The sequence below is a fragment of the Aquarana catesbeiana genome, linkage group LG01 (assembly GCF_042186555.1).
Source record: "Aquarana catesbeiana isolate 2022-GZ linkage group LG01, ASM4218655v1, whole genome shotgun sequence".
In the NCBI taxonomy this organism is placed as follows: Eukaryota; Metazoa; Chordata; class Amphibia; order Anura; family Ranidae; genus Aquarana; species Aquarana catesbeiana.
Genome location: NC_133324.1, coordinates 946,031,380 through 946,159,467, shown reverse-complemented (window position 1 = coordinate 946,159,467; position 128,088 = coordinate 946,031,380). Strand labels below are relative to the sequence as shown.

At 45.0% G+C, this 128,088-nt stretch overlaps 1 protein-coding gene across 3 annotated transcripts; it reads right to left on the bottom strand.

Annotated features, from left to right (window-relative positions):
• Window positions 1-13,689: 13,689 nt before the first annotated feature.
• On the bottom strand, window positions 13,690-120,654 carry LOC141121353 (uncharacterized). Of its 3 annotated transcripts, none has more exons than XM_073611102.1 (9): window positions 120,442-120,654; window positions 75,561-75,854; window positions 67,239-67,352; window positions 49,153-49,200; window positions 47,463-47,558; window positions 43,706-43,804; window positions 35,580-35,681; window positions 25,455-25,554; window positions 13,690-19,677 (listed from the first exon to the last, which is right to left on the bottom strand). In XM_073611102.1, exons 1-9 carry the CDS (start codon window positions 120,476-120,478, stop codon window positions 19,656-19,658), a joined length of 912 nt encoding a protein of 303 aa, XP_073467203.1. In that variant the 5' UTR covers window positions 120,479-120,654; the 3' UTR covers window positions 13,690-19,655. The 3 variants fall into 3 exon arrangements, with proteins under 3 accessions (XP_073467203.1, XP_073467202.1, XP_073467204.1); XM_073611101.1 differs by lacking the exon at window positions 120,442-120,654 and adding an exon at window positions 103,061-103,549; XM_073611103.1 differs by lacking the exon at window positions 120,442-120,654 and adding an exon at window positions 75,229-75,384 and having other exon boundaries at window positions 75,561-75,692.
• Window positions 120,655-128,088: the final 7,434 nt, after the last annotated feature.

Below are 128,088 nucleotides of genomic sequence, written 5' to 3'. Positions count from 1 at the left end.
TGTCAATAGGGCACGGCACGGGTTGAATGGTCCTCAGGACAGCAAAGGGAAATAATCCACAGGGCAACCAGAAGGCACAGCAAGGGTTAAATGGTCCTCAGGGCAACAGTACAGGATAGCAAAAAGTCTATGGAATGGCAATAGGGCACAGCTAAGGTTACAATGTTCCTCAGGATAGCAATACGGGACAGCGAAGCAAAAATAGTCCACAGGGCAAGCAGAAGACACAGCAAGGGTTGAATCTGGCACACAGGGCAGAATAGCATTTGGCACAGCAGGGTTAAGTCCAGCGAAGTCCAGCACACCGGGTAGAGTTGCCGCCAGGGGCGGACTGGCCATTTGGGCACTCGGGCACTGACCAAGGGCCAGACGGCCACTAGGGGGCCCCATCATGGCTGCCAGCCTCATCAAAAGCAGGGACAGTTTGTAAAAATCTGTATATTTTTACATCTGTCCCTGAAATGGCCACTACTGACATCATTTTACTATACATATCTAGAGATTGTAGCTTCCCCGCCTCTCCACTGCCTCCTCAGCCAATGGGAGCACAGTGTACATGCCCCCTTCTCCAGCGTGGCTTTTTTGACACAGGAGCAGGAGATGCCAACAAGTGGAGGAGAGGAGAGGCAGGAGGGGACAGCCTGCAGTGTGGGGACAGACTGCTGCCTGTAGCTGGCTGAGCTGAACTAAATGTATTCTTATTAATGCTTACCCTGGTGCGGAGGGGGAGGGGGAAGGCTGTGTTACCTCTAGCAGGGCTGCTGTTAGATCGATGTCCTATGTGTGAGAATTGCCATGTTTCTGTGGGAAGGATGTGCTGAACTTATATAATCTCTGCTAGGCCTCCCTACTCATCACCTGCCCACCGGTACACAGGCACAGTCTCCTCTCCTGTACAGTATTACCACATCCAATGTCTGTGAGCTTCTGGGGCACTACAAGTCCCAGCATGCCAGGAGAAGGGGGCAGCAGCAGTGTGTTCTATCAGGATGATTTTTGGGTGAAAAGTGCTGGTGTGTGTGTATATGTATACTATGTTTGTATACTGTGCATTTGTGTGTATACCAGGGGCGGCCCATCCATTAAGGGTGCCGCCCTCTCTATCACGCCACCCCCTATATGTAGAATGGATAGATTTATGCATTGCATAAATCTTTCCATGGCCACTGCGGCCACCCCCTATTCAGGCATCCGGCTCCTTTCAGGACACTGAGCGCCTGAATTACAGCGGCGGGGGTGGTTTTTTTTAAGCACCTGATAAGAGCTATAGGCTCTAATAGGCTTTAAAATAAGGTGGCCTCAGAGTGCACAGTGCTCGGAGCCCATCCAGGTGTGTTAGAAAAGCAAATTAATATTTGCTTTTCTAACACTGAACCGCCTCTCTGCCAATCAGTAAGTGCGGGTCTTATATCCACCACTCAATTGGCTGAAAGGACAGGGGGCTCCTATTGAACGCCTAGCAGGAGGAAAGAAGAGACGCAGGGAGTAAGCATGGAGGACACAGCTCACCGCCGTCCGACCCATAGCTTGCTGCTGCCCATCCCACATCTCACCGCTGCCTGACCCACCACCAAGATGGGGTAAGTGCTGGTCAGACAACGGGCGTGGGTACTGGTTAAATGCTGCCGGGGGGGGGGGGGGTCACAGTGGCTGCATTTGATGGGTACAGTGGCTGAATTTGATGGATACAGTGGCTGCATTTGTTGGATACAGTGGCTGCATTTGTTGGATACAGTGGCTGCATTTGATGGGCACAGTGGCTGCATTTGATGGGCACAGTGACTGCATTTGATGGGGCACGGTGGCTGCATTTGATGGGGCACAGTGGCTGCATATGATGGATACAGTGGCTGCATTTGATGGGGCACAGTGGCTGCATTTGATGGGCATAGTGGCTGCATTTGATGGGCATAGTGGCTGCACTTGATGGGGCACAGTGGCTGCATTTGATGGGGCACAGTGGCTGCACTTGATGGGGCACAGTGGGGCTGCAATTGATGTTATTTTTCCAGTATTTTTCAGCATTTTTCCCATTTTGTTTGCACCTCCCCACCAAAAATTTTGAGCACCAGCCGCCACTGGTGTATACTGTATGATCAATGTGTGCCCACTGCTGCTCAATAGAAGTCGCTCTAAGAATCCCATGCCCGTGAAAAATCCACTTGTTGCCATTCGGGGCCAGCTGAATAGTGCTCTGCTGAGCCTGGCCTTGCATCAGGCAGCAGAGCAGGTCTGGTTGCATGCCTGTGCAGTGATATCACGGCACACATCAAGCATGTCTTTTATTCACATGCCCCACTGCCCGATCTGAGGCCAATCACAGCAGTTCACTATTTCGCTGGCTCTATGACTCACTTGCACAGTTCAGAGCCTGCAACAAGTGGATTTTATTTAAAAGCCTTTTTCCGCCAGCTGCCTACCACACCAAGCACCAAGGTGCAAAGGTGTGTGTAAGGGGACACTGATGGAAGGTGACACTGGGGGCTCTGCCGCAGGGTGGGACTCTGGGGGGCTCTGCCGCAGGGTGGGACTCTGGGGGGCTCTGCCGTAGGGTGGTGCACTGGGGGGCTCTGCCATAGGGTGGCACACTGAGGGGGGCTCTGCCGTAGGGTGGGACACTGGGGGCTCTGCCGTAGGGTGGAACACTGGGGGCTCTGCCGTACTATGGCACTCTGTGGACTGTGATATATAGGGAGAATGTTGGAACTTTGATGTAAGGGAGGACTCTGATGTGAGCGTGGTGCTCATCCTGACTGCTGTACTCTATATGTTGTTTGGTTTGTTACTTACTCATGACCCCTGTACTCTGTACATTATACTGTACATAGACCTGACCAAGGTGTTCATTGTCTCAACAGCTGCTGGTTTTAATTAAAGTGGTGTTCCACCCTAAAAAAAAAAAAAAAGTCATGATTGTGCCTAAAAAAAAATTTAAAAAAACATTTGGATATTTTTTTTTTTACTTACCTCTAAATGCCTGTTGCTAGGGGGTCCCTCGTAGTCTGCCTCTTCCAGTGCCTGGGCTGGTGACATCACTTCCCCCTCGGCACAGGAAGGGCTCAGCTCTGCTCCCTCCCTCCTGTCAATCATCTGGGACCCATTACAGGTCCCAGGTGACTGAGCAGCGAATCATGGCGCGCGGCGCCGCTCGCGCATGGGCAGTGGGTGCCAGGCTGTGAAGCCACAGCCCAGCGCCCACAGTTGCAATGCCGGCGCCACTGAACGGAGGGGGAGACGAGCGGGGCTTCGATCCCCCGCATCGCTGGACCCTTGGTCCCTTTGTATCAGACAACCCCTCTTTTACATTTAAAAGAGCGAAATCCATTAGGAATCAATTAGTCTCAAGTTAATATTTGGGAGGAGGGGGAAAGAAAGACTCATGCAAACGCCCAGGGACCTTTAGGTGCGGGGGCTGCAGATATCGTCAGTTCATGAATATTGCCAAAAACGTCAGATTAACCAATGGAGAAAAATACTTACCTACTCATTATGCCAATTGTCGAACCTTTGGTGTAGTATTTCTCATGTTATGCGATTGTGCAAGTTTCTATGTTGGTAAGACGTACCGACACATAGCATCTATGAAGTCATACAATCCTAGTCTCCCTCTAGGTAGACATGTTTTGGCCATACATGATGGCAATTTTCCAAAGATTTTGTTTTTGATTCTAGACCGCATACATCCGGGCATGTGGGGGGGGGGGGGGGGGTGTGACTGGAACAAGAGCCTCCTGCAACTTGAGCAGAGATGGATCTTTCGCCTCAATGTGACCAGACCCCCTGGTTTAAACAAGTCCATTTCATTTAGACCTTTCTTGGATGGATTTGCATCAGGTGGATCAGAATGGGACCCCAATGACGCAAATCCGATGACTTAAGGTTGTTTCTGTGTCTCCGTACATTTGGCCCTTTGCTTGCCTGTGGTATTGAGCTATCTATGACATTTACCTACATTAACTGTCTTTTGTGGTTTTTCATTGTAAATAGATACCCAACATGTCAAGCTTTAAAATTGCGCACACTCATAGAATGACGCCAAACTTCAGTACTTAAAAATCTCCATAGGCGACGCTTTACATTTTTTTACAGGTTACATGTTTAGAAGTACAGAGGAGGTCTAGTGCTAGAATTGCTGCTTGCATTCTAATGCCCTGTACACACGGTCGGATTTTCCGACGGAAAACGTGTGATAGGACCTTGTTGTCAGAAATTCCGACCGTGTGTGGGCTCCATCACACATTTTCCATCGGAATTTCCAACACAAAGTTTGAGAGCTTGCTATAAAATTTTCCAACAACAAAATCCGTTGTCGGAAATTCTGATCGTGTGTACACAAATCCGACGCACAAAGTGCCACGCATGCTCTCAATAAATTAAGAGACGAAAGCTATTGGCTACTGCCCCGTTTATAGTCCCGACGTACGTGTTTTACGTCACCGCGTTTAGAACGATCGGATTTTCCGACAACTTTGTGTGACCGTGTGTATGCAAGACAAGTTTGAGCCAACATCCGTTGGAAAAAATCCATGGATTTTGTTGTCAGAATGTCCGATCAATGTCCGACTGTGTGTACAGGGCATTACGCATGCGGCGATACCTCACATGTGTGGTTTGAACGGCGTTTACATATGTGGGTGGGACTAACGTGTGCGTTCGCTTCTGAGCGCAAGCTACCAGGGACAGGGGCGTTTTAAATGATTTTTTTTTAATTTTTTATTTTACTTTATTTTTTTATTTTTACTTTCTTTTACAACTTTTTTTTTTATCACTTTTATTCCTATTACAAGGAATGTAAACATCGCTTGTAATAGGAATCATTTGTGACAGGTCCTCTTGATGGAGAGATGCGGGGTCAATAAGACCCCACATCTCTCCTCCAGGTTTGAAAGCATGAGAGCGGAAAAAAAAATCCACAATCTCATGATTACCAGCTGCGATCGCGGCTTTGTTTACAACCGCGGCCCGAATGTAATGTTATAAAGTCGCGCCCGAGCCTCCAAAGGTCATTGAGATGACTGGTGACCATCTGGTCACCAGAAATCTCTATGCTCGTCATCTGGCGGAGGGCGATTCTTTCTCCGGGTCCCTGATGGCACGTGAGAGCCCGGAAAAGCACCAGATGGCGGCGGGAGGGGGTTGTCCCCTCCCGTCGCCTGTAAGAACGATCAAGCGGCAGAACTGCCGCTATGATCATTCTTATGGTGCACAGAATCGCCGGCTGCAAACAAGCATATCTGAATAATGCCTATAGCTGCAGGCATCATTCAGATATTCCCACTGAAAGTCCAGGACGTCATATGACGCCCTTGGGTGGGAAGTGGCAGACTTATTAAAATCGAGGCTGTTAGTGCAAGGATATTCCAACACTTGCCTAAAAAAAGCCTTTAAAAGAGCATGCCAAAAAACGAGACATGAACTTATCTATAATCCTAGGTCTGCTAGTAACAAGACTAATGTGATACGAATTATCACAAAATTTGCAAATCAGCACAAAACCATAAAAAAACATCATTGAAAAGTACTGGCATGTGTTGAAATTTGACCTTATTATTGGTCCCTTTGTATCAGACAACCCCTCTTTTACATTTAAAAGAGTGAAATCCATTAAGGAATTAATTAGTCTCAAGTGAATATTTGGGAGGAGGGGGAAAGAAAGACTCATGCAAACGCCCAGGGACCTTTAGGTGCGGGGGCTGCAGATATCGTCAGTTCATGAATATTGCCAAAAACGTCAGATTACCCAATGGTGAAAAATACTTACCTACTCATTATGCCAATTGTCGAACCTTTGGTGTAGTATTTCTCATGTTATGCGATTGTGCAAGTTTCTATGTTGGTAAAACCAGCCATGAATTTTGTAAACGAGCGTAACGACACATAGCATCTATGAAGTCATACAATCCTAGTCTCTCTCTAGGTAGACATGTTTTGGCCATACATGATGGCAATTTTCCAAAGATTTTGTTTTTGATTCTAGACCGCATACATCCGGGCATATGGGGGGGGGGTGACTGGAACAAGAGCCTCCTGCAACACGAGCAGAGATGGATCTTTCACCTCAATGTGACCAGACCCCCTGGTTTTAACGAGTTCATTTCATTTAGACCTTTCTTGGATGGATTTGCATCAGGTGGATCAGAATGGGACCCCAATGACGTAAATCCGATGATTTAAGGTTGTTTCTGTGTCTCCGTATATTTGACCCTTTGCTTGCCTGTGGTATTGTGTTATCTATGACATTTACCTACATTAATAAAAAACAAATCTATTGCGCTTGTTGTAACATTCAATATAGGAAAAAGCTGCTGACACAAAATTGCTGGGTACAATTGAAGAAATATAAAGGAAAGTAAATATTCCCCTCCCCCTTTTTTTCTTGGTTGGAGGTTAGATGCCCTCTGTGTGTGATCTTTTGTTTTTGCTTTTTATTAATTTACAGACAACCAATGAACCACTAGCCCCTGAAGATGAGGTTTAATCGCTACAAACCACGAAACGCGTCGGTCATCATCTGACCCAGTTCACTACTGGCCAACCCCAAGTGGTTGTCTGTATACGTACACTCTTATGTTTCTTGATATTGCATTTTGTATTTTTGTATAACAGATATTTGCATCCTATTGTGACTTCCCAATAGTCACCATTTTATTTTAAACTTTTCTAATAAAATTTCAATATATACCTTATTTGTCAAGGAATTTCTGCCTTTAAAAGTCCCACAGAGGAACCTACTTGATTTTGTATTCAATTTTCAGGGATGTGGGCAGCAATTCCGGTCTCGTAGATCAATGGTACTATCACAACTTGCTCTGTTTGTAATTCTTTATCCAAATTCACAGCATCATATCCTTTTTCCCTAAAACGGTCCTTGAGTATATTTGCCTGAGATTTGAAATCTTCCAACAGAGAACAGTTCCTCCTAAGAAGTTGAAACTGTCCTTTAGGAATTGCTTTGAGCCAATTAGGATGGTGGCAACTATCTGTTGGAAAATATTCATTGCGATCTTTCGGCTTAAAGTAGGTTTTGGTTAGTAATTGGTTCTGTTCTTTACAGATAACCAAATCCAAAAGCTTAACAGACGTAAATCTAAAAATCTAAATCTAATCCCCCATTGGTTATTATTAAGGCTTAACATGAATGAATGACACAATTCTTCATTCCCTTTCCACAGAAAGAAGGCGTCATCAATGTAGCAATGCCAAAAAAGCAATCTGGAATCTTTAGATGACAAAAGAACATCATTCTCCCATAATGCCATGAAGAGATTAGCAGGGATGGGCACAAATTTCGCCCCCATCGCTGCTCCAGTGCTTTGTAAATAATACTGGCCTCCGTACTAAAAATAGTTATGCTCCATAGTGTATTGTAGAAGTCGCAAAATAAAGTCTAAAGTAGAGGTGTTCAAAGACTGATCCCTAGTTAAAAAGTATTTAGCTGCCTGATATCCCAACTCATGTGGGATAATGGTATAGAGAGAGGAGACGTCTGACGTTACTAGCATGACGTCATCTTCTATCTTCCATTGCGAGATTTCAATAATGATTTGAACAGAATCTTTCAAAAAGGCTGGAGTCCTAGTCATCGAGGGCCGGAGAAAGAAATCTATAAACTTCCCTATTCACGAAGTAAGTGAGTCTATCCCACTAACTATGGGGCGACCTGGGGGACATATGGGATTTTTAGGCACTTTCGGTATATAGTAAATAATAGGTATCCTCAGGGCAAGTAGTATGCAATTCTAATTCTTTTTTGTTTATGATCCCAATGTCCACCCTGAATAATACTATTTAACAGTAGGGTCCCTTTTTAGAATGGTATATGTATCCCTGTCGGATAAAAGGCAGTCCATCTCATCCAGATAGTCTTGTTTCTTTAGAAGGACAATTCCCCCCCCCCCATCAGCTGGCCAAATAATTAAATTCTTCCTTGCACATAGTGACTCTATGCCCTCTTGTATGTTCTTTTGCTGCTCTTTTTTTAAATGTGCTCGTTGTAAATCCTGCACTAACACTAAATCTTTGAACACTGTGATACTAGGTGCAGGTTTACAACGGGGATTAAATAAAGAGGCGTTCCTCAAGCCGGTTCCTTTGTTGGTGTCTTTAACTATACTATACATATGAGTATTATAGTAGAGATAGATAGAAAATGCCTTTTTTTATTTAGCCTCCTGACAAATTTCTGAACATGTTGTTCATGGATTTTTTATCAGCATATTTTAACCACTGGTCGACCGCTGCACGCCGCTATACGTCGGCACAATGGCAGCGGTGTGCAAATGGGCGTACCTGTACGTCCCCTTTAATAGGCGGGGTTAGCGGGCGCACGTGCCGCGTACAGCGTGACCGTGCCTGTGGGACCGGCTGACTCGATGTGTCAAAAGTGTACGATGTGTCCGTCATAATGTCGCAGTCACGATAAAAATTGCAGATCGCAGCCATTACCAATAAAAAAATAATAAAAATGCCATAAAACTATCATCTATTTTGTAGACGCTATAACTTTTGCGCAAACCAATCAATATACGCTTATTGCGATTTTTTTTTTATTTTTTTACCAAAAATATGTAGAAGAATGCATATCAGCCTAAACTGAGGAAAAAATTTGTTTTTTTAATATATATATTTGGGGGATATTTATTAAAGCAAAAAGTTAAAAATATTGCTTTTTTTTCAAAATTGTTGCTCTTTTTTTGTTTATAGCACAAAAAATAAAAATTGTAGAGGTGATCAAATACCGCCAAAAGAAAGCTCTATTTGTTGGAAAAAAGGATGTCAATTTTGTTTGGGTGCAACGTCGCACGACCGTGCAATTGTCGGTTAAAGTGACGCAGTGCCGAATCCCAAAAAGTGCTCAGGTCAGGAAGGTAATAAAAAAAAAATCTTCCGGGCTGAAGCGGTTAAACCTTGATTTGATGTGGTTTTTTTTCTGATTCTGTCAGTTCCTCTCCACTCGGATTAAAAAATTCTTCACATTTTATCTCTTTATTTTTTTGGGAGTGGCTCCGCTTCCCTTCCCTGCATCCTCTCTTATGCCGTGTACACAGGGCCGGACTTTTTCGACCAAACTTGTCCAAAGGAACGAATCCGTTGGACAATTCGACCATGTGTGGGCTTCATCGGACCTGCAGCGGACCTTTTCTGTCAAAAATGTGACGGACTTTAGATTTAGAACATGTTTCAAAACTTTCCAACGGACTCGAGTCTGGTCGAAAAATCCGTTCGTCTGTATGCTAGTCCGACGGACAAAAACCGACACTAGGGCAGCTATTGGCTACTGGCTATGAACTTCCTTATTCTAGTCTGGTCGTACGTCATCACGGTCGAATCCGTCGGACTTTGGTGTGATTAGGTGTAGACATCGAAACGAACCAACGGAACGAACATGATTGTCCTGGGGAGGTCGATATCCTGCAGCTTGATAGTCAGCTTCATCCTTTGTTTCATCATAATAATCCTGTAGTAATCCAAATCTGTTCCCTACTGGATTATCATATCTCCAGGGGGCACCCAGGAAATAGACTGGGCCATCATAATACCCTGACCCCTGTGGTTTCCCCTGTGAAGGGTCCTCACATCTCCCATTGTATTCCATGTTGGGTTGCCTCCCCTGGGGATATGAATATGAATTTACATGGTTTTTAGGTGTTTTCGGAGGTTTGTTTCCTCTGTGCGGTCCTGAATGTGGAAACCTGCCTTGATTTCTGAATTGGTTAGTCTGAGGGTATTGATAGTTATTCTTCCATCCATTAAATTGTCTATTTTGTCCGTGGTCTCCCTTTTCCTAGGCTGGTGTGGTGTGCGGCCACTTCCCCCACCAGGAGGCCCAAAATCCCTAAGTTTTGGGGAGACAACTTCATTACCGGGTCTGTAATTTTCCACGGGTTTTTTTTAATTTTTGCTCTATAAACAAAAAAATTATAAAAAAAGCAATATCTTTCACTTTTTGCTATAATAAATATCCCAAAAAAATATTAAAAAAATAATTTCTTCCTCACTTTAGGCCGATATATATTCTATTACATATTTGTGGTAAAAAAAAAAATCGAAATAAGCGTATATTGATTGGTTTGCGCAAAAGCGTCTATAAAATATGGGATAGATTTATAGTATTTTTATTATTATTTTTTTTTTTACTACTAATGGCGGTGATCTGCGATTTTTATTGGGACTGCGACATTGTGGCAGACAGATCGGACACTTTGACACTATTTTGGAACCATTGACATTTATACAGCGATCAGAACTAAAAATAACCACTGATTACTGTATAAATGTCACTGGCAGGGAAGGGGTTAAACAATAAGGGGCGATCAAGGGGTTAAGTGTGTTCCCAAGTACGAGAACTGTTGCCAGCTATGCTATTAAATTCCGTACTCTAGGAGCAGAGGTTGGTTGGAACAATTAGGCTCTCGTGGTTGTTTTTTTTTCATGGCCTCTCTGATAACATTAAAGTAAAGTAAACCCTTTTTTTTTAAAAATAACAAACATGTCATACTTATCTCCACTGTGCAGTTCGTTTTGCACAGTGTGGCCCCTAGCCTCCTCCCCACATCGCTTCTCCCAGGGGGTTACCTTGCGGGCGTGCTCCCGAGTCCAGCATTTGTGTCTATTTACACAGAATGCCGAACTTGGCCCCGCCCTCCGGCACCTGTGTCATTGGATTTGATTGACAGCAGCGGGAGCCAATGGCTGTACTGCTATCAATCTATGCATTCAAGAGCCGAGAACCCCAGGCAGAGAGGTACAGCGTGTCTCCGCCGAGGGATCAAAGGGCTCAGGTGAGTAAAACGGGGGGGCTGGGGGGCCGGTCAAGGTCAGAAGTTTTTTTACCTTAATGCATAGGATGCATTAAGGTGAAAAAACACGAGGGTTTACAACCCCTTTAAAGATGAGATTGCAGCTCGAAAGATACCTGGTAGTCTTGAGGAGTTGATCTCGTTTGCCATTCTCATTGATGCTAGACTCCGAGAGAGACCTTCCTTTAAGGAGCGCTTGTGGAGGCCTCTTGTAAGTTTGGCTCTAAGCTTTGCATTTCCACCTATGCCTCCCTCACCTCCCATGCCTCCTGGGTCTGAGCCCTCTAGTGAAGTAAAGCCAATGCAGCTGGGCTTCACACATCGCTCTGCCGAAGAGAGGGCCTTTGAGAGAAGGGAGAGATTGCGCCTTTACTGTGGCCAAGCAGGTCACTTATCAAAGTCTTGTCCAAACCGGCCTGGGAAATGCCTGCACCTGAGGTCCTGTAGGGGACAGACCTTCGGTGGTGTCTTTGCATCCCCAGCTATCCATAAAGATAAGCCTCTAATTCCGGTTATCCTTTCCTAGTCTGAGTTTTTCATCGATACCCAGGCACTAATCGATTCTTGGGTTGCAGGCTTGTTTATACAGTCAGGTCCATAAATATTGGGACATCAAGACAATTCTAATCTTTTTGGCTCTATACACCAACACAATGGATTTGAAATGAAACTAACAAGATGTGCTTTAACTGCAGACTTCCAGCTTTAATTTTAAGATATTTACATCCAAATCAGGTGAACGGTGTAGGAATTACAACAGTTTGTATATGTGCCTCCCACCTTTTAAGGGACCAAAAGTAATGGGACAATTGGCATGGTGGTGGTAGTGTCATGGCATGGGCATGTATGGCTGCCAATGAAACTGGTTCTCTTGTATTTATTGATGATGTGACTGCTGACAAAAGCAGTAGGATGAATTCTGAAGTGTTTCGGGCAATATTATCTGCTCATATTCAGCAAAATGCTTCAGAACTCATTGGACGGCGCTTCACAGTGCAGATGGACAATCACCCGAAGCATACTGTGAAAGCAACCAAAGATTTTTTTAAGTGAAAGAAGTGGAATGTTATGCAATGGCCAAGTCAATCACCTGACCTGAATCCGATTGAGCATGCATTTCACTTGCTGAAGACAAAACTGAAGGGAAAATGCCCCAAGAACAAGCAGGAACTGAAGACAGTTGCAGTAGAGGCCTGGCAGAGCATCACCAGGGATGAAACCCAGCGTCTGGTGATGTCTATGCGTTCCAGACTTCAGGCTGTAATTGACTGCAAAGGACTTGCAACCAAGTATTAAAAAGTGAAAATTTGATGGATGATTGTTAATCTGTCCCATTACTTTTGGTCCCTTAAAAAGTTGGAGGCACATATACAAACTGTTGTAATTCCTACACCGTTCACCTGATTTGGATGTAAATACCCTCAAATTAAAGCTGAAAGTCTGCAGTTCGTTTCATTTCAAATCCATTGTGGTGGTGTATAGAGCCAAAAAGATTAGAATTGTGTCGATGTCCCAATATTCATGGACCTGACTGTAGAAAGTGCCTTTGTGGTGAAGCACTCAAGCCTCGTGCCTCCCCACTTGCTATTGAGGCTATTGATGTGAGACCTCTACAGCCTGTCCATGTGACCCATGAAACTACTCCATTGACTATGGCTGTAGGGGCTCTTCACTATGAGATAATCAATTTCCAAGTAATTTTGTCATGGTTGCCACAATTGCACGAAGGCTATGTTTTCAATAAATGATTAAGGTCATGTGCATGTCTTCAGTCTCCTTATTGCTAGAGGAGTACCGTGAATTCTGTGATGTTTTTGAAAAAGGTCAGGCTGGTATTTTGCTGCCACATCGGCCTTATGACTGTACAATTGACCTTCAATTATTCCTCCTCATGGCTGGGTTTACTCTCTGACTGACTTGGAGAATAAGGCTATGGAGGAAAATGTTACAGGTACACTATCCCGGGGGGTTCATCCACAGGTCCTCTTCTCCTGCCAGTGCTGTTCTTTTCTTCGTGAAAAAGAAGAGTGGTGAACTGAGACCCTGTATCGATTATTGTTGATTGATTACTGTTAAAATTGCTTATCCGATTCCATTGATAACAGAATCATTTGACCAACCCAAGAAAGCAACGGTCTTTACTAAGGTGAGAGAGAGAGAGAGACATAAAATCTCATGAGCATATAAGTGGGCCACAAATGGAAAACTGCATTTAATACTAGGTGTGATCTACTACTACTGTGATACTGTGATACTGCGGCTATCTATGCCCGGAAGTGGGAGCAAATACCTGGATTATACAGGTATCTGCTCCCCCCTCCCCACTGAAAGGTGCCAAATGTGACACCGGAGGGGGGGGGGATTCCAAAAAGCGGAAGTTCCATTTTTGGGTGGACATCCGCTTTAAGCATTTGAGCTACAGAGGCCTGAACACTCAAATGCGCACACTGACAATTGAAAAGCATGAGATTTGTCTTGATGATTGGAGCTTTGAACTAATGGGGGCCAAAAATATAAGAATTATGTAAGAATGATTGTTGTGTAAAGCCTGAAGACCCGATATTAAAGTGGATCCAGCCAATCAGTAGCTCCACCTGAACACTTCTGACTTCAGAAGAGACCACAATGATGTCTTGCCACTGCTCATGTGACCCCTTTATGGGGAGGAAAAGGAATCTTTGACATTTCTTGCTGTAACATTTTAGAAAAAAAAAAAACAATTTGTCAAAACAATTTGTCAAAAGTGCATTTATTTTAAAATGTAACATTCACAGTAATATTTAAATCTTATAAAATCTTTGGTCTTCTAGAACAATATACAGTAAAAAAAAAAAAATACAGTTCAACAAGAAGTTAAAACACTCATTCAGCTTATATATTTTTTCTAATGCTATAAGATAATATCACGGGTGTAATTAGGAATCATCGGGTCCCATAGCAAACTTTTGATAATACTTATAATTAATCTTAACATAAAGTATGTCTAAATCAAGGACAGGCATCAGGATAACATAGTCAGTACAATTTTAGGGACCAGTGCTCTATATAAAGGTTTTTGAATTAGTAGTAATAATAATAAGTTAAAATATGGCAAAATTACGAATACTCTTGCACACAATTACTCTATAACACTAATACAAACTTTTTTAACCCCTTCCTGCCCGCGCTATAGCCGAAAAACGTGGACTTAAAATGCCGAAAGGGCATCCATGGATGTTCTCCTGTGCTCTCGCTGCTCTGTCACAGGGGGTGCACTCTGTGATCAGTCCTTGGGACTCAGCTGATCACAGATTGGGGTAAAGGGCCAATCACATTGGCTGATAGTTGATAACGGAAGTAAACAGAATCCGGTTATCGGATTTTTTTCCCCTCATGCTGTCAGCGTGAAAAGAAGAAAGCCGTTAACTGGCTTCAGTTACAGGGACATCGGTCCCCTCAGTGCTCACCAGTGCTGCTAATCATTGCCAACCAGTGCCGCTAATCATTGCCCACCAGTGACACCTATCAGTGCCCACCAGTCCCACCTATCAGTGCTCATCAGTGCCACCCATCAGTGCAGCCAGGGCAGGTGCAAGGATTTTTGACACCCTAGGCGAAACCTCATTTTGCCGCCCCCATTGACTTCACCCCTGACTACGACCCCTTTGTCCGCCCATGTGGCAGGAGGTGGCGCTATACAGGAAGCATCAGCTTTGCTTCCTGTAGCGCTGGCTTGAGTGCTGCTCTTCTATTTACACTACTGGTCAGACCGAGCAGCTGCCTGAGACTGAGTTAGTTACATGCTGCAGCCTGCAGAGCATGCAGACACAGAGGGAAACCAGTGGCCAGGCGCCCCTAGGCAGCAGTGCACCCTAAGCAGCTGCCTAGTTTGCCTAGTGGTAGCACAGGCCCTGAGCGCAGCCTCATCAGTGCCTCCTGATCAATGCCCACCAGTGCTGCCTCATCAGTGCCCATCGGTGCCACCTATCAGTGCAGCCTATCAGTGCCCATCAATGCAGCCTATCAGCGCCCATCAGTGCAGCATTATCAGTGCCTCCTGATCAATGCCCACCAGTACCGCCTCATCAGTGCCCATCAGTGCCACCTCTCAGTGCCTCATCAGTGCCTATCAGTGCCCATCAGTGCAGCCTATCAGTGCCTATCAGTGAAGAAGAAAACTTACCTGCTTGCAAAATTTATAACAAAATAAGAAAAACTTTTTTTTTTTCAAAATTTTTGTTTTGTTTTTGTTTGCTTAGCAAAAAATAAAAAACCCAGTGGTGATTAAATACCACCAAAAAAAAGCTCTACTTATGTGAAAAAAATTTTTAAAATGTCATATGTGTACAGTGTAGCACGACCGCACAATTGTCATTCAAGGGGCAACAGCGCTGAAAGCTGAAAATTGACCTGGGCAGGAAGGGGGTGAAAGTGCCCGGTAGGCAAGGGGTTAAACTCACGTATCTTTTCCTTTCTTTTCTTGTAGAACTACAATCCTCAGCTTTCCTTTAACACTTTCGCTGCCAGAGTCATTTTTGCTCTTTTTTTTTTCACACATTTTTGGCCTGAAGATTGAAGTAAATCCCCACACATATATGAAACATATACAGTATTTTCTAAAAGCAGACATCCTATAGAATAACATAGTGGTAGATCCAGTTTTTTTTATGTTATATTATATTAGCACTACAGTTCATGAAACACAAAATCTCAGTAAAAAAAATACACTGAGCAAGTTAATTTTAAGGCACATAAATGCAATATATTACCCAATTTTTGGTAAAATATAAAAGATGAGATTGCGTTGAATAAATAGATATCAAGCCATAAAATTGCGTGTGCTCTGTGAAATAGTGACATGCTTCAGTAACCCAATTTTGAAATAGGCAGTGCTTTAAAAAACCCTATAGGTCATCCTTTTCTAAATAACAATAAATAATGGGCCTATAATTATTGATTTCACGCGGCATGTGCTGTGATTTATAACATATGTAGTGTAATCAGCATTTATGTGCATAGGTGCCCCCGACATGTGCATTTGCATTCATACTTACAGTACGTGCATGTGGGAGTGGAGGGGGCCCAAAACTTTATCGTGGGGGATTTTAAGTGCTTGAGTGTAACTTTAGGTTGTTATACTTTTTTTTACATTTCATTTTACACATTTTTTTAATACATAGGGGATAAAAAGTCTCCTATGTGATGATTTGTTTGATGATGCGTTCTCTTTAATGAGCCATCAGGGGTATAAAAGACCCCTGATGTGTCACCTGCCTTACAATGAAATGAATGGAGTTGCAGATCTCAGTGATACCACGAGCCAGAAGTAACTTTTTCTGTTCGCTGGTCTCACATTCGCCAATGGGCAAGCAGAGCCTGGAAAACATGGTACAGGGATGTGTGGAAGCGATGCAGTGGCTGCACAGCCGCCAGATCGCTTCCATCTGACTGCAGACAGTCAGTTTTCAGATTTACACAGAATCCCGGAGGCTGCAGCTACTAAGAGTGTAAGTAAAACCACCTGCCACCACCAACATACTACATACAGTACATCATTGGCAGTAAAAGGGATAAAGTGTCAGAAGAATAGAAAATCTGGAATTTATGACAGCATCAGTCATACAGGGTTAATTTCGGTCTGTAACAGAAGTTCAGAGGACAATTAGGCCGATGAGACCCTCCATTCTGCTCTATGGAGCGGCAGATGTAAACGGACACACCCGCCTGTAAACAGGTTTTTTATTATGCCTAGATAGGCGCTGCCCTGGACGAGAGGGTTAATGGTGTTCCCAGGTTTGATAGCTTTTCTGGGTTCAACCCACTGGTCCTGTGGCTATAAAAAAGACATTGGTCCAGATCCCAGAGTTGAACTCTTGCCTGAGTTTCTGCCTTCAGCTTTGGCTTGTGGAGTATCCGATGCCAGGGTCTAGGATTGCCTTCCATCAGAAGCCTTTAACAATGTAGATGTGTGTTCTGCTCTGAAACTGCCAGCTTCTTGACTTCATGCCAAGATCATGGATACTGCCAAACATGGCTCTGCCGGTACAGGTATACCAGGGCAGCACACAAGCACACAAGCCTAAGATGGGGACTAGGGATGTAGGGAAAGAATTGTTGTGCCCTTGGAATGTTGTAATGGTCGGAACCTGTTCAGTAAAGCTTTCAAACGTTGCTTTCTGCCTCATCTGAAGTGATTAAGGAAGCGTATGCAAGTAACTGGCACCACACCTACCCTCCAGCTGTGGGTCAGGAGCACAATGGGGTATGAAGGAAACACTAAAAGGTCAACCTGGTGTAAAGACAGCAAGTGGTTATCAAGAGTAACAGATGTCAACCGTCAGCCTGTGGCACTCTCTCTGTGAGCAGACTGTCTCCCATAGCAACGGGAGCAGATCAGCGTTGCAAAGGTCCTCATCCTGTGCACAAGGCATGAAAAGAGTCAATGAAGAGCATGCGTGGAGTCAGCGCAAGGTGCTTGGTGGGATTCCATACCATTACTGGGAGTAAGGTAGCGCAGATGAGCTGGACACTGGACAGGTGGAATGGGCACAGGCTCAGCGTGTCCCTCCTAAATGCAAAAGTCTATAGTAATGGTGTACAAGGAATGGTGGAAGGAAAGAGATAATGAAGAGCACACGTGGAGTCAGCGCAAGGTGCTTGGCGGGACTCCTTTCCATTACTGAGAGTGGGGTAACGGAGATGAGCTGGACAGGTGACGTTGATACAGGCTCAGCGTGTCCCTTCTAAATGCAAAAGTCTGTAGTAAAGGTGTATAAGGGATGGAAGAAGGAAAAAGTTGACGAAGAGCACATGTGAAGTCAGCGCAAGGTGCTTGGCGGGTTTCCTTTCCATCACTTCGATTGGGGTAGTGCATATGAGCTGGACAGCTGGATTCCATTCAATTACTGGGAGTAAGGTAGCGCAGATAAACTGGACAGGTGGAGTGGGCATAGGCTCAACCTGTACCTCCTAAATGCAAAAGTCTATAGTAATGGTGTACAAGGAATTGTGGAAGGAAAGAGATAATGAAGAGCATACGTGGAGTCAGCGCAAGCTGCTTGGTGGGACTCCATTCCATTACTGGGAGTGGGGTAGCGGAGATGAGCTGGACAAGGGGAGTGGGCATAGACTCAGCGTGTACCTCCTAAATGTAAAAGTCTATAGTAATGGTGTACAAGGAATTGTGGAAGAAAAGGGATAATGAAGAGCACGCATGGAGTCAGCACAAGGTGCTTGGCGGGATTCCATTCCATTACTGGGAGTGGGGTAACGGAGATGAGATGGACAAATGGAGTGGGCACAGGCTCAGCGTGACCCTCCTAAATGCAAAAGTCTATACTAATGGTGTACAAGGAATGGTAGAAGGAAAGAGTTAATGAAGAGCAAGCATTGCTTAAGTGTACACGGTGTATGGCCATATCTTAATGTTCGAGGCCCACCTTAAGGTTGAGTATTCCCTGAAAGCAGCCTAATGCCGCGTACACACGAGCGGATTTTCCGCCAGAAAAATCTTGGATGGTTTTTCCAACGGAATTCTGCTCAAGCTTGGCTTGCATACACACGGTCACACAAAAGTTCGCTGAAGAACGCGGTGACGTACAACACTACAACGAGCCAAGAAAATGAAGTTCAATGCTTCCGAGCATGCGTCAAATTGTTTCCGAGCAAGTCTAGGAATTTTGCGCGTCGGAATTGCTACAGACGATCGCATTTTCGGATAGGAACTTTTTCCGACCAAAAAATTGAGAACATGCTCTCAATCTTTTGCTGGCTGGAATTCGGCCAGCAAAAGTCCAATGGAGCATACACACGGACCCATTTTCTGACCAAAAGCTGTCATCAGTCTTTTGCTGGCCGAATTTCTGATCGTGTGTACGCTAATGAGCCTTGTCCTGGAGCTTTGATGTATACGGCACAAGTAAAAGTACCCCAGGTGCAGGAGAGTGACCCTTTCAAGGTGCCTAGTGTAGCCGAGAAGAATCCACCCCAGGGGAGTCCTCTCATGTGACTCAAACTTGGCATTCAATGAGTTAATGGGGAACATGGCATAAAGTCCATCACCTGCCCCCTTCAGCCCTACACGCCTACCTCCAATGAACAGAAGGGGATCCGTTCCCCTCTGTCTGGGTGGATTGGATCGGAGGGCAGTTGAGTTGTAAATAGACAGCCGGTCTGTTTACATTGGATCACTCATAGAACAGAACAGGCTGTGTCTGCTCTGCATAAGCAGGCATGGTCCTGCCATCTTCTCAGTGGGGGCAAAGTGGAGTCTGCCCTGTGTGAAAGGGCCTAAATCTACACTGCTAAAATAGATAAGCAATTGCTTCTTACTGCACAGAGAGAGAAATGTCAATAGGGAGGGACCATTCTGTGGTTTGACTTCAGCCCTTCTATAAACTGCATCTGCCTGGGCTGCTATGGCTCTTGTTACACCACTGAACATGGGGGGGGACAAAATAAAATATGAAACACAGCAACAATGTAAATAAACTCACACACATTAAATAGAATATATTAAATGCAACAATGCAAATACACTCAAACACATTAAATAGAATATATTAAATGCAACAATGTAACCGAAATATAATAACAATATATAGGGCAGCATTCATTTCACTTCAATTAGTGCAAGAATTTGTAGGTTCCATCCAACAAGACAACAAAGAGGGTTTGTGATCATAGCTAGATGACAGATAAAAAATAAAAAATCAACTGCCATCATCTTATGTGTCTCACAAAACAATGCGTATAAAAAAGTGCATAGAAGAATGAAGACGTAGAAGACCGTCCCAGGCATCTAACAGTAAAACAGTTTTTTTTCAAATGTAATTTCATAGCAGACCATCAGTATCCAATGCAGGCTTTTCCTTCAGGTTAGTAGATCTTTTCTTCAGGCCTAAGCAACAAAGTACATAATTAAAAATTAATAAATTAATTAATTAATGGTAATTGTTTATAACATGGTATTATAAATACATGCAAGAAAAGTAATGATGAGCAGCATTATTCCTTGAAACCAATCACAACATTAATAAATGGGGCCATAACATTGTCACGAATGACGAAACGCGCAGGAAAAACCGACATACTGACGTCATCGCGTTTCTGCAATCCCGGGAGTACGGGTGTTTGTTTTACTGCCGGCAAGGAAATTTACTGTTTAGTGCTATTATTCTCAACTTGAAGTACAGTATTTTCCGGCGTATAACACGCATAGGCGTATAAACACGCACATTCATTTTAAGAGGGAAGTTTCAGGAAAAAAACTTCAAATTTTAAATAAGGAACTTTGAAGCAAAAAAAGGGTCGGTGCCCATATGCAGCCTCACAAGTGTCATTAATGCAGCCTCATCAGTCCACATCAATGCAGCCTCACAAGTGTTATCAATGCAGCAGCCTCACCATTGCCATCAATGCAGCAGCCTCACCATTGCCATCAATGCAGCAGCCTCACCATTGCCATCAATGCAGCAGCCTCACCATTGCCATCAATGCAGCAGCCTCACCATTGCCATCAATGCAGCAGCCTCACCATTGCCATCCGTGCAGTCTTATCAATGCCCATCTGCAACCTAGAGGGGACAGGGAGGGGGGCGGGATGAGCGCCAACAGATTACATACAGTGAGAATCCCCTATGATAGACAGAACAGTGGTCCAATGGCGGCCCAGGAGACGGGACTTCCTATTATAGAGGTCGCCAAGTAAACAGGAGATTTTCACTGCATGTAATCTGACGGCGCTCATCCCGCCCCCCTCCCTGTCCCCTCCTAGGCAGCTAAAATTGAAGTATTAGCGTATAACACGCACTCGCTATTTGCACCCGATTTTCAGGGTGAAAAAGTGCGTGTTATACGTCAATAAATACAGTAGTTGATGAAGTGTGATTTAAATATTTTAATAAACGATATAAAAAGATTTAATGCTATTGGAGCACTTTGTTTTTCCATGTCCCTATACACAATCTAACGAGAGGAAGTTTGGTGGAGGACTCTTATAAGATCCCTGATCCCCTGGGAGTGAGCGGTTGGAGACATTTTCTGCTGATCTATTATTGGATGTTTTTTTTTTTCCTCGAGCCCTTATGACCTGTCTAGAGATAGAAGGTCATATATATAGCGGTAAGCATGCAATCTCTCTACTAATGGTGGTGGTTTAAACAAGGATGCCATTCTCCATTTGGTATTGGATAGTCACTAATCCAGTGAGCACTTAACCGCTTCCGGACCAGCCGCCACAGTTTTACTGCGGCAGTTTGGCTCCCCTGCGTGAAACCACGTAGCTGTACGTTGGCATTGCGGGGGTGCCGACGTTGCATAGCGGGGGTGCCGATGCTCGCAGCCGACGGTCGCGATGACCGCCGGCCACAAGCGATCGTGACCAGGAGACACAGAGCAGGGACGAGTGTGTGTAAACACACACCTCCCTGTTCTGTTCTGACAGGAGTGACAGATCTTGTGTTCCTATTGGCTAGGAACCACGATCTGTCACTTCCTGTAGTTAGTCCCTCCCCCTTCAGTTAGAATTACGTAGCAGGGAACACACCCCTTCACCGCCCCTGTTAACCCCTTCATTGCCAGTAACAATTTTTACAGTAATCAATGCATTTTTAATCGCATTGATTGCTGTATTAATGCTAATGGTTCCAAAAATGTGTCGCAGTCACGATAAAAATCACAGATCGCCGCCATTACTAGTAAAAAAAAAAAATTAATAAAAATACTATAAATCTATCCCCTATTTTGTAGACGCTATAACTTTTGCGCAAATCAATCAATATACGCTTATTGCGATTTTTTTTTACCAAAATATGTAGAAGAATACATATCGGCCTAAACTGAGGAAAAATTTGCTTTTAAAAAAAAAAAAAATGGGGATATTTATTATAGCAAAAAGTACAAAATATTGTGTTTTTTTCAAAATTCTCGCTCTTTTTTTTGTTTATAGCGCAAAAAATAAAAACCGCAGAGGCGATCAAATACCACCAAAAGAAAGCTCTATATGTGGGAAAAAAAGGAAGTCAATTTTGTTTTGGGTACAACCTTGCACGACCACGCAATTGTCAGTTAAAGCGACGCAGTGCCAAATCGCAAAAAACGCTCTGGTCAGGAAGGGGGTAAATTCTTCCGGGGCTGAAGCGGTTAAAGTGAACGTAAACCCCATTCTTGAAATCTGACCTAGGCACATATATCTGCAGTGCTTTCTTATCTCTCTCCAAAGCACTGTGAGTCCCATGTCTTTCTGCTGCTCCGTTCTTCTGTTTTCAGCATGATAACTTCTGAAAAGTTCTCCGACAAACAAGATAAAAGCAGCTGGACATTTGTGTCGGAGTGGGTGCTATAAATAGATTAGCAGAGAGCTGGTCTATTTACAGTACAGCTTTGCAAGTTTCTTTGTTCCTCTGCCTATGTGCAGGGGGGGCGAGCCTTTCCCCCAATCAGCTGTCTCCTAGTGTAAGCCAAGAATCCACTCCTACTGCTGAATGAGGAAGCGATAATTGTAACCCGATGTAAGAACTCTAAAGAATATAGCAAGCTGAAGACAGCAGATATACAAGAAAAACTTCCGTAGTGAGATTTGTTTCACCTCTGTGTATCATCTGAGGCTGTTCACTTCACTGGGTATATGTGAGGGTTTACATCCACTGTAAGAGGAGATTTTCTTCATTCACAAGGACTTTTTACGGACTAATGTTTCTTTTTTATTTTGGTATATACACTATATTACCAAAAGTATTGGGACACCTGCCTTTACACGCACATGAACTTTAATAGCATCCCAGTCTTAGTCCGTAGGGTTCAATATTGAGTTGGCCCACCCTTTGCAACTATAACAGCCTCAACTCTTCTGGGAAGGCTGTCCACAAGGTTTAGGAGTGTGTCTATGGGAATATTTGACCATTCTTCCAGAAGGGCATTTGTGAGGTCAGGCACTGATGTTGGATGAGAAGGCCTGGCTCGCAGTCTCCGCACTAATTCATCCCAAAGGTGTTCTATCTTGTTGAGGTCAGGACTTTGTGCAGGCCAGTCAAGTTCCTCCACCCCAAACTCGCTCATCCATGTCTTTATGGACCTTTCTTTGTGCACTGCTGCCCTGACGCCTTCCCTTAGTTCCCTTCACTAGAACTAAGGGGCCAAGCCCAACCCCTAAAAAACAACCCCACACCATAATCCCCCCTCCATCAAATGATTTGGACCAGTGCACAAAGCAAGGTTCATAAAGACTAGGATGAGCAAGCTTGGGGTGGAGGAACTTGACGGGCCTGCACTGAATCCTGACCTCAACACGATAGAACACCTTTGCGATGAATTAGAGTGGAGACTGCACTTCTGGAAGAATGATCAAACATTCCCACAGTCACACTCCTAAACCTTGTGGACGGCCTTCCCAGAAGAGTTGAAGCGGTTATAGCTTCAAAGGGTGGCCCAACTCAATATTGAACCCTACGGACTAATGCCCCGTACACACGGTCGGATTTTCCGATGTAAAATGTGTGATAGGACCTTGTTGTCGGAAATTCCGACCGTGTGTGGGCTCCATCAGACATTTTCCATCGGATTTTACGACACACAAAGTTTGAGAGCAAGATATAACATTTTCCGACAACAAAATCCGTTGTCGGAAATTCCGATCGTGTGTACACAAATCCGACGCACAAAGTGCCACGCATGCTCAGAATAAATAAAGAGATGTAAGCTATTGGGCACTGCCCAGTTTATAGTCCCGACGTACGTGTTTTACGTCACCGCGTTCAGAACGATCGGATTTTCCGTCAACTTTGTGTGACCGTGTGTATACAAGACAAGTTTGAGCCAACATCCGTCGGAAAAAATCCATGGATTTTGTTGTCGGAATGTCCGAACAAAGTCCGACTGTGTGTACGGGGCATTAGACTGGGATGCCATGAAAGTTCATGTGGGTGTAAAGGCAAGCGTCCCAATACTTTTGGTAACATAGTGTATATTTTTAGAGTATTAATTGTTTCTAGCACAGTTCCGGATTTGATGACAAATGTGGCCATAAATTTATTTGGAAATAATGATGACTCCGCTCAAGAGGAGATTTGCTGTCATCTGCTCATACAGCATTCATAATTGTGGTCCCAGTGCGGCCTTGTCATCCTCTTTCTCAGCAGGTCATTTATTGGAGGACAGTATGGTCCAATGGTAGCCCTGCATGTAAAGTGGATAACCAGCTCTGTGTAATAGGTCATTCTAGTGTTAATGTCCGATGTGTACCTGCCGATCGCACTTCAAAGCAGACGCCTGCTTTCATAATAATAATAAAAAATATATAGAAGTTTATTTCTAAATAGTTTGCATAGCAATTTGGACAGTGAAAGTGCATGTACATTTGTTCTGTGCCAATTGGTTAAAAAAAAAGGAAAATTACGCATTTTGCAGCTAGATGGTGCTAAGTATCATAGAATCGACTTCATTGCATTGAACGTGTTCCATTGATTCCTTATGGAAAATACTAGTCACTGGTTACTAGATTGCACTAAGCATCATGGGGATTGCCCTTACAATTTAGCACCATCTAGTGGCCAAATGCAGTATATTGAATTTAAATCAATGAAAAACAGGAACTAGTCTAATACCAATTGTTTTTTTCCCTAGTTCACAAAGAACAAATGTTTATGCACTTTCACTGGGTGAATTGCTAAGTTTTTTTTTTTTTTTATAAATCCACAGCATTGTGTTTTTGGTTATCATCCACAAGACCTATCAGATGACTGGCCAAGCATGAAACATCAGGGAAGAAGAACCTTATATGAAGATCTGTAATGTTGAAGACATTTTGTAGCTTGGATAGGCTTCGTTCTTGGACTGCAGAACACCTTCCCTTTATGTTATGAAGCTGAGGAGAGGGGGATGTGTTCTTTGGTGTAGCAGAAGAGAACTGGGCGGGGATGACAACCCTACATGGGATTTCAGTGCAGCAGGCTCAGTGTTGTCAGCTCACTACAGGAAGTAAGGGGCTCATTGGATTTGTGGCAGAATCAACAGTTTTTATTGTATTGCAGGATTTTAAAAGGCATGAAATATGCAGAAATGTGCACATGTTAGAGAGAGATGTGAAGAGGGGGCGCCTTATGAAATGGGTGGAGCTTTATCAATCATCTGCTGAATTGTGCCATGGTAGTATGGTCTCTAGGTCCAAACCTGGCAATAGGTCATCTTTGTGATGTACCCAAGGCTTGGAAATCAAAGTGAAGAAAATGTCATCAGCACACCAAGGATTCCTTCGAAAGGGTCCAAAGCTTTATTTCGTGGTCACATGATAAATATACAGCAACATTTCGGAGCCATGCAGGGCCCCTTCGTCAGGCAAGTGACTGGGTCAGCTCCACCCATTTCATAAGGCTTCCCCTCTTTTGCTGCTTAAACAACGAAGGTGTCCTGCGTGGCTCTGAAACATTGCTGTATATCTACCATGTGACCACTAAATAAAGCTTTGGACCCATAGAGGAATCCTTGCTGTGCTGATGACATTTTATTCACTTTGATTATCCAAGTTTTCCAGCCCATGGTCATTACCCAGCATCACTGAACAGCCGGTGTGTGAATGTGTGCGTGGGGAACATTGCGTTTTGACAAGGCTTGGTAAAAGCTCAGGCAGAGACATCTACTATAGTGCCATCAGGCACTGTGATTTGATAGTACAGTACTTACCAGTACTTACGACATAGAATGAATATCACGATTTTCAAAATCACGAAGATCAGAGGGGAGGCAACCAGGACCCAAACCAAGTGAGTGGAGTTTGCCCCATCTGGAGAACAAATAAGAATGATTACTGAATCATGATGATGACGACCTTTAAATATTTTTATTTTTAAGGTTCAACCAGTCACATCAGTAAACCAGGGGAACTTACACTCTAATGTCTCCCTACAGTCACACACTATTAGTATTATACATTTACATAGCTCTGACATATACTGCAGTGCTGTACAGAGAACACTGAGCGGGTCACATCAGTCTCTGTACCAGAGGAGCTTCTCCACCAGGTGGTGCTGTTTTGCAAGGTGCTGCTAGCTCACTCTGCTTTGGTCTCAGCTGAGAGAAACAGCAATCCTGGGCGTATCCTGCAGGCTTTTCCCCAGCAGGCATTAACTATGTTGGGGAAGACGAAGGTGGAGGCTCCCCAGAGGCACTGAGGCCTACATCATGTACTAATGCTGCAGTGGATCCTGGGCCTGTCCCCATGCAAGGGGAGTCCTTATCAGCATTCCAGGATAAAGTGGTGAACAGACTTCGCTTTTAATACCAAGGAGGAACAGAAACATGCTGTCCTGAAAGCGGATTTCAGGAAAAATAAATCTCTGCACAGTAAGTCTGGGAGTAGTAGGAGGGCAGACTCCAAGCTAAAGTCTCTGGAGGATGCATTGAAGAAGCAGGAGAAGCTGGTCGCTTCTCTAAAGGAAAGCAGCGGTGTGTTTAGAGAAAAATATGAGAACGAGGAGAGATTCCAACAGATGAAGAGTGTGCCTGTGCGAGTACCAGCCAGAGGGTGGATGCCAGAGCAACGGCGACAGTATGGATAGGGGGTAAGGAAGTGGCTTCACATGGTGGCCCCAGTACTACCCCTTTCTCAGGATCTGTCGTGTCTGAGTCAGTATCTGCCACCCTCCCTCCCCACCAGACTGGGTCATCTCAGAAGGAGGTTGAGGAAAATGGCGGATTGCTGCAGGCATTACGGAAATGGAATCTCTTTTGAGTGGCACCGACTCAGATAAGGAGGAGGATGTCGTCCCTCAGCCTGTAAGGGAGAAAGTTGTGGAAAATGTTTCATTTGTTAAGTCTGAGCAAGATGGCAGCAGTGATACAGTATCTGCAAATGGAGGACAGGCTGTTTCAGTTCAGGAAAATGCTGGTGAAGGAATGCTTGTTGAGAATATCTCTCCCTGTATGGATACCATTCCTGTAATTGCTGCTACAGACAAAGAGACTGCATCTGTCAATGGATCCTTGCAATTGGCAGGGAATGCAGGAGGAGATGGTGTCAATACTGACAAAGGAGTTCCTGTTGTCTGTGAGAAGAAAGAGCAGGAGTACCACATAAACATTAAAATCGCAGCGTAGGAATGTCACATGGACGCTAAAACAGCTGGTGTACCTAACCTAACAGGACTGCTGGTAATTGTGGTACTTCTGGGACTATGGTGAGTGGGATTGCTGTGCTGGAAGGAAGGAGAGAGGATCAGGTGGTGGGTGAATTGTCAAGCCTGATTTCAGAGGTTCCTATACAGCCAGTTAATATTCCTATGCAGCCAGTTAATGTGTCATCTGTCCCAGTTAGGAACTATGCTAAGGCTGTGTCGGGACAAAATCATGCTGCTGGTGGAAGGGAGCCAGTTGCAGGACTTTCACCTAAAGGTGCTTCTTCCATTGAACGCAAGAATGTGGTACAGCTCAGATGGCAAGGAGAAGGTGTTCCACCTATCAGGAAGGTGGTTGTGGATAGGATCCTAGCCATGGGATTTAAGGCGGAGGATATTTATGCTCTTTTCAGTCTGGCTGGTTCCCATGAATATGATTTGTCATTTGTGCGTCCAGAATCACTGGATCTGTTTTGGGAGCGTGTGTATAGGGGCCAGCTGAACTGGAAGGGGCTTGTCCCTAAGGTAATCTCACGACAGCCCTTGATAAAGAATGTGACTATCCTGACTATTAATGAGTCTATACGCCCGAGGATTTATGGGTCTGGTTGAGGAGGTTTGGTGAAATGTTGTGTCCCCTAAAAAAGATTGTGGATGATAGAGGAATATGGATAGGTGACAGGTCTCAATGAGGTTGAGTGTGTGTGAGAATGTGGTCAAGCATTTGCCCTCTTCTGCCTTTATTGGTAGAGATAGGATTACCATCTTCTACCCTGGTCAACATAAGCTGTGCCGTCAATGTGGAGTCTCTCCTCTAAATGTTCAGAACAGAAGTGTTCATTATGTCAGGAATAGGGATGAGCTTCGTGTTCCAGTTGAACCCATGTTCGACTCGAACATCGTCTGTTCGCCCGTTCGCCGAATTGCGAACGATATGGGCCGTTCGCGCCAAATTCGTGTGGTACGTGACGGCCCATAATTCACTGCGGCATCGCAGTGCATTGCTGGCTGATGATTGGCCAAGCATGCACTATGACCCGCATGCTTGGCCAATCACAGCGCCGTCTGAACAGAGAGACGTAATTGGCCAAAGCCAAGGAGGCTTTGGCCAATTATGGCTCAGGGGATTTAGTACACTCCCCACACTATATAAGGCCGCCTGCACGGCGGCCCTGTGTAGTGTGTGTTCCGGCGTTGAGAGAGATAGACAGAGAGACAGTGTCATTTGATTTAAGTTAGATAGATTAGGCAGAACAGTCAGTCAGTTAGCTACACTTACAGTGTATTGTGTATATATATATGCATTCCAGGTGTTGCATATATATATATATATATATATATATATATATATATATACACTGTTTAGCTAGATCCGTTCCTGTTATCTTCTTACTGACAGGCAGGCTTGTCTTGTTACAGTATTTACAGCTACCTGAAGAAAATTACTGGTGTTCTTTTGATCCTATTAGTACCACAGTCAGGCAGCTAGACTATTTACAGTTAGTGCAGTGCGTCCTGCTCACAGTGTTCAGCTAAAACTACAAGTTAGTGCAGTGCGTCCTGCTCACAGTGTTCAGCTAAAACTACAAGTTAGTGCAGTGTGTCCTGCTCACAGTGTTCAGCTAAAACTACAAGTTAGTGGGGTGCGTCCTGCTCACAGTGTTCAGCTTGAAATAACTACAAGTTAGTGCGGTGCGTCCTGCTCACAGTGTTCAGCTAAAACTACAAGTTAGTGGGGTGCGTCCTGCTCACAGTGTTCAGCTAAAACTACAAGTTAGTGCTATGCGTCCTGCTCACAGTGTTTAGCTAAAACTACAAGTTAGTGCTGTGCGTCCTGCTCACAGTGTTCAGCTAAAACTACAAGTTAGTGCGGTGCGTCCTGCTCACAGTGTTCAGCTAAAACTACAAGTTAGGGCAGTGCGTCCTGCTCACAGTGTTCAGCTAAAACTACAAGTTAGTGCTGTGCGTCCTGCTCACAGTGTTCACCTAAAACTACAAGTTAGTGCTGTGCGTCCTGCTCACAGTGTTCAGCTAAAACTACAAGTTAGTGGGGTGCGTCCACCTCACAGTGTTCAGCTAAACCTACAAGTTAGTGGGGTGCGTCCTGCTCACAGTGTTCAGCTAAAACTACAAGTTAGGGCAGTGCGTCCTGCTCACAGTGTTCAGCTAAAACTACAAGTTAGTGGGGTGCGTCCTGCTCACAGTGTTCAGCTAAAACTACAAGTTAGTGCGGTGCGTCTTGCTCACAGTGTTCAGCTAAAACTACAAGTTAGTGGGGTGCGTCCTGCTCACAGTGTTCAGCTAAAACTACAAGTTAGTGCTGTGCGTCCTGCTCACAGTGTTCAGCTAAAACTACAAGTTAGTGCTGTGTGTCCTGCTCACAGTGTTCAGCTAAAACTACAAGTTAGTGTGGTGCGTCCACCTCACAGTGTTCAGCTAAACCTACAAGTTAGTGGGGTGCGTCCTGCTCACAGTGTTCAGCTAAAACTACAAGTTAGTGCAGTGCGTCCTGCTCACAGTGTTCAGCTAAAACTACAAGTTAGTGGGGTGCGTCCTGCTCACAGTGTTCAGCTAAAACTACAAGTTAGTGTGGTGTGTCCACCTCACAGTGTTCAGCTAAACCTACAAGTTAGTGTAGTGAGACCTCTGCACAGTGTTCATCTAAACCTACAAGTTAGTGCAGTGCGTCCTGCTCAGTGTTCAGCTAAAACTACAAGTTAGTGCTGTGCGACCTGCTCACAGTGTTCAGCTAAAACTACAAGTTAGTGCGGTGCGTCCTGCTCACAGTGTTCAGCTAAAACTACAAGTTAGTGCTGTGCGTCCTGCTCACAGTGTTCAGCTAAAACGACAAGTTAGGTTAGTGCGGTGCGTCCTGCTCACAGTGTTCAGCTAAAACTACAAGTTAGTGCTGTGCGTCCTGCTCACAGTGTTCAGCTAAAACTACAAGTTAGTGCTGTGCGTCCTGCTCACAGTGTTCAGCTAAAACTACAAGTTAGTGCTGTGCGTCCTGCTCACAGTGTTCAGCTAAAACTACAAGTTAGTGTGGTTCGTCCACCTCACAGTGTTCAGCTAAACCTAAAAGTTAGTGGGGTGCGTCCTGCTCACAGTGTTCAGCTAAAACTACAAGTTAGTGCAGTGCGTCCTGCTCACAGTGTTCAGCTAAAACTACAAGTTAGTGGGGTGCGTCCTGCTCACAGTGTTCAGCTAAAACTACAAGTTAGTGTGGTGCATCCACCTCACATTGTTCAGCTAAACCTACAAGTTATTTTTTTGCGAGCTCTGCACAGTGTTCAGCTAAAGCTACCTGTAGAAGGTTGGTGGTGTTTTCCTGATCCTATCACTACCGCAGGCAGCTAAAAAAGCTACAAGTTAGTTTTTTGCGAGCTCTGCACAGTGTTCAGTTAAAGCTACCTGTAGAAGGTTGGTGGTGTTCTCATACTACAGGCAGGCAGTTGATTTTGCTAGCTGCAGTATCAGTACATATATATATATATATCCCAGCTTAGTGCAGCTACAGGCCATTAGTTTGTCTGGAAGGCCAAGAAGGAGAGGCAGACAGTCACAAGCCAATAAGAGAGGGCAAGCAGGCTCTGTGTCTAGTGCTGGTCGTGGCAGCTGGCCGTGTTGAGCCGCAACATGCGGAAGATATGGTCGAGTGGATGACCAAGCCGTCCTCATCCTCCTCATCCATGCCCAGGGTACTTTGTCTGGCAAAGCCGCGGCCTCTTCCCTCGGCTCAATGTCATCAGTGACTCCTTCCCTAGCCCCACCATGTCCTCCTGAGGAGTCCCTCGAACTGTTTGACCACAGTGTTGGGTACATGCTCCAGGAGGATGCCCAGTGTTTGGAAGGCTCTGATGATGATACTGAGCTCGATAAAGGCAGTAACATGAGCACGGACAGAGGGGGTGCCCAATAAGGACAGCAATCTGGCAGTCATGCTCCCCCTGCTGCAGCATACTGCCAGGTTTGCTCCAGTGATGAGGAGGGAGGGGATGATGAGGTCACTGACTCAACATGGGTGCCTGATAGGAGAGAGGAGGAGGAGGAGGAGGAGGCACATCACCAACGAGGCATAATGCCCTCCAGGGGCCAGCCTAAGGGCAGCACATTGACTGCATCACACCCCAAAGCTCCACATGTGCAGGGCGCTGCAGTCTCTGCGTGTTATTCAAAAAGTTCTTTGGTGTGGGCTTTTTTGAGACGAGTGCATCAGATCGCACCGCTGCTATTTGCAACATATGGCCAAAACATCTCCCGCTTGGGTACCACATGCTTGACCAGACATATGTTGACCTGCCATGCAGTTCGTTGGCAAGCGTATCTAAAAGACCCACACCAAAGAACAAAGAGGACCTCTCCTTGCTCCTCATCAGCTGAGATCTCCAACCCCACTATACCTTCAGTCCTCTCTGAGACCTGCACTGAGAGGAATGAAGGTGTAGAATTAGGTGTGTCACAGCCAAGTACTTGTGGGCAATCTGCTTTTGGTACACCGACGTCAGATTGTACCAGGCAAATTTCCCTGCCCCAGCTGCTGCACCGCCGAAAGAAGTTTGCTCCCAGCCATCCACATGCCCAGCGGTTGAATGCTAGCTTGGCAAAATTGCTAGCACTTCAACTGCTGCCTTTTCAGTTGGTAGACTCTGCCCCCTTCTGTGAGTTTGTGGAATGTGCGGTTCCTTAGTGGCAGGTACCCAAACGCCACTTTTTCTCACGGAAGGCGATTCCGGCTCTCTACCGGCATGTGGAAGGCAATGTCCATGCCTCGCTGGACAGGGCGGTCAGCGGTAAGGTGCATATTACCGCTGACTCATGGTCCAGCAGGCATGGACAGGGACGTTACCTAAGTTTCACGGCACATTGGGTGACTCTGCTGGCAGCTGGGAAGGATGCAGGACAAGGTGCAGTAGTGTTGGAGGTTGTTCTGCCACCACGCCTCCAAAATGCTAATGATTGTGACACACCTCTCTCCTCCACCCCCTCCTCTTCTTCTTCCTCCATGGCCTCTTCCTGTGCTTTGTCCTCGGAACCAGCGGTGCTCCGTAGCCGTTCAAGGGGCTAAGCAAGTACACAGGCCAAAAGATGCCATGCGGTGCTTGAGCTGGTGTGTTTGGGGGACAGGAGCCACACTGGGGCAGAGGTTCTGTCAGCTCTGCAGGGGCAGGTTCAGAGGTGGTTGACGCCACGCCAACTTAAGGCAGGAATGGTGGTTTGCGACAATGGCGTGTAATTACAATTTTTGATGCAATACTTTGCAGCAGGGCTCATTTCTGCGTTCCAACTAGAGTATCTGTGAGGGGTTGCAGTGTTGTGGCACCAGCACCAGTGCCTAAGGCCCAATTTTTCAGCCCCTGTTTAACAGGGGCGTGTAATTACAATTTTTGATGCAATACTTAGCAGCAGGGCTTGTTTCTGTGTTACAACTAGAGTATCTGTGAGGGGTTGCAGTGTTGTGGCACCAGCACCAGTGCCTAAGGCCCCTAATTTTTCAGCCCCTGTTCAACAGGGGCATGTAATTACAATTCTTGATCTAATATTTCACAGCAGGGCCCATTTCTGCACCCACCAAGAGCGAGTGAGGACTTACAGTGTTGTGGCACCAGCACCACCACCACCACCACCACCAAAGGCCCAATTTTTCTGCCCTTGTTCAACAGGGGCATGTAATTACAATTCTTGATCTAATATTTCACAGCAGGGCCCTGTGAGGGCTTACAGTGTTGTGGCCACAACAACACCTAAGGCCCAAATTTCTACTGAGTATATAGGGCAGGCCCCTACTTTCAAACATCTAACTTACAAACGACTCCTACTTGCAAATGGAAGGAGACAACAGGAAGTGAGATGAAATCTACCCCTCGGAAATTCTCTCCTGTAAGAGTTAATATGGGAAAAACATTTCTCCTTTCCACTGATGCTTTCCAATCCTTGTTCCACAAAAAACCCCAAATTTTCAAAAAACTTTTGTCATTGGGACAAAAAGTGAGGTGAAATCTTCTGAAGAGGACGACAGACAGCAAAACAAATCTCACAGGGGTGATAACCCTTCCCTATGTTTTCCAAAAAGCTTAAAAAAGATTTTTTGGCTGGAGCTAAACACGTTAAAAATGTACCCGTTCAAAATTACAAACAGATTCTACTTAACAACAAACCTACAGTCCCTGTCTTGTTTGCACCGCCTGTATACTGCTGTTCAGAGTATATAGGGCCTGGTGACCCCACACCTTTCCTTATTTTAATTTGGGTGCGGGGTTCCCCTTAATATCCATACAAGACCCAAAGGGCCTGGTAATGGACTGGGGGGTACCCATGCCGTTTGTCTCACTGATTTTCATCCATATTGCCAGGACCCGACATTACATTAAACCCGCATGCAGTTTTAAATGAGATTTTTTTCCTTTAAAAATGACATTTTGTGCAGGGACTGTTCTAAACACGGGAAACACGCGCCACTTTACAGGCATACTATAGACACACCCAGGTACGATATTTAAAGGAATATTTCACTTTTTTTTACTTTAAGCATCAATAAAATCACTGCTCCCGAAAAAACGGCCGTTTTTAAAAGTTTTTTTTGCATTGATACATGTCCCCTGGGGCAGGACCCGGGTCCCCAAACTCTTTTTAGGACAATACCATGCAAATTAGCCTTTAAAATGAGCAATTTTGATTTCGAACGTTCGAGTCCCATAGACATCAATGGGGTTCTAACGTTCGTGCAAATTTTCGGTCCGTTCGCAGGTTCTGGTGCGAACCGAACCGGGGGGTGTTCGGCTCATCCCTAGTCAGGAACTGGGGCATCTGGCAAGGGACTGTAACATCATTAAATGTAACCTATGTGATAAGGTTGGTCACCCTTATAGCCAGTGCCCTGAGGCTTTGCACAATAAGCCAGAGTTAGTGGAGGAATTTTTCCGTCTGGATGGAGAAGAGTCTGGGTTGCCGGAGGTTGTACCAGGGGATCCTAGTGTCTCTGTCCTGTCAGTATCTGTGTCTGTGATGACGTCTGTGGTGTCAGTGTCCCCCCAGTCTGTGGTGTCAGTGTCCCCCCAGTCTGTGGTTCCCCAGTCAGTGTCAGAAAGTGTGGTTTTCAAGTCTGTGTCTGCACCTATTGTTTCTCCTAGTGTAGTGAAGGCAGCAGAGGGTGCTGGACCAGAGTATATGGTGGTGCCAACCCCTCCTCGGCGTAGCAGAAGTGCGGATGGAGTGAGGGATGGATTGGATGATGGTGGAGGGGGAGGTGGGAAGGGCATGAAGGTGGCTGGTGCAGAATGCAAGGTGAATGATGTGGAAGTTTGGGTGAAAGATGTGGGGGGAGGGGTTAATGGGGGGTTTGGAATCGCATCCTGATGGCGATTAGATCTCAAAATGTTTCTTAGCCTGGATTGTGTTTAAGTTGAGGTTCAGGGTTTGTAGTTGTCATTAAAATATGTTTCTTTCTATGTTATCTTGTCAGCTTGTTTTTGTTCAGTTGTTGTTTATTTTGTGTAAATATGTTTTTATTAATGAACTGTATATTTGTATGATTTTTTAATAAAAAAAAAAAAAAAACATTTATACTCTTATGCCGCATACACACAATCGGACTTTCCGCCAACAAAACCATGGATTTTTGTTCGAAGGATATTGGCTCAAACTTGTCTTGCACGGTCACACAAATGTTGGCCAAAAATTCTGAATGTGAGAACGCAGTGACGTACAAGACGTATGATGAACCGAGAAAAAGGAAGTTCAATAGCCAGTGCGGCTCCTTCTGCTTGATTCAGAGCATACGTGAACTTTTGTGCGTCGGAACACACAATCGGAATTTATGACAACGGAATTTTGTTGTCGGAAAATTTGAGAACCAGATCTCAAATTTTGTGTGACGGAAATTCCGATGGAAAATGTGTACATACGATCGGACTTTCTGACAACAAGTTTTGTTGGCGGAAAATTTGAGAACCTGCTCTCAAACATTTGTTGGCGGAAAGTCCGACGGCAAATGTTCGATGGAGCATACACACGGTCAGACTTTCCGACAACAAGCTCACATCCAACATTTTCCATCGGAAAGTCCGACCATGTGTATGCTCCATCGAACATTTTCTGTTGGACTTTCTGCCAACAAATGTTTGAAAGCAGGTTCCCAAATTTTCCGCCAACAAAACTTGTTGTCGGAAAGTCCGATCGAGTGTACACAAGTCCGTCGCACACGGTCGGACTTTCCGACAACAACCTCACTTCCAACATTTCCCGTTGGAAAGTCCGACCGTGTGTACACGGCATTATTCTCTTACCTACCCTATAGATATTTGAGAACACACTGTAAGGCTAGTTTGGTAAGAAGCAAAACAAACACATTTTTAGTTTAGCACCTAAATTTTCATTCAGATTTGCAGCTTGGCCATTGACGGGTTTGTCCCCAGAAAGGGGAAATCTTCCAATGAGGAGACTAGTTCTGGTGACCTGGGGGGCCCCTAGGGATTCCCTTAGATTGCAGGGATTTCCTCTCACTTCCTGTTTGGCTATGGGACAGGAAGTGAAGGGAAATCTTCCAAATGGGACACAGATGGCAAAAAAAAAAAAAAAACTAAAACTGAGTTATAACCCTCCTTTACTCTATCCAAAATGTAAAAAAAAAAAAATGAATGAAACTGCTCTTGCAGCCCTTATGGAAGTTATACTTAGACAAGGAGAAATTAATACTTACATTGAGAGAAATACAAGGAATATATACATGCAAGAAATATCAGCGCCACTTCCAGAACATAACAGGACAATTGATTTCTCTGAATTAAGTTTCCTTCATTACCTGGAAAACAAAATGTGTAAGTCATGAGAGAGAAGAAAAAGCTGCAATATGTAAAGCATTCAACTTGGTCCTGAGTGCTGGTTACTACCCTAAAGTATAGAACCAAGCCTTTTTAACACCCATCAGGGGGCGTGGTCTTGACATGGAAGCGTGAAGACGCGTCTTCTCTTGCAGCTTTATAGAGCAGACTTATGCCACATTTTCTTCTCCCGACAGGGAAGTCAGGACGCAGCGGTACGGGTCCCATTGTCACCATGGAATGGTTCCTGATCCCGGTACAGCCTGCCGTCTCTACCCTGGACCTAGCCAAGATGGCGCTGACACTCACCACAAGGACAGTGTGCAGCCTGCCTGCCTCCGATGCGGTGAGAGAGAGCACCAACAGCAGCAATGATATGCCGCCATTCTCTCCACCCAGCGACCTCTCTCCCTGCCTGCTTCACTCACTCTCCCTCACTTCCATTTGCAGCCCTGGGGAGGAAGTCTGCTGCTCCCTGCTGGACACAATGAATAGACACAGGGCTCCCTTGTGCTCTCAGACCTCCCAACACCAGGATACCTCAGCAGGTAACCCTTTGGTCACATCAGTGTCTCAGTGTCTATGGCAGCCACAGTGAGTACTGCACACACCACACTGACCTCACAAGAGTTTCCTCCTGCTCTTTTCTCTGATCAGACAATATGGGCTCTTCTGCAGAAACTGCCCACCAGAGAGGACTTTTACTTGGTGGCCTCCCGCATGGAGGCGGCACTCCAGGGAGAGATAACAGGGCTAAAACAGGATGTGCCTGAGGTAACCGCTCGAGTCTCCTCACTGGAAACTGATACTATCATCCTCCATCAATCCATTTCCAGTTTGCAAGTGGCACTGGGGGATGTGTCAGATCAAATAGCTCAATTGCTTCTGCTCTTAGACAATTTGGAAAATCGTAATCGCAGGCGTAATATCAGAATTCGTGGCATCCCAGAAGCCATACCACATACAGGCCTTAAAACAACTGTGACCGCTATATTCAACCAGTACCTGGAGCGACCCCCAGAGACTAACATTGTCATCGACAGGGTTCACAGAACCTTGGGACCGAGGAACTCCTCCGAGGATAGACCCAGAGACGTTCTCTGCTGCCTGCATAATTACTTTATAAAGGAAGATATCCTCCAAGGGGCATGGCATAAAGGGCCCATAGACTTTGACAGTGCCCAGGTTCTTCTTTTGCCTGACATCTCTACAGATGCGTAGATGCATGAAACCTCTGCTGGAGAAGTTCGGTGAGTTCATTTGATCACGTGTAAGAGGAGCTGCTCATTTACACTGCGACATGCCTCAGATCTACTAACTTTCTGCAGTTCTCTGCCTCCAGTCCCTCTCCCCAATTGGCTGGTGTTCACCTTACTAATGAGCAATGTCACCACACCATCTGGCAGGCCTCAGCGGTCCCGGAGATATCGCCGGTCCCAGTGAAGAAGACCACAAGCTCCGCAAGATAACAAACTCAAATTTGCTTCATAGCCCAAGTTCTGCATTGATGTCATACACCTCTCTTGATGTCTTTTATGCAAGCCATCATCCTACCCCTGCTAAGTTAACTTGCGAATAACCCAGTGGGCCAAGAAGTCTTCCTTGGACTTGCTTAAAAATGTTCTATATCTGCCCTATCTGGGCCCACCATCTACAGATGATCATTGCAGGGGTCCCATAGTGACTGGTTCACGTAACTGAGTCATTCCCCTGGTTGTGTGAGGGGGCTGTTTTTTTTTTTTGCCCCTACTGTTGAATCCGGACTCTTGTCCTGGGGAACCCTAGGCTTAACCTCATAATCACAATAATGGTTTTGGTTATTCATCTCAGAGTTTACGTTTTGATTTTGTGCCATAATTGTTTGGTAGATGTGGTTTGTTTTGCCTCTGGGGGGCCGCCCTGGTCTTTAGCCCTGATTTGTCTGAGTGCCGGCTACGCTGACCTCATTGAGTTGTCCTGGTCTGATACTAGCTCTAGGGGTCAGGGGGACCGGGTGGGCCCTCAGAGGTAGACATGGGCTAGCGCACCTCCCAGGGTTTCCCCAGGGGGGTTCTCTGGCCCCCTCCTACATATGCAGGCCATCTAGACTCGACCTGCTTTCAACCGAATATTAGGAAATCGCTGTTGCAATGCTTTCTCTCTGGGAGCCCATGTTAATTTTTACAGATGAAGGAGGGGTTCCCGAGAAGCTTTTACACTTACATACCCTCACAAATATACATATTTTTGTCTTTATGGGTTCTCCTTGAAACCTCTTTGTGTCTTGCTCCTCAGTTGTCCTCTTCTCCTGCCCCCTACTGGGGTATCAATTCACTGTTTATTATATCTGAAGGTGTAAGGTTATGGCTTTTTGTCCGGTCGCACTGTCTGGTCCCGCTGCAGACCTGGTCTGGCTTATTCTAACCCCTCCTAAGTGGATGTTTTTTGAGACCCGAACTGCGGTGGCACCTTAGCTATGAGACCTTTTGGCTAGTGCAGTGGGGCACGCACTCCCTGACTTAAGCCACCCTTGAGTTTCAGCTCACTCTCGAGGTGCTTAGGCTCTCAGGGTCCAAGCAGTCTCTCTATCTCAGGAGCCTCAGCTCTGTGTGACGTCAGTGATCACAAATTTCTATCCTTAGCAGCTTCATATCTTCCCTGCCTATATTCTTTATTGTTTTCGGTTTTCTTTTTTTATCAACAAGAAGAACACCTATTAGTGTTGCCCCTTTGTGGGTCAACCCCCAACATTGGGCTGAATGCCTTACCTCTTCCCCCACTAGGCCTTTGCTGCCCATCCTGGCAGTAGCCTTCCATTTGGAGCATTAGTGGAGGGCCCCTGATCCACACTTTTCTTCTCTTCACCCCCTCTAGTTTCCTTGACCATTTTCTTACTATACCTCTTTTCTCCAAAGTTTTCCTTCCCCCTCCCTTTTTTTTGTGCTTTCTACCACCCCCTCCCCCACCCCTTTCACCACCCCTTTTCCCACCCTATCTACCATTTTTAGCCTTGGCGAGGGTCGGCGGCCGGGACTCACTTCTTTGCAATGACACTGAAAATTCTGTCCTGGAACGTGAAGGGCCTAAATGCTCCTGAAAAACAATCCAGTGGACTTACTAATCTATGGAGACAACACTCACAGGTGGTGTTCCTACAGGAATCTCACTTCCGAGCAGATACAATTCCGAAACTGTACAGTAAACATTTCCTAACAGCCTATAATTTCCATGTCACCCTCATCTAAATCCAAAGGAACAAGTATTCTCCTGGCAAAAACCTTACCTTGGCAATTACTAGACGTCCATTCTGACCATGAGGCTAGATATCTCTTTTTGAAAGGTAAAATAGTGGCAGACATTCACCCTGGCAAACATATCTACCAAATGTAGACCAGCTTTCAGTGCTTGAAAGGTGCCTATCCTCCTTGACTTCTTTTGCCGAAGGAACACTTGTGATGGGGGAGACATTAATTTCACAGTTGATCTGCATAAAGATTCTATCCCAGAAATCCAGAATTCAACTGTTTCATCTTCACCAACTGGATGACATTTGGCGTATCCTTCACCCACAGGAAAGGAACTATACATTTTTGTCATCGGTACACAGATTGTATTCCAGGATAGACCTCTTCTTGGTCTCCCACGCTGCGATCTCAATGGTTTCTAGGGCACATATTGGTCATATTGCACTCCGATCTCACTAGAATTAGCCTTACAACACCCAACATCCAGATCCGCTAATTGGGGGCTAAATGAATCACTCTTACAAGACCCTAAAGTTAAAGCAGATATTCTGTGGGAACTGGACCTCTTTTTTGTGACTCCAACCCTTATGGGCCACACACAAGTGCTATATTAGAGGAGTGTTCATTAAACATGGTCACAGAATCAAGATAGATAGAGCAAAAACGCTGTCTGAGCTAATATCCAAACTACATGACTGTGAAAAGCATCATAAGAGCCATTCAGACCCACTCACGGAAGCAAGCAGAGGTATTGTGACTACGGGAGCAGATTAGGGATCACTCGTTATTTCACGCTAAAACTATGCTTCTGAAAGCATGTAGATTTTTTTTACAAATTTGGTGACAAGTGCAGCAGGTCATTGGCGAATGCTATAAGTAAGAGTCCAAAGTAATTTGTCTTACATCCCTGCTTTGTCCACTTCTATGGGCACCAAAAATCTATACATCTCTAGAAATGGCGTTCAGGGATTTCTATGCTTCACTTTACAATCTGCACCCCTTTTCTTTGGGCACCTGACAGGTTGGAAGCCGTAGATGCCTACCTTAGAAATGCAAATCTACCCTTGCTTAATGAGGAAGAAATAACTGCTTTCTCAACCTATCAATACAGAGGAACTCGCGAGTGCATTAGCTGGATCCCAAGGTGGGGAATGCTCCTAGCACTAACGGCTTTAGTGTCTCATATTACAAAACCTTTCATGAACAACTAGCAACTCATTTCATTGCCACCTTTAACACAATTTTAGATGACCACGACATGCCACCTGACCTCCTGAAAGAAAGTATCTCAGTAATCCCCAAGCAAGGAAAAGACCTGCTCCTTTGTGCCAGTTATAGGCCCATTTCATTGCTTAATTGCGACCTCAAGTTGTTCACAAAAATTTGGGCTGAGAGACTGGGTACAGTTCTCTAGCGTATCATTCCCCTTGACCAGGTCGGGTTCATCCGCAATAGGGTGGCCTGAGATATTACGATAAGGATCATTGATGTTATAGCAAGGGCCAGGCATCTTAACACTCCATTTATCCTCTTATCAACAGATGCTGAAAAAGCATTCGACAGGGTAAACTGTGTTAACTGTGTATGGTAAGATAAATCCTCCCATCCTAAGAGATCACTTTTGCAGTGACCAAAGCTAGGAGGAGGGGTGGGCCTTCCCGACCCGTCCTTATATTGCACGGCGGTCCATATGAACAGAGTGGTCAACTGATGTAGTCACTCGCCTTATAAATTATGGTTATCCCTGGAATAGGAATCAGCAGCTGTCCCATTAGCTGGCCTTCATGGGCTGGGATTCGTTACTCCCGATTTTACACTCCACACCCTTTAAATTAACCCACAATACTTGAACTTCGCAGATACTACTGGTTAGCTGAGATGTCCAGTTTCCCCTCTCCGTTGACACCTATTATTGGCCACCCGGTCTTTGTGCCCGGTTTCTCTAATAAAGCTTTTCAGCTCCAGCCGGACTTGAACCTGGTCAGAGCTTCTACCTTCCTTGGTCCTTCTGAGTGGGTCAGTCCTTCAGTCTTATATCCTGCCCTCAATTCTTCAGCATTAGGCAAGTGGAAGATTTTACAATTGGCCCACTTTCTTCGATCCCTCCCAGATCCTGTTTGTTTCCGCAGACAGCCTAATTAATTTGAAGACCTCTGTCTGGGAGACGAGCCCTTATGGAAATCTCTTTCCTACTCCTATGGTATTTTACTTGCAGCCTCCACCCAACACGACCCACTGTATTTGAGTAAATGGGAAAGAGATCTTAATACTTCATTTTTGGAAGACCAAAAGAACTGCATACTTTTCTTCACCCACAAGTCTTCCCTATGTAGTAAATACCAGGAGATCACATTTAAAATCTTGACACGCTGGTACAGGACACCAGCCGTGTTGGCGTCTATTTTCCCTAGTCATAGCCCGCTGTGCTGGAGATGGGGTTCCCAGACAGGCACACTACTCCACATCTTCTGGGATTGTCCCATTCTGGCAACAGGCCCTGCAGATTGTTTATAGGCTTACAGATGTTACCTTTTTGGATAGTGGTAATGCTTCTAAACCTAACCCCGATGTCCAGTAAGAGATATCGTAAATCGCTGTTGAAGCATCTGCAAAATGCAGCTTGAGCATGCGTCCCCAGCATGTGGAAACAGCAATCTCCACCTACAGTGCTACAACGGTTTGCCAGGGTGAACAACATTCAGCAGATGGAAGCCCTGACAGCTGCCCTCAGGGATAAAACAGAGGAGTATAACACACGCTGGCTTTACTGGGACATGTTCCGGTTCTCGGATGACTATTTGACCTATTTTTAAACTGATCCCTCCATGTGATCTCAACGCTACCCTGCCAAAGCACTCTTCTCTTCCTGCTCCTTCACTTTTCCTTTTTATCTTTTCTTTTTATTCCTTCCCTTGACAGTCATCTTTTCCCTCCAAAATAAAGGAAAAATCACTTGGTATGCCTCAATCACTAGGTGCAGCTACTGTGAGGACGGGACAGAGAGACCTATATTGTGTAGGGTCCACGTTATGTTCCCCACCCTGCAGTGGTTCAACACCTGCTACCTAGTGTTTTCCTTTCCTTTCTGGTATGTTCATGACTATTGAGTTTCAATATTTGTTTTCTGCCACACTACAAGACCGGATACAGGATATATTTGGTGTAGAGGCTACTGTCCATGGCAAGATATTTGCCTGTTTTGTGGATTTTAAAAATGCCTTTGACTCAGTATGGCACCTAGGCCTGTTTCCCAAATTATTGGAGAGTGGAATAGGAGGGAAAACATATGATGTCATCAAGAGTTCTTATACAGACAACAGCTGCAGCGTAAAGAACACTTCCAACAGGTCTGTGGAGTCAGACAGGGCTGTAGTCTAAGTCCAATCCTCTTCAGCGTCTACATCAATGAACTGGCTGCAGCTCTACAATCCTTCTCAGCACCTTGACTGACGCTACACGACACCAAGGTGAAGTTCCTGCTCTATGTGGATGACCTCCTACTACTGTCACCAACAGAGAGGAAAGTGCTGAAGAAATACAGTGCCACATGGGCACTACCCATCCACCCCAAAAAAACCAAAGTCATGCTGTTCCGAAGGAAGAACACAAAACAAATAATGGGTTTATAGTTTACATTAAACAACTACATTCTTAATGAATATAATACAGTATAATATCGACAGAAATCAGTCAGGGGGTTTCAAGCCAGCCATAGAGGCCCTAAAAGACAAGGCATACAGAGCCTTCTATGCCATCGGGAGATAGCTGTACCACCTAAAACCACAGGTAAGAGCCTGGCTTAAAATCTCTGACAGTATAATCACCCCGGTCATAATTTGTTTAAAAAAATATAAGGTCTTGTTATCTACCCAGACCAACCCAAATTGGGCTCCAGCCCCAAAGAAATATTTCATCTGGAATTCTGCAAGCATCTCCTCAAACTCCATCAGAGCACCTTTAATAATGCTTGCCGGTCTGAGCTGAGCTGATTTCCCTTACTTTTTGCAGTACAGTAGAGGGCGCTATCATGCTGGCACCACCTAAAAAACAGCAGCCCCAACTCATACGACCATAAAGCCTTACCAACGAACAAGGACCAGTCCAAAACGTGTCCAGCAATTCATCAGCACCTTGCTTATCCCAAATTCCCAACAATGTGGCCTGACAAAATCTCACATAAAAGATAATAAACAATTTGGCTTATCTGACACTGCCGAGAGACTACAAGCTGGTCCCCTACCTGAAGATGCTACAAGTCCCCACAGCCTGGAATTGAACCAGGGAAGCACAGACAGACCTACAAGACCAGGGAAAGTAGACTGTATCAGCAATGTGACCAGGGGGTCCTGAAAGATGAGGCCCACTTACTGCCACAGTGCCCCAAGTACTCATCAGTGAGGGACACTCACTACCAGAGACTCTCTGCTCTCAACCTGGACTTCACTTCTACAGAAACTCCATATTTCACTGGGAGAAGAGGAGCCAATGGTGAAAACTGCTGCACAATATGTCACAGACTGAAAGGGACATGAAAAACTCTGGACTTCGAACCTTCTACACGGACCTACCCCCTTCTCCCTTTATATTATCCTTTTATTACCCCCCAAAATTGCTCTAGCCCTAGGAGCTATTACTTCCCTACTCCCCTTCCCATCCAACCCATACAAAATTCTCAATTGCCTTGGCAATAACATTTATTTGGTCCTGCCAATAAAGCTTATTAAAGTTTGAACGAGAGAGAAAGAGAAAGGGAAAAAGAGAGTGAGAGATTGAGAACTCACTTTTAGAGGTAAAATTTATCCAGACAGCAGCAAATAACAAATCAATCACTGTAAATGAAGTAGCAGTTATGAACAAGCAGTCCGTTCCATGTATTCTCCCTGGAAATAGAAAGACATTATAATTACTTTGTGCTTATAGGCCACCTTATGGAACCTTATCTATTTACATGTATTTATATTATTCACATACAAAGCGTGGACATACACCAAAAAGTAGCACAGGGAATATTATACCATTTACATCAGTTTGCACCAGAAGAGCTTACATTCTAATGCATAAAGCAAAACCCTCAAAATGGGACTTTAACGGTACTGGGTCATTATAGTGTCAAGTGAATGAACAATATTTCTAGGTAGTATAAAAATTAATAAATCTTTATTAGTACAAATTGTGTTAAACATTACAATACATCTCGCCTCCTATGGTAGACAGAACAGTGGTCCAATGGCAGCCCAAAAGACGGGACTTCCTATTACAGACGCCACAGAGTAAACAGGAGATTCTCTTGTATGTAATCTGACGGCGCTCGTGCCGCCCCCCTCCTTGTCCCCTCCGAGGCAGCGCCGATAAATACAATATATATCTTATACCGATCTTATATCCTATGTAAACAAGGCATTTCCCTGTTCTGCCTAGTGACATGACAGAGATCACTGCTCCCTGTCATCGGGAGCAGTGATCGCTGTCATGTGAGTTGAAGCCCATCCCCCCAAAGTTAGAATCACTCCCTAGGACACAGTTAACCCCTTCATCGCCACCTAGTGTTTTAACCCCTTCCCTGCCAGTGTCATTTACACAGAAATCAATGCATTTTATAGCACTGATCGCTGTATAAATGACAATGGTCCCAAAATGGTGTCAAAAGTGTCCGATGTGTCTGCCATAATTTCGCAGTCATGATAAAAATTGCAGATCGTCGCCATTACTAATAAAAAAAAAAAAATTAATAATAAAAATGGTATAAATCTATCCCCTATTTTGTAGACGCTATAACTTTTGCGTAAACCAATCAATATACGCTTATTACAATTTTTTTTTTATACCAAAAATATGTAGAAGAATACATATCGGCCTAAACTGAGAAAAAAAATATTTTTTTTATATATTTTTGGGGATATTTATTATAGCAAAAGGTATAGAATATAGCTTTTTTTTTTCAAAATTAGCGCTCTTTTTTTGTTTATAGCGCAAAAAATAAAAACCGCAGATGTGATCAAATACCACCAAAAGAAAGCTCTATTTGTGGGGAAAAAAAAGGACGTCAATTTTGCTTGGGTGCGACGTCGCACGACCGCGCAATTGTCAGTTAAAGCGACGCAGTGCCGAATCGCAAAAAGTGCTCTGGTCAGGAAGGGGGTAAATCCTTCCGGGGCTAAAGTGGTTAAAGCAGCCTGAATATAGCATTGAGCTATATTGCTCGATTTCTGTTTTTTATCATAACGTGTGTGTTTCCCATTGGTCCTTGCACTTACACTATTGCCAGGTGTGCCAGAGGGGTCTGAGGTTGTTATTGGGGTTGAGAGGCAGAGTACGGAACCAAATATACTCAAGTGGTTCCTAAGGGGGTAGCGCCACAAATACAAAAACAAAGCTATGAGGCTTTTCTGACTACACTGTGCTGTGGAAAATTTGTGTGCCTGGCTGTGCAGGGTGGGAGATATTTCATTCCCCGGCGGCTCCTGCGGGGGTAGCGCTACATAGTGTAGCCTAATAAACATGAACCTGGAGCCCGCTACATGTTCACTTACATTCTAGATGCACCCTGAAATGCTTAACCCAGTGGTGTCCAAACTATTTTTGAAAGTGGGCTAGATTTGATGAAGTGAACATGCATGAGGGCCGACCATTTTGCCTGACATTCTTTGAACCATTAAAATTTGGTCCAAGTGTGTTCGTTCGAGCACTAATACACCGCCCAACAAGAATTCTCCCACCTTTGTGGCTGTGTGTGGTAAAGAGATGAGCTTGGGCGTCTTATTTGGATATACTGAATTTATCGGCGTATAACACGCACCTTCATTTTAAGAGGCAAGTGTCAGGAAAAAAACTTAAATTTTAAATAAAGAACTGTGAAGTAAAATAAGGGTCAGTGAATGCAGCCTAATCAGTGCCCATCTGCAGCCCCACCGTTGCCATGAATGCAGCCCCACCGTTGCCATGAATGCAGCCCCACCGCTGCCATGAATGCAGCCCCACCGTTGCCATGAATGCAGCCCCACCGTTGCCATGAATGCAGCCCCACCGTTGCCATGAATGCAGCCCCACCGTTGCCATGAATGCAGCCCCACCGTTGCCATGAATGCAGACCCACCGTTGCCATGAATGCAGACCCACCGTTGCCATGAATGCAAACCCACCGTTGCCATGAATGCAGACCCACCGTAGCCATGAATGCAGACCCACCGTAGCCATGAATGCAGACCCACCGTAGCCATGAATGCAGACCCACCGTAGCCATGAATGCAGACCCACCGTAGCCATGAATGCAGACCCACCGTAGCCATGAATGCAGACCGACCGTAGCCATGAATGCAGACCCACCGTAGCCATGAATGCAGCTCCACCGTTGCCATGAATGCAGCTCCACCGTTGCCATGAATGCATACCCACCGTAACCATGAATGCAGCCCCACTGTTGCCATTAATTCAGCCATGCCATGCATGCAGCACCCCCAATGCCAGGAATGCAGCACCCCCATTGCCATGAATGCAGACTCACCATTGCCATCAGTGCAGCCTGATTGATGCCCATCTGCAACCTCAGATGGGACAGGGAGGGGGCGGGACAAGCGCCAACAGATTACATACAGGAGAATCTGTTTTCTCGGTGGCCTCATTAATACAAAGTCCTGACTCCTATGATGGACAGAACAGTCATCCAATGGCAGCGCAGGAGACGGTACTTCCTATTACAGAGGCTGCCGTGCAAACAGGAAATTCACCTGTATGTACGGCACTCGTCCCCCCCCCCCCCCTGTCCCCTCCAAGGCAGCCAGCATGCATATCTTTTGTGGCCCCAGCACTCGAGGATTTGTTTGGGGCCACAAAAGATATACATGTCCAAATTACCAGGTGGGCCGTTCGAAACAAGAACCGGGCCGGATTTTGGACATGCCTGGCTTAACCTATCCAAGTTTATTGTTCTGTTTTCTAAGCTTGTGAAATTCATTGGAAAACACAACTATGGAATGACTTCCCTCCCACATACCCTCATGCCAGTAATGTAATTATAAATGGTAAATGGTGAATATTAATAGTTGTCCACAAGATGTGTGGTTTTATTGAATCCAGAAGACATTATGCAGCCTAATGCCCTGTAACCACGATAGGATTTTCCGACAACAAAACCGCTGATTTTTTTTCCGAAGGATGTTGGCTCAAACTTGTCTTGCATACACACGGTCACACAAATGTTGTCGGAAATTCCGAACGTCAAGAACGCGGTGACGTACAACACGTACAAGACAAATGAAGTTCAATAGCCAGTGCGGCTCTTCTGCTTGATTCCGAGCAGGCATGGACTTTTGTGCGTCGGACTTATGTACACACGATCGGAATTTCCAACAACAAGTTTTGTTATCGTAAAATTTGATAACCTGCTCTCAAACATTTGTTGGCAGAAATTACGACAACAAATGTTCTATGGAGCCTACACACGGTCGGACTTTCCGACAACAAGCTCGCCTCCAACATTTGTTGTCGGAAAATCCTATCGTGTGTACAGGGCATTATAGATGTGTTTTTTTGTCTACTTACCACAACACACCAGTAAGATGAGGCTGATGATCTTGAAGACCAGGGAAAAACCTTTATTGATGATACAAGCAAGGTTTATCCAGTTTTTGTCTTTACCTAAAGGCAAAAACCATGTGATCTAAAATTAATTTTAGCAATACATAAAAAATGTAAAAAATAATGTGAATATAAAAACTTTTATAGTCTACTTTTTAAAATGAACCTCCACTTACAATTGTATCACTTATTGATTCCCCAAGATAAACTTCATTGAGGAGTCACCCATAAAACAGTCAGAGCTGGGACAAGGGGTGGGCAGGAGGGACAGCTGCCTGGGGCGCAGTGGTAGGTTGGCTGCCCCTGCTGTCTTGTGTTCTTATTGGGGAGAATTTCGCACTTCTCTTCAGGCAAAAAAGTTAAAATGTTTATTTATAAAAAAAGAATTAAAAATATTACATTTGTCTAAATTGTTTATGAAACATCATGCTCCTGCACTGTCACCAAGCTAGGGATTAAAGTGTTACTAAACCCACAACAGTAAAATCAGTCTGTATATGCAGTAAAGCTTGCTTGTCATACTCACTGTGGAACATAAGGGGTTAATCATCCGCATTGTGTAAAAAGGCTGTTTGATCCTGTATGCACAAATTCTCTTTTTCCACTGACTCCCAAACATGTCTGGCTAAGACAGTTACTGGAGTCAGGTTGCACATGCTCAGTTTGGTGTGTATTGCTAGAGAGTTTTTTTTTTTCTTGGAAGGGTGCATAAGATCAGCACAGGGCCAATCAGCACTGTCTAGACAGAGGGTCAGGGGTCCTGCAGCCTCATAGGACAGTCAGAGTGGAATGAAAACTCCTCCTGCAAGCTTTAACCAGACACTGATAGAAGCCACAAGACTGCTATATACTATAGGTATTTAGCTGTTTATATTTACTAAAACAATTGCGTTTCCATGTTCTATGTACTGGAGGAAACCAGATGCAGTGAATGCAGGCTCCTGGGTTTAGTAACACTTTAAATTTATTTTTAAAATCTCGTTTAAAAAAAAAAAAAAAAAAAATAACAAACATGTCATACTTGCCCGCTCCGTTGCAGTGGATTTGCACAGGGCAGCCCGGATCCTCCTCTTCTCGGATCCCTCTTCGGCTCTCCTGTCCCCTCCCTCCCACTGGGTCCCCCCCCACAGCAAACAGCTCGCTATGGGGGCACCCGAGCCGAGTCACAGCCCCCCTTTCTATTCTCATTGGCTGACTGACTTTGATTGACAGCAGTGGAAGCCAATGGCGCAGTGCTGCTGTCTCAGCCAATGAGGAGGGGAGTCCTGGATGGCCGAGACATTCCTACAACATCGCTGGAGCTAGAGGGACCTCAGGTAAGTATTAGGGGGGTTGCTGCACACAGAAGGCTTTTTATCTTAATGCATAGGATGCATTAAGATAAAAAAAACCTTCTGCCTTTACAACCACTACTAAGTAGTGATTGCCATAACAGTATTCCCTGAAGTAAATCAGTATAGCCTACAGATATAGTAAGGCGGGGGGGGGGGGGGGGGGGGGGGGGGCAGGTAAAAAAATGCTCTAGAATTTAATTTCAGACAAATTCAATTTGAGGGTTAAGGAAGGTTTTGGTTTCCCAACTTAAGCACGAAAACAGTTCAAATGTAAAAGTAGTTCTAAAACAAAGAAGTATAATGTTCTATGTTCCTCTTACCCATAAAAGAGATGACAGCATTACAGCTTTTTTCCTTCATCTTTTCAGCTGAAATACAGGAAAGCAGGTTAAAGGCCAGTACTATAGCCAAAGTAAACTATAATGACATTGAGTTGATATCCATTATCTTTTTAATTACATTATATACTTGAGTATAAGTCGAGTTTTTTCAGCACATTTTTTTGTGCTGAAAGTCCCCCCCTCGACTTATACTGGAGTCAAGCACTTTTCTGCAGCAAAAAATGTCATTTTCTGAACCAACTTTGGGGCCCCGTATCTCAGGGCCACTTAGTGCTAGGAACCCCAAATTTGGTGTGCAAACCCAGTGGAACTGGTACTACAACATATCCAAAGATGGAGGTCTTAGCACTCGTCTTATACTCGGGTCAATAAGTTTTTCCCATTTTTTTGTGGTAAATTAGGGCCTCGACTTATACTCGGAACGACTTATACTCTAATTTTTAAAGGCTAATTTGCATGGTATTGTCCTAAAAAGGGTTTGGGGACCTGGGTCCTGCCCCAGGGGACATGTATCAATTCAAAAAAAAGTTTTAAAAACGGCCGTTTTTTCGGGAGCAGTGATTTTAATGATGCTTAAAGTGAAAAAAAGTGAAATATTCCTTTATATATCATACCTGGGGGCTGTCTATAGTATGCCCTGTAAAGTGGCGCGCGTTTCCCATGCTTAGAACAGTCCCTGCACAAAATGACATTTTTATAGGAATAAAAGTCATTTAAAACTGCTTACGGCTTTAATGTAATCTCCGGTCCTGGTAATATGGATGAAAATCAGTGAGACAAACGGCATGGGTACCCCCCCCCCCCCCAAGTCCCCCCCACCCCAGTCTATTACCAGGCCCTTAGGGTCTTGTATGGATATTAAGGGGAACCTCGCACCCAAATTAAAAAAGGAAAGGCGTGGGGCCCCAGGCCCTCTGAACAGCAATATACAGGCGGTGCAAACAAGACAGGGACTGTTGGTTTGTTGTTAAGTAGAATCTGTTTGTAATTTTGAACTGGTAAATTTTTAAAGTGTAGCTCCAGCCAAAAAATAGGATTTTTTAAGACAGCTTACCTGTAAAATCCTTTTCTTTCGAAGGACATCACGAGACACAGAGCCACAGTAATTACTGATGGGTTATATAGGGTATCACTGGTGATTGGACACTGGCACACCCTATCAGAAAGTTCAACCCCCTATATAATCCCTCCCCTTGCAGGGATACCTCAGTTTTGTAGCCAAGCAATATAGTGTATTAGAAGAGGGGCGGGACCTCTGTGTCCCGTGATGTCCTTCGAAAGAAAAGGATTTTACAAGTAAAATCCTATTTTCTTTCTCGAACATCACAGAACACAGAGCCACAGTAATTACTGATGGGATGTCTCAGAGCAATGCTACCTGAGGGGGGGGGAACCATGACCAAGTAGGGTGCAATCAGACCTGAGGACCCTGTACCGCTGCCTGCAGCACACTACGCCCAAAGGCGATATCCTCATGCCTTCTCACATCCACCTGATAGAATCTGGTGAATGTATGGACTGACGACCAGGTTGCGGCCTTGCAGATCTGAGCCACAGAGGCCCGGTGATGCACTGCCCAAGAAGTACCAGTAGCCCTTGTGGAATGTGCCCTGATCTGAAACGGAGGAATCTTTTGTTTCAAACCGTAAGCTTGAATGATCAATTGTCGAATCCATTTAGAAATGGTAGCTTTTGACGCTGCCTGTCCTCTATTGGGACCGTCTGGCAGCACAAACAAAATATCCGTTTTGCGAATCTGAGCAGTTGCCCCGAGATAGGCCCTGACTGCTCTTACTACATCCAACGAATGTAGTGATCTCTCTTCCGGAGAACAGGGATCTGGAAAAAAGGAAGGCAGAACAATGTCTTGGTTTAAATGAAAATCAGAAACCACCTTCGGTAAAAAACTAGGATGAAGGCGCAGTACCACTCTATCCTTGTGTATAATCAAATAAGGCTCCTTACAGGAAAGGGCTGCTAATTCTGAAACTCTTCTAGCAGAAGAGATGGCCACCAGAAAAATTTACTTCCTTGTCAACAAGACCAAAGGAATCTGACTTGTTGGTTCAAAAGGCTGTTTCTGTAACACAGCCAGGACCAAGTTCAAGTCCCAGGGGTTTAGGGGCGCTTTAACCAGAGGATTAAGACGCATCACCCCCTGCATAAAGTTTCGGACCAAAGAATGCGAAGTAAGTGGCCGCTGAAATAATACTGATAAAGCCGAGACCTGGCCCTTGATGGTACTCAAGGCCAGCTTCATCTCTAATCCTAATTGTAGAAAATCAAGAATTCTACCTATGACATATTTTCTGGGATGTCAACCCCTGGATTCACACCAGGAAACATAAGCTTTCCAGACTCTATGATAAATCATTCTGGAAGCTGGCTTCCTTGCATTGATCAAGGTAGATATGACAGGACCTGAAAGCCCACGATTCCTCAGAACGTGGGTCTCAATAGCCAAACCGTCAAATTTAGCGTTTGTAAGGCAGGATGGAACACTGGACCTTGAGATAACAGGTCTGAGCGTACCGGTAGGGTCCATGGGGAACCCACCATCATCCTTACTATTTCTGCATACCAAGTCCTTCTGGGCCAAGCGGGGGCCACCAGTACCGACTTCTTTTCCTGCCTGATCCTGCGAAGGAGTCGTGGCAGTAGCAGAATAGGCGGGAATGCATAAATCAGTGAGAACCGATGCCACGGAATCACCAACGCATCCGTCCCGCATGCAAGATCCCTCGTCCTTGCCACAAATCTGTCTATCTTTTTGTTAAATCGGGATGCAAAGAGATCTACATCTGGGACCCCCCATCTTTGGCATATATTCCAAAAGACGTCGGGATGTAGAGACCATTCCCCTGGGAGTAGCTGCTGGCGACTTAAATAGTCCGCCTGCTAGTTCTCTATCCCTGGAATGAAAACTGCCAATATGCATGGCACATGCATCTCTGCCCAGACTAAGATCTGGTTCACCTCCTTTTGAGCAGCTCGGCTCCGGGTGCCTCCCTGATGATTGACATAAGCCACTGCTGTGGCATTGTTGGACTGGATACTGACCAGGCAACCCTGTAGCCTGATAGTCCAGGCTTTTAGGGCCAGGTATACCGCTCAGGTCTCCAGAATGTTGATGGGTAAGGTCCTCTCGGTCTTGGACCATAGCCCCTGAATCGCAGACTGTTCCAGAACTGCTCCCCAACCTGACAGACTGGCATCTGTTGTTACCACCGTCCAGGTAACCGGTAGAAAGGATTTCCCCTTCTGCAGGTTCTCGGGTATGAGCCACCAATTGAGGCTCTGATGCACCGCATGCGACAGGTGCATCGGAAAGTCTAACGCCTGAACCTTCTTGTTCCAGGCCGACAGAATACTGTGTTGCAGCATTCTTGAATGGAACTGAGCATAGGGAACTGCTTCGAATGAAGACACCATTTTCCCTAGTAGTCTCATACAAAGGCGGACAGAAGGACCCTTCTTGGTCCTGACTGCTAGAATCAGCTCTCTTAAAGCAGCGATCTTTGCCTGGGGTAGAAATATTTTCTCCTGGCTTGTATCTATGATCAGACCTAAATACTCCAGTCTTCTTACTGGTTTTAGGAAAGATTTTTCTAAGTTGAGGATCCAACCCAGGTGTTCCAGAAACTTGACTGTGGTCCTCAAGTTTCCGTTCAAAGAGGCTACCGACCGGTCTATCTAGAGCAGGTTGTCTAGGTATGCTATGACAGCTATACCCTGAGCCCTTAATCTGGCCAGAGGAGGAGCCAAGATCTTTGTGAACACTCGAGGTGCAGTGGCTATCCCAAAGGGCAGAGCCACAAACTGGAAATGGCGCCCTCCTATCTCGAAGTGCAGAAACTTCTGATGAGCAGGAAAAATGGGCACATGCAGATATGCATCTCTGATGTCTATCGATGCCAGAAATTCTCCTCCCTGCAGGGTGGAGACTACTGTCCGAATTGATTCCATGCGTAAGGATTGAATCCTTAAGAATCGGTTCAGATCCCTTAAATCCAGAATGGGTCTGACATCCCCATTTGGTTTTTGGACCGTAAAAAGGTTGGAATAGAAGCCCAATCCCTGGTCCTTTGCGGGAACCATCATAATGACCTCCTGCGACAAAAGTCGCTCTAACGCTGGAAGGAGCGACTGCTTCTTTTCTGGGTCTCTGGGAACACCTGATCTGAGGAACCGAGGAGAGGGAAATTCCTGAAACTCCAGCTTTTACCCAAAGGTTACCGTGGAGATTACCCATCTGTCCTGGAAATCCTCCTGCCAGAGCCCTGAGAACTGCCGCAGTCTTCCCCCCACTCGAGTGAGCGGGGGCGCCCCCTCATGCAGAGGTCTTAGTGTTTTGCCTAGTAGGCTTCTTCCCCCAGGACTTCTTCTGTCCCTGGACCCAGACGGAGGAGGCCATCGAGACTGCCTGGAGGCTGAAGTCACAGGCGCTGGGGAAAGAGTCCGTTTGAAAGAGGGGCGCTTACTCTTCTTCTTAACAGGTAAGAGAGTGCTTTTGCCACAAGAGATTCTCTTGATATATTTATCCAAGTCTTCTCCAAACAACATTTCACCACGAAATGGAAACCCCGCCAGGAGCTTCTTACATGGTGCTTCGGCTGACCAATTTTTCAACCATAGATTTCTACGTATATGCACCAACCCCAGAGAAAGACGAGAGGTTTGCACGATAGAATCTCTGATGGCGTCAACAACGTAACATAAGGCCGCAGGAAGGTTAGCAAACCCCTGGGCCTGCTGTTCAGGTAACACTTTGATAACCTGCTTAACATGGTCTCTTAAGTATTGACAGACTCCAATCGCTGCAACTGCAGGTTGAGCCACTGAACCTGCCAAGGAGAAAACATCCTTCAATAGGGATTCCATCTTCTTGTCTACAGGATCCCTGAGCATCTGAGCATTGTCTACAGGACAAGTCAGACTATTATTTACGGAGGACATGGCAGCATCAATGGCCGGTATTCCCCACATTTTAATAAACTTTTCTTCCATCGGATAAAGTGTTGAAAACTTTCTCGGCGGAAAAAAACGTTTGTCTGGGTGATACCACTCAGAATAAATGAGCTTTTCAAGTAAATTATGAACAGAAAAAGCCTGTGCTGCTTGAGAAGGTTTCAGTGACCCCAAAGCAGAAGAGGATTCTTTAACAGTTTCAGGTACGGGCAACTTAAATGTGGAGCGGACCAATCCAGTAAGGATCTGTACTAAGACTTTCTCCTCTTGGGAAGTCGCAGAGGGTCCCTCTCCACCTGATTCCTCCGAAGAGGAATCATCCGTCCCATCCTGATCCTCTGAAAGGGATTCGTCTCCTTTATCCCTGAGCTCCTCTTCCTGAGGGTCTTGGGAAACAGAGAAAGGCCTAGTGCGTTTTCTTCCACTGAGTGAAGCTGTAATCACGGCCAATAATCTTTCCTCTAAACCATTAATAGCTGAAAACCTCTTGTGTAATGTATACAGGGGCTGAAGTGCCGGAGGCAGGTATAGCCTTTGACCCCAATGGCTCACCCTGGCTAGCCGTCCCTGGCCCCTCAGGGGGGGAGGATGCTGCTGACAGGGGGTCCTCAGAACTTGAACGAGATCCCCTAGTGTCTCTAGTTCTTGGGGTGTTTGAACCTCTTCTACCCATAGTGCAAAGCAACAAGGTGGCGGTATCACAAAATGAACACTGACTGCTGAGCAATGTAGTCCGGCTAAAAGCCCTGCTACCCAATGCCCAGTCTGGTGTTACCTTAGTAAATGCTGCCTAGCAGAATGCCTGTGTCCCACCTTACATGCAACCGTCAGCTCTGTGTCCCTCCTGAAGGCTGTGTGCACCTGTACAGAGTGCCTTTATAGCCTGCAGCTGGCCTGAGTGGGAGTCTAAGCACCTGTGCCCCCCCCTCTACCGCCCCCCCGCTTGAATTTCAAAAAAAGCGAGCGTCCCCCCCCGCTGACCGACCCTCCAGAAACACTATGGAGGAAGGCTGGGGGAGGGGGAGGAAGGAGAGAGGCCGGTAGTGAAGGGCCTGCCTGAAAACGGCAATGGCGGCGGGGGTGGCGGTGCTCGAGCGGTATAACCGCTGTCTAGACCCCTGTGGCCTCCCCCTAGCCTGGGGGGAACATTGAACATGAGAAATCCCCCCATCCATCCTACCTTGAGCCGGCCGGTGACGCTGTGAAGCCTGAACACTGAGACCGACATCAGCATGACAAGGTTTGTGCTCTTGGCAGCCCCCGGTGGTCACAATAGGCATAGCATGCATTTACCTTAAAGGAGAAAACCTACTAGAATTTAAAAAATCTGTGGAATCTCCTCTTACCTTATCCAGCCGCAGGATTCTGTTATACAGACCCAATCTTCACCTCTCACGGTGGGCTCCGTTTAGAAAACCGTCAGAGACTGGGGCCCCCTAGGAAGATCCTGCGGTTCTGGACCTGTAAAGCAACTGGCTAGAAATTAAGCTAGAAAACCATTTTCTGATATGCGGGGTCCAGCTCTCTAAAAAGAGAAGCGTTACAGGTAAAACCTTGTTTCTTCAGACATGAGGCCCGGGTACCATCCAATTCGGCCACGAAAGGACACTTTGAATGGATCCGGTCTGCCTGGCTTGCCCCAGTATAGGATATTCCCTTTGGAGCTCAGCACAAGACAACTTTACCCGTCCATCACCTAAGACACTGGCGTAAAAACTGAGGTATCCCTGCAAGGGGAGGGATTATATAGGGGGTTGAACTTTCTGATAGGGTGTGCCAGTGTCTAATCACCAGTGATACCCTATATAACCCATCAGTAATTACTGTGGAAAAACATTGGGAAGGGTTATCACCCCTGTAACATTTGTTTTGCTGTCTGTGCACCTCTTCAGAAGATTTTACCTCACTTTCTGTCCCAATGACAAATGGATTTGTGATAAAGCATCAGTGGAAAGAACACACGTTTTTCCCATATTAACTCTTATAGGAGAGAATTTCCCTTCCTAGGGGTAGATTTCATCTCACTTCCTGTTGTCTCCTTCCGTTTGCAAGTAGGAGTCATTTGTAAGTTGGATGTTTGAAAGTAGGGGCCTGCCCTATATACTCTGCAGAAATTGGGGCCTTTGGTGTTGGTGGTGCTGGTGCCACAACACTGTAAGTCCTCACAGTTACTCTTGGTGGGCACAGAAACGAGCCCTGCTATGAGATATTAGATCAAGAATTGTAATTACACGCCCCTGTTAAACAGGGGCTGAAAAATTGGGCCTTAGGCACTGGTGCTGGTGCCACAACACTGCGACCCCTCACAAATACTCTAGTTGAGTGCAGCAACGAACCCTCCTTGCAAAATATTGCATCAAAAATTGTAATTACACTCCCCTGTTAAACTGGGGCTGAAAAATTGGGCCTTAGCCACTGGTGGCGGCGCCCAGAACCAAAAATATTCTTACAAGCTATCAGCATGATCATTGAGGAGGAAGAGGATAGTCACTCAGCATAACAGGATAGTCACTCAGCATTAGCATAGGCAGTCTTGAAGGGATCTGACATTTCAAAAAAAATTATTCGGTTACATCAGCATCAGGTGCTTGGTAGCTGGTGGTGATCCAAGACTGATTCATTTTTATGAAGGTCAGTCGATCGACCGAGTCGGTTGACAGGCGCACCCTGTGATCGGTTACAAAACCTCCAGCAGCACTGAATGTGCGTTCCGAAAGAACGCTGGATGCAGGACAGGTCAGTAGCTCAATTGCTTACTGTGCAAGCTCTGGCCAGTGATCCATCCTCAAGACCCAGTAACCCAGAGGATTTTCGGTGGGAAAGGTGTCCAAGTCAGATCTTGCCCCTAGGTATTCCTGCACCATGTAAAACAGACGCTGGCGATGGTTGCTGGAACCGATCATACCTTGGGGCTGCAGATTAAAAAAATTTCTGAACGCATCGGTCAGACGGCCACCTTCTCCACCGCTCCTTCTTTGACTGACCGAAGCCTCAGCAACACGTTGTCCAGGAACAGGAGTTTGTAACCTCCAAGTCTCTGGGAACGTGTTGCACAGACCTTTCTGCAAGGCCTCCCGAAGATGTTTCATCCTCTGCTCCCTCTGCGACGGCAAGATAAGGTCCGCAACCTTACCCTTGTAATGTGGATCAAGGAGGGTTGCCAGCCAGTATTGATCCCTCTCCTTGATACCACCAGCCAACTCCTCCCAGCCACATACAAGTCCATGGGTTTCTTGGGACTGTAAATGATCCCTTAAAGACTGCTGCTGATGCTGAGTGCCAGGCTCCACCTCCATGCTGACACAATCCTCCTCTTCCTCCTCCTCCTCTTCCTGTGTGATCGGCGGGCACGCAGGAACACTGTCTGGATAAAGGAGGCCTTGAGAGCTAAGGAAGTCATCCTCTTCCTGCCTCTGTTCTGCCTCAAGTGCCCTGTCCATTATTCCATGCAGCGTGTGCTCCAACAGGTGGACAAGGGGGACAGTGTCACTGATGCATGCACTGTCACTGCTCACCATCCTCGTGGCCTCCTTAAATGGTGACAGGACAGTGCATGCATCCCTGATCATGGCCCACTGGCGTGGGGAAAAAAACAAGCTCCCCTGACCCTGTCCTGGTGCCATAGTCACACAGGTACTCATTTATGGCTCTTCCAAATTCCTTTTGGAGGTCAGCCAGCCGAGCACTGGCATTATATGTAAGCCCGGGTACCTGCCCAAGAACCGCTGCACCACCAAGTTAAGGATGTGAGCCAAACAGGGCATATGGGTCAGTTGTCCCTGTCGCAGGGCAGAGAGGAGGTTGGTGCCAATGTCACAAACCACCATACCTGTCTAAGCTGGTTCAACCACCTCTGAACCTGCACCTGCAGAGCTGACAGAATCTCTGCCCCTGTGTGGCTCCTGTCTCCCAAGCACACCAGCTCAAGCACCGCATGGCATCTTTTGGCCTGCGAGTTTGCGTAGCCCCTTGAATGCCTACGGAGCACCACTGGTTCTGAAGTCAAATCAGCACAGGAAGAGGCCATGGAGGAAGAAGTGGGGGTGGAGGAGAGAGGTGTGGCAGAATCACCACTAGTAGTATTTTGGAGGCGTGGTGGCAGAACAACCTCCAACACTACTGCACCCTTTCCTGCATCCTTCCCAGCTGCCAGAAGAGTCACCCAGTGCGCGGTAAAAGATAGGTAACGTCCCTGTCCATGCCTGCTGGACCATGAATCAGCGGTAATATGCACCTTACCGCTGACCGCCCTGTCCAGCGAGGCCAAGACATTGCCTTCCACATGCCGGTAGAGAGCCGGAATCACCTTCCGTGAGAAAAAGTGGTGTTTGGGAACCTGTCACTGAGGAACCGCACATTCCACAAACTCACGGAAGGGGGCAGAGTCTACCAACTGAAAAGGCAGCAGTTGAAGTGCTAGCAGTTTAGCCAAGCTAACATTTAACCGCTGGGCATGTGGATGGCTGGGAGCGAACTTCTTTCGGCGGTGCAGCAGCTGGGGCAGGGAAATTTGTCTGGTACAATCTGACGTCGGTGTACCGATAGCAGATTGCCCCAAGTACTTGGCTGTGACCAGTGGCGTAGCGTGGGTTGTCAGCACCCGGGGCAAGGCAAGTAATTTGCGCCCCCCCTAACCTGCGGACTTTTAGCTATCCCGGAGTCCCTTCAAATACAATAGTACTGACCTACCTGATTCCTATACTGACCACTACACTACATTGTCCACTATACTGACCACTATACTATACTGTCCACTATATTACACTTACCACTACACTGACCACTACACTGTCCACTATACTGACCACCATACTACACTGTCCACTATACTGAACACTATACTACACTATACTGACCACTATACTACACTACACTGTCCACTATACTACACTGTCCACTATACTACACTACACTGACCACTATACTACACTATACTGACCACCATACTACACTGTCCACTATACTACACTACACTGTCCACTATACTACACTATACTGACCACCATACTACACTGACCACTATACTACACTACACTGTCCACTATACTACACTATACTGACCACCATACTACACTGTCCACTATACTACACTATACTGACCACCATACTACACTGACCACTATACTACACTATACTGACCACCATACTACACTGACCACTATACTACACTACACTGACCACTATACTACACTACACTGACCACCATACTACACTGTCCACTATACTACACTGACCACTATACTACACTGTCCACTATACTACACTGTCCACTACACTAACCACTACACTACACTGTCCACTATACTACACTATACTGACCACCATACTACACTGTCCACTATACTACACTACACTGACCACTATACTACACTACACTGTCCTCCATACTACACTGTCCACTATACTACACTGACCACTATACTACACTACACTGACCACCATACTACACTGTCCACTATACTACACCGACCACCATACTACACTGTCCACTATACTACACTATACTGTCCACTATACTACACTGTCCACTATACTATACTGTCCACTACACTAACCACTACACTACACTGTCCACTATACTACACTACACTGACCACCATACTACACTGACCACCATACTACACTGACCACTATACTACACTGTCCACTACACTACACTGACCTCCATACTAAACTACACTATACTGACCACTATACTGTCCACCATACTAACCACTATACTACACTACACTGACCCCTATACTAAACTACACTATACTGACCACTATGCTAACCACTATACTATACTACACTGACCACTATACTACACTATACTGTCCACTACACTGCCCCCCATAGTGACCACTACACTACACTGACCTCCATACTATACTACACTACACTGTCCTGCCTACAGTCTCTCACTCTCTCTCACCCCCCCCCCCCCCCCGGCCAGTAACAAGACTCTCACTCACCTTCTTATCCTGGCTGCATCAATCCGCAGGAGGAGAACACAGCGGCGGCTCACATTCTTCTCTCCCCTGTGCTCTGCTTGCTGCCATGTTCAGTGTCCAGCGCCCTGTGATTGGGCGTATGGGGGGTCATGTGCGGAGGCGGGACTTCAGGAGCGATCGAGGACAGGCCAGCCCTACGCCTCACATGACCCCCATACACCCAATCAGGGCGCCGGACACTTAACATGGTGGCCGGAGCCCGGGGACACAGAATTAGAAATTAGGAGGAGGCAGCCAGTGACACATACTGGCGCCCCCCTAAATATCGCGCCCGGGGCCACGGCACCCCCTGCACCCCCCACGCTACGCTACTGGCTGTGACACACCTATTTCTACACCTTCATTCCTCTCAGTGGAGGCCTCAGAGAGGACTGATGGTATAGTGGGGTTGGAGATCCCAGCTGATGAGGAGCAAGGAGAGGTCCTCTTTGTTCTTTGGTGTGGGTCTTTTAGGTACACTTGCCAACGAAGATGAATGGCAGGTCAATATATGTCTGGTCAAGCATGTGGTGCCCAAGCGGGAGATGTTATGGCCACGAGAGATACGCTTGAGACATATGTTGCAAATAGCAGCGGTGGGATCTGATGCACTCGTCTCAAAAAGAACTTTTGGAATAACGCACAGAGACAGCAGCGCCCTGCACATGTGGAGCTCTGCGGTGTGATGCAGTCGATGTGCTGCCCTTAAGCTGGCCCCTGGAGGGCATCCTGACTCGTTGGTGATGTGCCTCCTCCTCCTCTCTCCTATCAGGCACCCACGTGGAGTCAGTGACCTCATCATCCCCTCCCTCCTCATCACTGGAGCAAAGCTGGTAGTATGCTGCAGCTGGGGAAACAGGACTGCCAGATTGCTGTCCTTCTTGGGCACCCCCTCTCTCTGGGCTCACGTTACTGCCTTCCTCTAGCTGGGTACCATCATCGGAGCCTTCAAAACGCTGGGCATCCTCCTGGAGCATGTACCCAACACTGTGGTCAAACAGTTCGGGCGACTCCTCAGGAGGACATGGTGGGGCTAGGGAAGGAGTGACTGATGCCATTGAGCCGAGGGAAGAGGCCGCGTTGCCAGACAAAGTACCCTGAGCCTGGGTGAGAGAGGATGAGGACGGCTTGGTCATCCACTCTACCAAGTCTTCCGCATGTTGCAGCTCAACGCGACCAGCTGCCGAAAAAAAGAACAAGTGTGTCCCGCGGCCACGTGCTGATGAAGATGCACCGTCTCAACGACCAGCACTGTTGCCTCTAGATACAGAGCCTGCTTGTCCTCTTTTATTTGCTTGTGACTGTCTGCCTCTCCTTGTTGGCCTTCCAGACATACTAATGGCCTGCAGTGAGATGTAGCTGCACAAAGCTGAGATGTATATATACTGATACTGCAGCTAGCAGACTCAACTGCCTGCCTGTAGTATTATTAGTATGAGAACACCAGCAATTGTCTCCAGGTAGCTTTAGGTGCACACTGTGCAGAGGACGCACTACACTAACTGTAAATACTGTAGCTGCCTGCCTGTAGTATAAATAGGTTCAGAAGAACACCACTAATTTTCTTCAGGTAGCTTTAGGTGCACACTGTGCAGAGGACATAGTGCACTAACTGTAAATACTGTAGCTGCCTGCTTGTGGTATTAATAGGAGCAGAACAACAGCAATTGTCTCCAGGTAGCTTTAGGTGCACACTGTGCAGAGGACGCAGTACACTAACTGTAAATACTGTAACTGCCTGCCTGTGGTATTAATAGGAGCAGAACAGCAATTGTCTTCAGGTAGCTTTAGGTGCACACTGTGCAGAGGACGCACTACACTAACTGTAAATACTGTAGCTGCCTGCCTGTGGTATTCATAGGAGCAGAACAGCAGCAATTGTCTCCAGGTAGCTTTAGGTGCACACCGTGCAGGGGACGCACTACACTAAATTGTAAATACTGCAGCTGCCTGCGGTACTGTACTAATAGGATCAGAAGAACACCACTATTTTTCTTCAGGTAGCTTTAGGTGCACACTGTGCAGAGGACGCACTACACTAACTTGTAAATACTGCAGCTGCCTGCGGTACTGTACTAATAGGATCAGAAGAACACCACTAATTTTCTTCAGGTAGCTTTAGGTGCACACTGTGCAGAGGACACAGTACACTAACTGTAACTGCAGTAGCTGCCTGCCTGTGGTATTAATAGGATCAGAAGAAAACCACTAATTTTCTTCAGGTAGCTTTAGGTGCACACGGGGCAGAGGACACAGTGCACTAACTGTAAATACTGTAGCTGTCTGCCTGTGGTATTAATAGGAGCAGAACAACAGCAATTGTCTCCAGGTAGCTTTAGGTGCACACTGCGCAGAGGATGCACTACACTAACTGTAAATACTGTAGCTGCCTGCCTGTGGTATTAATAGGATCAGAAGAACACCACTAATTTTCTTCAGGTTGCTTTAGGTGCACACTGTGCAGAGGACGCACTACACTAACTTGTAAATACTACAGCTGCCTGTGGTACTGTACTAATAGGATCAGAAGAACAGCACTAATTTTCCTCAGGTAGCTTTAGGTGCACACCGTGCAGAGGACGCACTACACTAACTTGTATATACTGTAGCTGCCTGCGGTACTGTACTAATAGGATCAGAAGAACACAAATTTTCTTCAGGTAGCTTTAGGTGCACACTGTGCAGAGGACGCACTACACTGACTGTAAATACTGTAGCTGAATTCCTGTGGTGTTAATAGGATCAGAAGAACACCACTTATTTTCTTCAGGTAGCTTTAGGTGCACACTGTGCAGAGGACACAGTGCACTAACTGTAAATTCTGTAGCTGCCCGCCTGTGGTATTAATCAGAGCAGAACAAAAGCAATTGTCTCCAGGTAGCTTTAGGTGCACACTGTGCAGAGGACGCACTACACTAACTGTAAATACTGTAGCTGCCTGCCTGTGGTATTAATAGGATCAGAAGAACACTACTAATTTTCTTCAGGTAGCTTTAGGTGCACACTGTGCAGAGGACGCACCACACTAACTTGTAAATACTACAGCTGCCTGTGGTACTGTACTAATAGGATCAGAAGAACACCACTAATTTTCTTCAGGTAGCTTTAGGTGCACACTGTGCAGAGGAAACACTACACTAACTTGTAAATACTGCAGCTGCCTGCGCTACTGTACTAATAGGATCAGAAGAACACCACTAATTTTCTTCAGGTAGCTTTAGGTGCACACCGTGCAGAGGACGCACTACACTAACTTGTAAATACTGTAGCTGCCTGTGGTACTGTACTAATAGGATCAGAAGAACACTAATTTTCTTCAGGTAGCTTTAGGTGCACACTGTGCAGAGGATGCACTACACTAACTGTAAATACTGTAGCTAATAGGACTAATAGGATCAGAAGAACACCAGCAATTTTCTTCAGGTAGCTGTAAATACTGTAAAAACACCTGCCTGCCTGTCAGTAGTAGGAAGAGAATAACAGGAACGGATCTAGCTAAACTGAATACAGTGTTTATATATATATATATATATATATATATATATATATATATATATATACACACACAACACCTAGGATGTATATATATATACCAGTATATACACAGTACACTGTAAGTGCAGCTAACTGACTCTCCTGCCTACTCTATCTAACTTAAATCAAATGACTGTCTCTCTGTCTCTCTATCTCTCTCTCAACGCCGGAACACACTACACAGGGCCGCCGTGCAGGCGGCCTTTTATAGTGTGGGGCGTGTACTAAACCCCCTGAGCCATAATTGGCCAAAGCCACACTGGCTTTGGCCAATTATGGCTCTCTGTACAGACGGTGCTGTGATTGGCCAAGCATGCGGGTCATAGTGCATGCTTGGCCAATCATCAGCCAGCAATGCACTGCGATGCTGCAGTGAATTATGGGCCGTGACGCACCACTCGAATTTGGCGCGAACGCCCCATAGCAGTCGGAATTCGGCGAACGACCGAACAGGTAATGTTCGAGTCGAACCTGCATTCGATTCGAACATGAAGCTCATCCCTATCCTTTAATTATTACTCATTAAACTTTAAAATTACTGTTTTATATGACAAAGGATTGCCAGAGTACGGTGGTTTACCTAAAGCAGGGGTGTCTAAACTTTTTTCAAAGAGGGCTAGATTTGATGAAGTGAACATGCGTGAAGGCCGCCCACCATTTTGCCTGACATTCTTTGAACCATTAAAATTCAGTCTAATGCCGCGTACACACGAGCGGACTTTACGGCAGACTTTGCCCAGTGGACTTTTCGAAGGACTTTACGATGGACTTTCTGAATGAACGGACTTGCCTACACACAATCAACCAAAGTCCGTCGAATTCATACGTGATGACGTACGACTGGACTAAAACAAGGAAGTTCATAGCCAGTAGCCAATAGCTGCCCTAGCATGGCTTTTTGTCCGTCGAACTAGCATACAGACGATTGGACTTTTCGACCGGACTTGAGTCTCAAATCAAATCTAAGTCCATCCAACTTTTGAGAAAACAAAGTCCGCTGGAGCCCACACACGATCGAATTGTCTGACGAAATCCCATTCGCCGGGCAAAGTCTGCTGTAAAGTCCGACTGTGTGTACGCGGCATCAGTGTGTTCGTCCGAGCACTAATACACTGTCCAACACTATCCTGCCTTTGTGGCTGTGTGTGGTGAAGAGATGAGCTAGGGCGTGTTATTTGGATATATATATATAAATATCTTTTGTGGCCCCCAACGAATCCCCGAGCGCTGCTCAGGACTAAGGATGAGCTTGGGCGTGTTATTTGAATATAACATATTTATCGGCGTAAAACATGCACCTTAACTTTAAGAGGGAAGTTTCAGGAAAAAACATAAATTTTAAATAAAGAACTGTGAAGCAAAATAAGGGTCAGTGCCCATCAATGCAGCCTAATCAGGGCTCATCTGCAGGCTCACCATTGCCATGAATGCAGCCTCACCATTGCCATGAATGCAACCTCACCATTGCCATGAATACCACCTCACCATTGCCATGAATGCCACCTCACCATTGCCATGAATGTAACCTCACCGTTGCCATGAATGCAGCCTCACCGTTGCCATGAATGCAGCCTCACCGTTGCCATGAATGCAGCCTCACCGCTGCCATGAATGCAGCCTCACCGTTGCCATGAATGCAGCCTCACCGTTGCCATGAATGCAGCCTCACCGTTGCCATGAATGCAGCCTCACCGTTGCCATGAATGCAGCCTCACCGTTGCCATGAATGCAGCCTCACCATTGCCATGAATGCAGCCTCACCATTGCCACAAATGCAACCTCACCATTGCCATAAATGCAGCCTTACCATTGCCATCAGTGCAGTCTGATCAATGCCCATCTGCAGCCTCGGAGGGGACAAGGAGGGGGCGGGACGACCGCCGACAGATTACATACAGGAGAATCTCTTGTTTACACGGTGGCCTCTTTAATACAAAGTCCTGCCTCCTATGATAGACAGAACAGTCGTTCAATGGCAGCCCAGGAGACAGGACTTTCTATTACAGACGCCGCCTAGTAAACAGAAGATTCTCCTGTATGTAATATGACAGTGCTCGTCCCGCCCCCTCCCTGTCCCCTCCGAGGCAGCGCTGATAATACGGTATATATCTTAAAGAGATAAAAGATATATATATATCCAAACTACCAGATGGGGCCATATTAAACCGGAACGCAGGCCGCAATTGGACTTTGGACATGCCTGACCTAAAGAGAGAGAAGCTGTTTTCTTTTAGGATTTCTGTCTCTGATTGAAACCTCAGGACGGAGCAAAACTTAGGGAGGAGGATAGAAGTGAAGGATTCTCTTCTCTGATTTATTCCAATGCGTTCATTTTAGCTCAGATTCATGAGATCTGGCAAAAGTTTAGCAAGAGGTAAGGAGGGACTGGAGAAAATATGAAATGCAGAGAAGGGTGCCATCTGCTGGATGACAAAATAGCATATATAGCATTTCATATTCACTTTTTTTGTAAATTGAAAATTCAAATCATAAGTAAAGAAAGAAAGAAAATATGTACAAAGCCACTCCCAATCTTGGACTTTTCACTGGGGTAAACACCTTATGAAGGCTAGGTTCACGCAGTTTCTACCACCCTATTAAAAGGGCAGTAGAGTAGAGGCTTCCAGACTGATCCTGCCACCTCCTAAATGCCTGTTTTTTGGGGGAGGGTTTGCCAAATGGTGATTTTTTTTTTTAGCAAAATATTGCAACCATGACCCAAATGTTTGGCTTGAATGGTCCCTTTGATTTCAATGGGAGAGTTAACTTGGCCTCGGCCACATAATAAAGCATGTATTCCTATTTAATCCCTTATTAAGTGTTAGTTAACCCTAAATAGCCCTAAATAACTAACCCTAAATAGATTGGGATCTATATGCTGGACTGATCCAAGGAGACATCATATACACTATATTACCAAAAGTATTGGGACGCCTGACTTTACACGCACATGAACTTTAATGGCGTCTTAGTCCGTAGGGTTCAATATTGAGTTGGCCCACCCTTTGCAGCTATAACAGCTTCAACTCTTCTGGGAAGCCTGTCCACAAGGTTTAGGAGTGTGTCTATGGGAATGTTTGACCTTTCTTCCAGAAGCGCATCTGTGAGGTCAGGCACTGATGTTGGACAAGAAGGCCTGGCTCACAGTCTCCGCTCTAATTCATCCCAAAGGTGTTCTATCGGGTTGAGGCCAGGATAGTCAAGTTCCTCCACTCCAAACTCGCTCATCCATGTCTTTATGGACCTTGCTTTGTTCACTGGTCCAAATCATTTGGTGAACTTTTTTTACTTTTGCTAATATAGTGTAAGTTTTTAGGGTATAATTGTACAATTTGACTATACTGACTAATTTTGATGGACTCTTATAAAAGTGTAAATTAAAGATCATTTGATATGTATATATAAGTATAGTTTTTGTATGTTTTACTCTCTGATCTAGGGAACATTAAAAGTCCCTTGTTTGTAGGGCTCTTCGGCAGGATTATAGCTGAATAAACAGGGCCATACCAAAGATGTAAAAATTGTTCTGGCCTGTAAGGGGTAAACGGAGTACGAGAGATGAAGATGTAAAGAGTGATTGACCAAACTCACCCAAGATGATAAGGCAGACAATTGGATCTACTGAGAAGCCAAGAGCGAAGAGCCCCGAGGTACATTCAGAGAAGTTTTCATTTGAGGGGTATTCATCAGCGGTGTCTCTAATAGCTAGGAAAGAGAAAGTCACATGCCACAATCTACAGTATACATAATATTCAAATATAAACAGTAGGTTGAATGTAACTAAAGTTGGATTTAGCCATATAAAACTGTGGTCACCATTTTCTGTCTGGAGATTTGAGACTGGCTCTCCATAAACGACTTATGATAAATGGTCATACAATTGTAGTGAAGCTCTGGAAAACCAATGAAATGTCCAGTAGACATGTGCAATTTGTTTATTTTTGACAAATTCGTTAATTTCCGAATTTTTAAATCTCCGAAAATTTCGAATTTCCGAATTTTTAAATTTACGAAATTTCGAATTTCCGAATTTCCAAATTTTTGAATTTCTGAATTACCAAATTTCAAATTTTCCGAATTTTCAAAAATTTGCAATTTCAAAATTTCAGAAATTCTGAAAATGTGAAATTCCGGGAATTCCGGGAATTTCAGAAATTGGAAATTCGGAAATTCGAAGTTAGGAAATTCCAAAATTCAAAAATTTGGAAATTTGAAAATCCAAAAATAAGAATGAAAATTTGAACATTCAAAAGAATGATAATCTTAAAATTCGAAAACCCAAAAATCTTAGACATTGGAATTTCCTTTCAAATTTGGCTGTTAGTGAATGTATTTGAACTAATTATCTGAAATAACGAATGCCGTATCTAAACAAATGGAACGTAACGATCTAATAATAATAAATAACAATAATAATCATAAAACCTTTTTATTATTATTATTTATTATTAATTTGTTCCATTCTACCCCTAGAATAGAGATGAAAAAGTGGCGCTAACCCCAATAATTATGGGAATGAGACAAACGATGACACACACACTGGTGACGTGGAGTATACTCCGAGTGCACTCAAAATAAAATAATAATAAATACAATAGAATGGAAAAAATATGTTTCAAGTGACCAAATCTACTGATGTAGTGTAAAGTTGCACACGCAAAAAAATATAAAGTAGTATATATAAAATTCCTGGTAAAGTATATCAACAAAACCAAGTAAAGAAATGAAATAGTGATAATATAGCACAAAAATAACTAAAAATGCAAAATGAGTGAAAAGTCAATACTATTAACACCTCGTGATGAGTGTGTAAACTGGTATCGTGATACCAGCTTTAAAAGCCTCCAAAAAGACCAGGCTCCAAGGATGAAGAAAAAAAACTGGAACAACAAAAAAAAAACAGTGTAAAATAATAAAAGTGCAAAATGAAAGTCCACATATGATGTGAAAAAATGGGAAGGAAATTCCAAAAGTGAGGGTGTCTCCACTCCACAGTGCTGCAATCCAAATGTCCACCACACCTCAGTGACGTGATTCCAGCCGGCAAATGCCTCAACCCACTCTTATAGGGGTTAATAAGCGAACAATGTTATCCACCGCTATGTCATCCGGACACTCTCCCAGCCAATCAGCAGCACCTCCTCTTTTGGAATTTCCTTCTCATTTTTCACATCATATGTGGACTTTCATTTTGTACTTTTATTATTTTTGTTTTTTTTGTTGTTCCAGTTTTTTTCTTCATTCTTGGTGCCTCTTTTTTTTGGTGGCTTTTAAAGCTGGTATCACGATACCAGTTTACACACTCATCATGGGTTGTTAATAGTATTGACTTTTCACTCATTTTGCATTTTTATTAATTTTTGTGCTATATTATCACTATTTCATTTCTTTACTTGGTTTTGTTGATATACTTTTCCAAGAATTTTATATATACTACTTTATATTTTTTTGCGTGTGCAACTTTACACTACATCAGTAGTAGATGTAGACTTGTTTGGTCATCTGAAACGTATTTTTTCCATTCTATTGTATTTAATATTATTTTATTTTGAGTGCACTCGGAGTATACTGCACGTCACCAATGTGCGTGTCATCGTTTGTCTCATTCCCATAATTAGTGGGGCTAGCGCTACTATTTCATCTCTATTCTAGGGGTAGATTCAGATTTTTATTCACAGTTTTTAAAGTGGCAGCTTTTCATTTTATCTCTCACTATTTAGAGCGCAGTGGTGGTAGGACGGGTTATACTTGTTCACCTACAGTTTTCATCAATAACTAGTTATTATTAGTTGGTTATTATTTTTCAATTTTACTGATTTTCTTTATTTTTTTCATATTTTCAAATTTTTGAATTTCTGAATTTTCTAATTCCAAAAATTCGTAAATTCGGAATTCAAAAATTCGGGAATTAGAAAATCCGAAAATTAGAAAATTCAAAAATTCGGAAATTTGAAAATCTGAATTTTCGGATTTCCGAAAAAAGCAAAAAAACTAATGAAACGAAAACGAACACATTTTTTGTCAGTGCACATGTCTAATGTCCAGTTTGGCTAAATGCTACAGCTTTTGTACCCTGCCTATGTTTGACAAAAAGTAGTAAATCTCCAAAAGCATTTAGTAGTTTTTTTATTAAAGGACAAATGCAATTAAATCCAACACGTCTCGGGGGTTTAAAGGGTCTTCTTCCATCAGGACTACAAAGAAGTTAATTTGAAAGATACAGTAAATATTATCCTGATTCATAAGTTAGGAAGGTGTAACAATTACTCATCATATTAGACAGTGAATGTAAAAATTACATTTTTTTTTTTTAAGAACGAATACATCCATGGTCTAAAAGAATATATATATACAGGGAGTGGCGCTGTGCATGAGGGGATAATTGCCGTATATAATTATCTAATGATAAATCATATTATGAGAACCAACACAAAGATGTGAAGAAGTATACATAAATATCCCGCATAGGGATCGATAGATGCTAAGAAGAGAGTATAGATGCAGATGGTTGTTCAATATAGCCTGGATACCATAACCCAATGACCCTAATTATCTCTAATGGTGCTATATAATGTGCAAATAAGTGCCAAAGTGTCAAGTGCAGTCCAATAAAACATACCAGCCCTTGCTGAAATAACCTACAAGTGATATGAAAAGGGGGTATCCACAACCCTCTAAGGTGCAGTGCTAAAAAATTAAGTGGCAAACAATTTTATAATGGGTAGATCTATATCTATAAGGGGTATCCACAACCCTCTAAAGTGCAGTGCTAAAAAATTAATTAATTAAATTAAATTAAATTGCAAACAAATTTATAAACAATTTTTAGATCTATATATATATATATATGTAGGAAGTGATATTATAGGATTAGTAGTGATTAACAAATAAATTAATAATAGCACAATTAAATAGCAGCATGAGATCACATGTGAAAATGCAGAAAAAGGTAAAAATCCAGCAAATCGTTAGAAAGTTCATGTAAAGTCTTCCACCCGACAACTTCCAGATTCTATAAAGATACAATCCCCCTGTTGTGATTCCACTCACCGGAACGTTATACCCCTGCAGGGGTATAAGCATAAGATGTTTCCACTCCAGCCGGTCAGATCCGGATGTCGATCGAATCTTTGTGGTCACTCGTCTCTGATTGCCTAGTCCAGATCAGCCTCTCCAACAGAGCAGGGGGACGGGGGGGATGGATAATCCCCTAGTACGATCCTATCTCCAGCCGGACATCCGCTCCAATGGAATTATATGTAATAAAAAAGTTGTGTCCACATAGCGTAACTCTTTTTTTCAAAAAAAGTTTATTATGTAAAAAATACAATCCAATAAAGAGGAGTTACTCAGCGCCTCCGATGACGTCCGTGTGACGAAACGCGTAAGGCGGGACTATCTTGGTACGCACAACGTCACTTCCTGCCGCTGTGGTTCTTGCTAGCTGACCGGTGGAACGCAAGCGGTAGTTGCGAACTACGCTGCGTCCCGGGACAGCAAAGGGAGCCAGCGAGCTTGTATGCTCCTCCATTCTTTTCCTTTTAAACTTATTATTTTTCTTGGAGTAACTCCTCTTTATTGGATTGTATTTTTTACATAATAAACTTTTTTTGAAAAAAAGAGTTACGCTATGTGGACACAACTTTTTTATTACATATAATTCCATTGGAGCGGATGTCCGGCTGGAGATAGGATCGTACTAGGGGATTATCCATCCCCCCCGTCCCCCTGCTCTGTTGGAGAGGCTGATCTGGACTAGGCAATCAGAGACGAGTGACCACAAAGATTCGATCGACATCCGGATCTGACCGGCTGGAGTGGAAACATCTTATGCTTATACCCCTGCAGGGGTATAACGTTCCGGTGAGTGGAATCACAACAGGGGGATTGTATCTTTATAGAATCTGGAAGTTGTCGGGTGGAAGACTTTACATGAACTTTCTAACGATTTGCTGGATTTTTACCTTTTTCTGCATTTTCACATGTGATCTCATGCTGCTATTTAATTGTGCTATTATTAATTTATTTGTTAATCACTACTAATCCTATAATATCACTTCCTACATATATATATATATATATAGATCTAAAAATTGTTTATAAATTTGTTTGCAATTTAATTTAATTTAATTAATTAATTTTTTAGCACTGCACTTTAGAGGGTTGTGGATACCCCTTATAGATATAGATCTACCCATTATAAAATTGTTTGCCACTTAATTTTTTAGCACTGCACCTTAGAGGGTTGTGGATACCCCCTTTTCATATCACTTGTAGGTTATTTCAGCAAGGGCTGGTATGTTTTATTGGACTGCACTTGACACTTTGGCACTTATTTGCACATTATATAGCACCATTAGAGATAATTAGGGTCATTGGGTTATGGTATCCAGGCTATATTGAACAACCATCTGCATCTATACTCTCTTCTTAGCATCTATCGATCCCTATGCGGGATATTTATGTATACTTCTTCACATCTTTGTGTTGGTTCTCATAATATGATTTATCATTAGATAATTATATACGGCAATTATCCCCTCATGCACAGCGCCACTCCCTGTATATATATATTCTTTTAGACTTACTCTTTGAGGGTACACTTTGGTGCCCTCTACTTACATAGGGGGGCTGCAGTTGCAAATATAACCTGTAAGCGCGGATCTACTGTCTATAAGAATACATCCATGGAACTTCATTACAGTATTGGCATAAATCAGTGGTCTCCAAACTGAGGCCTGTGAGCTGGATGCGACCATTTGCTTGCCTTTTTTTAGCCCTTGGGGCACTATTCCTCCTACTGATACCAACGATGAGGCAATATTCCTTCCACTGACACAAACAGTTAGGCATAATTCTTTCTACTGACACCAATAAGGTAGCACTATACCAATTATCGGGCACTATTCTTCCCATTGACACCAATGATGGGGCACTATTTCTTCCACTGATGCCAATGATGGGGCACTATTCCTTCCATCGACACAAATGATGGGGCACTATTCCTTCCATTGACACAAATGATGGGGCACTAGTCCTCCCTCTGACACCAATGATTAGGCACTATTCCTCCCATTGACAAAAATGAGATTATGGGATGCCCAACTTGACTTGGTAGAACAAACGCAAGGGCAAACCTCCCTCACTATGTACAGAAAAATGCAGATCCTGGACTGTACTTCCACCGGAGTGATATCAATGTCTAATGGATCAGTGGCAAAGTTCTTCTTTTAGGAGCTCTATGTCCTCTTGGTGAAATTAGCAAATCCCAACTGTATGTAGGAGCACTGTGTCCACTTGGTAGAAATAGCAAAATCCCAGATTGTATGCAGGAGCTCTATGTCCTCTAGTATGAATAGCAAAGTCCTAAACTGTATACAGGAGCACTATGTTTCCTAGTATGAATAGCAAAGTCCCAAACTGTATACAGGAGCACTATGTTCCCTAATATGCAACTCTCAAGTCCCAAACACTTGAAAATAGCAGCTCATCTGGCTGCCTTGAAAAGTGACCCAGAGCAAGGGATTTCGGTTTAGCTGTCACACTGCCCTGATGAAATTATGCTGGATATTGTATCTGATAGCTTTCTCCCTTATAGGCCCTGAGATATAGAGGTACCCACACTGTCCCATGAATCCTGCTGCCTTGAATAAGACTCCTGTTCAGGCCTCCTGCTGGAAAGATCTTTCCATGCTAGACAAGGGGTCTACCGGATGAGACTGAAGGGAAGTGGAGATCCCTCTTCAGCTTCCTCTCCTTCCTTCCTCAGCTCCAGCCTGAAAGCAGAGTCCCCCAGCCCTAGTGTCCCCTCCCAGGCCACACAATCCTCAGCACTCCATCTTCCACCCGACAACAACCACCCCTGTTGGCCAGGTTCTTCAATATTTATGGGCCAGTCTTACCACCCTGCCAGGCCTCCTGCCTAAGGAGTCGTCAAAACTCTCATCAATATTCAGATTCCTGCCTCTATACCTCTACTCACTAGCCTCTAGAAGTTTCCATTGACCTCCTGAACCAGAGGGAGGCGATAGAGGCCTAGTATGCAGAGCCTAGCTGTAAACAATTTAGCAAATAAAATTTGTTAGTGACCAATGCCAATTTTGGAAGAAAAATTGCGATCTATGGGCAGATTCACACTGATCCGCTGCGAGTTACCCGTGGTTTTTCTGTGGGTTACCCGTGCTTTCCCACAGACTTCTATTATACACTATATTGCCAAAAGTATCGGGACGCCTGCCTTTACACGCACATGAACTTTAAAGGCAACCCAGGGACAAATTCAGGCAAAAATTCAGCCCTGATTTGTCCCTGCTGCGAGACACATCCATCGAAGGTGTGAACCCAGCCTCACACGCACATGAACTTTAATGGCATCCCAGTCTTAGTCCGTAGGGTTCAATATGGAGTTGGCCCACCCGTTAGCTCACAACTATAACAGCTTCAACTCTTCTGGGAAGGCTGTACTCAAGGTTTAGGAGTGTGTCTATGGGAATGTTTGACCATTCTTCCAGAAGAGCATTTGTGAGGTCAGGCACTAATATTGGAGAAGAAGGCCTGGCTCACAGTCTCCACTCTAATTCATCCCAAAGGTGTTCTATTGGGTTGAGGTCAGGACTCTGTGCAGGCCAGTCAAGTTCCTCCACCCCAAACAGCAGTGGCGCATATGGGGCGCCGCCCCTCTAATCCATGCACCCCTGGCCCCTAATCTACATGCAGGGCACTGGATGCATGGATTCCAATAGGTTTTTTCTTTTGAAGCACGTGATCAGAGGCTCTAATCGGCTTAGAAAAAAGGGTGGGCTGGGGGCGCCCCCAGCCCACCCACTTGTGCGTCAATAGCAAGTTAAATTGGTTGTAAACCCTTTTTTGGGACTTCTACCTATAGGTAAGCCTAGAATAAGGCTTACCTATAGGTAGTGGAAATAACTCCTAAACGTGCGTCGTTTAGGAGATATTTCACGTGTAGTCCACCGAAAAAATGAACGGCGCATGCGCGGGGAAGAAACGAAACTCCGTGCTGTTTCTTCCCCAGCGTGTGCCATTACTGTGCGCTTGCGCATGAGTGACGTCACGCGACTCCGGCGAATCACAGAGCCGGAATCCGTGCCCCGGAAGGAAGAGGGGCTTGAAGATGGATGCTGCCTACACAGGGGACATCGCTGGATTCTTTTGCAGGTGTCACAAAATGGGCTAGTATGCGATGCATACTAGCCCATTATGCTTTTAATTTGCAGGCTATACAGGGAGCAAAAGAGGAAGTAAAACCCATCAGGGTTTACTTCCTCTTTAATATTCGCTATTGTCTTCCTGCTTTTCCTTCCAGCCAATCAGAAAGCCAGACAAGAGACCCGATTGGCCAAAAGGAGAAGCACGGGCTTCTATTCTCCATCTGGCTTGGTGCTGCACATCATCCAGACGCTATTGTCTTCCTGCTTTTCCTCCCAGCCAATCAGAAAGCTGGTCGAGAGACCCAATTGGCCAAGAGGAGAAGCACGGGCTTCCAATCTCCATCTGGCTTGGTGCTGCACATCAACCAGACGCCTTTGACACTTCGGCTCCCCTGCTCTTCGGCCCCGCTTACCAGTTGGTCTTCCTGCGTTCCACGGCATCACATCTCCCCGGATACTCCCGTGTCCTTCACTTCAGGCTAAGTGCTGGTGGGCGGATGGACGAGTGAGCGATGGGGGGGGTTGGTGGTTTGGCATCCTCCCCCCTCAAAATGGAGCACCAGCCGCCACTGCAACACAGTCATAATATTTTACAATAACTCGCCAACCCAGATGGGAGGTCCAACAAATTGGTAGGAAGTCAAGGCCACTCCCACTACTATGTAATCTCACAATATTTATTTTAACATGCAGTTCAGCTCCAAATTCTGAAAAGTGTTCATGTAGAGTAAGCTCAGCAACTTACCTGAGACAAAGACTTCGAAATCCATCTGAATTGTAGGACCAAAGTTAGTGAATTTGAAATGATGACCGTCCACCTCTGAGAAATCCTTTATTATGAATGTGCAGCTGTCATGGTCAAACTGAAGGCGATCCTCAAATCCCTTAACACCCTGTAGCATGTGGTCAACGTAATTGCCAATTAAAGTTTCTCCAGCATAAATATCAAGAAAAGGTTCCTGGCATAACTGCAACAGTGGAAAGTGAAGATCGGAGCCGTATTGGCCAGAGACCTGCTGCGTCAATGAAGCTGCAACACCTAGGGAACAAAATAAAGCAATCACAGAAGATGATCATTGTATGTAAGATAGAAACCAACTAAAATGTAGATCATCTAACCCTTTCACACCTAAGCGTAAAACAAATCTAAATGCCTAAGCACACTTTTGCAACTGTTAGTAAAACTGTACATATCATCACAAGTACTTTGTGCATCCAGGTGGACCATACCATGTTTTTTTTTTTTTTTTTCAGGACAAATTGGGTGGTAAATGGTAATTTTTTTTAACATTAAGACCCCTTTCACACTGGGGCGGTTTACAGGCTTTATTGCGCTAAAAATAGCGCCTGCAAACCGACCCAAAACAGCCGCTGCTGTTTGTTCAGTGTGAAAGCCCCAGGGCTTTCACACTGAAGCGGTGCGCTGGCAGGAGAAGAAAAAAATTCCTGCCAGCCGCATCTTTGGAGCGGTGAAGGAGCGGTGTATTCACCACTCCTAAACCGCTCCTGCCCATTGAAATCAATGGGACAGCGCGGCAATACCGCGGCTATAGCCACGCTATACGAGCGGATTTAACCCTTTTTCGGCCGCCAGCGGGGGGTTAAAACCACACCGCTAGCGGCCAGATACCGCGGTAAAGCAGCGCTAAAAATAGCGCTGTTTTACCGCCGACGCCCCATACCGCCCCAGTGTGAAAGCAGCCTAAAGGAAACCTGGCCCAAAATAGTAAAAAATATATATATATTTTTAAAAAATGTAGCTGTATATTTCTTGCTACTTCCATAACCTACCACCAAAGAACAACCCAAAATAAATTCTCCCGCTCCTGAGGATTGCAGCGATATCACATATGTGTATATTAGTTGTTGTATGCAGGGCTTTTTTTCTTAGTGAATAGATGCAGGAACTCCTCTGTTCTGAGATACCCCTTGACTCCACCCCCCCTACCCACCTCCAAGCCCCGCTCCTTGGCCCCACCCCTTATCCACCTCCCAGTACCACCCCTTTCAGAACCAAGTATCATTTTGTGGTGCTATTTTGTATGGAATTTGTTAATGATAATGAAAGCAGTAAAATAGATCTAACAACAATGGACAGCCAAGGGAAAATAGATTACCTCCAGCAACAATAGATTCCCCAGTAGCCAGCATCAATAGACCTTCCAGCAGCCAGCAACACAGACCCCTCCCTCAACAGTAAATCCCTCCCAGCAAAAACTGACCCCCCCGGCAACATAAGACCTACATCAACAACAATAGATCCCCCATCAGCAACAATAGAACTCGCCAGCAACGCTAGACCCCTCCCCTGCAAAAATAGATCCCCTCCAGCAACAATAGATTCCCCAGTAGCCAGCATCAATAGACCCTCCAGGAGCCAGAATCACAGACCCCTCCCTCAACAGTAGATCCCTCCCAGCAACAACTGACCGCCCCGGGAACATAAGACCCACTCCAGCAACAAATGATCACCTGGAGCAACAGAAGACCCCCACAGTAACAATAGACCCCCTGCAAAAATAGATCCCCTCCAGCAACAATAGATTCCCCAGTAGCCAGCATCAATAGACCCTCCAGGAGCCAGAATCACAGACCCCTCCCTCAACAGTAGATCCCTCCCAGCAACAACTGACCGCCCCGGGAACATAAGACCCACTCCAGCAACAAATGATCACCTGGAGCAACAGAAGACCTCCACAGTAACAATAGACCCCCTGCAAAAATAGATCCCCTCCAGCAACAATAGATTCCCCAGTAGCCAGCATCAATAGACCCTCCAGGAGCCAGAATCACAGACCCCTCCCTCAACAGTAGATCCCTCCCAGCAACAACTGACCCCCCGGCAACATAAGACCCACTCCAGCAACAAATGATCCCCTGGAGCAACAGAAGACCTCCACAGTAACAATGGATCCCCTTTTTCTGCAAAAACAGATCCCCTCCAGCAACAATAGATTCCCCAGCAGCCAGCATTACTAAACCCTCCAGAACATCCCAGCACCCCTTGCGATTACATAAATTCAGTTCTAGAGGTGCTGGAACTGCGTTCCCCCACGTTCCTGCTCAAAAAAAAGCCCTGGTTGTATGTATCTATGGTACAGCCCAAAGAAAAAAAAAAAGGGCTGTACTACGGGTACATACAACAACTAACATACACATATGTTGTATCGCTGCGATCAGGAGAATTTATTTTGGGTTGTTTTTTGGTTGTATCCTACTTAAGAACACACTGACACTAATTAACCACTTCAGCCCCGGAAGGTTTTACCCCCCTAATGATCAGGCCATTTTTGCAATATGGCACTGCGTTATTTTTAACTGACAATTATGCGGTCATGCGGCGCTGTACCCAAACAAAATTTATGTCCTTTTTTTCCCACAACCAAAGCTTTCTTTTGGTGGCATTTGATCACCTCTGCATTTTTTATTTTTTGCGCTATAAACAAAAAAAAGCGACAATTTAAAAAAAAAATTTTTTTTTTTTACTTTCTGCTATAAAATATATCCAATAAAAAATGTAAAAAATATAATCTCTTCATCAATTGAGGCCAATTTGTATTCTGATACATATTGTGCCCCCCAAAGCAGTGTCCTCTGTCCCCTGCACCCCCCCACTGTAGTGTCCTCTGCCCACATAGTGTCCTCTGCCCCCAATAGCGTCCTCTGTCCCCTGCACCCCACCCCACTGTAGTGTCCTCTGCCTCCAAAATGTCCTCTGTTCTCTGCCCACATAGTGCCCTCTGCCCCCATAGAGTCCTCTATCCTCTGCCCTCATAGTGCCCTCTGCTCTCACAGTGCACTCTGCCCCCATAGTGTCCTCTGTCCTCAGCCCTTATAGTGCCCTCAGTGCTCTCTGCCCCCATAGTGCCCTCTGCCCCCATAGTGTCCTCTGTCCTCATAGTGCCCTCTGCTCTCACAGTGCACTCTGCCCCCATACTGTCCTCTGTCCTCTGCCCTTATAGTGCCCTCAGTGCTCTCTGCCCCCCATAGTGCCTTCTGCCCCCATAGTGTCCTCTGCCCCAAAAGTGGCCTCCATAGTGCCCTCTGCCCCCATACTGCCCTCTGCCCCCATAGTGTCCAGTGTCCTCTGCCCCCATAGTGCCCTCTGCCCTCAGTGCTCTCTGCCCCCATAGTGCCCTCTGCCCCCATAGTGTCCTCTGCCCCAAAAGTGGGCCCCATAGTGTCCAGTGTCCTCTGCCCCCATAGTGGCCCCTATAGTGTCCTCTGCCCCCATAGTGGCCCCCATAGTGTCCTCTGCCCCCATAGTGTCCTCTGCCCCCAGAGTGGCCCCCATAGTGTCCTCTGTCCCCATTGTGTCCTCTGCCCCCATAGCAGCCCCTACAGTGTCCTCTTCACACACAATCACACACTGTGCAGGTAGAACTCTCCTACCCTACACAGGTGTAGAGCAGAGTGGTGTTGGGTTGGTATCACAGGCCTTTATGGGGGCAGGAACTGCTGAAGTTAACTTTTTACATTAACAGGCTGGTGATTGGTTGCTATAATCGCCCGGCAACCAATCACTTTCTGTTTGATGTAAAAAGTTAACTTCGGCGGTTCCCGCCCCCATCCAGCCCTGTGATATCAGCCGCTCGCCGCTGTGCTATGAAGAGGACAGCGGCGAATATGTCCACGGGCTGGGTGCCCGTGGTTGCCGACCCCTGCAGTAAAGGTTAAGTATAACATGGTATAGGGTTGGTATAGGTGCAGTCTAGGTTTGGAATAAGTGCAGTATGAGTGTGGTATGGATTGGGTATAAAACCTTTTAGACAGTTATACACTATGCGGATTCTTCCAATTTGATTTATTGTGGAATTCCGTGCATTTATGGACGCCATTGATTGGATTCATGAGATATACTGCTCAACTTCAGCCAAACAATATGAATCGGATCTCTAATTGATGGGATTGTCATATTTATGCTGATGTGACTCTGTATTGGAGTCCTCATGTTCTGGTAAGAGTCCATTACTTGTGGCTGGTGAAGGCTCACATGGTGATTGTGAAAGGGGACGGAACACCTTCTTTCTGCCAAGTGTCACTGCAGTGTTTTGTGATTTTTTTCACTTACACAGTGCCTTGAAAAAGTATTCACACCCCTCGAAATTTCCCACATTTTGTCATGTTACAACCAAAAACGTAAATGTATTTTAATGGGATTTTATGCAATAGCCCAACAGAAAGTTGCACATAATTGTGAAGTGGAAGGAAAATGATAAATGGTTTTCAATTTTTTTACCAATAAATATGTGAAAAGTGTGGGGTACATTTGTATGGCGCCCCCCTGAGTCAATACTTTGTAGAACCGCCTTTCTCTGCAATTACAGCTGTAAGTCTTTTTGGGGATGTCTCTACCAGCTTTGCACATCTAGAGAGGGACATTTTTGCCCATTCTTCTTTGTAAAATATCTCAAGCTCTGTCAGATTGGATGGAGAGGGTCTGTGAAAGGCAATTTTCAAGTCTTGACACAGATTTTCAACTGGATTTAGGACTGGACTGTGACTGGGCCATTCTAACACATGAATATGCTTTGATCTAAACCATTCCATTGTAGCTCTGGCTGTATGTTTAGGGTCGTTGTCCTGCTGGAAGGTGAACCTCCGCCCCAGTCTCAAGTCTTTTGTAGACTCTAACAGGTTTTCTTCTAAGATTGCCCTGTATTTGGCTCCATCCATCTTCCCATCAACTCTGACCAGCTTCCCTGTCCCTGCTGAGTAAAAGCATCCCCACTAAATGATGCTGCCACCACCATGGTTCACGGTGGGGATGGTGTGTTCAGGGTGATGTGCAGTGTTAGTTTTCCGGCACACATAGCGTTTTGCTTTTAGGCCAAAAAGGTCCATTTTGGTTTAATCTGACCAGAGCACCTTCTTCCACATGTTTGCTGTGTCCCCCACATGGCTTCTCACAAACTGCAAACAGGACTTCTTATGGCTTTCTTTCAACAATGGCTTTCTTCTTGTCACTCTTCCATAAAGGCCAGATTTGTGGAGTGCACGACTAATGCCCTGTACACACGGTCGGATTTTCTGACGGAAAATGTGTGATAGGACCTTATTGTCGGAAATTCCGATCGTGTGTAGGCTCCATCACACATTTTCCATCGGAATTTCCGACACACAAAGTTTGAGAGCTTGCTATAAAATTTTCAGACAACAAAATCCGTTGTCAGAAATTCTGATCGTGTGTACACAAATCCAACGCACAAAGTGTCACGCATGCTCAGAATAAATTAACCACTTCCCGACCGCCTCACGCCTATATACGTGAACAGAGTGGCACGGGCAGGCAAAATCACGTACCTGGTACGTGGTTGCCTTCCCGCGGGCCGGGGGGCCGATCGGACCCCCCCCCCCGGTGCCAGCGGCGGTCGGCATTTGGCTGGGAGCGTTGAGAGACGAGGGGGAGGCCATCCGATCGTGGCCCCCCCCTCACGATCGCTCCCAGCCAATGAGAAACATCCCCTGCCTCTGTATAGTACACAGAGGCAGAGGATGTGATGTCATCTCTCCTCGGCTCGGCAGTTTCCGTTCAACAACACTACACAACACAGTAGAACATGCCAGGCACATTAAACACCCCCGATCCCCCCCCAATCCCCCCCCAATCACCCCCCCCCCCCCGTCACAAACTGACACCAAGCAGTTTTTTTTTTGTTTTTTTTTTTTCCTGATTACTGCATTGGTGTCAGTTTGTGACAGTTAGCAGTGGTAGGACAGTTAGTATTAGCCCCCTGTAGGTCTAGGGTACCCCCATAACCCCCCCAATAAAATTTTAACCCCTTGATCACCCCCCGTCACCAGTGTCACCAAGCGATCATTTTTCTGATCGCTGTATTAGTGTCGCTGGTGACGCTAGTTAGGGACGTAAATATTTAGGTTCGCCGTCAGCGTTTTATAGCGTCAGGGACCCCCATATACTACCTAATAAATGTTTTAACCCCTTGATTGCCCCCTAGTTAACCCTTTCACCACTGATCACCGTATAACCGTTACGGGTGACGCTGGTTAGTTAGTTTATTTTTTATAGTGTCAGGGCACCCGCCGTTTATTACCTAATAAAGGTTTAGCCCCCTGATCGCCCGGCGGTGATATGCGTCGCCCCAGGCAGCGTCAGATTAGCGCCAGTACCGCTAACACCCACGCACGCAGCATACGCCTCCCTTAGTGGTATAGTATCTGTACGCATCAATATCTGATCCGATCAGATCTATACTAGTGTCCCCAGCAGTTTAGGGTTCCCAAAAACGCAGTGTTAGTGGGATCAGCCCAGATACCTGCTAGCACCTGCGTTTTGCCCCTCCGCCCAGCCCACCCAAGTGCAGTATCGATCGATCACTGTCACTTACAATACACTAAACGCATAACTGCAGCGTTCGCGGAGTCAGGCCTGATCCCTGCGATCGCTAACAGTTTTTTTGGTAGCGTTTTGGTGAACTGGCAAGCACCAGCCCCAGGCAGAGTCAGATTAGCGCCAGTACCGCTAACACCCACGCACGCAGCGTACACCTCCCTTAGTGGTATAGTATCTGAACACATCAATATCTGATCCGATCAGATCTATACTAGCGTCCCCAGCAGTTTAGGGATCCCAAAAACGCAGTGTTAGCGGGATCAGCCCAGATACCTGCTAGCACCTGCGTTTTGCCCCTCCACCCGACCCAGTCCAGCCCACCCAAGTGCAGTATCGATCGATCACTGTCACTTACAAAACACTAAACGCATAACTGCAGCGTTCGCAGAGTCAGGCCTGATCCCTGCGATCGCTAACAGTTTTTTTGGTAGCGTTTTGGTGAACTGGCAAGCACCAGCGGCCTAGTACACTCCGGTCGTAGTCAAACCAGCACTGTAGTAACACTTGGTGACGTGGCGAGTCCCATAAGTGCAGTTCAAGCTGGTGAGGTGGCAAGCACAAGTAGTGTCCCGCTGCCACCAAAAAGACAAACACAGGCCCGTCGTGCCCATAGTGCCCTTCCTGCTGCATTCGCCAATCCTAATTGGGAACCCACCGCTTCTGCAGCGCCCGTACTTCCCCCATTCACATCCCCAACCAAATGCAGTCGGCTGCATGAGAGGCATTTTTATGTCCTCCCAAGTACCCCTACCCAACGAACCCCCCAAAAAAGATGTTGTGTCTGCAGCAAGCGCGGATATAGGCGTGACACCCGCTATTATTGTCCCACCTGTTCTGACAATCCTGGTCTTTGCATTGGTGAATGTTTTGAACGCTACCATTCACTAGTTGAGTATTAGTGTAGGGTACAGCATTGCACAGACTAGGCACACTTTCACAGGGTCTCCCAAGATGCCATCGCATTTTGAGAGACCCGAACCTGGAACCGGTTACAGTTATAAAAGTTAGTTACAAAAAAAGTGTAAAGAAAAAAAAAAAAAACACAAACAAAAATAAAAAAAAATAGTTGTCGTTTTATTGTTCTCTCTCTCTCTCTATTCTCTCTCTATTGTTCTGCTCTTTTTTACTGTGTTCTATTCTGGAATGTTTTATTGTTATTATGTTTTATCATGTTTGTTTTTCAGGTATGCAATTTTTTATACTTTACTGTTTACTGTGCTTTATTGTTAACCATTTTTTTGTCTTCAGGTACGCCATTCACGACTTTGAGTGGTTATACCAGAATGATGCCTGCAGGTTTAGGTATCATCTTGGTATCATTCTTTTCAGCCAGCGGTCGGCTTTCATGTAAAAGCAATCCTAGCGGCTAATTAGCCTCTAGACTGCTTTTACAAGCAGTGGGAGAGAATGCCCCCCCCCCCCACCGTCTTCCGTGTTTTTCTCTGGCTCTCCTGTCTCAACAGGGAACCTGAGAATGCAGCCGGTGATTCAGCCAGCTGACCATAGAGCTGATCAGAGACCAGAGTGGCTCCAAACATCTCTATGGCCTAAGAAACCGGAAGCTACGAGCATTTTATGACTTAGATTTCGCCGGATGTAAACCGCGCCATTGGGAAATTGGGGAAGCATTTTATCACACCGATCTTGGTGTGGTCAGATGCTTTGAGGGCAGAGGAGAGATCTAGGGTCTAATAGACCCCAATTTTTTCAAAAAAAGAGTACCTGTCACTACCTATTGCTATCATAGGGGATATTTACATTCCCTGAGATAACAATAAAAATGATTTAAAAAAAAAAATGAAAGGAACAGTTTAAAAATAGGATAAAAAAACAGAAAAATAATAAAGAAAAAAAAAAAAAAAGCACCCCTGTCCCCCCTGCTCTCGCGCTAAGGCGAACGCAAGCGTCGGTCTGGCGTCAAATGTAAACAGCAATTGCACCATGCATGTGAGGTGTCACCGCGAACGTCAGATCGAGGACAGTAATTTTAGCAGTAGACCTCCTCTGTAAATCTAAAGTGGTAACCTGTAAAGGCTTTTAAAGGCTTTTAAAAATGTATTAATTTTGTTGCCACTGCACGTTTGTGCGCAATTTTAAAGCATGTCATGTTTGGTATCCGTGTACTCGGCCTAAGATCATCTTTTTTATTTCATCAAACATTTGGGCAATATAGTGTGTTTTAGTGCATTAACATTTAAAAAAGTGTGTTTTTTTCACAAAAAATGCGTTTGAAAAATCGCTGCGCAAATACTGTGTGAAAAAAAAAAATGAAACACCCACCATTTTAATCTGTAGGGCATTTGCTTTAAAAAAATATATAATGTTTGGGGGTTCAAAGTAATTTTCTTGCAAAAAAAAATAATTTTTTCATGTAATCAAAAAGTGTCAGAAAGGGCTTTGTCTTCAAGTGGTTAGAAGAGTGGGTGATGTGTGACATAAGCTTCTAAATGTTGTGCATAAAATGCCAGGACAGTTCAAAACCCCCCCAAATGACCCCATTTTGGAAAGTAGACACCCCAAGCTATTTGCTGAGAGGCATGTCGAGTCCATGGAATATTTTATATTGTGACACAAGTTTCAGGAAAGAGACAAATTTTTTTTTTTTTTGCACAAAGTTGTCACTAAATGATATATTGCTCAAACATGCCATGGGAATATGTGAAATTACACCCCAAAATACATTCTGTTGCTTCTCCTGAGTACGGGGATACCACATGTGTGGGACTTTTTGGGAGCCTAGCCACGCACGGGACCCCGAAAACCAAGCACCGCCTTCAGGCTTTCTAAGGGCGTAAATTTTTGATTTCACTCTTCACTGTCTATCACAGTTTCGGAGGCCATGGAATGCACAGGTGGCACAAACCCCCCCCCCCCAAATGACCCCATTTTGGAAAGTAGACACCCAAAGCTATTTGCTGAGAGGTATAGTGAGTATTTTGCAGACCTCACTTTTTGTCACAAAGTTTTGAAAATTGAAAAAAGAAAAAAAAAAAAAAAATTCTTGTCTTTCTTCGTTTTCAAAAACAAATGAGAGCTGCAAAATACTCACCATGCCTCTCAGCAAATAGCTTGGGGTGTCTACTTTCCAAAATGGGGTCATTTGGGGGGGGGTTTGTGCCACCTGGGCATTCCATGGCCTCTGAAACTGTGATAGGCAGTGAAGAGTGAAATCAAAAATTTACACCCTTAGAAATCCTGAAGGCGGTGATTGGTTTTCGGGGCCTCGTACGCGGCTAGGCTCCCAAAAAGTCCCACACATGTGGTATCCCCGTACTCAGGAGAAGCAACAGAATGTATTTTGGGGTGCAATTCCACATATGCCCATGGCCTGTGTGAGCAATATATCATTTAGTGACAACTTTTTGTAAATTTTTTTTTTTTTTGTCATTATTCAATCACTTGGGACAAAAAAAAAATATTCAATGGGCTCAACATGCCTCTCAGCAATTTCCTTGGGGTGTCTACTTTCCAAAATGGGGTCATTTGGGGGGGTTTTGTACTGCCCTGCCATTTTAGCACCTCAAGAAATGACATAGGCAGTCATAAACTAAAAGCTGTGTAAATTCCAGAAAATGTACCCTAGTTTGTAGACGCTATAACTTTTGCGCAAACCAATAAATATACGCTTATTGACATTTTTTTTACCAAAGACATGTGGCCGAATACATTTTGGCCTAAATGTATGACTAAAATTGAGTTTATTGGATTTTTTTTATAACAAAAAGTAGAAAATATCATTTTTCTTCAAAATTTTCGGTCTTTTTCCGTTTATAGCGCAAAAAATAAAAACGGCAGAGGTGATCAAATACCATCAAAAGAAAGCTCTATTTGTGGGAAGAAAAGGACGCAAATTTAGTTTGGGTACAGCATTGCATGACCGCGCAATTAGCAGTTAAAGCGACGCAGTGCCAAATTGTAAAAAGTGCTCTGGTCAGGAAGGGGGTAAATCCTTCCGGGGCTGAAGTGGTTAAGAGACTAAAGCTATTGGCTACTGCCCCGTTTATAGTCGAGTTGTACGTGTTTTACGTTACCGCGCTCACAACGATCGGATTTTCCGACAACTTTGTGTGACCGTGTGTATGCAAGACAAGTTTGAGCCAACATCCGTCGGAAAAAATCCATGGATTTTGTTGTTGGAATGTCCAATCAATGTCCGACCGTGTGTACGTGGCATAACAATTGTCCTGTGGACAGATTCTCCCACCTGAGCTGTGGATCTCTGCAGCTCCTCCAGAGTTACCATGAGCTTCTTGGCTGCTTCTCTGATGAATGTTCTCCTTACCTGGCCTGTCAGTTTAGGTGGACGGCCATGTCTTGGTAGGTTTGCAGTTGTGCCATACTCTTTCCATTTTCGGATGATGGATTGAACAGTGCTATGTGAGATGTTCAAAGCTTTGGATATTTTTTATAACCTAGCCCTGCTTTAAACTTCTCCACAACCTTATCCCTGACCTGTCTGGTGTGTTCCTCGGCCTTCATGATGCTGTTTGTTCACCAAGATTCTGTAACAAACCTCTGAGGGCTTCACAGATAGGAATTTTTAACTATCCCATAGTTTGTAGACGCTATAACTTTTAGCAAAAATATGTAGCAGAATACATATTGGCCTAAACTGATGAAGAAATTTAGATTTTTTTCAATTTTCCTATTGGGTATGTTTTTATAACAGAAAGTAAGAAATATTGGGGTTTTTTTTGAAAACTGTCTGTCTTTTTTTTGCTTATAGCACAAAAATAATATATGAATATATAGAATAATTTTTAAAGCCCCCTCATCCCTCCGTGCTCGCGCGCCAAAGAAAACGCATAATGTAAACATTGTTCAAATCATACATGTGAGGTATGGCCGCGATCTTTAGAGCGAGAGGAATAATTCTAGCACTATACCTCCTCTGTTACTCTAAACAGGTAACCGTTAACAATGTTTAAAATGTCACCTATGGAGTTTTTTAATTACCATAGTTTGTCGCCATTCCACGAGTGTGCTCAATTTTAAAGCGTGACATGTTAAGCTATCTATTTACTCGGAGTAACATCATCTTTCACATTATACCAAAAACGTACTGACTTTACTGTTTCGTTTTTTCTTTTCATTCATTCATTATTTTCCAAAAATATTGCATTTGAAAGACTGCTGCGCAAATACGGTAAAATATTGCAACAACCGCCATTTTATTCTCTAGGGTCTGCTAAAAAATTATATATCATTTTTTTGGGGTTCTAAGTCATTTTCTAGCAAAAAAAAAAAAAAATACTGATTTCAACTTGTAAACAACAAATGTCAGAAATAGGCTTGGTCTTGAAGTGGTTAACCACTTCCGGACCGCCGCACGCCGATATACGTCCTTATTTTGAAGGGGGGTATATCGTTGTTATGGCAGCAGCTAGCTGCCATAACCCTGGTATCTTCTTGTTTGGCCAGCAGTCTGCTTCAAGATAAAAGTGGTCTCTGCGGTGGATTCGCCGCGAGATCACTTTTATCGGCGGAGAGGGGCTGCCCTGCCACGCCCTGGTGCCCTCCGCCGCTTACTGGAGCCGTCGGCAGCGGCGTAGGCGATCAGTAGCTGGGCATGAAGACGAGTGAGGGGAAGATGGCCCCCACCCGTCTCCATGACATTGCAGGGCGTAAGCAACGTCAAAACGCCACTTCTGTCCATAGCTTAAATCTTAAAGGGCCATTTTTTTAAATTCATTTTTAAAATGACAATTTTTTTTTTTTTTATAGTATTTTAGTGTAAATATGAGATGTGAGGTCTTTTTGACCCCAGATCTCATATTTAAGAGGACCTGTCATGCTTTTTTTTTATTACAAGGGATGTTTACATTCCTTGTAATAGGACTAAAAGTGACACAATTTTTTTTTTTTTTTAAAAAACAGTGTGAAAATAAAAAATAAAAGGTAAAATAAGAAAATAAAATTTTTTTAAACGCGCCCCGTCCCGCTGAGCTTGTGTGCAGAAGTGAACACAGACGTGAGTAAGTGCCCTCATATGAAAACAGTAAGCTCCTTGAGGGTAGGGTCTGATGTGAATGTACAATGTATATGTAAAGCGCTGCGTAAATTGATGGCGCTATATACAGTAAGTACCTGGAATAAATAAAATAAATAATAAATAAAATAAAAACGGTGGTCAAACCACACATGTGAGGTATCGCCGCGATCGGTAAAGCGAGAGCAATAATTCTAGCCCTAGACCTCCTCTGTAACTCAAAACACGCAACCTGTAGAATTTTTTTAAATGTCTCCTATGGAGATTTTTAAGGCTAAAAGTTTGTCGCCATTCCACGAGCGGGCGCAATTTTTGAAGCGTGACATGCTGGCTATCAATTTACTCGGCGTAACATTATCTTTCACAATATAAAAAAAAAATTGGGCTGACTTTACTGTTGTCTTATTTTTTAATTCAAAAAAGTGTATTTTTTCCAAAAAAAGTGCGCTTGTAAGACCGCTGCGCAAATACGGTGTGAAAGAAAGTATAGCAACGACCGCCATTTTATTCTCTAGGGTGTTAGAAAAAAAAATGTATAATGTTTGGGGGTTCTAAGTAATTTTCCAGCAAAAAAAAAAAGTGTTTTTAACTTGTAAACAACACATCTAAAAAAAGAGGCTCGGTCCAGCGCAGTGCCGTATCGCAAAAAAAGAAAAATGGCCTGGTTATCCGGAGGGGGGGGGGGGGGGGGAGGGGTCTGGTTGGGGGGGGAGTAAATCTTCCAGGGCGCAAGTGGTTAAGCTCGCATTTAACTTTGCAGCATTGCCCTTTCAGGGGGAGTAGACTATCTTGCTTCCTTTTGGTCAGGGAATGTTAAGCTGCCACGTTGACTACATTATAATAGGATGAAAGTGGAAGTGAATGTTTCAAATACTTGACTAGCAGATAACGATCGCTCAGAACCTTTTCTGCGAGCCTTGTAAATCGTCTGTCTCTGTAAAGTGGATTTTTACCTTTTGGATATTTTAAATGGATCTGCATTGTATCTCAGTTTTTTTCTTGGAAGCACAAATTGTCTCCATTGGTAATATCATGGATTTTTACCCCAAACATGGAAAATGTGGCTTACTGGAACTTGTACTATGACCAGACTCATCTCCATTTGGATTATAAATATATATTTTTATATCAGGGAAACTTTATATTTCTTTACTAGGAATGGACAAAATTCACCGTAAGTTGTGTTCAATATGGGACATGTATTATTATTCCCTTTATATACTGTAAATGATACTTTGGTCAACGCTCATATCAACCCCAGGTTGACATACAGCAAATATTAAGTATAACTTTATAGATAGATAGATAGATAGATAGATAGATAGATAGATAGATAGATAGATAGATAGATAGATAGATAGATAGATAGATAGATAGATAGATAGTATAATTAAGTTACATTTTTAGTAATTGCTGTATATGTGTTGTAACATCCTATATAATAATTAGGATATTACAACACATATAGTTGCCCTGTAGGTGTTCACCACATATTGTTATATGGCATGGGGGGGGGGGGGGGGGGCAACAAAGCAGCTACTGGGGTGATAAACAAGGAAAGGAGGGAGAAATAAAAGTTTAAAGGGCATAAAATACATACTGTAAAAATTTTTGAGGGAAATCATTATTTTACTTTACTTTATTTGCACCTATACACATTGGCAGCATTGATGACTTTACTGCCTTACTTCAACTGACAATTGCGCGGCCGTGCGATGCTGTACCCAAATGAAAAATTATTCTTTCCCCACAAATAGAGCTTTCTTTCGGTGGCATTTGATCACCTCTGCGGTTTTTATTTTTTTGCGCTATAAACAAAAAAAAAAGAGCAACAATTTTGAAAAAAAAAATATTTCTGCTATAAAAAAAAAATGTAAAAAAAAATCTAATTTCTTCATCAATTTAGGCCAATATGCATTCTGCTACATATTTATGCTATATAAAAATATGCAATAAAAAACAAAAAATGAAAAAAGCTAATATCTTTAGCAATTTAGGCCAATATGTATTCTGCTACATATGTTTGGTTAAAATAAACCCCCCAATAAGCGTATATTGATTGGTTTGCGCAAAAGATATAGTGTCTACAAACTGGGGGATATTTTTATGGAATATTTATTTATTTATTTAATAGTGATGGTGGCGATCAGCAATTTATAGCGGGCCTGCAATATTGCGGCTGGACAGTCGAACACTAACCGACACACTGGGATAGACTTATTGACTTTTTTTATTTATTTATTTATTGTTTTTACTAGTAATGGCGGCGATCAGCGCTTTTTGGTGGGACTGCGACATTGCAACGGACAAATCTGACACTAATGCCGTGTACACACGACCGGACTTTTCAAGCGAACCGGTCCGACGGAACGAATCCGTCAGACATTCCGATCGTGTGTGCGCTTCATCAGACCTTCTGTGTCGAAAATTCCGACGGGCCTAGAAATAGAACATGTTTCAAATCTTTCCGAAGGACTCGAGTCCGAGCGAAAAATCAGTTCGTCTGTATGCTAGTCCGACGGACAAAAAAGGACGCAAGGGCAGCTATTGACTACTGGCTACGAGCTTCCTTATTCTAGTCTGGTCGTACGTCATCACGTTCGAAACGATCGGACTTTGGTGTGATCGTGTGTAGGTAAGTCCGTTTTGTTGGAACTCCTTCGGAACTCCGTCGAAAAGTCCTTCGGAGTTCAGGAGGACGAGAAGTCCACTAGTGTGTACGCGGCATAAGTGACACTTTTTGGGGACAGTGATCAGTGCTAAATAATATGCACTGTCACTGTACTAATGACACTGACTGGGAAGGGGTTAAACATCAGGGGCGCTCAAAGGGTTAAATGTGTTCCTAACCAATGTTTTACTGTAGTGGGGGAGGTGCTTTTACTAGGGGAAGACATGGAATCCTAGTCCTTGCTTTGCAGGAACACAGGATCGATGCCTTCACTCCTGTCAGAACGGCAATCTGCCTTCTTTACATAAGCAGATAGCCGTTCTGGCTCTCTGCCTGATGATCGGCGGGTGCCTGTGGACATTGACTCTGCGGTACCCACAGATCAGCTCCCGCTGTGTATAATCACAGCGGGAGTGGGCAGCTGGTGGCTCTTATATGCGCCCCAGACACGGAAGTGTCAGATCATGTACTAGATACGTGATCCAGCACAGCAGAGCCGCCTTGCCGCTGTATATGTAAGTTATACCTTTGGTAAGTGGTCAAGCTAGAACCCAATTTCATATAGATCCTGTATATGCCTCTTATATGGAGCCATTTTTCTGTGCTCGTGGACAGAAGCGAACGCAAAGGTAAACGGTATTCACACCACACATGTGAATCATTGCCACGAACGTTAGAGTGAGAGCAATAATTCTAGTGCTAGACCTCCTCTGTAACTCTAAACAGGTAACTTCTAAAAAGTGAAGCAGCTGACTTTTAATAAACACACACTCACCGGTCCCAGGATCCAGCGATGTACTTACCCGAACCGTCGCTGTTCTCCCTCTCCTCTCCTCTGAGCCGGTATTTCAATTGTGGGCACCTGGCTGTGACAAGCTAAGGTTCCTAACTCACATTCATACATACACATACTAAGGGCCAATTTACACAGGATCCAATTAACCTACCAGCATGTTTTTGGAATGTAGGAGGAAACCGGAGTACCTGGAGGAAACCCACGCAGGCACAGGGAGAACATGCAAACTCCAGGCAGGAGGTGTCATATACATATATTATATATATATATATATATATATATATATATATATATATATATATATATATATATATATATATATAAAAAACGTGTGACATATAAAACTGCAACTGTATTCTGGTCATCTACCAGAATAGAAATTCTCCTATATAAATGCCCCTGATTAAAGGGCTTTGAACCTGAAACAAGGGTACCAAAGAGTTTACTCGGATATTGGAGAGTAACTACTAGACATATGTACAAATATTCCACTGCAAGGAAATATGCATTTTTTGTTAACTGTCCATGTGTGTTTTATTATTTTTATCTCTTATTTTTCAAGAAATACCGATTTTATATATCTTGTAGTGTTGTTGCCATTCAAAGTCCTACTTTGGCCCCTTTCACACTTATATGACTTCAACTTGTCCCACGATTTTGTACTGCAAAATCGTATGACAAGTCATTCTCCATGATTTTCAATGACTACCATTCATACTGGCACGACTTTAAATCATGCCGACTTCAAAGTAGTCCCTGCACTACTTTGGTCCAACTTCCATGCGAGTTGATGTCCATAGACCTCAAATGTTAAACCCTCAAGTAGCATGCAAATCGTACCTGAATAATATAGACATGATTTCAGTACGACTTTGTAAGCACAAGCTGAGAATGGTTAAGGCCAAAGTTGTGGCAAAGTCGTTACAAAGTAGTACTGCTCCCAAATCACAGCAAAATTGCGGCAAAATAGCGCCCGCAAAATCGCGGTAAAATCGTGCAACTTTGAAGTCGTATAAGTGTGAAAGGGGCCTAAGGCAGGGTTTCTCAACTCCAGTCCTCAAGGCGCCCCAACAGGTCATGTTTTTAGGCTTTCCATTATTTTGCACAGGTGATTTGATCAGTTTCACTGACTATTACCACAGTCGTTTTGTTATGGAAATGATTAAGAGCTCCAATCGAGCTCAAGGTTATCTGCTGCTGTCTCTAATTTGAAAAGTGTTGATATGCATGCATATAAAAGTAAACACACTGAGACACGCTCAGTTTCGTTACTGTTACACTTCTAATTTATTCAAGGCGGTGTTAATGTTTTATACACACAAATACGTCATTGCTATGTCAGTCTAATAGGTACATCTCATTGGTCAAGATAGAAAAGAAGATGGATAATTTTCATAACGAGGTTTGGCTCTCTTTGTTCTTATCTCCAGTTCCGCGTTCTTCTGTGTGTGGGAGGTAGGGGGTACACGCCATTTTGAGAAAATATAGGAACAGAGCAAATCTGTATACTTATATAATGAGTAAGGAGAAAAATATGTATGCACATAAGAAAATAGACATTTTCAGATTACTATTATTATTATCTACATCACATTCCTTCACAATCCCCCCTAAAATGACTATTTTCTCTTTTCTGTCCCTAATACTAAAGGTCCTACTTTTTAGCCTGGCCCTTCTCCTCAGCAACTCTTTTAGGCTGTATATAGAATTGGGCAGCAACTGTTCACTTCCCTCCTCGATACAGCTGGAGAGGTGCAGTCAGGCGCTATCTATCCCTATAACCCTATAGGATTGTGAGATTATGGACAGGGAGTGATTGTAGAGGAGTGAAGGGTTTGTCATCTTCCATCATAAGGGGGTCCTCTTCTTCTTGGTGGAGAAATGTAGGTGTGCTATTGTCTACAGCCTTGCTCATTAACTTTTTTACAAAAGGTAGAATACAGCATATAATCAGGGCTAAAAGATCCAGGATTATTAATACCGTTACCCGTATCTGGGCGAACACCTTCTGCCACCCACTCATCCAGCTAAAATATTGATCCCATGGGTCTGTGATACCTGAGTTCTTCTTCAACTCTAGTGACAGATCTTCTAATTTCTTTATAGCTAAAGTAACCTTACCATTTGGGCCAGTATTATCAGGAATGTATGTACGACAGGTTCCCGGTTTTTCCTATGATTTTACAAAACACCTCCTTTCCCCACTAGCACCATGTCTAAGGCCATCCGGTCCTGGAATGTCATGTAGGAAGTGGGGGCTAACTGATCAGAAATTCCCTGGAGGGCATCTTTAGAGTAATTTACAAATCTCTGTTGGTTATAATATGTGTAGTGTCAGGTCACCTAGAGGCTGGGTGACAGATGCACACCGTTGGGATCAGGAGTGCACCGCAAGGTAGTGGTCCCTATGGCTGACTGCTGCGGATTGTACCCTGGGAGGTTCAGGAATCAGGTCTACTGGACCACTGACACAGATCCCACTGGGAGCTAGAGCATAGATTCCCCAGGGCGCGGAGTCTAAGAGCCAGCAGGTGTTCACCAGAGCCTCTAGTGGTGAGGATGGACTGCGCTGCAGTCTGGCTCCAGGTCGCGGCCCCCAGGGTCTCACAGCTCACGCTCACGGTAGACTACAGGAGAAGAGGAAGGAGGGAGCTGTCTGGAACATCAGGGTCACAGGCAAACAGGGATGGTCGGGAACAGGCCAAAGTCGGTAACAGGAATCAGATGTAGGAAACACAGCAAATACACATAGAGGCTAAAACACAGTGGTTGATCAGCACTGCTGGCTTGCAGTGCACAGGTTAATATAGGGTTCCCTGATATGGCCTGGGGTGGGGCCATGCTTAGAGGGGAGGTTACAAAAGCAGTCAGGTGAGGGTCAGCTGGTCTCTAGAGATGAACACATGGAGACAGGTATGCTGATCGACAAACTCTATTGCATAACCATGACATGTAGTTAATTCAATCTACATTCTTGCTGACAGTTGTTATGGGGATCAAAGACTCAAAACCAGCTTTTACCTGATCCCTGCCTTTAAACTCATCAGGGACCCCCCTTGTAACCCCTATGACATGTATGTATACATGAGGATCAAAGCTTCCGGAGAGAGCTGCTCGCTTCCTCCTCTGACTGTGTGCTGGGTCAGTGTATGTATCAGGGATATCTTTGGTTAGGATATGGGGGCTTTCTATTTTCATCTTTTTTGTCTAATGCACTCTGTGGTCGCCCATTCTGGCCCTGTGTTCCAACCCACTGGCCCCCACAGAAACCACAACTCTGTCCCCAGTAACTGTCTGTGTGGCATACATATATGTCCTTACCGTCAGGGATATCACTGTACCAATGGCATCACCATGAAGGGTCAAACGGACAAGGTACTATGTCACAGTAATCTAAGGTAAAGGTGGTCACATGTGTACCTGAAGAGTTACACCAAAACGTAATTATGTTATCATTTTTGTGATGGCCACCTCCTGGGCCCCTCCCCCCTAGATCAAACAGAAAAAGGATATGCAGCACCCGAAAACACGCTCTCCTGTAGTGATAAGCGTGCATTCAGGTGTTCTTCCTGGCCAACTTGACTGAGGGGGCTGTGGTCACCAAAACTTGGAATGGACCATCATAACTTGGCTCAAGGATCTCCAGACAGTAGTTGGTGTGGTCCTGCATCTAATTCAGGATCTGGAATGGAAGAAAACACCTGGACATGCATTCAGGTTAATTCTCGTGATAATGTGGTTACATAATTAGTCAACACATCAGACTGTAACTGTAACTGTTGTGGAAAGTAACAACCAAGTCTGGGAGCTGAACCAAACAAAATTTCATAAGGGGATAGGGCATGTTTCCCCTGGGGGTGTGTCTGACACTGAACAGGGCAATGGGCCAACTCATGTTAGTCTATTGGGCCATCTTTAACATCCTGTTTTTAGTGTCCCATTCATCCTTTCTACCTTCCCGCTACTCTGAGGGTGGTATGGGATGTGTAGTGCCAACTGAACCCCCAGTGCTGCCCAAATCTCTTTAGTAAGGGTTGTTGTTAGGGCTGGTCCCTGATCTCTCAATATCACCTCTGGGACCCCATATCTACATACTATCTTACTCAGTAATTTCTTAGCTGTGGTCCTGGCAGTCATGACCACTTCCACTAGGGCGTATTCGAATCTGCCACTTCTTGGCACTTGAGAATGATCAATTTGCATCCTCTGGAATGGGGTATAGGGCTTTTGCCAGGTGCTTCTTCTGTGCATTCTGGGTTACATTTGGTGCAGATAATGCATGATCTGCAGAAGCTGTCGGTCAGTGGAGTAACTCTTGGTGCAACACTTGTTGATAAGAGAGTTCATAAAAGTCTTTGTCAAGTGGGCAGCTCCATGTGCCCATTGCACCACGGCTGGGTACATACTCCTGGGTAGACAAGGCTTCTTGTAGTTCTTTTAGATAAACTCTGTCCACTGGGAAAGTCTGTAAGGTAAGCACGGGGTGGTCTTCTTCTACCACCCTGCTGTCCACTTCCCGCGGACCACCAGCTGTCTGTTTGGCAGCTGTATTGGCTCGATGATTGCCTTAAGCTTCTTTTGAGTTCATTTTGTCGTGTGCTTTTACTCAGAATAGTCACTTGGGTTGGGAGAAGCAAGGCATCAATCAAGTTTTCACAGGTGTTCCTGCAGCCATCAGGAATCCTCTGTCCTAGATAACACCATAATCATGGGCAATGCTGAAAGCATATCTTGAGTCCATGAATGTTGGCTCTTTTTCCCTCTGCCCATTTACGTGCTGTAGTAAGTGCTTATAGCTCTGCCTCCTGTGTAGACATCACCGGTGTTAAGGCTTCAGCTTGTAGAACAGTGTTTTCAGTGGTGACCGCGTGTCCTGTGCGGTCACGGGGGTAACAAGTCAAGACTCTACTCCTCCTCCTCCTTTCCCCCCTCGAGAAGTGGAAGAAGGGTGGTAGGGTTCAGTGTTTGACAACTTAATAGAGTAATGCTGTCCAGTAGGAGGGAACACAGGAGTCTCAAGTGTCTGGTAGTGGACAAGTGTTTCGGCTGGATCTTGGTTGAATATGGCAACAACGTCATGGGGAACAAGCAGAACGAGGCAGTGTCCGAGGACCAAGTTCAAAGTTTTGTCAAGCAAGTCTTGTGTAGCAAATCCAGCTCGCAGACACAATAGGCCTCCTCTTGCTACCGCATCCAGCCGACAGGAATAATATCCTATGGGGCGTAGGCTGATGCCGTGTGATTGGGTGAGTACACCTGCAGCATGTCCCAGACGTTCGGATACAAAGAGCTTGAGCGTTTTGTCGTAGGCTGGGAGCCCTAGCGCCGGGGGTGGCGCACTCAAGGGTTTCAAACTTTAGATATTTCTTCAGGAGACATCTGGAAGGGTCTGATTGCAGAGCATCAGTAGGAAGGCTTCTGGAATCCATGCTCTGCACTAGGAAATTAGTCCAAGGAAAATGACAGGTGTTGAGCACCACTGCAATTTGGGCTTTGAGGCTCTGCAGCCCTGGTTGGCAAGATAGCACAACAGGCTTTCTGAGGTGACTTCAAGAGGGGGTAAGTCAGCTGCACAAAAGAGAAGGTCATCAACATGTTGGAAGAGAATCACTTCCGGGTGTTCCTTTTGTCATGTGTCAAGGATGATAGCCATAGCTTTTGCAAACTGGCTTGGAAAGTTCTGTGCCCCTTGTGGCACAACTGTTTAGGTATGTTGCCGTTTCTTTCCGTGGATGAATGCGAAAAGGTACCAGCAGAAGGGGTGAGGGTGGACACTGAAGAAAACGTTTGTAAGGTCCACCTCTGTGAGGTATTTTGCAGTCAAAGGCATCCACAGTAGGTACCTGGTTCTCTTTTTAGGATTCTCTTCTTGGGGTTATTGTGGTTTCCGGGGCAATGAAGCGCCCTCTTTTAGCTTGACTGAAACTGGTGGCACCTTTAAGTTACCGTTGTCTCCCGGTCCTGTGGACCATAGGCACGCAGGGATTCTGTCAAGTACTTCCTGCAGTATTGAACTTGAAGTTTTTTTCTTCATTAAGTGTCATCAGGAGAGGCAGAGAACACAAAGCAGATGAGTCTTCTAAAGATAGGGGAGTATGTAACTTCACCCCCCTTCAGGCGTGTCCTGATTGAGGCCTGTAGTCTGGACAACACATCAGCTCCTAGTAGATTCAAGGGACATGTAGAGGACACCACAAATCTGGCAAGCAAATCAGGAAGTGGAAAGGAAAGAATTATTAGGCAGGTTCACCGCTCTCAACACACTTTTGGCTGCACCCCTGTCAATGAGGAAAGTGGTAGGTTTTTCGTCTGGGACATCTTGGGGCTCTGCATTCTTTTTTGAAGTGACCCCGTTTCCCACAGTTGTTACAGGTGATCCTTTCCCTGGTATTGGGCAGTGGTGGTGGACTAGTGTAGGTGGGATCTTCGTCATGGGTTACCATGAGGGGCGTTGGTTTTTTACCTTTTTGATTTTCTATACCTCTGGCCACCAACAATAAATCAGACATTTTCATTGAATAGTATTCAGGGCGGGCCACCATCAGGCCTTTTCTGATATCCTCCCTGAGCCCTGAAACAAAAGCAGTTGATAACATGTGTGTGTGTGCCTTTATGAGTCTAGCATGATACTTCTTCACAGACTCCCCTTTATCTTGGGTAATATCTTGGATTGTGGTCTTCTGATCCGTCAACTTCTCCTTTGCCCAGTCGTGGAGTTGTGCACAGAACTCCACGCCTGAGGTGTAGGAAGTGGCACTTGTCAGGCAGGCATCATTGAAGGCCATCTGCATGACTGACCAAAAGACATATCCTGCTTTGATTTGGCATAGGCTGATCAAGTCTCTCCAGGCAGCTGAGTAAGTTTCTTGTATTTGCACTATCCTGTGGTAGAAGGGAATTGGCTGCTTCTCTGGGTCAGGCAGACTTGTCACTAAGGCCGCTGCTTGTGATAGAGTAAAAGCGACATACATCACTGGTGCCCCTTCTGGTAACCGAGACTGTTGTTGGGGCGGGGGCTGACAAGAGGCACTGTTCTTTACGGTTGCCAGCATGTGTTTGAGATCCTCTCGGAACTGAGAGTCTGGAGCCGGATTGGGGGTTAAATCAGTGGGTGGCCTTGCTGCCTGCTGTCGGGCTTCCCACTCAGATGCTTCTTCATCATTAACATATCCGGCCTGGGAATGTGATGCTCCCGTATTGGGGAAGACAGGTGTGTGGTATGAACCATCTTGGTTTAAAACAGCGAGGGCTGGGTACAGGCTGTTTAAGCTTACTGGGTGTACCAAGATGGCCGCCGGCAGGAAGTGCACTGGACTGGGTAGAAAGTGAAGGCATGGGTGCACTAAGATGGCCGCCGGGCTGAGTTGTCACAGTGGGTTGTGCTTGGGTGGTGAGAAAGGAGTGGTTGTTAGACGGAGGGCAGTGCTGTCCCTCCCCTCCTTTGTTTAAAGTTCCAACATATCATCAGCTATACATACATAATACAATCGCCATCTTTCTTAACTTCCTTTATCCAATTTTCTTTATCACACAGGATTTTTCTCCCTGTTTCTTCTGCAACATAACTTTCGTCACTTCTTTCAACTTTGTTAACTATTTCAACATCTTCTTCTCTCCTTCTTTACAATATCACTTTCATTACAATATCACTTTCTGTTTCTCGGCTAACGGCTTGAGAGGGGAATACATACAACCAAGGAGTTAATATTTTTCTCAGCGTTCTTATCAGCAAATTCCTTCGGTGGGAGCTCATAAGACTAATGTACGGTTAATCTCAGAACAAGAACAAACACATTAGGGGTAGTGAGGAGCAACGGCCCGCGACCCAACAGATCTCCCGGGCAGCCCCCCTCCGACTTTAACCAGTCCCCACCCCCTCTCGTGTATATAGCAAACAATAAACCACAAATACAATCACGACAGAACATTACACCTGCCACTCTTCGAACCGTAAAGCCTCAGCAGGCTAAGATAATCGCAAGGGCAGACCACCCTGTAAAATAAACACGTTTATAGACGTTTGCCACAAGGGAAACAATCTCATCTCAGAGGCCGAAAGCTCATCTGGAGATGAGACTACCCATTCACACATGTAGCACTTCAGGCTGCAAAGCCAGCAGCTGAAATTCCCCTCAAAGGTTCGTCGAACCTAGAGTAACAAGTCTACAACGTTTGCTACACGGGAAACAATCTCATGCTAGAGGCCAAAAGCTCATCTGGAGATGAGACTACCCATTCACACATGTAGCACCCTTAGACTGCTGAGTTTCGTAGCCCAAAGAATGGCAGACAGTGAACAAAGAATACAGTCAGCAGAAACCCATTGGCAGGTTCGTTAAAACAACCTCAGGCGAGGAAATACCTGCCTCTAAAACAGTCTCAGCATACCGACAGAATCCAGCCGTCAACCGAAAGATAAGAGAGTCGTACAGTGGTAAGAATATCAATCAACTCACCGGTACTGTTAGGGCTGCGCAAACCCCACTCTCATTAATCAGTTAACGCCCGAATGCTTGTCGCGGTATAACTTCGACCGTAGCCTGAGGTTCCCGGGTTTCGGCACCAACTGTTATGGAAATGATTAAGAGCTCCAATCGAGCTCAAGGTTATCTGCTGCTGTCTCTAATTTGAAAAGTGTTGATATGCATGCATATAAAAGTAAACACACTGAGACACGCTCAGTTTCGTTACTGTTACACTTCTAATTTATTCAAGGCGGTGTTAATGTTTTATACACACAAATACGTCATTGCTATGTCAGTCTAATAGGTACATCTCATTGGTCAAGATAGAAAAGAAGATGGATAATTTTCATAACGAGGTTTGGCTCTCTTTGTTCTTATCTCCAGTTCCGCGTTCTTCTGTGTGTGGGAGGTAGGGGGTACACGCCATTTTGAGAAAATATAGGAACAGAGCAAATCTGTATACTTATATAATGAGTAAGGAGAAAATAGACATTTTCAGATTACTATTATTATTATCTACATCACATTCCTTCACAGTTTCATCTGGGGGAAATCCTGAAAACATGACCTGCTGGGGCGCCTTAAGGACTGGATTTGAGAAACATTGCTCTTTGGTCTCTGCTAAAAATATATATATATATATATATATATATATATATATATATATATATATATATATATATATATATAATTATAATGTGTGTGGGTTATAAGTAATTTTCTAGCAAAAAATACTGATCTAAACTTGTAAAAAAAAAGTGCCAGAAAAGTTGTCCATTGGCATTGTACCTACTTAGATGACTTGCACTCGTATTTCTGGTAAACAGCCTAGGACATGTCTGGACATGTTCCTATAGCATATGTATAAAGAATATTACATTCAATTCTATATGTATTGATCACATAATGGAACTCTGTATAAATATGACTTATGATTTATCTACAAACACAAGCAACAACCTACAAAGTTATGCACAACTCTGCACCAACCTCATCTCAAAATATCACCCAAACCACCCTCTTCACTCCTCCCAAGACCTCCTGTACTGGAACAGATTCATCCAGTGCCTTGGACAGAGATTGGGAACTGTGCCCCTCTACCCCACAGCTAATACATGTCATAGAATGTATACCCCCTTGCCCTGGCTGCCCATGGTGGGCATGGTGTGTGCACTGCACATGCGTGGCCAATTTCTTATTTTCTAGCAGCTAGAGGGTAGTTGCACATGCATGGTGTGTCAGCTGTGGGTGGATGGGGTGGAGAGTGGGCATGTTGGGGCACAATGTGTCTCACATACTTGGTGGTAATTGAGCTGTAGAGGGGGCTTCTCTTGCCCCTCTTGTCCAACACCCCTGGTAATGGTGATAGGAGATGTGAGGACATAGAGCATGAGGAGGCTTGATGTAGCTGGCAGTGCCAGCTGTTGGTTGAAGGATACAGATGACTGTGAATCACCAGACAAGGACCAGAGGCTGGGCATTTAATCAGAAGATATGAGCATAGCCAGGACACAAGCGGTACAGGAACAGAAAGCAGAGGCAGTCACGTTACAAGCTGGGGTCAGTTCCCAGCCGAGCAGCGAGGTACAGTAACGCAAGGCAGAGGCAAAGTCAGGGTACAAGCCAGGGTCATATTACAGCCAGAAAGAGAGGTACAGGAATGCAAGGCAGAGGCGGAGTCATGATACAAGCCAGGGTCAGATCACAGTTGGACAAAGAACTACAATAACATAAAGCAGAGGCGGAGTCAGAATACAAATTGTCAGAATACAAGGTCAGTTTACAGCTGGGCAGCGAGGTACAGGAACACCAGGCAGAGGTGAAGTCAGGGTACAAGTCAGGGTCAGTTCACAGCCAGGCAGCGAGGTAGAAAAAATGACGGGGTACAAGCTGTACAAGCTGGGGTCAGTTCACAGCCAGAAAGCAGGGTACAGGAATGCAAGGCAGAGTTGGAGTCAGGATACAAGTCGGGGTCAGATCACAGCCAGACAACGAGGTACAGTAACATAAAGCAGAGGCGGAGTCAGAATACAAGCTGAGGTTAGATCACAGCCAGAACGTGGGATACAGGAATGCAAGGCAGAGTTGGAGTCAGGATACAAGCAAGGGTCAGATCACAACCGGTCAACAAGGTACAGGAACACAAGGCAGAGGCGAAGTCAGGGTACAAGCTGGGATCAGTTCACAGCCAGAAAGTGAGGTACAGGAATGCAAGGCAGAGGTGGAATCAGAGTACAAGCCGAGGTCACAACAGGTAGGCAGGAATCCAAAGATAGGTCAAAGGCAAGCCAGCTCATGCACAGGAAGGCAAATGTAGGAGGTCAGGGCACAGGGTAAGCAAGGACTAAAAACGACTAAACAATCTGTCACTCTGGTTGCCAATGACTGATCTGGAGCATGCATGTGGTGAGGGGTGCCCCCCTACTGCTGCACTTGGGGTGGCTGCCCTTCCTGCCCACCCCCTATCCTGACCCTGTCTCCTTCTCTGTAGCTCCCTTGTTACCTCCTCCGTGCAGTACTGCTCCAGGATTTCACCGGAGCCATTCCAGTCCTCTGGAACTCCTTACCCCAATCTGTCCAGCTCTTTCCTACTCTCTCCACCTTTAGGCAATCCCTTAAAACCCATCTCTTCAGAGAAGCCTTCCCTACCTGTAACTACTAATAATTATTAAACTGTACTCTTACTTTCTCTATCAGATGATCCCTAACAGTTATTACCTTTTCATGTAAATCCTGAATAATAGTAATAATAATATTGTGCAAAGATCAGAAAGTATCCACTGACATTAATGATAGAAACAGCATGACTACATCACAGAGTCCTCCACATTGCTATACCAATAGGTGACTGCGTACTACAGCTATGTGATCTCTTACATACAAACATAGTAGGCTACAATGCGAAGAGTTTGTACCAGTTAGGAAAGTTTACAAACTACGGTAATCAAATTATTTAAAAAATGTACTTACTGCACACGATAAGCAGCAGGATTATTAGCAACCACATTTTCCTATTAAAGACCCCACCAAAACACAACAACCCGGTCCTCTCTGGCATGTGTGCTAAATTGCACGTGACCAAGTTGTGTACAGCGGCTGACAACGCCTCCCCTCCCCTACGCCACGACACGCCTTCCCTCCCTTACACCACTCCTCCCCTTTACTCTATGACATATGACAATGAGTCATCGAGTTTTGCACGTATAGTATACGTAACCCTTCAGCTGCCTGAACTTTTTTTTTTTTCACACACATGATAAAATGCACATTTTTTTTTTTTTTTACACCAAAACATAATTAAATCCCATCAAGCAAATATAAGTTTTCTGAAAGCAGAGGACCCAAAGTATAAAAATATGGTTGTTGCAATTTATTATATTGCACAATTTTAGCACACCTGTTTATCAATTCTATATTTTCAGTGAAACATACACTATATTACCAAAAGTATTGGGACGCCTGCCTTTACACACACATGAACTTTAATGGCATCCCCAGTCTTATGCCCCGTACACACGGTCGGACTTTGTTCGGACATTCCGACAACAAAATCCTAGGATTTTTTTCCGATGGATGTTGGCTCAAACTTGTCTTGCATACACACGGTCACACAAAGTTGTCGGAAAATCCGATCGTTCTGAACGCGGTGACGTAAAACACGTACGTCATGACTATAAACGGGGCAGTAGCCAATAGATTTTGTCTCTTAATTTATTCTTAACATGCCTGGCACTTTGTCCGTCGGATTTGTGTACACACGATCGGAATTTCCGACAACAGATTTTGTTGTCGGAAAATTTTATATCCTGCTCTCAAACTTTGTGTGTCGGAAAATCCGATGGAAAATGTCCGATGGAGCCCACACACGGTCGGAATTTCCGACATCACGATCCGATCGGACATTTTCCATCGGAAAATCTGACCGTGTGAACGGAGCATTAGTCTGTAGGGTTCAATATTGAGTTGGCCCACCCTTTGCAGCTATAACAGCTTCAACTCTTCTGGGAAGGCCGTCCACAAGGTTTAGGAGTGTGTCTATGGGGATGTTTAACCATTCTTCCAGAAGAGGATTTGTGAGGTCAGGCACTGATGTTGGACGAGAAGGCCTGGCTCACAGTCTCCACTCTAATTCATCCCAAAGGTGTTCTATCGGGTTGAGGTCAGGACTCTGTGCAGGCCAGTCAAGTTCCTCCACCCCAAACTCGCTCATCCATGTCTTTATGGACCTTGCTTTGTGCACTGGTCCAAATCATTTGGTGGAGGGGGGATTATAATGTGGGGTTGTTTTTCAGGGGTTGGGCTTGGCCTCTTAGTTCCAGTGAAGGGAACTCTAAAGGTGTCAGCATAGCAAGACATTTTGGACAATTTCATGCTCCCAACTTTGTGGGAACAGTTTGGGGATGGCCCCTTCCTGTTCCAACTAGGGTTGCCACCTAATCCATTTAAAACCAAACACATATTAATTACACAGGTTCTGCGGCTGATTATGGTGGTAATTAAATTCACTTGGTGCCTTATCTGCATTAAATTATCTTCAGAACCTGTGTAACTCATATGTGTTCGGGTTTAAAGGGATGAGGTGGCAACCCTAGCTCAACCCCTCAAAAACAACCCAACACCATAATTTTTGGGGATGGCCCCTTCCTGTTCCAACATGACTGCGCACCAGTGCACAAAGCAAGGTCTATAAAGACATGGATGAGCAACTTTAGGGTGGAGGAACTGACCTCCACCCTATAGAACCCCTTTGAGATGAATTAGTGTGGAGACTGCGAGCCAGGACTTCTTGTCCAACATCAGTGCCTGACCTCACAAATGCACTTCTGGAAGAATGCTCAAACATTCCCATAGACACACTCCTAAACCTTGTGGACAGGCTTCCCAGAAGAGTTGAAGCTGTTATAGCTGCAAAGGGTGCTCTTCAGCGATTGCACGAAGCAAACAAATATAGCAATCTGCACTGGAAAGCACCTAACAGACTCGTGTCCTCTCTCCTCAAACTCTCTTACCTTCAACCCCCCTCTCCACCCACCTACTTATACATATCACCCTGCCTTTTGTCCTCTCCTTACTACTGCTCCTACCAACTCTTGCTCATTCTACATCCATATACTGATAAAACCTCCAGTACTCTGAGACATGCCTTTCACATAAATCACATTCCCACATTACCTCCCTCACCCTCCTGCTTCTCCTAATCTCTGGTGACATCCCCAAACCCTGGGCCACCATCATCTGTCTTTGCCCAATGCTCCCATCCCCCTACACAATCTGGCAGGAGCCGCAACGCACAGAATTTGGTCTCTATTCCTCTTTCCAAAACCAGCCCCCCCTTTTCCTGTGCCCTTTGGAATGCACGCTCTGTCTGCAACAAACTCACAGCCCTTCACGACCTCTTTATCACAAATTCCTTTAACCTACTTGCCATTACTGAAACCTGGCTTCATAAATCAGATACTACTTCTCCTGCTTCACTCTCCCATGGGGGCCTTCTCTGGACTCACTCCCCCAGACCAAGTGGACGGAAGGGAGGTGGAGTGGGAATCCTTCTAGCCCCATGCAGCACCTATCAGGTACCTCACCCACCTCCCTCTCTGACACTCTCTTCTTTTGAGGCACATTGCATTCGTCTATTCTCTCCCATTTCTCTAAGAATTGCTGTCATCTACCGGCCCCCTGGACCGGTATCAGCCTTTCTTGATGACTTCTCTGCCTGGCTACACTACTTTCTCTCTTCTGAAATCCCCACAATTATTCTCGGTGACTTCAACATCGCTGTTAACACTAATGCCCCGTACACACGGTCGGATTTTCCGACGGAAAATGTGTCATAGGACCTTGTTGTCGGAAATTCCAACCGTGTGTGGGCTCCATCACACATTTTCCATCGGATTTTCCGACACACAAATTTTGAGAGCAGGCTATAAAATTTTCCGACAACAAAATCCGTTGTCGGAAATTCCGATCGTGTGTACACAAATCCGACGGACAAAGTGCCACGCATGCTCAGAATAAATAAAGAGATGAAAGCTATTGGCCACTGCCCCGTTTATAGTCCTGACGTACGTGTTTTACGTCACCGCGTTTAGAACGATCGGATTTTCCGACAACTTTGTGTGACCGTGTGTATGGAAGACAAGTTTGAGCCAACATCCGTCAGAAAAAAACCTAGGATTTTGTTGTCGGAATGTCCGAACAATGTCCAACCGTGTGTACGGGGCATTACACTACTATTACTTCTAAACTTCTCAGTCTAACCTCATCTATTGACCTGAAGCAATGGATACAGGCTCCTACCCACTCCAATGGCAACACCCTTGACCTTATCTTCTCCTATCTGTGCACTCCGTGTAACCTTTCCAACAATCCTCTCCCACTCTCTGATCACCACGTTATTAGTTTTGCTCTCTCCCTGTCTTCCACTTCCTCTCCCTCCAACCACCTAACAGTTATGGCGCGTACACACGACCGGACTTTACGGCATACTTTGCCCGGCGGACTTTTCGTCGGACTTTACGACGGACTTTCCGAATGAATAGACTTGCCTACACACGATCAACCAAAGTCCGACGGATTCGTACGTGATGACGTACCACCGGACTAATACAAGGAAGTTCATAGCCAGTAGCCAATAGCTGCCCTAGCCTCGGTTTTTGTCCATCTGACTAGCATACAGACGAGCGGACTTTTCGCCCGGACTTGAGTCCGCCGGATAGATTTGAAACATGTTTCAAATCTAAGTCCGTCAAACTTTTGATAAAACAAAGTCTGCTGGAGCCCACACACGATCGAATTGTCCGACGAAATCCGGTACGCCGGACCAAATATGCCGTAAAGTCCGATCGTGTGTATGCGGCATTACACGTAGAAACCTTCGCCACCTCAACCCTTCTCTTCTCTACTCTGCTACTGATCACCTTTATGACAAAATCTCACATCTGTCCTGCCCCAACCTAGCCACTTTCATCTACAACAGCTCACTGTCTTCCTCCCTAGACAAGCTTGCCCCCCCTCACTACACGCAGAATTAGGCCCCGACTGCTACAACCCTGGCAAACAGATGACACCAGAAGTCTCAGAAAACGTAGCCGCGCTCTTGAACGCCTGTGGCATAAGACTAAGATCCAGGAAGACTTCACACAATATAAATCTGTCCTCCTAAAATACTATTCCTGCCTTCACACTGCCAAACAGACCTACTTTATCACACTCATTAACACCTTCTCATCTAGTCCACGTCAACTCTTCTCTACCTTCAACACTCTACTCTGTTCCTCCACTGCCTCCACCCACCAACTCACTCACTGCCCAGGAGATCTCCAATCACTTCAAAACTAAGATTGATACAATTCATGAGGAGATCGCCAATGCGCAAAAACCTCCCCCATGCAACACCCCATGTCCACAGATACAATCTTTACTTCCCTCATTCAATCCTGCTACTATTACTGAGGTTGATAAACTTTTATCCAACACTCATCTAACCACCTGCCCCCTGGATCCTGCTCCCTCGCAAATGCTACGCTCATCCTCTGACTCGATTCTACACTCTCTAACTCACAATTTTAACCTCTCCCTCTCTTGTGGCATCTTCCCAAACTCTCTAAAACATGCACTAGTCACCCCCATACTTAAAAAGCCCTCACTGGACCCCATCAATCTCAACAACTTACGTCCCATCTCCTTACTCGCCTTCTCCTCCAAACTTCTTGAAAAACTGGTCTACAACCGACTAAGCGACCATCTGACCATGATTAAACTTCTTGATTCCCTTCAGTCCGGTTTTCGCCCTCAACACTCCACGAAAACTGCTCTCCTTAAACTCTCAAATGACCTACTAACGGCTAAAACCAGTGGACACTATTCTGTACTACTTCTCCTGGATCTCTCTACTGCCTTTGACACAGTGGACCCCCCCTCCTCCTCAATAAACTCCACTCCTTTGGTCTCCATGACTGTACTCTTCGCTGGTTCTCATCCTACCTATCCCACCGCTCCTTCAGTGTCACCTACAACTCTACTTCCTCCTCTCCTCTTCCTTTTTCCGTTGGGGTCCCCCAAGGTTCTGTTCTTGGACCTCTCCTTTTCTCAATCTACACCACCTCCTTGGGTCAGTTGATTGCCTCCCACGGCTTTAAATATCATCTCTATGCTGATGACACCCAAATCTATCTCTCCACCCCCCAGCTCTTTCCATCTGTCTCCTCACGCATTACCAACTTACTAGCAGACATATCAGCCTGGATGTCACATCACTTCCTCAAACTCAACCTATCCAAAACCAAGCTCATGATATTTCCTCCCTATTAACCCATCTCCCCACGCCAAGGCCCTAGGTGTAATCCTGGACTCTGAACTAACCTTTGGACCCCACATTCTATCACTATCCAAAATTTGCCGCCTCAATCTCCGCAACATCTCCAAGATACGCCCCTTCCTAACCAATGTCACCCCTGGTCATCTCCCACCTCGACTACTGCAACTCCCTCCTTATTGGTTTACCTCTAAATAAGCTATCCCCACTTCAGTCCATCATGAACGCTGCTGCCAGGCTCATCCACCTCACAAACCACTCAGCGTCTGCTACACCCCTCTGCCAATCCCTCCATTGGCTGCCACTCAGTCTCCAAATTAATTTCAAGATACTAACTATAACTTACAAAGCCATCCACAACCTGGTCCCCAGCTACATCTCTAACCTAGTCACAAAATACCAACCTAATCGTTCTCTTCGCTCCTCCCAAGACCTCCTGCTCTCAAACTTCCTTGTCACCTCATCCCATGCTCGCCTTCAGGACTTCTCCAGAGCCTCTCCTCTGGAATGCTGTACCCCAATCTGTACGATTTTCTCCTACTTTATCCACTTTCAGACGATCCCTGAAAACTCATCTCTTCAGAGAAGCCTATCTGGCCCCCACCTAACAACTGTACATTTATCTTCTCAATCAGCACATCACCCACAGTTATTACCTCTTGTATCTCTTGACTCCCACTGATTCCTACTGTATTAAAGTGTATTGTATTTGTAAATAAAAAAAAGTAAATGATTGCGCTTAGGGGTCTGTCTAGGTATGCTGCCTCCCCTAATATAGCTCCCTAAGGTGGTCTATAAACATAAATAATACAAAAAGGGGGGGGGGATAGTGGCGCTTCCTAGTTTGGGCCAGATGATGGTGTGACTAACCTCAACGGTGAAAAAAATATATATAATAACTATTGTATAAAAAATAATAAGTAATGCTCAGTGAGCTATCACTGAATGACTGCCAAATAGGCTATTATTCACTTAGCGAGATGATCCTGCCAAAAACATGACTCATTCTTCACTAAGTGAGTGTTTCCCACTAGTAGATATACCCTGATGTGTAGATCTCTAAGTGCATACTGAGTTGCTATTGCTCCATATTATATATTAGTGAAACCATAACCATAAGTGAATGTGTAAGATGATGCACACCTGTATAGACCTTATTAAACCATGTAACCTTAATTATAAACCATAAACAAATATACAGTGAAAAAAAAAAAAAAAATTAATATATATATATATATATATATATATATATATATATATATATATATATATATATATATATATATATATATATATACTATAATAAAAAATATATATGTATATATATATATATATATATATATATATATATATATATATATGTAATTATGTACACAAAAACTTAGTGATAGTCCATAGATAATGTAGAAACCCCACTCGGGGGGGCGTGGCCTGCTACAGCATGGAGTAGGACGTGGAAGACCCGAGCTCCGTCCAATACTCCTGAATTCACATTAATCCTGCATCCCAGTATCATTCTGCAGCTGCTTGATACACCTCCTGAGGCCCCTGCATGTATATTGACCTGTCTCTGTAGGTCTTCGATCGGACGGGCGTTCCGAACGGCAAGGAGCTCCTCCGCGGCGGCAGCCGCAACTATAGGCCGCGGCTTCGGCCTGGTCGATTCCGGCGGCCATCCTGCTTTACTCGGCCTCCCTGGTGTCTGGCTCTCCTCCCGCCCACGGACCCTGCTCTGAGGGCTTCCAGTCGAGGCTCAGACGGAGCGGTATCCGTCCGTACTGCGGCGGCCCCAAATCCAGGCCGCGGCTTCAGCCTGGTCCGGAGCTCTGGCGGCCATCTTGCTCCTCCCGGCCTCTCCAAAGGTGCTACGTTCTGGCCTCTGGGATACCTGGCTCCCCAACTACAAGCTGATCCTCCTGCACAGGATCCTGAAAGGAGTCTGAGCCGAACAGTGCCCCCCTGCACAGCGACAGCCTTAAATCCGGACCGTGGTTTCGGCCTAGTCTCGGCGGCCATCTTGGTGCTCTCAGCCTCCTCACCAGCATTACATGCTTACTTCCTGGACTCTGCACCAAGTAAAGTGGTTTATTTAGCCCACCCACTGTTCTCTGCAACTCCTCCAGGGACATCACAGTGCTCAGACCTACAGATGACCCCTGCATCCTCCAGGTGAGTGGCACCCATATTGCTACTCTATACTGAACACTCCTGACCCTCCCATCTCTCCTTTACTTGATCTAAATCCCGGCTAACAACCCCAGTGCCCTTACCCGCCAAAGTATTGTCCTTACCTAAGTCTGCTGGGGGTACTCGGGCCTACCAGGGGTGAACGGGGACTCAAGACCTGTCCTAGACGATACATGTGGTGACTATCTTGCTGCTCTGGTCCTCCAAGCCCCCCAGCTCACCCTCTGTGCCGAATCCGTAACCGCTCAACCAGCTACGTCTGCCGCCTCTTATTAACAGTCATGGCTCCGACGAAACCTAAGTCTGACACGGCTGCCAAACTGGATAAATATCGCCGACAGGATAAAGACAACATGGGGGAGGATGGTGGCGCCACGTCGGAGGGGACACGGATAGAGTGCTGGAAGCCATCTCTGCACTCCAGGCCGCCTCACGACCAAAATTGAGGAGGTTAAGGTAGACGTCTCCCTGGTCCGACAAGACCTGCACAAGCTTAAAGAGCGAGTTAAGACATCTGAGACCAGGCTAGGAGAGGTGGAGGACGCGATCCCGCCATTACAGAATACCTCTGAACACATGCAATACCAGATTAATCAACTCCTGGCAAAGCAAGATGACATGGAGAACAGGCTTCGTAGGTGCAACCTCCGCTTCATTGGCCTACCGGAGGGGACGGAGGGGAAAGATCCCACCACATTTCTGGAACAATTGCTAATTACAACATATGGCAGGGAGACCTTTTCGCCCACGTTTGTTGTCGAAAGAGCGCATCGTATGCCCGCTAGGCCGCCACCACAAGGTGCTCCACCTCGAACATTTATCGCCAAATTGCTAAACTATAAAGATCGCGACACAACGCTGCGCATGGCAAGGTTGAAAGGCAATATACCCATTGACAACGTCAAGGTTGCCATCTTCCCTGATTTTTCCACCGAAGTACAGAAACGCAGACAAAACTTCACCGAAGCCAAGAGGCGCCTGCGCATCAAAAATCTTAAATATTCAATGTAATTCCTCGCACGTCTTCGTGTGGAGGATGATGGCCGAGCCGTTTTTTTTTTAAACCCCCGAGGATGCCATTGCTTGGCTGGAGCGCCGAGACAACAGAAAAGAGAATGAATAACCCATCATACACAGTACATGATCGTGAACTGCAACGGGGTCACAGGCCTCTTTTCTTATAACATGAGAGACTTTGCTCTAAACACCTCAGGAGAAACTATATACTATCACTTATTATTTTGATGACCGGAGCCTCGGGTCAGTAATAGTCCTACAGATCACATGTATGGTGCAGCGTGACTTTGCCCCACGCACCTTTAGGGAAATCAGTCACCGAATCTGGAATGACGCCATCCAGCTACAATTACACACAGTTATCTATCCCAGGGACTATATACATCTATTTTCTTTATACATGATTCTGTGGGATATGTTTATTCTGGGTTCCAAAATCCAACGGCTTCCCTGGTTTTTCCTTTTATTTCAGATGAAGCTGACTGTTTTTTCCCGGATTTCAATTTCAGTTTGGTTTGGGAAGTATGCCCGCACAGGTTGGGGTTGGTGCAGGGCTGGGAGGGAGAGGGGGGGGGAAATGTTTAAGTTACTTTTTAAAATGCAAGAAGTACTATGTTTGCACTTTCTGAATCAATATCGTTTTTTGAATAATATTGAAAATTTGCCTTTGCAGCTATGTTTTGTAGTACTGTACACACTCATACATAATTTTTGTATAAAGGTACTGGTGAGACTCAGGATACACACCTTAATATTGAAATTGATTTGTGAAAACTCCATATGGCGTCTATAAAATTCCTTACTTGGAATGTGAGGGGCTTGCGTGAACCACTTAAGAGGTTGGCAACCCTCGCATTCCTTAAGAAACAGAGGGCTGATGAAATAGCATTGGTGGAAACCCATATAGACGGCAAGCTACAGACAGCCCTACGTCGCCCCTGGGTAGGATGGGCATTTCACTCGACGTTTACATCCCATTCCAGAGATGTAGAAACCCCACTCGGGGTTAGCACCCCAATTAGTAAATACAAGTGTTCCAACAGGTCTTGGTGCACCTGTGTGTAGCTAATAGTCCATCAGGTAAATTAAATCTCCATTCATAATACTTGACATAAAAACGGTGACTGTGGGTGTTCAAAGGTTCCACTTGTGACTTCGTGCTCCCCCTCAAGCATCCCCACTCATCAGATCCCCTCACCCCCACGGGGGTAATGCGCTTATCTTTAGGCCCACCACGGTTGCTCCACCGGTCTCATCCAAAGGTCTGGGATATTTCACCTTCCTGTAGATGTTATCTCTGTGGTTGGCTCCCCTCCTTCAGCTTAACGTTGTGACCGACCGGTTGTGGTCGTACGGAGGGAACCGGTCACAATTGACCAGCAGCACTTACACACTGTGTGGCAGGGCTCTCCTCCCCTCCTGCAGTGGCAGGGCTGTCCTACTCCTCTTCCCCCAGTGCGGGCAGCTGTGGCTCCGGTGTCCGCTTCTCAGGCTTCCTCCACTGTGTGTGTCTCCTTTTCTGCCAAAGCACTAGGCATCCAATAGGATCCCCTGACGCTTTGGCCAATCGGGAAACAGGTTTCACTGACCTGCCTCCTGATTGGTGGGGAGGTGGGAAAATTAATTTGCTATGGTCATACAACACGGTGGGATCGAGATGCAGTGCTCTGCGCCCCGAGACCACCCTATTTTGAAGCCTATTAGAGCCTCTGGCTCTAATCACGTGCTTCAAAATACACTCCCTCCCCCGCCTATTCCCGCCATAGTATTTCATGTATCTGGCATCCTGAAAGGGGCCAGGCACATACTGCTCTTACAAGAGGTAAGTAAATTGAAGTAACTTAGGGCTTGCTCAGGCTGGGTTCACACTTGATTCGTAGGCAGCTCACAGCAGGGGTCCGATACGTCTCCGTTTCAGGGATGAAACAGGCCCCGAATTTTTGGCTGAATTTGGCCCAAGATGCACAGGACTCCTGTGCAATTCGCTCCGCAGCCACCATAGAAGGTCGGTCACAATCTCCTGTCATGCGAATTGGATGCCAGGAAACCCACCTCCAATTCGCACATATGTGAACCCAGCCTTAGACTTGCAGTTGGGGGGGGGCATTAAAAACATGTAGTTGAGCTGCATTTTTAGCTCCCCCATCCTTCCTTTCACATTCAGCAGGAACTGAACATAAGCCATTCAAACAAATAGAGGCATGTGGCATAAAAGATGTGAATATATTGAAATAGATGTAATTTATGGTGCATTTAGATTCGCGGTGGGGGACGTTAAAAACACAGTTGATATGTGTTTTTAGCTCCTCCCAACTGCCCCCTTAAGCTGCAAAGGCAGCTTATATATATATATACCCCTATATGTTATATACAGTATCTCACAAAAGTGAGTACACCCCTCACATTTAAAAAGGGGATTAATTCCAGAGATAAAATGATAATTCTCCCACTCTACAAGACTCTGGTCCGGCTGCACCTGGAGTATGCTGTCCAGTTCTGGGCACCAGTCCTCAGGAAGGATGTACTGGACATGGAGCGAGTACAAAGAAGGGCAACAAAGCTAATAAAGGGTCTGGAGGATCTTAGTTATGAGGAAAGGTTGGGAGCACTGAACTTATTCTCTCTGGAGAAGAGACGCTTGAGAGGGGATATGATTTCAATTTACAAATACCATACTGGTGACCCCACAATAGGGAAAAAACTTTTTTGCGGAAGGGCGTTTAACAACACTCGTGGCCACTCATTAAAATTAGAAGAAAAGAGGTTTAACCTTAAACTATGTAGAGGGTTCTTTACTGTAAGAGTGGCAATGATGTGGAATTCCTTTCCACAGGCGGTGGTCTCAGCCGGGGGCATCGATAGTTTAAAAAAACTATTAGATAATCACCTGAATGACCACAACACACAGGGATATACAATGTAATACTGACATATAATCACACACATAGGTTGGACTTGATGGACTTGTGTCTTTTTTCAACCTCACCTACTATGTAACGTGCGAACCGGCGCACATTGAAGCGCAAATAATGATGATAAATACCCGCATATGTAAACTGCAACTGGCGCTAGGGTAACTGCGGTTTTCTCATTGATAATAGCGCACGCCCAATACAATTGGTTCATTTCATCTCATTGGATGTGTCTTGTTAGGCAATTAGTAGGTGTTCTCATTGAATTAACCCTTTTGATGCTAATCTCATTCCTATCATTTCTAATATATCTTTGAAATTTGTTTTTTTTTTCTTTTTTTACCCAAATCTTTCAATACATTACAAAGAACAGAGAAGTGTTTCTAAACCCAATAAATTAATATTTTCGGATCTTGATCTTTAAAGGTGACCATAGACTGCAATCAGTTAGATCGTAAATAAATTATTATTAGCGCAAAAGCCTGTTTGATTTCCTATATTTTGAATTAATTGTTCAAGTGCGTCTTCCTATTACCTATTTTGCCTACATATCGAGTTGTACAGAGATTGGCCAATCAGATTGCATAGTGCATGACCATCTTAAGTGCCAAATTTGGAATGTAGATGTGCCATGACCCACTTGTATTTTCCTAATGATATTTCTTGGGCATTATACAAGGTACATAAGAAACCACCTTTTGTCAAGACATACTAGAGTGATCAGGAATCTTCAAACTACGGCTCTCCAGCTGTCGTGAGGCAACACGTCCCATGAGGCATTGTAAAACTCTGACATTCACAGACATGACTAGGCATGATGGGAATTGTAGTTCCTGAACAACTGGAGGGCCATAGTTTGAAGACCCCTGTGCTAGACCATTATTATGCCTCCAGAATTGGGAGTGTGGCATCTAACCAACTTCTCTCTGCTGGTGGACACAAAAATCTACATCTATAGACATATCTATATACACACACACACTGAAGCAGGAAGCAATATTCATTGGCCCGGAAGTGAATCTGTACACAGGAAGTAGGTGTGTGTTTTCAGGCCAAATTATTTAGACATACACACATGACCCACACAAACACCACCCCATGTAAAAATAACTAAAAAATTATCTTAATTTGCAAATAAGGATAATCTCTTCCTCAGAGAACAGTGAGCAGGGTATGGTGGTGGGAAGAAATTAGCAGCAGTACAAGCAACTTCCTGTAGGGGCGTGATGTCATTCCTGTGTGCTGGCCACCGCTTCCGGGAACCAGATATGTGCCACGGGTACATACCTCCGCGCACACAGAAGTTGCGCATCTCACATACACAGCGGTCGAGGCATCTAGCCGCAGGGACCCAATTTTTATGGAAATTAATAGTAAAGCAGATTTCTAGGACTGGACTAACAAATGTTTATAGTGAAAGGCAACTGGTGCTTTCTATTAACCACTTCCCATCCCGCGTATAGTAATATGACGGACGCAAGGAGGCTTTCTCATCCTGGGCGGCCATCATATGACATCCTCGGCTTCCCGGCTGTCTAGGGGGTCTAGGGGGCCCGCCGCGTCACTTGGAGCCGATGCACGTGCCCGGCGACCACGATGTCCGCCGGGCACCCGCAATTGCTTGTCACAGAGCAGGGACGTGGATCTGTGTGTTTAAACACTCAGATCCACGTCCTGTCAGGGGAGAGGAGAGACAGATCGTGTGTCCCCTCCCCCACAGTTGAAATCACTAGGTAACACATTTAACCCCTTCCCTGCCAGTGACATTTATACAGTAATCAGTGCATATTTATAGCACTGATCGCTGTATAAATGTCACTGATCCCAAAATAGTGTCAAAAGTGTCCAATTTGTCCACCGCAATATCACAGTCCTGACCCCCGGCAGAGTCTGTCCTTGCATCAGGTGCCACCGGCAGAGTCTGTCCTTGCATCAGGTGCCCCCGGCAGAGTCTGTCCTTGCATCAGGTGCCCCCGGCAGAGTTTGTATAGACCCCCTCAGTGCAGACCCCCTCCATCAGTGCAGACCCCCTCCATCAGTGCAGATCCCCTCCATCAGTGCAGACCCCCTCCATCAGTGCAAACCCCCTGAGTGCAGACCCCCTCCATCAGTGCAGACCCCCTCCATCAGTGCAGATCCCCTACATCAGTGCAGACCCCCCTCTATTAGTGCAGACCCCCCTCTATTAGTGCAGCCCCCCTCTATTAGTGCAGACCCCCCTAGGTGCAGCCCCCCCTCAATTAGTGCAGCCCCCTCAGTGCAGCCCCCCCTCTATTAGTGCAGACCCCCCTCAATGCAGCCCCCCTCTATTAGTGCAGGCCCCCCCTAGGTGCAGCCCCCCCCTCAATTAGTGCAGCCCCCTCAGTGCAGCCCCCCCTCTATTAGTGCAGACCCCCCCCGCTCAGTGCAGGAGCGGCCGGCCGGTGTTCTGCCTGCCAAGAAAGTTCCCCTTGGCAAGTATGGACCCCCTGTACTGTGCAGGTGCAGCGCTTGCGCAGTACGGGGCTGGGGAACTTTCGGCACGACACGGCGACGGCGGCTTCAGTGGAGAGGGGAGGGGTCATGCAGCTTCATTGGCTGCACGGATCGAGCCCCCTTCCTCTCTCCACTACACAACACTGTCACTAGGGGGAAGATCGAGCGGCGGCGGCGGACGCCATTTTGTTGGAGCCAGCTGCTCCAAAAACAAAAAAAATCATTCCCAATTTTCCTTATGGAAAATCCCGATTCGGGACAGCCTCCATCCGGGACGAGGGTCCCAAAATCGGGATTGTCCCGGGAAAATCGGGACTGTTGGCAACTATGGTGTGTGTGTGTGTATATAGATATATCTATAGATGTAGGTTTTTGTGTCCACCAGCAGAGAGAAGTTGGGTAGATGCCACACTCCCAATTGTGGAGGAATAATAATGGTCTAGCACAGGGGTCTTCAAACTATGGCCCTCCAGTGGTTCAGGAACTACAATTCCCATCCCAGTCATGTCTGTGAATGTCAGAGTTTTGCAATGCCTCATGGGATCTGTAGTTCTGCAACAGCTGGAGAGCCGTAGTTTGAAGATTCCTGATCACTCTAGCTAGCATGTCTTGAAAAAAGGTGGGTTCTCATGTGCCTTGTATAATGCCCAAGAAATATCATTAGGAAAATACAAGCGGGTCATGGCACATCTACATTCCAAATTCGGCACTTAAGATGCACTATGCAATCTGATTGGCCAATCTCTGTACAACTTATGGTTGCAGCCTCATCCCTTTTAAACCTGATCACATATTAATTACACAGGTTCTGTGGCTAATTAAGGTGGTAATTAAACTCACTTGGTGCCTTATCTGCATTTAAAGAGGAAGTAAACCCTGATGGGTGTTACTTCCTCTTTGTTTCCCTGCAAAGGTAAAGCATAATGGGCTACTATGCATCGCATAGTAGCCCATTATGTGACACTTACCTGCAGGAGAAGCCCGCGATGTCCCCATCTTCCTCGCTAGTAGCGAGCGTCCATTCTTCACCCCTCTTCCTTCCGGGGCCGTGAACTCCGGATCTGTGACTGGCCGGAGTCGTCTGACGTCGCCTTTAACGGCATGACCCGAGCTAGAAATGGCACAGCGTGCCCTTTCTAACTCCCGCGCATGCGCAGAAGAAATTGCCCTACGGCGATTTGCAAACATCTCCTAGACCGTGCAGGTCTGGGAGATATTTCAAGCACCTACAGATAAGCCTTAATCTAGGCTTAACTGTAGGTTAAAGTGGTTCTAAAGGGTTTACAACCACTCTAATTAGCCTCACATACTGTGTAATTCATATGTGATCGGGTTTAAAGGGGATGAGGTGGCAACTCTAGTGCAACTCGATATTTTGGCAAAATAGGTAATAGGAACACGCACTTAAACGATTCATTCAGATTATAGGAAATCAATCAGGCTCTTGCACTAAATCAAATTTATTTAGGCTGGGTTCACACCTATGCGAATTAGATGCGGAACTACACATCCCATGATGCATTGTAAAACTCTGATATTCACAGACATGACTAGGCATGAGGGGAATTGTAGTTCCTGAACAACTGGAGGGCCGTAGTTTGAAGACCCCTGTGCTAGACTTATTATGCCTCCAGAATTGGGAGTGTATATATATAGTTATATCTATATCTATATACACACACACACTAAAGCAGGAAGCAATATACATTGGCCCGGAAGTGAATCTGTACACAGGAAGTCGGTGTGTGTTTTAAACAGCGCTCCTGTGCGATCTGCAGTGGGTTACAGTGCGAACTCGGCCTTAAAATCTAACTGATTGCAGTGTATGGTCACCTTTAACCACTTCCCTACCCAGCCATAGTCATATGACGTCCAGATATGGGATCTCCCATCCTGGGTGGACGTCATATGACGTCCTGGGATTCCCGGCCGTCTAGGGGGCGCGCGCGCGCCGCTCGGGACCCGGTGCGTGTGCCCGGCGGCCGCGATGTCCGCCGGGCACCCGCGATTGCCCATTAACCGGGCCGGACCGTGGATCTGTGTGTGTAAACACACAGATCCACAGCCTGTCAGGTGAGAGGAGAGCGATCTGTGTTCCCAGAACGGAGGAACACCGATCGGTCTCCTCCCCTTGTGCGTCCCCTCCCCCTACAGTTAGAATCATTCCCTAGGAAACATATTAACCCCTCCTCGCCCCCTAGTGGTTAACCCCTTCACTGCCTGTCACATTTATACAGTAATCAATGCAATTTTATAGCATTGATCGCTGTATAAATGTGCATGGTCCCAAAAATGTGTCAAAAGTGTCCGATGTGTCCACCATAATGTCGCAGTCACGATAAAAAAAATCGCGATCGCCGCTAAAAAAAATAAATACATTTTTTTTTTTTTTTAAAATGCCATAAATCTATCCCGTATTTTGTAGACGCTATAACTTTTGCGCAAACCAATCAATATACGCTTATTGCGAGTTTTTTTTACCAAAAATATGTAGAAGAATACGTATCGGCCGAAACTGAGGAAAAAATGTGTTTTAAAAAAAAAAAATTGGGATATTTATTATAGCAAAAAGTAAAAAATATTGTGTTTTTTCAAAATTGTCGCTCTTCTTTTGTTTTTAGCGCAAAAAATAAAAACCGCAGAGGCGATCAAATACCACCAAAAGAAAGCTCTATTTGTGGGGAAAAAAGGACGTCAATTTTTTTTGGGTACAACGTTGCACGACCGCGCAATTGTCGTTTAAAGTGCGACAGCGCTGAAAACTAAAAATTGGCCTTACTAAAGAAGGGGGTGAAATTGCCCGGTATTGAACCGGTTAAAGATCAAGATCGGAAAATATTAATTTATTTTAGAAACACTTCTCTGTACTTTGTAATGTATTGAAAGATTTGGGTAAAAAAAAAAAGAAAAAAAAAAAAAAACACATTTTAAAGATATATTAGAAGTGATAGGAATAAGATTAGCATCAAAAGGGTTAATTCACTGAGAACACCTACTAATTGCCTAACAAGACACATCCAATGAGATGAAATGAACCAATTGTATTGGGCGTGCGCTATTATCAATGAGGAAACCGCAGTTACCCTAGCGACAGTTGCAGTTTACTTATGCGGGTATTTATTATCGTTATTTGCGCTTCAATGTGCGCCGGTTCGCACGTTCAATTATTGACTTTTCTGGTGCACCAATTAATGTATGAACTGGTGCAGTGCCTTCTTCTTAGTAAATCACCCCCTATGTATTGTGTACAGATTAGAAAGTAGATGATCAACTGATATCGATTGAACCAGCATAACTACAGTATATTATGATTTAGATCACTGTGCAGAAGTCACACTGACACCGGGTAGCAGAGAGCTGAATAGAAGCGTGGTAGGATACAGAGAAAAAAAGGAGCATATATTACCCACAAAAGCTTACAAACCGAAGGTAATAAAATGACTTACTGGACAGCGTGAGAAGAAGGAGAAGTGGCGACCACATTTTGGCACTGGATCTCTAACTGCGTGGTCCTCTCTGACACACTTGTATGTGTTGTACTATTATGCTCAGTTTTTTAATTACCTTTATATTATCTCCCTCCCTACACAAACATTGAGAGACTTCAGACAGGAAAGACCGTTGTTGATCTGAATTCCTGAAATAGAATGTACCTTGGCTAATAGACAACCAGGGCGGATTATCTAAAAACACCCTCCTCCCTTCCTTCTCTATAGGTCATAGTTGTTTTCAGTGGTAATCATTAAATTAAATGGATACAAATACTGGGCAGAACAAAATTGGAGACAGTGAAGATTTTCTTTATCTGAGTATTCTATGTAAATTGATGTTGGTAAAAAAAAAAAAAAAAATAGCGGCACACTTGGATATAATAATGAGGTGCTAAATAAAATAGGCTTTAACCACTTAAGCTCAGTTTCCACTAGTGTGACTTTTCATACCATTTGCGACTGAAAAGTCGCATGACAAGTCTTACCCCATGATATCCAATGAGTACCGTTCATATCTGTGCGACTTCAAATCGCAGCGACTTCAAAGTAGTCCCTGTACTACTTTGGTCCCACTTTGATGCGTCTTGAGGTCCATAGACCTCAAAAATACACAGGCATTGCTTCAAGTCGCGGCAAAAAAATCACGGTAAAATTGCGGCAAAATCGTGCGACTTTGGGGACGCAATAGTGGAAACATAGCCTTAAAGTGTTTGTAACCCCCCCCCCCAAAAAAAGATCCTGTCCCATAAACCACTGGTCTCCAAACTGTGGCCTGTCACTTAACCACTTCAGCTCCAGAAGAATTTAGCCTTCTTCCTGACCAGAGCATTTTTTGCGATATGGCACTGCGTCGCTTTAACTGACAATTGCGCAGTCGTATGGTGCTGTACCCAAACAAAATGTGCGTCCTTTTTTTTCCCCACAAATAGAGCTTTCTTTTGGTGGTATTTGATCACCTCTGCGGTTTTTATTTTTTGTGCTATAAACAAAAAAAGTGCGACAATTAAAAAAAAAAACAAAAAAAAAAAACAATATTGTTTACTTTTTGCTATAATAAATATCCCCAAAAATTTTTTTAAAAATCAAATTTCTTCATCAGTTTTGGTCAATATATATTCTTCTACATATTTTTGGTAATGAAAATCGCAATAAGCATATATTGATTAGTTTGCGTAAAAGCTATAGCGTCTACAAACTATGGGAAAGATTTATGGCATTTTTATTTTTATTATTTTTTTTACTAGTAATGGCGGCAATCTGCAATTTTTTTTTTTATCGGGACTGCAACATTGTGGCGGACACATCAGACACCTTTGACACATTTTTGGGACCAAAATCCACCCCCCCCTTCCTACACACAGACTAATAAATCCACCGGGCCAGGCATGTGGGGATGAGGCACTTGTCCCCATCAACATGGGGACAAGGTGCCTTGCAGGGGAGAGATTTAATGCAAGCTTTCCTTCAGCTGTTAAGAGCATGTTGGTTCAGGTGGGGGGAAGGGTACACGCTCTTCTCTTTTCTGGAAAGCCAGGCTGCATGTCTGGATATGGGTCTGGCATGGATTTTGAGGGGAACCCCATGAGTCCTCCTCAAAATCAATACCAGACCGGTATCCAGTGGATATGGGTCTGTTATGGATTCTAAAGTGGACCCCAGTCTGGTTTTCACAAACAAAATTAAGCCGGCTGGGCAATGTCATTTAGCAGCAAATTATGTATTTTTTATGTTGCCTTTAAGCTGCATTAAAAGACCTTTTCTTTCTTGAAACGCTTTATGCATTGAATGTTTTTTGCACTGAAATAGGTACCCCCTGGCAGTTTCCTGCTACCTATGCCCTTTCTTCACCTAATGCTTTCAAACTGGGCTTGAAAAAGGCTAAAAAACCCATTAAATTTTTTTGCCGATATGTTCAAATTAGACACTGTGTGTTATCCCTGCGATGTAATTCCGATTTCCCCTTTCAAAAAAACTGCATTTGAACTGCCTGCCTTCGCTCCCCGGGCACCATCTCACAGGTCTATTCTTCCCTCAACGCATTCAACTGTTCCGCTGCTGCCTCCTATAAGTCTCGATGGGAACAGGATTTTTCGGCATCCATTGACCCTGAAGAGTGGAGTAAGGCCTGGTCTCACGTCGCCAAGTGCTCCTTTAACACCACTACATTGGAGGCGGCCTACAAGGTTCTCTTGAGGTGGTATTGGGTTCCCTGACCCCGTATAGCCAGTACAAATCCATCCTATAGTGACAGATGCTTCAGGGGCTGTGGACATCGGAGAGACAACATCCACACCTGGTGGTCTTGTCCTCGGTTGACAGGGTTCTGGTCCAGGGTCTTCGGACTCCTTCAAACCTTATTCCATATATCCATGCACAAGGACGCCAAGTTGGCTTTGCTACATTGTCCGATTCAGGGTCTATTTTCTTACCAACAAAAACTAGCGACTTACCTGTTTATTGCTGCGAAGAGAGCCATTGCCAGAGCCTGAAAGAAACCCTCTGTTTCGATCGCTGTGGTGAGGAGCATAATGACCGACCTTATGATTAATCATTAACGACTCCCACGCTAAATTTTTTTAATTCTGGTCCCCTTGGTGGTCTTATGCCCTCCCCACAATACCCCCGATCAGCCTGTGCACTTCCTAGATAAGGATGGGGCCTAGATCCCAGCCTGCAGGTATCTTACCCTCTCACTCCCCCCTGTGCCTGCGGCATCATCCTAATAACATTTTTTAGAGCCAGCGATCGGCTCTTTTGTGAAAGCAATCCTAATGGCTAACTAACAACTGGATTGCTTTTACAAGCAGTGGGAGGGGAACCCCCCCCCTTCCTACCGCCTTCCAAAACTTTCTCTGGCTCTCCCGCCCCACCAGGAGACCCGTGCGACCAGCTGGCACATCCGCCAGATAGATGGAGAGCCAAACAAAGACTGGATCGGCTCTCAGCTGTGGTAACCTTCCCTATATCACCCTTCGACTGATTTTTAGATCTTTTGAAAAAAAAATGTGGATATGTTTTATAGCAGAAAGTAAAAAATATTGATTTTTTTTTTCAAAATTTTTGGTCTTTTTTCACTTATATCGCAAAATAACAAAAACAAAAAAAAAAACGCAGTGGTGATTAAATACCACCAAAAGAAAGCTCTATTTGTGTGGAAAAAGAAATTATATAAACTTTGTTTGGGTACAGTGGTGCATGACTTAGTCATGAAGGGGGTAAAATCTTCCAGAGCTCCAGGGGGAGTGGGTCTTCCCCACATCTGCACCTACTATTACGCCTCCATCCTAGATTAGTTATACGATTGGTGGCACCCAACTCCCAATAAGACCTGGTCAACTATGGAATCCTCATCCTTCCAGTCCACCAACTTGCTGGACAACCTCCTACTCACTTCTGCGGGCATTCCACCCCACAGCAAATGTACCCCCATCCATCATGACTTCACTGTTAGCCTGGATAAAATTCACTCACGATATGTCCTTCGACCACCCATCTCATACTATCTCGATCCCCCTCCATGCACAGCTGTCAGACTTTATGATACAACACTGGTATTCACATGGAATTAAAACCTTATCCAGTCTTTACACTAATGACTCCCTAAAAGCTTTTTGGGATATGCAGAGTGAGTACCGACTCCCGAACTCCTATGAATACACGCATACGAGGATCACTCATTTTCTTAAAGTATCTAAGATTCCCTCTGTGGTCAATATTCCTGAACCACTGCACCAATTTTATGCTCACATTGTAAATCCCCAACATGGTATCTGAGTTACACAGCCCTGAATGACAACCGCTCCTACTCCCAAATCACCATCCTCTCGAAATGTCTCAAAGAACTAAAAAGTAGTGCTAGAACTGACATGTGGTCACGTGCCATCAGACTCACCTATACGGCTTCCCCCTGTTCGAACCACTGGGAATCCTATCAAAAAGCTCTACACAGATGGTACCTGACGCCCTACCGTCTCTCAAAAATCTACCCAGGAAATCCTGGAGGTCCTGTGGAAGCACTGGCATTATTGTGCACATCATGTGGTTCTGCAGATCTATAAGCTCCGTCTGGATGGAGACAAGTGTTTTCCCTGTTTTCTTCACTATCACAGACTCCCTCGACTAGGGTTGCCACCTGTTCAGGATTCACCTGGACAGTTCGGGTTTGGAATCATGCGTCCGGGTTTCAGACTGTCTGAGACCCGGACACATTATTCAGACCGGACTATGACTTCCCAGCAGGGTTGCTGGCTGCAGTTGTCTAAGCTGAGAGTATCTGTTACACTCTCTTTCACACTGCGCAAAGCCAGCGCTAACAGTCCCCCAAACACACACACAGACGGGAGAGGAGAGAGGGCTCAATCTGCACCTCTTTCTCCCGCCCTTACCCCTTTTTGTCTGCCCACACTCCAATCCCCGGCGCTGTGCCTCAGAAAAGGAAAGTAGGGATGGGAAATCTGAAGCCCAGCAGCCTCAGATACTTCTGGATGAGAGGTGCTGACTGCCAAGGGGTGAGTGAGCTCACCATCTATTCCTGTCTGTGACTTAAGTCTCCCCCTCCCCCCTTCTCTCTCCTGCCTCTAAGTGAGTACACTAAGGTAAATCAGGGTTCTCAGAGCACCCCCTACATCAGAGCTCCCCTTTACACCAGAGGCCACAGTGTTCCCCCTTACATCAGAGCCCTCTCCGTACACCAGAGCATCCCTTATGTTAGCGTCCCCAGAGTACTCCCTTACATCAGAGTCTGTAGAATCCACCATCACAGTGAAAGGGAACTCTGCGAGTTCAGATGTAAAAGGGGAACTCTGCAGATTCAGATGTAAAAGGGGAACTCTGTGGACTCTGTTCTAAAGGGGGAACTCTGTGGACTCTGTTCTAAAGGGGGAACTCTGTGGACTCTGTTCTAAAGGGGGAACTCTGTGGACTCTGTTCTAAAGGGGGAACTCTGTGGACTCTGTTCTAAAGGGGGAACTCTGTGGACTCTGTTCTAAAGGGGGAACTCTGTGGACTCTGTTCTAAAGGGGGAACTCTGTGGACTCTGTTCTAAAGGGGGAACTCTGTGGACTCTGTTCTAAAGGGGGAACTCTGTGGACTCTGATGTAAAGGGGGAACTCTGTGGACTCTGATGTAAAGGGGGAACTCTGTGGACTCTGATGTAAAGGGGGAACTCTGTGGACTCTGTTGTAAAGGGGGAACTCTGTGGACTCTGTTGTAAAGGGGGAACTCTGTGGACTCTGTTGTAAAGGGGGAACTCTGTGGACTCTGTTGTAAAGGGGGAACTCTGTGGACTCTGTTGTAAAGGGGGAACTCTGTGGACTCTGTTGTAAAGGGGGAACTCTGTGGACTCTGTTGTAAAGGGGGAACTCTGTGGACTCTGTTGTAAAGGGGGAACTCTGTGGACTCTGTTGTAAAGGGGGAACTCTGTGGACTCTGATGTAAAGGGGGACTCTTGTGATTAACTTCATATGATTAGAAATTTTATTCAATAGCAACATCTATGCATAGTTTATCTATGCATACTATGAAAAAAAATTGCTGTGCAACGCTAAAGTGTTCGGGTATGACTTCAAGAAAAGGTGGCAACCCTACCCTCGACCTGAAGGAGAAGATAGAGTTAACATGACTAAAACTTTAAAATAGCTGTCAGAGGAATATCTTTATTTTAGGGTCTTGTTTGTCACAATGACCACAGGATAGATAAGGTCTGGTAAGAACTGGTTTTGAAATGGTGTCTTCAGACAAAGTCAGAACGTCAGCATTAAATAGTTTAAATTATGTTTTTAGATAATATCAACTGTCAGCTAAAATACTAGTTTAGACTATGTCTGAGATGCTATATGTTTGTATAGGAATTGTGTGTCATCTGATGAACTCTGTCCTCCCTCCTTTCTCTTTAAGTTGTGCAATATTCTTTGTCCATAATTTGTATAAAGATACGATCCTTACCATTAAAACTAAGCATTCATTGAACGACTCTCTTGTCTTGTGCATTGGATGCTTCTGGAGCTCAGGAAATAACTCCACTGATTGTCCAGTTCTAAGCAGATTTAACCCTCACATGACCCCTAGTCCCCTAATAGCTTTACTTCATCTCGGCAGAGAAAAATTCTCTCCTAGCTCAAGGGTTGTAGTGCTACACCTACAACTTGCAGTGAAACTAAACATCACCAGGCTTTGGAAATTGTCAGAACCTCCCAACATCTCCAACACAATCACAGACCTCAACTGCCAATGTGAGATGAAGAGACTAGTTGGTAGGAAAAACTTAGACATGAAAAAGTTCCTCTCTAACTGTTCGTCTTGGCTAAAGCACCCAAACTGTATTGTGAATATATGTTTCTGAATTATATGCTATCTCCACTTTTTCTAATATATTATGATTGACCATCTTGCTGGTGCTCCCCCTTCCCTCATATACCCCAATCTCTAGCCCTCTCTACCTCTTCTCCCCCCCCTCCCCGGAGTTAAAATGGTTGTTAAGCCACTCTAAGCTGTATACACCATCAGCACTGCCTCCTATTGTAGTATCCCCCTCTGTGTGTGATTTATAAAGAATAAATGCTGCAAATACCTAATTTCACTGCCGAGATTGCGATCACATGACTGGACTGCTTTCTCCTTTCCTCCTCTGAGAGATGCAGTGGGCGGGGCTGAGATTCCTCTGCTGATGTCAGTCTGGCGGGGAGGGGGAGGAGAGGAGCAGGGGAGGAGAGAGCTGGATGGTCATGTGTTCGCAATATCAGCACTTAAAGCGGAGTTCCACCCAAAAATGGAACTTCCGCTTTAAAAGAAGTGACCCCCTGACATGCCACATTTGGCATGTCATTTGTTTGGGGGGGGGAGCCAGTACCCAGCCCCCACTTCCTCCCGGCGCACCGCAGCACCGGAAGGGAGATCGCCTCTCCCCCCTCCCTCTCGGCAATCATCTGGGACACGTCACAGGTCCCAGATGATTGCCCGGCCAGTCACAGCCGGGCGCCCACACCTACAATGCCGGCGCCACAGAGAGGAGGGGGAGATGAGCAGGGCTTCGTTCCCCCGCATCACTGGACCCCGGGACAAGCGAGTGTCAGACTATTAAAAGTCAGCAGCTGCAGTATTTGTAGCTACTGACTTTTAATTATTTTTTTTAACAGAACCCAGCTTTAAATGAGGTATTTACAGCATTCATATTTATAAATCATTCTCAGAAGGGGACACTGCAATAAGAGGCAGTGCTGATGGTGTATACAGGTTAGTGTTATGAGAGGACACAGGAGCAGAGAGGAGAGCAGATAGCAGGATGCTGATGATGGAGGCACGTAAACTGACCACGGTGTCTGGTCCCAGCAGCCATGATACACCGTGGTCAGTTTACAGAGGGGTGGGTAGAATTTGGCAGAATCAGCCAGGTTTTTTAGGTTTTACAGGGGGGCAAATGACACCGGACAAGCACTGTGTGATATAACATGCTGTAAAGGAGCAGGATCTATTTTTTATCTTTTTTGGGTTAACAAGCGCTTTAACACTGTTGGCATTTATAGATAGTGTGCAGTATATTCTGTTCATTCTGTTTTTCAAATGTGAAAATTCAATAAAGACATATTGAAATAAAATCTTCCAGAG

Coding starts and splice junctions, on each gene's coding strand:
- LOC141121353 (XM_073611101.1), bottom strand. CDS start 103,148: ATGCCAGAGAGGACCGGGTTGTTGTGTTTTGGTGGGGTCTTTAATAGG. Junction 43,805..47,462: donor CATCTTACTGGTGTGTTGTG/GTAAGTAGACAA, acceptor TTCTATTTCCAG/GGAGAATACATGGAACGGAC. Junction 25,555..35,579: donor TTCCTTGTATTTCTCTCAAT/GTAAGTATTAAT, acceptor TTTGTTCTCCAG/ATGGGGCAAACTCCACTCAC.